Consider the following 144,179-nt stretch of genomic DNA (forward strand, 5'->3'; position numbering starts at 1 on the left):
CACGTTTTTGTTATAAAGGTTATGCAAACAATTTAAACTTTATGTGATTGCTCATTAAAAGTAATGATACCAATTGACTCTGTGTTAAAAAAAAAAAATCACGAAACTTACCGAGTTACTACCCTTTGAGAAGGAAATGCTTGTTTGTTATTGCAACTCCTCTGAAACCATAAGAGATAGAGACTTGGAACTTTTACCAGTCTTTAGTACAATTAAAACATTCTTCCACCTATCATACCAAAAGGATCTGATGCCCCCTTCTAGTAGTTATTGCCCCTTAAAGTATTTAAATTTCTATAAAATCACTTCCAACTTTTTCATTATTTATCATAGAGACTTCGGACCACTTGGGATAGAAACATCTACCCTGGCCAAACAAAATGACATAAAGGTCAAAGGTCAAGGTCATTTGAAAATCTGTTAATTAACGAACTTTTAGATTCCTTTTGTTTAGGGTGCTAGAGAAAAACTTTTTCATGGACGTAGTAGGACACCTTCAGACATTAAAAAAACATATAGCCCCTTGACTCACACTTTTGAATAATCACAGAGTTATTACCCTTATTTAGTAAATACTTGTTATTGCTACTCCTCTGAAACCATAAGAGATATAAACTTAGAACTTTAATTAATTTATTCAGTACACTTAGAAGGTTCTTCAATCTATTCATACCGAAAGGAACTGATACCCCCGTCTAGCAGTTATTGCCCCTGAAAGTATTAAAACTTCGATAAAATCACTTTTAACTTTTTCATTATTTATCATAGAGACTTCGGACTACTTGAAATAAAAGCGTCTACTTTGGCCAAACAAACTGACATAAAGGTCAAAGGTCTATGTCATTTGGTATCTATTAATTAATGAATTCTCATATCTTTTGATATACAGAATTATAGTAAGGGTTTCAATAGCTTGCTGGATTGCGCAATAAGTATTCAATTTGGTCAGCCAGGTATCACATCAAGTCCTGTGGTTAATAAAGTGGAACTTGTTTTTACAGTGAACCCATTCATTTTGTACAAAGACAGCTAACCTCTAGAACACTCTCTTCTATTGTTAGGTTTACTGCGTAACTATATGACTGCGTAAAGGATATTCTCTTGTATAAGTTTTGTTAAGAGTAAGAAGAAAAGAATTCAGAAAAGTAATTTAATAAATGTTTATGATATTTACAACATGGAATTCTTAAAGAAATGGCTTGCAATTAAAAAAAAAACCTCTTTAAAATCATTTACCATTTTATGGCTTTGTGGTTTTCCCATTTTATAGTACAACATAGAACATAGGTTTGATAATTATGTGTAAACCTAATTGAGCAGACTAGCAATTCATTAAAAAAATACCAAGGTGGAAAGACCTCTAATTGTTTCAGAACAATTAGTCTACTAGTCTGTGTTTTATATTTCTATCTTGACTTCTTTTAATTTCAGATTATTGCAATTTTGAGAGTAATTCAGAATCGGCTTGTTTTCTCTCCGAGAGTCTATCGGACGAATTTAATTGGACCATTCATACGGTGGGTAATGAACAAAATTATGAATTATATCAAAGCGTTGCTATCTTAAAATCCTGCTTATAACGGAGTAGATTTGAGGTGAATTGGGAAATTTGGAAACAAATAACAACGACTGTTACCTTTATGGGGGCTACATCTGAATGTAACAATTAAGGCTTTTGTTTGATGTGTCCATTATTATAATATTATTATAAAACAATAACTATCAAATATCTATGATTAATACAAAGGGCCAATTTTTTTAGCCTTTCTAATAATAATGATTTATATAACACAGGGTTCGACAAGATCCATAGGCACGGGTCCTACCTCAGCATACCATGGATTGCATTACAAATACATTGAAACATCTACAGTTGTGCCGGGACAAAGAGCAATACTGGAGAACTCAATGACATTTCAAGGTACATCGCACTGCCATTGCTTTCCAGTAATTTTTTATAAATCATTTATACACATAAAAGGTATATTAGTCAGCGTATTATTCAATTTGTAAATATATTGAGGAGTCTGATTTTTGTCAATAAAGGTTAATTTACTAAGATGAAATTAAAAATAGTGTTGTTTGTTTTATTCTTTCAAAGCATCATCTGATTTTTATATATATGTATATCAATCAATCAACTTTGTATAAAAGAGAAACTATTTAAATCTTGTTTGGCGATTGTTCGTATCCTATTTGAAATTGCAATTAATAAGCAGTGACTTTCAACTTTCATTTAACAAGCTAAAACCTATTGTCTGACGATGTACTACCACATGTATGGGGACACCATAAACACCCTCACCATCAGAACTAAAAAAGGAAACAGCGCCGCTATAGACCGCTGGACTTTGTCTGGTGACCAAGGCAACGTCTGGCACCATCTTTCTGGGGTCAACCTTCCTTTGGACTCTCAAACAAAAGTAAGAAATTAAAGGCAAAGAGTTTTTACAACAACAAACTTTTACAACCGCGAAAAAAATATCTAAATATACCACAGATGCGACTCTCCTAAACACTATACCTGATGAAATAAGGGTAATACGATGTCCGGCAATCTGGTATATATTTGAACCAACTGACTTGTTCATACCCAAAACTGATCAAAACGTTTGTAAAAAGATACAAAAGCAATAAATAGAATATTTATTAGATTTCTTTTAATCTTTTTTCCAAAAGTTTTGGTCATGCAATATTGGGCATAAACAAGTTGGTTAAAAAAATTAACATTTTTGCTCCATAAAAAAGTACAGATGACCGGACAATCCCCTTTAGCAAGTGCTGAGGTAGCATTTTTTTTATCCGACAAAGGTAAATGTTTCGAAAAATGCAACTATGTTATATAATAAACCACTGCTTACAATGTTTATAACCAGTTTTTGTTTTTATATGTAACTCACATGTTAGATTATATTTTTATCTTTAAATTAAAAGAATTTCAAAGGAAAAGGTAACTTTTCTCATAAGAAAATAAGAACTAAAGAAATTCCAATAGAAATTTAACTTCCGATACATTGTGAACAAAGCATATACAGTTTTTTTAAATGTTGATAGGAAGTGGATTTCTTGTTCTAAGACTGGGTGTCTGAATTAATTCCAGGAGGAATGTTTTTTAATCTTTAGGAAAATAAAATACCAATAGGATTTTTAGAAATCCTTTTTTTTTCAAAAGTTTTATATCAATTTTCAAATGTAATTGCCTTACCTGTCATGCGAGACACACGGAATACAAAAGTGGCAATAGACTGGTCTATCATTTGATACATGTTTTTACATTTTATACGAAACTGTATCTTAAGTGGATGCGACAAATTCCACATTTCCACCAATTATCATCCTGCACAGTGTTACTAGATAGTATCACTGAACTTACAATAAATGTGTTTTCCTCCGTATTTTAGATTATCATCGAGGCTACCAAAGGATCCAGTTTCACTGGCGATACTGCGATCGATTATGTTGAACTTTGGCCATTTGCATGCCCGTAGAATAAAGAGTGTACTGTTAATCAAGTTAACAACTTGACGATAAACCGCAGAAGACGTAAACATGACACTTTTTATATTGTTTAAAAGGAGTTTGGATCCTAAGGGGGAAAACATCCTGGAGAAAGTTGTACTATTGATGAACATGCCGGTGTTTTAAAGCTATTTTATGTACTCTTCATTATTTCGATTTACATATTTTTTTGGTTATTTCTTTACGTATGTTGCTCTTTAAATATTTATTTATTATCAAATGATACGTCATGCTCATTTCAATGTGTATAACTTTTTAATTCATTCCCGCTGACGTTCAAATAAAAAGATGGATTGTAATTCCTAGGCTTTATTACATTTTATACGATAAGATAAATTGAAAATGTTAGTCATTTTAAGAAAAAAAAAAGAAGTTTTCAGAAAAAAAAAACTTGTACTCTACCATTTAAATGATGAAAAAAAAACCCCGAACGACAATGAGAAACGGGTATCATCAATGTGAGGACATTAAGGAATAGTATTTTTAAAGAAGCTCAAAATTTAAACTTCAACATAATTAAGTAATCAAGAATGTTCATCGTTTGACAATTGAAGAGAAAAGAAATTCAGTTTGAAGAAGATGAATAAAAAATTGTTAAAAAATATACCTTCTTTAGATTGATAGGTACACATTTAAAAATTATAGTTTAAAGATGCTTTAAAGGAAAAAAATGTTTTTGAGATTCATATTACAATGTGCGATAATTATGAGAATCAGATGTATTGTATAAGATAAAAATATAGTAGTTAATATAATGTACTCGTACTAATATATTCTAAGACGTTGTTGCTCACGTTAGCCACGTGGCCAAGGGCCTTTGCTTTCAAATCATACTTATTAGACATAAACATTTTCAAATAGAAGCTTCAAATTCATACTTTCATTTACCTTTCATGTTAATTACATACAATTAAGATTATGACAGATAATCGACTTTTACGTATTATACAATAAAGTAAATGCAATTGTATAATACAATTTTTGCTACGACATTTGAGCAAAGTAAAGAATGATAACTCTGTGATGATTTATTTCCTTACAAGAAATGTTGTTGAATAAACAGGAGAGCCAAAGTTATACTGAGTTACAGACTGGTACAGGTAGTAAAAGCAAAATCAGAGATATTATAAAATATATTTATAAAAAGGTCATGCACTGTTTTTTGGAAATCATTAAGCACAATGTACTAATGTTGTATAAAAGGCATGCTTCGTTCACATGATTGGTCACGAAATATTTGTGCGCAATATTTGTACCGTCAGCAAAAATGTTAAGTGAAACAAGTGGAACCTTTTATATTTATTTTCCAATAATATGCGCGTTAAAAGCAGGAATAGCATTGCCGTGGTTTATGTAGAGTTGTACTTATTGATTGACAATTCCTCATACTACGCACTAAAATCAATTTTTTCAGATATTTATTAAATTTTAACGAGAAAATTGGGTGATTTAACATGTCATTAACCCCATACAAAGAGTAGTTTGATGACGATATAGTGATCAATTAGAACTTCTACTAAAGGCAATTGATTTTTACAGTGATTTTACTTTAGTCTCAGTTATGGTTATAATCTCTTATTAATATTATTATACTCACATACCAATATGAAATTTAAGAATATGGTCAAGAAAAGAGATGATTTTAGAAACCAATGCATTTTCTTTTTTAGACGGGGTCACGTGACTATTGGTTTACTGTCAGCCGAAGCCTCAAACCGGAAGGCACGCGTAGAACACATGAATTGAGTCTACGCGTAAGAAAATAGTGCAGGAAGTTTTCATCCATTTCAGTAAATATGTATTATAAAAACATGCATAATTAAATCTTTTTTAAGTCCTCTGTGTATAAACAAAATTCTATTTAGAAAATAAACAAATAGTTTTATTGATCAAAACATTCTTGCTCGGGTTCAAATGTGGAATGAGTTACGTAACTGAATGCACAGCGCCGTTGACGATTCAGTTGATGTACGAGCTCATTAATCAATAGAAGAGGTCGATTGTGGAATCGAAATCAAAGTTCCCAAACGCAATGTGCCATTTTTGAAAAGTTGTGAATTTTATTTTGACAATCTTTCACGCAAGCCGAAGTTAAAATCGGGACTGGTTATACAGAGATGTTTTACGATTAAATAGGTGTTTCATTGGCTTCCAGTCTACTTGCGGTATGACTGTTGTTCGTCACTAAAGGAATTTTGTACAAAGAAAATAAAAACAAGTCTGAATTTGCCTTCTCATTCGTTGACTCTTTAGCTGATTAAACTGAATTTTTATACAAAAAAGTAGTAAGTGGCGAACGGATTTATTTTTACCAATTAATTTTGCATGAATCGCAAATGAAGAAAATCGTGTCAGATAAGTCGGTCTTAAAAATCAAAATGGCGACCGTGACAAATCTTTTTATTTACAAAGTTCTTGGAATCTTATTGTCAAAAAATATTTCTAACGTTAACGTCAGGTGCCTGTGTTTGTTATCGGTATACAAATGTTCACTTTGTTTGTTAATTCAGTAGTTTTAGAGTTTTCGGTTTTTTAATAAAACTTTTATTACGGATACCGCCCGACTTGTTGATTTTCCCTTGGATCACAACCTTGAATAAATCTAATGATTAAAATTATCTACTTTGATATAGTTGTTTGATTTTCCCGGTTTGTAGTTATTTTAAAAATTTTCCTTGGGGTCTTATTTTACATAATATACCGTTGTGTCAATTTTCTACAATTATGAAGGCCGGGATTGAGTAAAATTAAGATAAAATATCAGACAATTGCAAAAAGCCGAATTAATATAGATTGTAACAACTAATTCAAACTCATAAATTTTGGAAGCATATTCGAGGAAATCCAGGAAAATTACAAATTCAATCTTTCAAGACCCCATCTTTCAGTACTCTCAGTACTTTGATTAAAATATCGTAGTTAAAGGACAAACGAGACGTTCCTTAATTTTAAATAATTTTTCTTCATTTTTATTCCATATACATTAACATTTAAACCTGTTAATTCTCAAAGTTTTAGGGTACATTACCAGGCTCTTTTCGGAGCTAGAATATTTCGAATTTTCCTAGAAATAGCATGCAAAATGCATTTGAATGTTTATAAATACCTGTCGTACTATACATTTTCAATTGTACAACTTAATTGAATTTAAAAAAGAATCATATAACATAAAAATATAATTATGAAATTACAAAGTGGAAATCTCCACATTGTGAAGATAGGAAAAAATAGAGAAAATGGAAGATACGTCGCGTCTGACCTTAATCTTGAAGAAATCAGTTCGTAACGAATGAAGTGTATTATATATTGTTTGTATTTTTCTCTTGGCTGCTGTCACAGTGTTGTGAAAGGCTTTCAACCCGTAACTTTTTTAGGTCAATGCAATAGAGAATTAAACAAAAATAATAGAGTCGTGATTATATTTCCTGCGTTCAGTAATCGAGCTCTTTTGTGACATTTATTTCAAGATTGGAATTTGACCATGGCGTCATCCGAACATGGTGGTACGTGTATTAAATATTCAGATCTATCGTGTAGCAAGACGATAACTTGAATCATATTTCGAATTGATTTCAGAGTCGTCATCATCGACTTGTAAATTATTTATCAAAGTATACGTGCCTTAAATTCTCGATACCAAAAACTATCTCAAAACGTTCAGTTACCTGCATGTTCACCATGGCACGGGAAGTTATTATTTTGTTGTTATTCTCTATATTTTACAGAACAGAACAATGTGAGAATTTCAGGTATACGAAAGATGTTGCTGTGCCAAACGCCATTCAAATCATATCCAATGTATCTACGGAGTTTCTAAACTATCTCAGCGTTGCGTGCATCACCAACTGTATGTCTAACATTGACTGTAACGCCATAGACGTCTGTGGGACGTATTGTCGTCTGATTCGAGGCTGGGACTCCTTGTACACCGAACAGGACGTGTCAACGATTTCAGATCGTAAGGATATTTTATTTATTAACCGGGATTGGGGGGGGGGGCTTATATCGTTTATACTATAAGATGTATAGGTGTATGGCATATTCTATTTAGAGAAGAGAAGAGGTCGGTCGTTCATAGAGAATAGATAGATTTTGTATTTGTACTACTACTAGTTTTTTTTTTTTAGAGAATTACATGTATTACTGGGTTTTTTTCTTTTGCTCTTTTTTATTGCAACCGTAATATCTGGTCTGATTTCTGACTTATCAACATTTCAAAAGTTTATTCGATTTAAGATCCATAATATCAAGTTGTAAGGAAACTAAATGAGCGTAACCCCCCCCCCCTTTTTTTTTTTTTTTTTTTTTACAATATTTGTTATTGTTATAACTTGTATAAAAACAGGAGTCAAAAGTAACAATCTAAAAAGGACTTTATTTTTTGCGGAACAAAGGCCTAGAAAAAAAAGTTCTTATAATTAGGGATAACTGTAGATTTTTTAACGTGATTTTCATTTTAAAAAAAACAACAACAATGCATTGTATTTAGCTAAAGATAACATATATAGAGACTTAGTTTTCAAATCGTATTTAGAATACGATTTTCCAAACAATTACAAATTTTATTAGTTTTTAAATTGTTCAATCAATTAAAAAATAAGTGGGAAGAATGACAAACCCGGTTTTTTCAAACGTATTCAATTATCAATACATTAGCTTTTCTGTTTATTAAGCCTTCATAATACACATGTCCAGATTAGAAATTATATTGGAAACAGGAAAATGATCAAAATACCTTAGCAATTTAATAAAAAATTTAAGAAAATTTGCTCGAACCTGGAAAATAAATGTTTATTCTGCTTTAGGAATGTGCAACGGGGCAGTTTTACGACCGTGCATTGGAGAGATGCGTTGCTCACGGTATGTAGCATATTTACTTTTATCACATGTTTAGCTCAATATACGATGGATTTTTGATGTAACACTGTGATGATGGTGTGATGATGATACATGTGTATTTCTGTTACAATCACGTTAGGAGTTTTGCATGTTTGTAACCAACAATCTGATTGGCTAATACATCTCATAATTAAATAGTGGTTTATAAAACAACTGTTCCAACCCATTTTATGTACAATCAAGTATAACTTTGGTAGCCTTTGACTTCATATTTTATAATTAAATTTTTTGCTATCAGTTGTGGTCATTAGACCTTTAAAATAAGTTAAGATTTTAAATGTTAGTCAAAATAGTTTTGAATACTTTCTGTTGGTTTTATCGCACTTTTTCATTAAGAATTTTATTTTTATTTATTTTTTATAGTGGCACGCACTATAAAAATATTTAAAAAAATGCTCAAACACGATAGAAAGCACCATATCTCAAAATGTTGATCATTGACATCATATAAATTTAATGCCAGCAGAGTAAGTTGAATATGGTTAGTTAAATACTATAAACGATTTAGTATTATCATCATTCAGTATTTTTTTTTAAATCAAAAATGGGTAGAGATTTGAAAACTGATAGAGGAAATTTGGACAAGAATATTTATAAAAATTGTGAATAAAAACTTGATGCTTTGTATCTATTTCGTGTCACTATCATTCATAAACTGAATTTTTTTTATTAAAAAAATGTAGCAATTTGTATTAATTTCACAATTAAGACAATCTAAATCATAGTGTAAAATGTTTAGGGATTTTACTGAAGTTTTCAACAACAAAAAATGGCCATTTAAATCCAAAAGTAGGTCATTGACCTACTTTTTTGAAAGTGAAAAATAGCACTACCATGATAGGTCTATAACACACAATATATTTTTTTTTCAAAGTAAATTATTTTCCGATAAAATAGTAACTAACACATTAAACATGATTAGAATATGATTAGAACATGTGATTAAAATAATCTCTCGTGGTTTGTGATTTCTGTTTGCAACGTACGTGATAGTTATCGTAAAAATGCCCCAAAAAAAACAAAAACAAGACCATAATTGCTAAATTTACCAGACATGCAGCATATGTCGTATTCAAAAGTCGACAATATTTACCCCCGTCTAAATCTTATTACTTATCATGTTTACAACACACTCAAATCTAATGTTACACAATTTCTGTAATGAAGATTACTGTGACTTTGAGGCTGACCCCGAGGTGTCTTGTTTTCTGACGGAGGATCTAGCAGATGATGATGGTGACTGGATACGAAACACGGTAAACATTATAAAAACATGTTTTAGAGTTGCAACTCTTTTTGTACATGGTTAGTGTAGCCTTTCAACTGAGAATTTTTAGTCAACAAATTGTTTTGTTGGGAGGAAATACATTTTAATTCATAAATATGGCTTTTACAAGGCCCGACAAACACTGGCACTACCGGACCAAATGCAGCCAGATTTGGTAGTTTCTACAAATACATGGACTCTGCTGCAATGAAGCGTAACAAAGTGGTAACACTGATTAGTTCCAAAGTCTTCACAGGTTTGTTCTCTGCATGCAGGGAAAAGAGGGGGGAGGGGAGGGTCAAATATGTGTTTCTTGTATGACTTTATTACGTGAACAATTTTCTTTTAATATTGATCCTCCTCTAGGTTTTCAAGGATTGTAATGTACATAATTGCTTTCTGTGTTCCACGTTCTATTGACTTGTTCGATCACAATTATGAAATAGAATCATATATATGCGTCATGTTTTATTTATAAGTACATGTATAAGTTTCAAACAAACTTTGTACATAAAAATTCTTATATTGCATTGCAACGAACAACACCATTTATTTTCATTTGTTTTATAATCCAAGGTTTATACTAGATAATAGTATTTTGATATATTACTAATTCAGTTTGTACTATTATACATATACATGTAATTCATTCCTTCAAACCCAAATTTAAACATATTTTATCGACAATAAATCAATGTAGTATTAAGAAGTTTGCTGAAGGTTTTGATCCATTGATAAACTAGTGTCGTACAAATGGATCTTGTATATTTGAGTTTCAATAGAGCTGTGAAGCACGATTGGTTTTCTTAAGAAATAGAGAAAATATTCTATAGATGTACATTTGAAAATATCTTGCAGCACGATCATATTGCCTGACATTCTATTATCACATGTCCGGGAGTCAAATGGGGGATCTGACGGTTTTCACACAGAACGGAACCCAGTCAGTGGTAACTAAGTGGACCGAGAACACAGACCAGGGCGACGTCTGGATACAAGTTCCTGGAATTGATCTCAAACTTGATTCTCAAACTAAGGTACAGAGAGAGAGAGAGAGAGAGAGAGAGAGAGAGAGAGAGAGAGAGAGAGAGAGAGAGAGAGAGAGAGAGAGAGAGAGAGAGAGAGAGAGAGAGAGAGAGAGAGAAGCCTTTCGTGTTTCTGAATTTCCTCCGATATGGAACTAATGAGTTTTTTAAGTTGCTACGTATTTTTGGATTTCAGATTTTGATCACGGCTAAGAGAGATGGAAATGCGGCTGACATTGCGGTAGATCTGTTTGAGCTGTGGCCATATCCCTGTTAACAGAGGCGCATTGACTGAATATCGTTAAATTGGTACATGATAATGATCCCTAAGATCTTCAAAGTTGTTATTTGTTGTGGCTGTTGTTGTTGATGTGTTTGTTATTTTAACAGAATTAAATCCCCATTTTTATAAAGGGAGGGGAACAGAGCATCCGGGGGGGGGGGGAGAAAAAGACAAATGACCACGATTTTAAGCAATTCGATCATATTTTCTCTCCATCTCCCATTTAAGTGTAAAGGTTATGCATACGCCTTTAATATTACAATCTATAAATGTACCTCTTTACCATTTTTTGATTGTATATTATATGTATATTGTCTGTTGGAGTTGATGCATGTACATGTAGGTTCTGGTTAGCAAAGGTAACCAAATTAAACATCATGGTAAATGTATCAATTATCTTTTAGTCGTTTGTTCAGTATTTTGACGAAAATATTAGCGAGCGAAGCGAGCTCTACCGGCAAGGCGTGTACGTATGAATAGAAAATTCGGAGTACATGTAGTTGCACATTGATTCAACGGATTTTTTGGCGTCAGTTGCTCAGACCAGTAATACCCTGTTTTTATCGGACCAGCAGTTCCCTGTTACAGTAAATATAGTTTCCCATTTCACACTCTCACGAGAACATGATTTTCTTGCAGATAAAAATAATTAAAGACTATGTACATGCATTGTAAATATATACTAGTACTGCTGGCACAACGTAATTCCATTACATAGACTAACGGAGTTATTGTACTTTCGAGTGACATCACAATTGATTTCTTACACATTGATCCGAAAGATTTTTTCAGCGTCAGTAAATTTCGACCCACAATGCAGTTCCAAAAATACCCTTTTTAGCCTGTTTCCTTGGCCTACCCATAATGCTACTGTTGCGGAACATTATGGGTAGGCCAGGGAAACAGGCTAAAACACACGACACTTGACCGACTTGAACTTTGACATTACAATAAGGGGAAATTACTCTAACTAGTTATTGTAAATCTGCTGAAATTAAATATCAAAATCTTCTCAAAATTTTACAGAGCTAAAGAATGGAAATTTAATTTCATCTGTTCAAAACTAGCGTCATTCATGCGCCGTGAATTGCAAGTTTTTCGTAAGCATGCACTGTACATAATATGTTGCCATGTACATACGTAATTCAAGCCCACGTTTTATTTCCTAGAGCTATGTACAGCTATATATGCACCGAATGTATGTATTGTCACAAATATACGACAAATGCCCAAACTCCGACGGTCAGCGAACCAGCGGTAAGCTGCATCCACCAATAAGAAAGTTTGTGGTTAAGGTGTGGGTATTGTTTATGCATGACGTTGCTAATAGACTTGAAAGCGACGCGATCGGAAAAACCTCACCAAATTCGATGTTATAATAAACGGAACGTGCAGGTTTTACTCCTGTCAGTTTGTACAGAGCTATGAATATACAATTAATGTTCGTAATACTAAAGGGAATCATACGTACTAAGTCTTGATGGATTTAAATACCTGCAACGTTATTTTTTACAAGATAAACGAAGGATAGGATTCACGCACGATAAGATAGGATTAACGCACGATAGAACAGTATAATACACGCACAATAGGGTAGGATTAACGCACGATATAACAGTATACACAGACGATAGGATAGGATTGTTAAACGATAGGAAAGAATAAACGATGTTCATGATAAACGTATCATCGCTTTAAACGATCTCCCCGAATAAACTGATAATGGCAGAATTTGAGAAAGAACACGTACAAATAAAGATTTACGTGGAATTTCTTTTCAGTAACAATTGCCGAGTTCTTAACTATTGTTGCATCATTTATAGAATGTATAAAAATGACCAGTTAATTTTTTTAACTAAAATTATGAGCTTAAATAATCAATAAATTTTCTGTATTGTTAACATTGTTTGTAATTACCGAACACCCTAGCCGATCACTGTGAATATTTTAGCCTGAGATCAAATCACACAAAAAATAGCGGGTTCAATTCTTGTTTAAAGAAAATATAAAATATATCATGAAAGTTTAATACCTTCTTTCTGTATAATATAATGATGCATTAAAAATGAATTATATTACATAGAAATTAAATAAAATTGATATTTACGCAGATACATATTCCACGTACGATTTTTTAACAATATTTTCATTACCACACACCCTGGCCGATTGCCGAGAACATTTCAGCCCGAAACAAATATCACACGGAAAATAACAGGTTCAACTAAATTTCAACTCAGTTTGAATTATATATAAATTATATCATAAATACGTTTGTTATCGTAAAAATATGATACATAAAAAAACAAATCATACTGCATGAAAGTTAATGTTTACGCAGGTATAAAAATGAACGATAAACCTGATAGGATTAACGCACGATAGGATAGGATTAACGCACGATAGAACAGTATACACGCACGATACGATAGGATAGGATAGGATTGTAAAAAATAAGGTTGCGGAGACTGTAATGTAAGGAAGTTATATATGAAATGGGAAAAAACTGATTTTTCTTTATTTTTCATTTTTTTTTTTTTTGGTATTTTACGATGAAACCAAAATAAGTTTACCTATTTTATTTGCCTATTTTGATTAGATTTTAAAAGTCTTTATAATACATGTACATTACTTGCATGATAGTAAGGGAGGTAAGGAGATTCGCATATAAATTGTTTGTTATGCCGAAGGAGAAGTAGTAATATAGAAAACATCGCCAGGTCTTATTGTTTATCAACTCTTGTAAGGCTACATAAATTATCCTGAATGTTTACCGGTTTCTTTCTATGTTAGTTTTTTTTTCAATTTGCAGTAACACGTAATACATGTTATACGTTTTAACGATTAAAGGTTTGATATAATTCGATTTAGAAATAATCTTTTGGTGACCTAATAAGCTCGTACTCGGAATTTTTCATACGATTGGGAATTCACGTGGTTTCCGAAGCGATGAGATGCACGTTTGAGGTGAAATGAAAAATATGACGATGACAGGGAAATTAGAAGTTGGATTGCCCTGACACGTGATTGTCTAGAACAAATCAAATATTTACTCTGAAGCTTCATATGAAAACAAACTGCTATTAAGTGTAATTTTTGTAAACTACATTGATTAATAAATTATTACCAAATGATTACGATTTTTTTTTTGTGTTAAGTTTCTACATAGTTGGCCTAAATTGTTAATTCTTTTACAAAAAAAATGAAAAACTTATTGTTGTGTCTTACCATTATAAACTTTTTTTTCTTTTTTACATTATGACATGTTTGTAAGATACATTGATTTTGGATTTGTATTTTAAGAGCATTTTGATAAAAGATGAAGAAAATTATACAAAGAAGTACATGTATACAATGTCATGTATATACACTTACCTGAATATGAATACCTGGCTCATTCGATCTTTAAGTTACCAACATATCTAAATAATATTTTTCAATATACATGTGTATTAATATACGTATATGTAACTATCTCTGCACTTCAGTCATGTTCGATAGCCCGAGGTTATTTTATATTTTTCGGATTTTTCTTTATTTGTACCATAAATCTGCCTTTTCTATAAAAAGTGTTTGATTAGTCTTCTATAAGTCTGTCCCAATATATTTATGCAGCACATTTGGCTGAATTTTTAATTAATAGAAATACATATACCTAGGCAAAATGTTTAATTGAAATTCATGGAAAGGAAAAATTATCATTTTTCATTCTAAAATATTTACAGGAACGAAAACAGATTTATTACGGAGATTTAATGGGGAATGTTTACATCTTTTCTCCATTTGGAGGTCACTCGGAATATCTCATTTTTCAATGTTATCATCCGGGTCTGCTGCAATACAAAATCCCCATAGACATTAAATTTGTTAGCCGTAGAGAGGACACCAATGAACCTTCTTCATATTTTTTTTTCAGATTTTTAAATCTTCAAAATATAACTGTAGCTGCGCAGTTCGACAGCTGTTCTGATTGATTAAAAAGGCATTGTCTTGTTCTTGTATGCATATTTTTCAAACAAAATGACATGTAAAACCGAATATTTATCGCTTTTATATCTTTTGGCAACATTTATTCCAGTTTCGGGCAGAAACAAGTCAATTCAAGAAATGTTTATCCGATGTCTGCAAATCCCCCTTAAATAGAGTATATTTTGAGAACAAAGAGGAAATCGCGATTTCGTTCATGTTGGAGAATTTGCAAGTGTGCCCAGATATGGTGGCAGGGGATATTTTTTTTTTTGGTATAGGAAATGTGAGGCAGATAGTGCTCATATATGTGATTTTATTTTTCAGTGGATTTTTAAATTTGCTAAAATTGGTTTGCAAACAGGGGACACATGGTCCCGACTCTTAAGAATTTTCAAACATTTCGTAATAAAACAAGTACAACTTACATATAGCACTTTATAGAATAGCCAGGGACGGTCTCAACATTTTCTGGAAAATTGCCCTTTTTTCACATTTTCACGGGTCTAGCACCACTCTCCAGCCCCGAGCAACTGCCATAAACTACCATAGGATTGGTAGCCGAATGTATCACCATGCAAATAATCACCAATTAATTGGGGGTCAATTACCTACTTTTCGAGTGACATTTCGTATTCTGAACCCACCCAACTTTTCAAGCACAAAACAGAAAGTGAAAATGTTGGCCACAGTTTCACATTTTCATTCCATATCTGATGAAAAGTGCTACCAGTATTTAAGTGTCATATATCAATAAAATTGACATGAGCTCCTCTATCGATAAAATGAATGCAAGAAATTGGTTTAGCAATTTATACCACTCAAATAAGCAGCCAAACCTCAGATTATCCCTTTATTTCAAAATTATGACCGGGCCTTTCCTTCGAAACTATCCCCTGCAGCCTATAGAATGAATCATCAATCTATTGGCATCTCTCCGCAGCGGTGGTGCTGTAGAACATACACTCCACTACATTATAATTCATGTGACCACGGGCATCATTTGAGAATTGAGTTAAAATGATTGTACATTTGTACATTAAACTCCCATATAGTTCTTGTGATCAACAAGGACCTTGCCAGTACACGCAGAGACCCGTCATCTCGTTGCGGTCTTCAGTTGATACTGATTTCACGCGGTTATACATTTAAACAGTTGGATGTGTAAAAAATAAAATGATGATTTGCACGTGTGGTACAAATTTATTAGACTTGTGTTGCCAAGTCAATTAATGAGATATTTGAAAACAGACTCACTCGAGAACCCATGTTTTTTAAACATGTACATGTACCTACATACATATAATACAATAACATTTCTGATTGACTTCTGAAGCAAATTGAAAGTTGGGGAGAATATCTGATCGGCGTTAACCCCTGTAAACTTTTAGTACACAAGCTCCTACAGTAATGATCGAAGAGAACTGATGTGAATCGCACGTGAGTTATCAACAATAGGAGGGCGGAAGTACTAACTTGTCCGAAATCTTCAATAGCAAAAATAAAAGTTAAACTAGATACAATCTCGTTTCGAGTAACGAGTAGGTCTTCCGTTCAATTTTTTAAACGATACCATTAAAATATCAATGAAATTTCAGAATTTCACCTCAACCCCTCCCTTTCAAATAATATATACCATTGTCAAAATTCTTTACAATGCTTAACAAAATGTTTAGCTTTTTCAAATACAGAACATAAAAGATTTTAGTCTCCTAAAATTTCTAATTACGTCATCGATGGGAGTGGCAATGAGTTTTACAAACTGATATTGTTACGATCAGCAACTTTTCTTCTATAATGCATTACAAAATCTAGACCGTTTTTAATGTATGTGTAAAAGAATTTACGAGTGGCTTGGCCCCTAAAAAAGGGAGGCCAGTCCCTTATTCTTGGGTACATTTTAAAGGTCTCACAAAGACTAACATTTTTTTTGTTACACCTATTTAAAATTGTTGTTCATTTTTGAGATACATGTTTGAATATTTTAAGAGCCAGCCCTCTTGATCCTTAATGGGTACAGACATTGGTGTTTTGATTATTGGTGTCGATTTGAATCATCAATGCAAACATTGTTCTTTTACATTACTTAACAAAATATATCTCGATCTCTAGATATATTGTGTCAAAGTTAAAATAATTTGGCCCCTAAAAATCCATAATTACGTAATATATGGGCGTGGCAATGATTTTTTCTGATGGAAAGTGTTACGATCAACAACTTTGTTTTTATAATTCATTACAAAATCAATATCATTTTTAACTTATTCGTTATAGAGTTTACGAGTGTCTTGGTCCCTAAAAAAAGAAACCAGCCCCTTTTTCTTGAGTTTATTGGAAAGAACATTTGATTTTCTACCACTTTTGTTATATATGTTTTAACAAAATATCAACTGATAAAAAGATACAGATCAAAACAGTCCAAAACTGGCGTAAAACAACATAATAGTGCACAACTTCAAACTATAGACTACCTATCCTGAAAATTTCGTATTCATATCTCCAACAGTTTCTGAGATCAGCCCTGCATAAAATAGGACGTAAAGAAATAGAAAATCAACTGTAGCTCAGTAGAGGAAGCGACGATTTCAAAATTTAAAAAACGTCTAGAATTATGACCTATGGCAATCATCTGTGAACAAATGGTCAAAATCGGCCAAATACTTTTTGGGAAATCGTGTGCACAAAATTTGGGGAAAAAATAAGAAGAAACAGTACGAAAACAATAAGGTCTTCCGTAGGAAACGGAAGACCTTAATAATAATAAGAAACAGTACGAAAACAGTTAGGTCTTTCGTTGGAAACGGAAGACCTTAATAATGATAAGAAATCGTACAATAACTATAAGGACCTTAATAAAATAGAATAAATAACTTTAAAAAGGAAACCCATTCCCGCCAATCCTCAAACTTCTAATCCGTTGGGGGGGGGGGGGGGAGGTGTGAGGGTAGCCACGGTGCTTTTATATAAGGCTTATTATCCTGTTAATGAATTTTTATTTAAATCTTGAATTTTAAATCAGGGGTGTGGATCCCGGATTGGAAGTTAAAGAGGGCATAATTTGTAAACAGGGGGCTAAGGCGGCCCTTAGTTGCTTCATGGTAAAGCCCATGGAAGCTCCTGTATTTTGGAGATTAAGTACATATTATGGTAAAAACTGAATGAAGTATTTAAAGTTAGACTGATGTGATATTTCTTCTCGTAATCTATTTTCTCAACCATCTTAAAGTAGTCCGAGTATCGCACTTCGTCATAATACGGATTTTACAATATTGGTTCGACTTTTACAAAGCGTTTTTGATACCCGGTATTGATTTTGCTCTACATCGCTGTTGTAAACAATGGCAATAATAAGCAATTAGAACGGTAATATATGTATTCTATGAGAGATAGAAATAATTAATGTTGAGAAACTCGATTCTGTTAAAGTAAAATGAAAAACGAAGTTTCTGATTAACCAAGATCTCAGGTATGCTTATATCTTCTTTGTTTTGACCCCCCCCCCCCACAATTTTTTCTTTTCCTTTTACTAAAACCGGTTTAAATTTAGAGACAGGAGCTATTTCGAATTTAATCAATCGTCAATTAATTAATGTTTAAATGATATCTAACATTGTTGACAGATCGAGGCAGAAAACTGTAGCAAAATGTGATTTTTACGGATTTTTTTTCGTCAGGGTCTACTTGGTTTAGAGCTTATAGCGTGAAAAGTTATCCGTCAACATATAATTTATCTTACCAAATCTGTTTTCTACGTTGTCAATCTATAGAATAAACACCATGAATTTAAGTTTGAGTCTATAAAATAGTAAAAAAAATTACCAAACGCGATACTAGCATTGCATTTTTTGTATTCTATTTTGATACATCAGGTCCATAAAAGCGTACTTACTTACAAAAATTTGCGCAAAATTATTGATGAGATATGGCTTAAATAAATGTTTATACTCTATTTTGTATGTTCAGTTCTAATTTTCCAAAAATTGGTAATCATTTTTAGGAAAAACGGACATCTGGTAAATTTCATAATTGTCAATAATTTTCGCAAGGGGGCACACCAGTCTGAGAGGTGATAACAAACAAACTAGCATGTAAACATACATATTTTCTTTTGTATATCTATTGCTAGGATGTATATTTATCATTTAAAGCTAAGCTTTTAATGATTGAGCCCATTTAGTGCCGAGTATAGGACTACCTTAAGAAAGGATTACAAACGATAGCATTGTCTAGCCGCCTAACTGAAAGTCATTTTCTAAATATAGTCTAATTAAAGTTATGTTTTATAATAATGTAAACATTTATGTATATTTTCATTAAATATAGATGATTTGGTCAAACATTAAAGAGAGATAACTTTGTAATTTTGGTTAACTTAGTTCATTTCATAATAGAAAATAACGGAAAACGGAAATATTTTTCAACACCTTTTCCCCCGTGAAAAAAAAATCTTTTTTGGGAGTTTTATTTAAACAATAAAATGCTTTCTTTGGTGATTAATTCGGGAAATGAAGGTAGTGACATTGCAGAAAAACACATAACCCGCGTTAGCGGGTTAATATGTAAACATTTTCTGCAATGATCACTACCTTCATAACCCGAATGAATCATCAAAGAAAGCATTTTATTGTTTATATTAACATCTTTCTTTAAGCTAATCGATAAATTGGTTAGGAAAAGTAAGTAAAATTCACTAAATGATTATTTCGTGCAGTCCGTGAATTTTTCTAGGTCGCTATAGGTTTGGACCAATCGATAAACAGGGCGTGTCGATATCTGTCCTGTCATTTTCTTGTCAGTTTCAGCCGCTGTAGATTTCGACCAATCGCTAAATGGGGCTTGTTGATTTTATTCTGGCTGTTTCTATAAAGCTATGAATTAACTATAGGTTTCCGTAAGAAATAGAGGGAATAAAACTTGGGAGATGTAAATATGTATTGTTATTTAGCATATTCAGATCAACGGGTTTGTTGTTTCACCGGGGAGGAGGGTGGGGGGGGGGGCGACATGTGTCTAGAGACCGAAATACAACAAATAAAAGCAATTAAAAAAGAAATTTAAAAAAATTAAATATAATTTTAATAATATTGTCCTCATTCATAGAGACCGATTTCATTGATTTTTTTAGACACCCCCCCCCCCCCCCCGTAACCAAAACTTTTGTTTGAAAATTAATAATTTGATTACAAATTTTATTTTGATATAAATCAATTAGAATTTGATTATACGTTTTAGTAGATAAATTTGTTTTTAAATATCTGACAGAAATTCCGAAATATTTGGATGTAAAGTGTAAACGGAAAACAGGCGTCAGCGTTCACAGTTCTTAGATTAGGACAGGTAAAAAGGAAGAATCTGTTATTTTTTTTAGTGATCACTGTATATGAATAATAATGGATTAATATTTGTTTTTTTAAGAAGTCAGTGTTTAAAATATTATTTGAAAAATATCCTCAATAATTCAATTTTGGATCGATATAATATAATTTAAAATCATATATAATGAAAGTCGTTTTGATAGCATTTCATTGTCAAGATTAAGTCAGGCATTTTTCAATAGATATAAAAAAAAATTGGCAATACATATATATTTATTTGTTAACTCATCAGCAATGAAGATAATCCATTACAGTAATTAATATTACATGTACGAATAAACATGCACATGGTTACATAAATGATGCATATGTAATTCATTGAACATTGTAGATACCGGTAATTGTACATGATCTCAGTGTTGTTGTTACAATGTCTCACAGCATATAGTACATAATTATTGTATGGACATACATGATAATTTTTACTGTAGATACTTGTACACTGTCTCTGTGTTGATGTCGTATTGTCCCACCCAGAGATTGTTCTCATCATCCACACACACACTACGGGGACCATATACCCCTTGTTGTTCTGTGAGTAGTAGAGACAAGAACTGACCGTCCTGGTCCAGAAGATGAACCGTTTCACTGATTCTATCACACACCATGATGTGACCGAGAACATCAGTACCTATTCCACAGGGAATAAACTCAGACCCCTGACCTGTGTAGGAGAACCTGTGTTGTCCTGATTTATCCACCACCACCACAGCATGTATCAAATAGTCGGATACACAGACATCACTATTGATGTTTTCTGTTATGTAGTGTGGATAACTATACAGTTTCTGTCCTATGTTGTCTCTCTGTATGTTCTGTATTTCTGTCCCTGTCTTGTTGTAGCTGGTGAGTTTAGCCTTTCCTTCTATCATCACCCCCACCAGTATGTCCCCGTTGATGTGGGAGGAGTGTATACTGAGTGGTTTCCAGTCTCTTGTTATAATGAATTCAGTGATTGTATTATCCGATGTTATTTTACTGATGACTTTGTTGGGTCAGATCCCCGTTCTGTGTGACTGTGTGGTAGCCATATCCACCACTGGTTTGTATCTTCTGTAGCTGTTTCCCTTGTAGATCTGTTTGGACAAGATTACCACCATAATCACTGACCCAGAGTCTGCCTGATTTACCTAGTGATATATGAAATACATCATTAACACCTGGTGTTGTGTACTCCCTGACCTTAATGACAGAGGAAGACAGAGACAGTGTTTGTTTCACATCAGATTTCTCTCTGTCTTGTTTTCTCTGTTTCCCTGTAGGTTTCAACTGTGGAGAGGCAGTCTCCATTGGTTTTATTTTTCTGATCTCTGGTTTTGTGTTAGGAACAGTTGTTCTACCCAGCAGTTTGGCGACATCTTCCTTGCTATGTTTACCAGCAGTAAATACGGGTGGGACTGGTTTGGATGTCTCTGGCACGGGTCGAATTTTAAGGCTTTTTGATTTAAGAGATAATGTTAAATTTTCTATTTTTGAGGGAGATAGGCAACCATAATATGTTTGGATTAAATCAATAAGATAGTTGATGTAGTTATCTATTTCTTGGTTTTGGCTGTTTAATGTTTCTAATGATGACTGTTCTATTTTGTTGACTTGTTCTATTTTATCTGATGTGACTGCATCTACCATTCTTTTCACAGACTCAGCTTCAGCCTTCATTGCTGTTCTTATACCTTCCATGATCTTCTTTATTTCTGTGACATCTCCAGCGATTTCTTTTTTCACGTCTTGAGAAACTGGCTCAAAATAATTTCGAATTTTGTCAATTTCATCTTGATATTGCGATACCTTTTCGGCAAAGACAATTTCTAGATCAGTAAATACGTGGCCGCGGTGTTCTTTTGTGGCTGTGCATTTGGAACAAAGTGGAATCTGGCATTCCTCACAGAGAAGATCTATGTCTTTTGTTGGGTGGATCTTGCATTTCTCTACAGGAATTTGACGTTTGCGTTGTTTATAATCGACTACTTCATGGTTCTTGATTTCTGGGCTCTTCTGATGTTCATCTCTGCATTGTTCACACATTGGTTTGTGACAGTCATTGCAGTAAAACTGGCAGTTCTTCTCACAGTCTTCAGTGCCACACACCAAATAATGCTGGGCGTCGGGTGGTATTTGGGATTCAGATAATGCCATCTGAAATGGTAAACGTGTGTATAAGTTAGTAAAGGCAACAAGTATTTCATTTATTTGTTATCAAAAATCAATAAAAACTCTGAATTTAAGACCCATCCATCCCCCCCCCCCTACGCGCATACAGGGACTCAAATCGATATGCATGTATTGAGTAAATAATCATCAGCAGATACATGTAGGAATTATGACATAACGGTATACACTGTAATGTCAAACTTTGAGGTAGAGGCAATTTCTTTTTCTTTTCCGTATCATCAACTTTTCTTTCTTAGTTATGTACATGTACCAGTACCACAGGGGCATTGTATCCGCTCTACACTCTATGACATATATAAGGAATAAGGAATCATTCTTTGAGTATTATGAGGTAATAATCTTGGTCGGGGCGTGATCAAATCCAATTAAGCTCAAAGGGCTTTATGATAGATTTGATTACGCCCCGACCGAAATTATCCCCTCATAGTATTCAAAGAACGATTCCTTATTCCTTATATTCATATAAGGAATAAGGAATCATTTTTTGAGTATTAGGAGGTGATAATATCGGTCGGGCCGTTATCAAATCCAATAAAGCCCGAAGGGCTTTATGATAGATTTGATCACGCCCCGACCGAAATTATCACCTCATAATATTCAAAGAATGATTCTTATTACTTATATTTATATAATCTTAAGCCATCGTACGATTTAATATTTAGATATAAATAAGCAAACCCCGCTGGTGCCTCGATTTGGCGTCATTTGTTTTATGGGTTATATAGTACAAAATCGAAACGTAGTGTTATCACAGGCAAAGACACTGGGCAATGTAAATATATTATTTTAAACCATCGTATGGTTAAATTTTCAAATATAAATAAGCAAACCCCGCTGGTTCCTCAAATTGGGTTCATTTGAAGTTGTGGGTTTTATAGTACAAAATCGATACGTAGTGTTATCACAGGCAAAGACACTGGAAAATGCAAATATATATAAATATATGTCATAGAGTGTAGAGCGGATACGATGCCCTGTGCATTTACATGCCCGAATCCGGAATTTGCTGAATACATGTCTAATATTTATATAAGTGACCAGAAAATATAATGCTGGTATTTTATAGGGTAAATAGCTTCCCTTTTCAAATCAATAATTTTTTTCTATTAACAGATGCAAAACAAATGGAAGAAGATAATAAAATTGGATATCTAACCATGGCACTATTTAACTATGAAAATGGCCACTACTTTCGGTTTAGTACAATGAAAATATTTCAAACATAAATATATACTACAGGACAAAATATTAATGTTGAACTACATGTAAATCCAATATTACTCTAGGAAACATGCCAACTTCTGGACCGTCATTGGAATTAGATGTTATGAATTTTCTATTGTATCAAACTAATCATATTCTAACTTACCTTAAGTTCTAAGGTAACGTGGTAACGCCCTAAGATCAGAGTGAGAAAATGTGAGACTTGTGTAATTTACTTCCTGGTTGAGATAAACCTTCTGGCCTACTTTATCTACGTGATATGGGTATATGGACGAGCAGTCTGATCAAACAAACCCTTCTCTTTACTCGTGCATACGAGTGTAAGTATAGGGGGTTGTTTTAGCCATTCTGGGTACGAGGTACTTTTTTAATTCATTAGAACGAATCTGAGTCTGACTTTTGGTTCTCCCTTTTTGTGAATCAGTAATCCGTATAGTAATTAAAGTTGATAAGTTTGTAACAGTGGCTGATATCTGTAAGTAGTTTTTCAGACGAGAGGCTACAGTCCTGTGAATGTACTAGACTGATAAGTCTTTAAAGCGTATTTATATTATTACTTTTATAGCAAAAGATTTTGCTCTTTATATGATTCAACTTTTATGGTTCAAATGATGAATTTACACTACTGAATATACACTGGTTATTTAGACTCAGCATAAAGTAAAGCAAATGTCATTATAGTTACTTATTCATTGAGAATGAAATGAACCCAAAGGGTTAACATTTCGTTTGAAAATAAAGTCAAAAGGCTTCATGTAAAATATTGTTAAAGTAACTCTCTTAGCTATGATGTCACCTTTTTGATGCAAGAGAGATAACACATTATTCATTTTAAATAAGAAATCAATATATATCATTATAAGATACAATGTAACAGGGTTTTTTTCCTTCGCGATTTTTAACATTTTACTTTACCTTATTTTTAGCTGTGTTCTTTTTTAGCAGTGTGTTATTAAACTTCTAGTCATGCATTACCAGTTATTAGAGACATGTGTTCTATACGAAGATTGAATAATTTGATCATGACATAAATTTATAAAGTTTGTCAATATTTTAATAAAATATTTAGTCCAGTAGATAAGTTTCTTTTAATTGCAACATTAAAAAACAATATCCAATAGTTAATCATTTGCCTGCACAATTTTGTTACAGAAAAAAAAACTTGGAAAGTATAGGAACCTTTGCAACATGTAACCTAAAAACGTATTATCATTTTGAAATAATATCTTTTAACAAAAATCTAGATATTAATATAAATAATAATATAATAAACAAAGCCTTTAACCAAAGCTATTTTTAAATAGCAACTTTTAAAAAGCAGCTTTTTATCTTTTTAAAAATGTAGACGTTTGCAATGAAACTAAGAATAAACACACCAGTTTTGTTCTTGATAGGGTTCGACATCATCTTCGAGCAAGGGCCCTACCTTAGCGTACCGTGGATTGTATTACAAATACATTGAAACATCCTCAGGAGCCGTTGGAGACAAAGCAATACTGGAGAGTTCAAGGGGATTTCAAGGTACATCGATATATCGCTGTGTATTTAAAATATTCGAATTGTTTTTCATTATATTACTAAAGTGTATTCACATTGAGTTCTTTAAAGTCATGTTGGACATATTCTATTTAATGTTAGTGTATAGCGTAGAATGAAACTGATTTTAGCTACATGATCACAATTTGTCTGTCTATGTGCCTGTTTGTTGAAAGCCTTGTGCGAGTGCAACTTCAACAAAATGTTGCCCATAGCAACCTTGGCAATCAATCTTTCAGGTTTCGTAAATACAAATAATTAAAGGTAATATTTTCCTTTTCTCTGGATCGCACTTTTTACATAAGGAAAGAAGAAGAATAATGTAAGCTGTTTTTAGATCTTTTTAGGATTTAGAAGGTTTCCTTTAAAGCATTTAATAGATAGTTTGTTATCTTATTATTGATTTTTCAAATCAATTCCTCTGGAGTTAGAGAGGGTTCTTGCATAAATTTTAGATTTCATTACATGTGTATAATTATGAATACAAAGAAGAAAAATCATTTGTTGCAACAAAAGTAACGAACTGTAATCACAAGACGAAATCGATCAATTTCACATTTTTATTATGGATCATAAAAAATAAGCAGCAATATTTGTTTCTTAATTCTTTTATATACATTTATATAACATCATGCTTAAAAACATTTTTCTTTAGGGAGTTAAACGACAAATTAATCAATCCATTAGCGGCTTATAAAGGTGAAACTATATATATCTCGTTTGATGGTTCATCAATTAGCGTATCCCTTTTAAAGTTCCAGATCACGTATACGATGTGCAGTTTCATCGGTCATTTATATTCCCGTTTTTTCTATTTGCTGAAACTCACTGCCTAACGATGTACTACCACATATATGGGGCCACTATAAACACTCTCACCATCAGAACTCAGAAAGAAAACAACCCCGCTATAGACCGCTGGAAATTGTCGGGTAACCAAGGCGACGCCTGGCACCATCTGTCTGGAGTCAACCTTCCTTTGGACTCCCAAACAAAAGTAAGAAATTAATGGCAGCGACCAAAAAAAATTACGTTAATTATCACATACACGTGTACATATTGTTTTAATTTTATTCAACTTGATATTGTTTTCCCTGTCTTATTTAGGATTATCATAGAAGCTACCAGAGGATCTAGCTACACCGGGGACATTGCTATTGATTACGTTGAACTCTGGCCATTAGCATGTCTGTAGAAATAGTTGAGTCGAAACAAATAATCACAAGATTCTAATACATAGTCAAATACTGTAACATAATGTATAATATGTTATTTGAAATTGGCGTGCATGAACTCGTAGCGTTCTGTATATTAAGCCAATAATTTATTTTTCATAAAATATGAATCAACACCATAGTTCATCAAAAAAGACATTGGAAAAGTATATTTCATACTGCTTTGTCTGTGTTTTGAAAACGCCTGAGGATGACACAAATTGGAACTGTTGTATCATTAAATAAACTTATAAAGACAAATCTTATATATTTGTGTTTTTTTTGTTTCTAAGTCATTTATTATTTTTGTTCCTTAACGTTTTAAAATATTTCTTTTTTCATCAAAATACAAAAATTATATGAACATTTGAAGTTTTGTCAAACAGAACACACGAGGTTTCAACCCCCCCCCCCCCCCAAAAAAAAAAAAAAAAAATTCCTTATTTTGAATTTCGACAAGATACATCATATATTGTATAATCACATACAAACACTTTCTTTACAAAAAAAGAAACGTCTTCAATGAATTAATTTTTGATGAATAATGATAGAAATGTTATTTTTAATAAAAAATATAATTTTAAAACAATAAACATTTTACCGATTTCTTTGAAACAACTTCACATTATCTGTATTTTTATCTGTATGGCATACAACTTTGGTTTCAATAGTTTTACAACATAATCCTAAATCAAGCAGATAAACTAAATATAATCTTCTGTAAATTTGTCGTTACGGTACAAGTGATACAATGAAAACACTTAACAGATGATTTGTCTATACAGTAAATTATATTTCATATATTCGTTATAATCTCTTCTACAATCATTGATCGATATTAAAGTCTAAGGGGTTGTTATTTATTCCTTATTTAGGAATTTATGTAGTAAATATAAGGGACAGCGCAAAACTAAAATAAAAAGACAATTTAAAGTAGGCAAAGTTTGTAAGCATCGTGTACTCTCACCTTGATTCTTGACAATGCAGATTTAGGAATGAATTCAATGCAACAGAATTTATATGAGAAATTAAACATGTATTTATGATTGTATGCTGTCGATAGGATGGTTATGTTAAAACAAGCATAATTTTACAAACTGATTAATATACAGAATTCAAGCTTTAAAGCTTCCAAATTATAAGCGAAGGTAATTGAACAATTTAAGAGCGGTCGATTTAAAATTCAAGGGTTTTGCATCATTTAATACTTACTTCATCCTTTTTTATTATTACAACTTCAAATCAGGGATATATACTGGTAATCTTTTTCAAAACAATTTGTACTGAAAGACTTGCTATAGAGGTAAATCAATAGAGAATGAAGCTAAAAATCAAGATCTAGTAATTTACATTTTGAAAACCCGTCATTCTGAAATTGCTTTTCTGGTCAATTAGATAAAGAACAAAGCTTAAAAATCATGATGCCGTGCTTAATGATAGTTGTTTTGGTAAGCCAAATCTTGTGTATCAATGATACCAAGATTGGAATGCAACCATTACAAAGTCCGAACATGGATGCACGTGTATCAAATATTCATATCATTCTACCGTCTAGCGAGAGGATAATTAGTGTCCCATTTCAAGATTCGATTTCCTATGTCGTCATCATAGAATTATAAAATATTCATCACAAACATGCCTAAAATTTTCAAAACCATAAAAATTAAATCATTGAACGTTTAGTTATTCTGTAGATCATGGCACGGACATTTCTACTGGTATTGTTCTCTATATTTTACGGAACGGAACAATGTGAGAACTTCAGGTATACGAAAGACGTTTCTGCTCCGAATGCCATTCAAATAATCTCGAATGTATCTACGGAGTCCGTGGACCATCTCCGAGGTTCGTGCATCAGTGAATGTATGTCTAACATTGACTGTAACGCCATAGACGTCTGTGGGACGTATTGTCGTCTAATTCGAGGCTGGGACTCCTTGTACACCGAACAGAACGCGGCCACGACCTGCCAACGATTCCAAATTGTAAGGATATTATCATGCTAAGTGTGTCCAGGAGGGGGCATTTTTTATATAGAACCCCTGTCGTTTAACTACAATGTAGGCTATACATAAAGTGTATTCTGTTTAGGGAAGTTGATAATCCACTTTCAAAAGAGAATAATGTGGCCTAGTTTTTTGCAGTCCATATTTCACTTACGTAGATTTTAAGAAATGTTCAAGTTTTATAAATTTGTGAGCCCTTATTCTATACATAGTATGCATTATTAAGAAAAATGATTTTGTTAAAGAATATTTTGTGGAATAACCTAACAACGAGCAGGAAAATTCTTATCTCATGAATATTGATGAATCCAGAGTAGTAGATTAAGTGTAGATAGCTTTGTTTGCTGTTCTTTTGGATGATCAACTAAAATGGATCTTTTCTAAGATTTATCATTGCAAGTCTGACGTCACAACAGCATATTCTCTTGACCTTTATCCCTTGACGTTGAGACTAAAGATAATATATCCTTGCATAATTATTCTAGACTTTGCTCCAAAATAGAAACTTTACCTAAAACTTACGTAAATTTATTTTCTTCCTTTTTTAGGAATGTGCAGCGGGTCAATTTTACGACCGTGTGACTGAAACTTGCATTGCTCACGGTATGTACATGAAGCATAATTTTATCATTGAATTTTACTTTATTTCCGTTTCTATTATCATGATAATATGCAAAATTCAAATTTAATGCAGTATGTTTGAAAGATACATGTGGCGTATTTGGAGTAAAAAAAATTGAAATAAGTTTTAGTAAATATATAAATGTATCATGCTTCTTAAAATTAGACGTTTCACAAACTCTCGGCCCATAAAACATATTCTGTCTTCAGCTATTTGTCTGATGAATATTAATGTGATCCGCCATTTACAACACCACTTCGCATGAGTGCGGGAAAACCCAGCATTGAAAAAAGCTACGGAAGAACAGTTTAGAATATCGTTTTATATGTCTTGAATTAGATAAATCTTATTTTAGATGATCCCCGAAACATTAAAATCCCGATATCCATTAATGAAAAACGATATAAATTTTTCATTCTGCGTTATAAAGATGAAACACGATTTTTGCATCGACACGGTGAACGAAATAAAAACTCCTCTCCCTGAGGGAGGAATGTACTGAGAGTGCATGACTTATAAGGTATAGACACGGAACGCCTGGAACCACGAATCTGACTAGCAAAAACCCGACAACTTCAGGATGGAAACTTAAGATTAATTCGGCTTCAATTCCTATTCCATAAAATCTACACGGTCTCCGATGACAATATTCCCTTTGTTCCTATCCTTCTCTGTCTGTCTGTTTTTTCTTTGCTTACCAAATCTGTCAAACTTTACAGTCCATCCTTTTATCTCATCATCGCCATTGTTGTTGATAGACCCAGATGTATGTCATGTGACCCATTTCAGGTGGAGTTATTCACATCTTTTGCATTTTTACCGGCACGTAAAAATATAAAAATTAACATATTTTTATTTTATTTCTTGTATTTTTGTTATGCGATTGATTTATCAGCGTTATTTATTTGAAAGTCCTATCTTTAAATAAAGCAATGAAGCAAATAATCAGATATTGTTATTGTTATTAAAAAAACGCCACATACACCTTAAAACTTTTGTATCTGTGCCACTTTTCATTTTCAGTGATTCAGAGAATTTCCGATAGCAAACAATCACGGATATTAAATTCTTGATTGTTTGCTATCGGAAATCCTCTACGTAATTGTCACAATAAAATAATAAATCAAACAGATATCAATTAGATCATAACAATTACCAGATTTAGGGTATATACATGTATGTATGTAGTAAATTTTATAACCGCTCCATACCCGCTCCCTTTCCAAGTAAATTCTTGTCACCCATGTGCGCATTTCTGTGTTCTTGAAGATTACTGTGACTTCGAGGCTGACCCCGAAGTGTCTTGTTTTCTGACGGAGGATCAAACGGATGATGATGGTGACTGGATACGGAATACGGTACATTTTTTAACATGTTTTAGAGTCTGAAGTATTGCCGTATTTCATTTTAGATCTTGCTCCTATACTACATGTATTACTTATAACGTTAATTTTGTTACAACATGTAACTTTTTACTATCACTTGATTGATTGGTTACAGATTGTCAATAGAAATACTGTATGTCAGGTTGTTAAAGTTCATAGATGGCGAGGAGAAGCAATATTTCCGTAGACAGTCAGTAACAAACATACTAAAATTAATAAAAAAAAATGTCATCGACGACCAAAAACTTTTGTATACATTTTGGAATAAATTCAAGATTCCAATCAATCGAAAAGGTCGATGTAACGGTCGCCATATTATCGACTCTATATTCGCTATCCTCCGACTACAGAAAATATATCAAAGTCCTGTACAAAACAAAAATAAAATCAAAAGTGTCCATCAATGTCGAGCCTTCTAAAAACTTTAGCAACTGACAAACATGTACATGTATGTTCAGTCATGTATTTAGGTAAGGTTAGTACATGTAACAGACCTAATGATGTCTATAATAATAGTATATTTAAGTGTTTCTTACCCGTTTTTATTATAAAATGTTCATTAAGATGTAAGATTTAATTCTAATGCATATGTACATGCATGTAATCTTGTCAATGTGTGAAAGGTAATTTTTAGTACGCCGAAGAGAAAACCTCTGATTTTTTTCGTATATACTGTGATTTCATTAATATTTGTTGTATACCAATTTTCGTGGATTTCGTTGTTAAGGTTTTCCTTGGATTTAAATGTTCATTTAAGTGCAATTTCTACTATCAATGTGTATTGAGAGCGTTATTGGCCATGAATTTACGTATCCTTGGATTTGCGATTTTCACTTTCTGTAACTACGAAAATTGATATCCTTGAATATTAATGAAACCTCAGTATACCCTTTGGGATTTTTTTAATATAGTTGTAAGTGCATATTGATATTTTCACAATTAATCGTCCTTAATATTGAAGAATGCAATTTTCAAATTTAAAAAAATGCTCAAAGACGACAAAAGAGAAGTCATCGTAGATTTATTTTAGGGCCCGACAAGTACGCCCTCTACCGGACCAAATGCAGCCAAATTTGGAAGTTACTACAAATACATGAACGCCGCTGCTTTATCGAAGGCTGGTGACATGATAACACTTGTCAGTTCCAAGGCCTTCTCAGGTCAGTACACTGCAAGTCGGGGAGAGGAGGGGGGGGGGGGGGTCCAATTGTGTTAATTGTATGAAGTATGTTTTTCCTTTCGTTATATAGAATATAGACCCTTCCCCGGGATAACAAGGTATGTCGGAGACTCCATTTGTACTGTGCTCTGCACTACTGACATAGCAGTAGAATAAATTACCAATCTAATTAAAATTAGACCTTTCATCTCGCTCTCTGTTATATATGGATACCGCTCTTGAGCGATATCCATATATAACAGAGAGCGAGAGGAATAAATTACATGAGTATTCTTTTTTATTCGTAAGTAGACGAGTTTGTATCATTGAATCCTTAGGATTAATACACTGCAGAGCACAGTATCATTTTTTCATTAGACTTATAGCACAAAGATACATCAAAATAGAAAATGGAGTCTAAACCACGTAAAGTTTAGTTATGATAGATAGCATTATGTATAAATAGTATATAAGTCAAATTGGTGAAAAGATAGGAACATTTGGATAATGATTATGATTTTCAAAAATATAATTTGACAAAATTAATATGAACAATGGCACCAGGCAGTTTCAAACTCGTAAATCTGTGGTTGGTATTGAGATCGATACTTTAACGACTGAGCTTTACACAACTTTTTTTTTAATTGCTATCTTGGTACGTAGTGTCTTTATTAAAAGTTTCAGTCTTGATGGAGTGAGGTACATCATCTTCATCTTGGTCAAGACGGACTTGTAAAGCTACATGTATGCAGCTATTGTTGTGACAGGGTGAATAGTGAATAAAACACCGAGTTTCTCGGGGGAAAATATATAATAATAATACCACACCCTCCGAAATCCTTGATTTTTTTTTGGGGGGGGGGGGGTGGGGTTCAGGGTAATATGTATATTTTTTCTCATATGTGTAACAACAAATATGTATATTTTTTCTCATATATGTAACAACAGGATATTGTGCATATCAATTTAAGTATGGATATCACAAGCGCCAGTTTGTAACAGTGGTAACATTTTTATTACCAAATAAAATAATCTTTTCGCCAGTTTAATATCGATCAGAATCAATCAAAATAAAATCATACGAAAATCTCTTGCAGCACGATCATACTGCCTGACATTCTACTATCACATGTTCGGCAGCAAAATGGGAGGACTGACGGTTTCCACACAGAACGGAACTCAGTCAGCAGTAACCAAGTGGACGATGAGCGGAAACCAAGGCGACGTCTGGATACAAGTTCCCGGAATCGACCTCAAACTTGATCCTCAAACTAAGGTTCACCCATAATAGGATACATTGTGGAGTTCTCTGCATAATAAGACTAGTGAATTTAATTCTTTATGAGGTGCTTGATCTTTTAATTTGGATTTCAGATTTTGATCACGGCAATGCGTGATAAAGATGATGAAGGGGACATAGCGGTAGATCTGATTGAGCTGTGGCCATACCCCTGTTAGAATTGACTGAAAGTTGTTAAAAATGGTTGGTGGCGCCTTTTACACCAGGACCTTCAAAGCTGAGAGAGAGAGAGAGAGAGAGAGAGAGAGAGAGAGAGAGAGAGAGAGAGAGAGAGAGAAGGAGAGAGAGAGAGAGAGTTTTGACGAATTAAAAATATAATAAAAAAGAAGAAAACATGTGAATTAAATGTTCGCTTTCAAATCTGCTGTATAATTATTATTAGATGATATACTCTTATGCCACGCAATAAAAAAAAATCAAAAAAAAAAAAAAACCCGTAAAAGAATTTATCGTTACCATATATGTGTTCCAATAGCATTTGTAAATTACTATTGCGTTGTATAAATAATGATTTCTTAAAAGAAAATGTTTGGAATTAAATTTCTATTAGTGCAGTGTTAAATACATAACATGTAATAATTACTGGTTTCAAGCACCTGATGGCACCAAGCAAATGTAACAATTGTACGTATGCTAGTAAGTATAATAGGTCTGAATCAATTTAGTAAGCAGTGCCTACGCTCAAGGCTTTCATTATCCTAAATGTCTCTGAAATAAAAGAGTGGTACTTGCAGCACAGACTGAAACGAGGGGTGTCAATTTCGACAGTTACCCTCCAAAACAGACACTGTTTATTTTATTATTATTAATAATACTGAATGTCTTAATTTAATGAAAAATGTTACTGCTTTTATATAGAAATAAGGTGAATTCTACGGCGAACCGAATTTACGCGCATGTAACAATTCGTTGCAAGACCCGTTGCCAAGTGTGTTGCTAACGCTGAGGGTAATATTTATATAAAAGTGCCTGTTTGAGAGGGTAACTGTCGAAATTGACACCCCGAGAAAACCATTGTCAACCGACGCGAAGTGTGTTGCTAACGCTGAGGGTAATAGAACAGATTATCAACTGCGTCTAAACCAATCAGATTTCAGTATTTAACATGAAAGTATGATAAAATGGATTACCAACTGCGTCTAAACCAATCAGATTTCAGTATTTGACATGAAAGTATAATAAAAAATAATTGCATAGCTGTAATTAGAAAAAGAAAACAACAACATGATATATGCTCGACCGTGAAAAACATTGCCCTAGTGTGATCATAATTGTATTTACATGAAAAATCGCCACATGTTAGGGTATGCACATGTTTACATTTTTGTATACGAAAATGGTTACATGAAATTAGAATTTATTATTGCGTTTATAGCAAATATTTCGCACTGTTGAAAAAATGTTTCAATACATTAATCGATTGCTGTATATGATAAGTGTTCGAACATAACTTGTAATATAAAAATCTAACTTCATAGCAAATTAAATGAATTTTTTTTATGTGAACGTCTCCGGTATATCTTATATCAGAATTGCATGTATCAATGTATTGTTAAAGCAATTTTCCAAAAGAATGTTAAGTTTGGAAATAATATTTCTACGTGCAAACCATATTAATTGATATGACAATGGCATATATAGCACAGAGAGAGAGAGAGAGAGAGAGAGAGAGAGAGAGAGAGAGAGAGAGAGAGAGAGAGAGAGAGAGAGAGACTGGTGAGGAGAGAAGGTGACATTGAGAAAGGATTTAAAGCATATTGTTTTCCAAAGATAGCAAGCATAATGATTTCATTTTTAGCTCACCTGAACCAAGGTTCAAGTGAGCTATTCTGATCACTCGTTGTCAGTCCGTACGTCCGTCTGTCCGTCCGTCTGTCTGTCCGTCTGTCTGTCTGTCCGTCTGTAAACTTACACATTTTTTACTTCTCCAAAATCACTGGGCCAATTTTTACCAAACTTGGTACAAAGAATCTTTATGTAACGGGAATTCTAAATTGCTAAAGAAAAGTACTACACCTTTTTTAAAAAACTAAACCCATTTTAAAAGGGAGATAATTGCAAAACATTGAGTATAGGGTGTGTGTCTGTAAATTCTTCTAAAGAACCTCTGCACCAGAAATGCCAATATTTTCACAAAAGTTTGTATATATAGTGAAAATATAAATTGTAAAAATTATGACCCCCGGACCAAAACTGAGGCTCCTGGCGGGGTTCAAAGTTTAATATAGAAATGCAAAGGACGTTTTTTAAAAAATCTTCTTCTCAAGAACGATTGCAATAAAAATGACAATATTTACACAAAAGCTTGTATATATAGTAAAGATTCTAAATTGTAAACATAGTGAGCCCCGGACAAAAACTGGGGTCCCAGGCGGGGTTCAAAGTTTAAGATATATAGAAAAATGTTTAGATATCTTCTTCTCAAGAACTTACTGCAACCGTTCGAGATATAACTATGAATACATCCTTGGCCATTATCGATTCTAAATTGTTAAAATTGTTACCACCTGTTTAAGTGTTTTATACTGGGGCACCAAGAGGTGTTCAAAGTTTAACATAGAAATATATAGGAAACGTGTTTAAAAATCTTCTTCTCGCTAACATCCTCAAATAGTGTTGATTTAAAATTGTTAAAGCCAACCCCAAGACCAATACTGGGGCCCCAGATAGGTGTTCAAAGTTTAAAATGAAAATAGCATACCGTTATGCTATGAATTAGAATTTACAAGGAACTGTTGTTCAGGTGAGCAATGTAGCCCATGGGCCTCTTGTTTAAAAATAAAATTCTAAAACTATCGATTATCATCTGAAATCTAGAGGTAAAGTTGAATAATTTGTGAATAAAATATAAAGAAATTCTACTCTGAAACGTTTAAAAAAGCTATAGACTGCATGAAGTCTCCAGTATCATATTAGGTGATCCAGGAATTTTGTGACAAGGTGTGTTACGTACGGTACTGGTTGACATACAACTGTCATGTATGACACAACACTCATCAATTCATTTGCATTAACGAAACGGTATCTCAAGTCTGGCGTGAACTGAGCTATCTGGTTTTGGTTGATCTGATTACCACACTTAATTGTACATGTCAAACATTTATCAGACGAGTGCATGTATGGTTTGATTTGTACTGATGTCGCAGGCACGTAGCATCGGGGGGGGGGGGGGGACTGTCATCCCCCACTTTTTGGTGCAGGAAAGCTATTTCTTATAACATTAATAAAACTGAATTAACATGAAGGTATATTCACCCCCCCCCCTGTTTTTTATGGAGTTTTTTTTAGACTGTCATCCCCCACTTTTTGGTGCAGGAAAGCTATTTCTTATAACATTAATAAAACTGAATTAACATGAAGGTATATTCACCCCCCCCCCCTGTTTTTTATGGAGCCATGTAAAAAATTGAATTAAAGATAAGGAAATAAACAGTGAAATTGAAGTTGAAAGTATACCCCCTTCCGATAAGGATTTTTAGGATTTCGAAAGTAGCCTTTTTCCTTAGTTTCCTTATTTCCTTTTTTTAATCTGATCAATATTTTTGGGCCTATTTTTCTGACAACATTTTTTGGTCTGCCCCACCTTTTCCTCCTTTCTTTCCAAAACAAAGCGCGTGCATGTGTCGGTTATTATTATCGTGTTGTTCAGAGTCTCAGCTTAAATTAATCGATGTAAATCGGTATGAAAAGGATTAACATAATTTATCTGTTAGACGTTATCAACTTGTAATACAAGTTTTAAATTTCAATCAGGAAAAACTTACTACTGATATTTGACTTTCTTATCAGTGAAGCGTTATATGCACTGATGTATATGTGCATGTATTCTGATTGTAAATTTCCTTTATACATGTAGTACGGCAGATAAGAAACCGAAGAGAAAAAAAAGTACATATTTTTATCTAAAAAAAATCCCTTCCCAGGGATGTAAATTAGGCTTAATATCGGTTTTTATAATTAGTTCATTTTTTTTGGAACAAAATGATTTAAATTACGGTATTATAACCCCAGCGCATATGAATTTGCATCGATCACTTCTCCTTTTCTGGCGCGCCCTCAAAAGAAAAGAATCAATGTCAATAAACACAATTCAAACTGCACTTACATATAGTTAGAAATTTTGCTTTTTGATGATTTAATAATGCTATATTTTAAAGTAGTACATGTAAATTAAAACGAGGAAATTTTAATATAAATTGAAATTGTATTTTACGAATAAACCAAAGGGAATTTGGTCCGTGTTTTACGCCCTCTTTATTTAAAAAAAGTATTACCAAGATAACCATTATGAAAAGAGTAAGATATGCATTTTACTGATTGATTTGGAAGAAGAATCATTTGTAATTCTTAAAGGTCAAGGATTGGTCTCAACATTGCCTAAGTAAATATTAAGAGGGCTCGATGGTCGTGGCCAGTTTAAGACTATAATAGTCTCATATACAAGAAGAGCTCTATTTAAAAATATATTAGAAAAATATCAAAATTTAAAACATAAAATATATGGATTTTTTAAAATTAAATAATAGTTAATTTCTTCACAAATCATACCTTAAAATTTAAGTTAGATCTGATGGTTAGTTTTGTTGACCATCCAGCCTCATTAAGAGCATACATGTACTCACGGTAAAAATAAAAAAGAGCAGGTTTCCAGTCGTACACAAAGTCAAGTAGAACACCCATGTCAACATTTCATAAGTGACATTATCTTAATCATTCTTATCAAATACGATAAAGCGTTTTATTTCAAACTTTTGTGACATTGGTACATGTACCCAAAACGATGAATGATTGTTATAATGAAAGTTCGGCATGTGCAATTTTACATGTTAACTATATTCCCACGATTCAATACACAGCATTGGAGTTGAGAAAGTAAGAACTTGCGAGAAAAAAAAGGAATCTACAGTACATGTATATCCTCTCAATATATAAGTCCTCTATCGGGGGCGGCTTTATTATACATGTACATTATTTGCATGAAAGTGAAGGTGGTATGGAGATTTATCCCCCCTCCATTGAAAAATCATATTTGCCGCTGAAAATAAGGTTTTTCTCGGCAATATTCAGGATAAACAAAGAAAGGCCGCAATGAGACCGGCTGATAGAGAGAAAGAATTAATAGATGCACTGCGCCGTCGGTCACTGAAGCGACCTTGACCACTTACTGGAGCTGTTTGATATGCTGCAATAGTCTCATATTTATGTTAACTATTTTTCAATGTTAGAATAATTATGAGTAAGTATCTAAATTGTTTATATTGTATTTTGTTTTGTATTTTGCAAGTGCGCTCAGATATAGAATAAACCCACAATTTATTGGTATCTCTCCGCGAGCGCAGCTGAACGAGCTCTAAGAACCAGTGCGCGCGGGAAAAAGAACGAGCTAAACCTACAGATTCATTAAGAAAATTATTGGCAACATCCCATAATGCTCTCTAGTGCTCTCTCTCTCTCTCTCTGTCTCTCTCTCTGAAAAATTCTTCGATGTTAGTTTATCATCGTCAAAATACCACTTAGTTGACAATGATGCAAAATACCTTGCTGCGCTCGCCCCAACGGCAGCACCGTAAAACATTTTACTGTAGAACTTACGCTCTACACTTCATTATGATTCTAGCTTTATGTACATGTAACTTTGGGTATCATTTGAGGATTGAGTTAAAATGATTGTACATTAAACTCACATAGTTATTATGATCAACAAGGACCTTGACATTATACTTAGAGGGGGAAAAACCGTCATCACTTTGCAGTTCTTCGTTGATACTGAGGCGTTTCACACGGTTATAATAATATACATTAAATTATTAAATGTGTAGATAAAAAAAGATGTTTTGCACGTGTGTCAAACAAATTTATTCGACTTGTGCTTCCAAGTCAATATATGATATATCTAGAATATATGATATATTTATATTATTTTTAGCAAAACCCAATGACTAGACTAGAGAACTCATGGGATTTTTACATGCACATTTACCTATACATGTATGTAATACAATAATATTTTTGAGTGACGTTTGAAGCAAATTAAAAAAAAAGGGGGGGGGGTCTTATCGGCGTAAATCCCGGTATCGTTTTAGTACACAGTCTCTCTCAATAATGGAGAGAATCGATGTGAATCGCACGTGAGTAACCAACGATATGAAGGCAGAAGCACTAACTTGTCCGAAATCTTCAATAGCAAAAAAAGAAGGAAAGTAAAAAAATAATAAATAAAAAAAAAATATAAAAAAAAAATCAAAAAGAAAGCCCATTCTCGGGTTGAGGATTACCACGGTGCTTTGATATAATACTACTTAACCGGTTAATGATTTTTTTTTAAATCTCAAATTTTAAATCAGGGGTGTGGATCCCGGATTTGAAGTTAAAGAGGCCACCATTTGTAAACAGGGGGCTAAGGCGGCCTCTTGTTCAATGCCATAGTCTGATACACAGACATCACCATTGATGTTTTCTGTGATGTAGTGTGGTAGACCATGCAGTGCCTGTCCTCTGTTGTCTCTCTGTATGTTCTGTATTTCTGTCCCTGTCTTGTTGTACCTGGTGACTTTAGAAGGCTCTCCATCTTTTATCATCCCCACCAATATGTCCCCGTTGATGTGGGAGGAGTGTATACTGATTGGTTCCCAGTCTCCTGTTTTAATGAATTCAGTGATTGCATTATCCGGTGTTATCCTATTAATGACTTTGTTGCGTTTGTTTGTATAGATCAGATCCCCGTCCTGTGTGACTGTGTGGTAGCCAGATCCACAACTGGTTTTTGTCTTCTGTAGCTGATTCCCCTGTAGAACTGTTTGGACAAGGTAACCACGATGATCACTGACCCAGAGTCTGCCTGATTTACCCAGTGATATATGATATAACCAGTCAACACCTGGTACTGTGTACTCCCTGACCTTGGTGACAGAGGGATACAGAGACAGTGTTTGTTTCATGTCAGATTTCTCTCTGTCTTGTTTCCTCTGTTTTCCTGTAGGTTTCTTTGTAGAGGAAGTCTCCATGGGTTTAATTTTTCGGTTTTCTGCTTTTGTGTTGGGAACAGTTATTCTACCCAGCAGTTTGGCGACATCTTCCTTGCTATGCTATGTAAATACGGGTGGGACTGGTTTGGATGTCTCTGGTATGGGTCGAATTTTAAGGCTTTTTGATTTGAGAGATAATGTTAAATGTTCTATTTTTGAGGGAGATAGGTAACCATAATATGTTTGGATTAAATCATTAAGATAGTTGATGAAGTCATCTATTTCTTGGTTTTGACCGTTTAATGTTTCTAATAATGACTGTTCTATTTTGTTGACTTGTTCTATATTATCTGATGTGACTGCATCTACCATTCTTTTCACAGACTCAGCTTCAGCCTTCATTGCTGTTCTTATACCTTCCATGATCTTCTTTATTTCTGTGACATCTCCAGCAATTTCTATTTTCACGTCTTGAGAAACTGGCTCAAAATAATTTCGAATTTTGTCAATTTCCTCTTGATATTGCGATACCTTTTCAGCAAAGACAATTTCTAGATCAGTAAATACGTGGACGCGGTGTTCTTTTGTGGCTGTGCATTTAGAACAAATGGGAATCTGGCATTCCTCACAGAGAAGTTCTATGTCTTTTGTGGGGTGGATCTTGCATTTCTCTACAGGAATTCGACGTTTGCGTTGTTTATAATGGACAACTTCATGATTCTTAGTTTTCTTATTCTTCTGATGTTCATCTCTGCATTGTTCACACATTGGTTGGTGACAGTCATTGCAGTAAAACTGACAGTTCTTCTCACAGTATTCAGTGCCACACACCAAATAATGCTGGGCGTCGGGTGGTGCTAGGGATTCAGATAATGCCATCTGGAATGGTAAAAGTGCATATAAGTTATTAATTGTATTTGTTATCAAAAATCATTTACAACACTGAATATAAGACCAATCCACTCCCTTTCCCCCTACACACATACAGGTACTCAAATTGATATGTTTGTATTGAGAAATATTTACATTTTCAACTGTCTTTAATTGTCTGTGAAAACATTACGAATCAATGATGAACCCTAAAACCCAATAACTTCATAAAACATGAGTGGCACTAAATGGGCGTGTCTTATAGTACAACCGAAAAACGGTATTGGCTGCGCCGCGTAGTATTACAAAGCATATGCTACATAAAAAATAGTGGTTTTAAAATAAAGTTGTTTTAAAGTGTACAAATTGGAAATAATATAAATATTAGTAATAAGAAATCATTCTTTGAATATTATGAAGGGATAATTTTGGTCGGAGCGTGGTCAAATCTATTATAAACCCCTTCGGGCTTTATTTGATTTAAATACGCTCCGACCGAAATTATCACCTCATAATACTCAAAGAACGATTCCGTATTCCTAAATAATCTTCTGAATCAGCAGATACATATAGGAATTATGGCATTCCGGTATACGCTGTAATGTCACACTTTGAGGTAGAGGGAATTTATTGGTCCATTCCGTATTATCAACTTATCTATATATCTTTGTTATGTACATGGCGGAATCCGGAATTTTTAGTGTACATGTCCTAATATTTATATAATAATGAGCAGAAAATATAATGCCGGTATATTATAAGGTAAATTGCTACCCTTTACAAATCAATTATTTGTTTACATCAAAAACTGTCAATTATCAGGTCTAGGCAACCTCCGTTTTTGGAGGATAGATTTTATCCTCCAAAATTGGAGGATAGTTGTTTGCGCCCCCTGGTGGATCTTTTCAGATGAAGGGCAATTAACTCTGTTTTTACAAAGGGAGTTAACTATGAATAAAATATAATTATTATACAATAAAAATATCACCTTATTTAGCTATCAATAATTATATTTATTGATAATATTTAATAGATATTTAAGTTTAAATAATTGCAGGGCTGATTTTAAAGAAAAATATCTTATGTGAAGACTCTCACATTTTTTTCAATATTCAGGATAATTGATATCTATAAATGGTATCATTTTGATTAATAAAATTTAACAATGTCTTTTTGTGTGAAGGGATTAAATTTAAATGATACTTTATAACCTGTGAATTAATTAGAATAAGTCTTGCTACAAAGTCCCTAAGGTATATGCAAACATTTACTTTGTACATGTACAATATAGCAGATCAAGATATCTATTATGTGTGCCTAAACGTGAATGAACTCATTAATGTTTTAATGAGGAAGAAACATCACTATTTTGTGATTTTTATTAAATGAAACAGATGTAAATAGTATATGTCATTTGTAAAACTGAACACAGGAAGTACACACTTTCAAAGCATATTGTGAAAATACTATACATAGAATTTCAAATCGCCGCATACAATAATTAGTTTATTTCCTTAACTTTAATTCCCATACGGTCTGGTGCTTGCATGTTCTCATTAATGATATGCAAGAAGCCTTTGAAATATACCCATGCTATCCTCCAAAAATGGGGGATAATTTCACCCACAATGCAAAGTGACTTTCTATATATGGTAAAAATCAAAGCCATCTTGAAATTGAGCTATCCTCAAAAAACGGAGGTTGTCTAGATCTGATTATACTTGCTTTATTAACAAGTGCAAAACAAATCGAAAAATAAAATTGGATATCTGACCATGGCACTATATAACTATCAAAATGGCCACTATTTTAGGTTTAGTCTAGTACAATGTTAAATGATAATATTACATACATATATAAAAATAATAATGTTGAACTACGCTAGAAAATATGTCAACTTCTGTACCGTCATGAGAAATATATCCTATGATTTTTCTATTGTATCAAACAAAATTATTTTAACTTACTGTAAAGTCTGTAGCAAGGAAACCCGGTGACGCCTTCAGCTAGCTAGAGATCAGAGTGAGAAAATACGATACTTCCTTGTTGAGCTAAAATTAGATTTAAACCTTTCTCATCTACATTTTTTTATAGAGGGTTTTAATTGTTTGTGACGAGCCAACCCGTACGGACGAGTATAAAGAGAGATTTCTCTTTTAATCAGCAGGCACGTTGCATCGGGGGGGGGGGGGAGGAGGAGGAAAGATTTTTTTTAAATTTACATACAAAAAATTGAATGAACATGGAGTCCCCATTTCCAAATGTTTATGGGGCTATGTAAAAATTCAATTGAAAATAAGGATTCCGAAGTGAACAGTGAAATTGAAGTTATACATGTAGGTAACCCCCCCCCCCCAACGGATTAGGATTTTTAGGATTTTGCTTGTGAAGATTTTTTTTGGATGAGTCTGCCCCCCCCCCCCCTCTCTACTTTCAAAAGAATCATCAGTAATTTATTTAATAATTAAAGCAATATGAGCTGTTTTTTAGAATTTTATTTTGCTGCGAAAACCTGCTAGTAAATATGATGAGTCTGCATGTAAATTAAACTCATATGATAAATAAGATTTGAAAAAATCATTAATCTTCGGAATATATAGGAGATCAACTTTTGCACATGTTGACACATCTTCGCTAGCCAAGGGTTTACAATCCACTCTGCTAGAGGAGCAGAGTGGATCGTTAACCCTTGGCTAGGGAAGATGAGGATGACAATAATTCAATTTTGCTTCATTGAAGGCTTCTTTACGGCTTTTCCAATAAAAATATGGCAAACAGAACCATAAAACCATGATATTTTTGTAATTTTAGTAGAAAATAACAAAAATCAGCATGAAAATTGCAGCTCATATTGCTTTAAATATCCGTAAACCAAGTATAATTACTATTTATAAGAATACATAAAAATTAGATGTAATGCTATGAGAATTAATAAAATTATTGTTTTGTATATTGAAGTAAAATACCTTCTGTAAATATAACTAAAGGTACATGTACAATGTATTAGTATACTGGCGTCTCTGCAAACTGATAACATGTAATACCATATACATGTACACGTATACTAACTGCACGTTCACACATAATTAAGTGCGAAAACGTCTGAAAATACATTACTTACATGTATATATTTATGATTATAACTAAATGTCATTAAGAAAAGTGGCCCGTGAGAAAAGATCATTTATTAATTTAAATAGAACGCAAGTTATGTAAAATTATATTGTGAATGATTAGATATGAACTATTACTCCAATTTTCGTAGCAGTGAGTGCTAACCAATCGTTCAAACAAACAGGGCAAAAAGATCTTGCTTTCGACAAATGCAACCTATAGCGCGCTTGTAGATCACCACATGGTCATATAAATGGACGTAAAATACAGTTAATCAAATGAACATCTCCACTACATACCGGTATTCAATTTCTTTTTTTTCCAATTGAGGGCCCTCAAGGGGCAACATTGGAGATTGTACATTCAACATCGAATGTACATAAAACATTCAATACACATATATAAGAGGGAAAGAGTTTGATGATTGAAAGAGCTAGGACAGACATGAACATTTAATTAGTATATATAATTATGTCTGTTTCTATACACTCAATACAATGTCTTCTTTATATTTATGTTAAACACCATACATAATTATGTCAAAATACAAATATACATACAAATCTGAAATAGTTTATCATATGATTGAAAGGTTAAAAACCAATAGTTGACTAAGAATAACAAATTAAGGCAATGCATTTTGTAACAATATACCAAGAGAGTTTAATATATCTAATTCTTCACAGTTTAAAATCCAAAATAATTTTTGTTTATCTTGCAAACGAGTAAAATGTTTTGCTTTAGATGAAATTATATCAAATAGTTCCTCTTTTTTTCGTAAATTTGCTACATACTAGTAATTCCATAAACTAAGTTCATTTTATACAATACTTTTCTATTTGCCTAGTGGATATACAGTGTCTATGGAGTTTCATACACACCCCATCATACGGCTTTCCCGAACGTGTATTATAAGTGTATATGAAGTATTAATATTAAGTCAAATTGATATGCAACTTTGGAAAGAAAATATGATTTTCAAAAAGTGTTTTGGACAAAATTAACATAAACAATGGCATCTGGAAGTTTCAAACTCTTGATCTTCGGTTCATAAGATTAATACTTTTATCACTAATTAACAAAGCTTCTTTTTAAAAAAAATGCTATCTTGGGACGAGGTGTCTCTTTTTAGACAACAAGTCTTGATGGAATGAGATATATTGATCACATTGGTCAAGCTAGTCACGTGACAGAATAGCAGCAAGTAGCTCTACGGAGAAGTTAGGTTTGACATATTGTAGACATCTAAGGAATGTCAAACCAACTTTTTCCGGACTTGTTAAGCTACAGATTCACGGCTAAATCTACCATTATGACAAAGTGAATAAAATACAGAGTTTCTTGGGAAACATATACATTAAAGTGCACCACACCGTTCAAAAGCCTCAGGGAGTTTTTTTTGTGGCGGGCGGTTAATATCTATATTGTTCTCACATATGTCAACATTGTCCATTCTTTTTCTGTACAGACATCACAAGCGCTATTATGTGACGATAGTAACATTCTTATTATCAAAAAAAGCTGGTTTAGTAACGATCAAATTAAATCAGAATGAAATCATTTGAAAATATATTGCAGCACGATCATATTGCTTGACATTCTACTATCACATGTTGGGGTCCAATATGGGGGATCTGAAAATTTTCACACAGAACGGAACTCAGTCAGCAGTAGAAAAATGGTCGACGTGCGGAAACCAGGGCAACGTCTAGATAAAAGTTCCTGGAATCGACCTCAAACTAGATCCCCAAACTAAGGAATAAATTTGGAGTTCTCTGCGTACTAAAACTTGTGAATTAAATTCTTTATGAGGTGCTTGATCTTTTTTTTTATTGGATTTCAGATTTTGATCACGGCAAGGCGAGATAACGGAGGTGCAGGCGAAATAGCGTTAGATCTGCTTGAGAGAGAGAGAGAGAGAGAGAGAGAGAGAGAGAGAGAGAGAGAGAGAGAGAGAGAGAGAGAGAGAGAGAGAGAGAGAGAGAGAGAGAGAGAGAGACTGAATGTTGGTGAGGAGAGAAAGTGAAATTAAGAAAGGATTTGTCTTCCAAATACAGCAAAGAATAATGATTTTATTTTTTAAAAATAAAATTATAAAACTATTGATTATCATCTGAAACCTGAGGTACAGTTGAATAGTTTATGAATAAGATATGAAGAAATTCCACTCTGAAACGTATTAAACAGCTACAGACTACATGAAGTCTCCAGTATCATAGGTGATCCAGGAATGTTGTGACAGGGTGCGTTACGTACTGCTTGACGTTCAACACTCATTGATTTATTTGCATTGACGAAACCGTATCTCAAGTGTGGCGTGAACTGAGCTATCTGGTTTTGGTTGACCTGATTGCCACATTAATTGTTCACGTCAAACATTTATCTGACGAGTGCACGTATGTTGTGATTTGTACTAATGTCGCACGTAGCATCAAGAGGGACCGGGGGGAGGGGGCTGTCGCCCCCCCCCCCCCCCACACTTTTTTGGCGCAGGAAAGATATAAATTTACATTAAAAAAAAGAATTAACGTGGAGGTGCCTCCCCTTCCCCTTTTTATGGGGCCATGTAAAAAATATTGAATTAAAGATAAGGAAATAAACAGAGAAATATAGTATAGTATAGTATAAAGTATAACCCACCCACACACCAACCAACCCCCCCCCCCCTCTCCGGACTAGGATTTTTTAGGATTTTGAAAGTAGCCTATATTCTTTTTTCCTTTTTATCTTATCAATATGTTTTGGTCTGCTGTCATGTTGTAAATTTTTACCGGGTGGCAGTAAATACAACATTTACAACCACATGGGCCAATCCCGTTTTAACATTAATTTCAATGTAACCATACATGTAAATAAAGAAAGGGGTCGAACTCTGACCCAGATAAATAACTACCAGCTCGCTTCAAAAGCCTAATAAATCAATTAATTTTTAAAAACCCTCGCAATATGTATGTATTTTACAAAAAAGTAATGTTTGAGATACACTCATGCCGAATTTCAAGTTGATGGGTCTTAAGATAGCGGAGATTTACGTCATTATTCTCTCGAAGTCGCCAGTTTATTTTTACTCGGACATTTACCGGTCCAGGGCTCACGATGGGATTATGCCTATGACGACAGCAGTATTGCAACAAGTCGAGAAATATTCGCACTAATCTTTTAAAATCTTACATCATACGCAAGGTACTTACATACAAAAACTCCGATAAAATTCCTTAAATACTCTCCATACTGAACTTTTATTCTGAACCACATTGACTTCGGACAGGGCCAGCCATTTTGACGCCTTCGAGAAAGACTGATTCTGATTGGCCCACCAGGAATATTAACCAATGGAATTGAGTTTAACATTAGCTATCACAATGGCCGGTCTGGTCAGAAGTTGATGTATCTTCAGAGTAAAAGTTCGGTTTGGAGAGTATTTAAGGAATTTTATCGGAATTTAAGGATGTAAGTACTTGCGGGAAAAAAAAAGGAATCTATAGTATATCCTCTCAATATATAAGTCTTCTATCGGGGGCGGCTTTTTCTCGGCAATGTTCAGGATAAACAAACAGAGGCCGCACTGAGACCGGTTGATAGGGAGACAGAATTAATGGAGAGACTGCATCGTCGGTCACTGAAGCGACAGACCAACAAAAAAATTGACCACTTACTGGAGCTGTTTGATATGCTGCAATAGTCTCAGGTTTATGTGGTAACAATTTTTCAATGTTAGAAAAAATATGAGTAAGTTTCTAAATTGTTTACATTGAATTGTGTTTGTTATATTGGTTTTTGTAGGTGTGTGTGTGTGTGTGTGTGTGTGTGTGTGTGTGTGTGTGTGTGTGTGTGTGTGTGTGTGGTATTTTTTATCACAACATTCCATTATTGTTAGATTAAATCGATTTTGGATTTTTAAGAGCACTCTGACAAAAAGTCTTCGTAAATCATTTATATTATTTAATGACGTGTAACAGTGTACATCGTTTACGATGAAGTACGTATCTATGCATTTACCTGAATATGAATACCTGGCCATGGTTCATTCGACCTATAAGTTACCAACAGTTCTAAATGAATGTTTTAATACATTAATTTAACGATCCCCGATCCTCAGCCAAGTTCGATAACTCGATGTTATCCGGATTTTTCTTTATTTGTACCATAAATCTACCTTTTGTATAAATGATTCTTATTAAGTCTTCTAGGGTTAATATTACGATCAGTTTGTCAACACAATTCTGAGGTTGGCTTAGTGTACCCACTGAGCTCTATATATACATGGACACTGCATGTATACAAATTCGAACCTCCGATGCACGGTACAACATTTTAATTTATTTGATCTCAACTTGTGTATATATTGATTTTACTTTGTCCATCGTGGGCAAAGCAATCCCTTTATAAATAAATACAATAAGATTTACAAAAAAAGTACAATTTATGCATGGATATTATTATGACAATTTTTAGTGTTACTGGGGTAAAATTGTCATAATGTACGGGATCTTGAAATCGCTGTTTAACCGAAGGAATCTGGACTGCGCACCGCTATGGGGAGTGGCTTCCTACCCGCTCTGGGGTGTAAATTCTTTACCCAAGCTCTGAATACAGAACAACGCAGACAAGACTTCGGTTTACCACTAATCCAAAAGTCCTATCTCCGCCGTCCATATGCCCTAACCTATGTCACCCCTACCTCCGTACCCTTATATGTTCATCTCACAACGCGTTCACTTACTCCGACGCGCCGTGGTCAGTTTATATCGTATTTTATATTTAACACTTAACCACTAACTCGGTTCCGTGTTTCTTATCATATATCAGCAATACAATTCCCCTAATGATGTAAACATAACCCCTAGTTCATCTCTTAAGAATTCTCTATTTATTGACCAGCGGAAAATAATCTTATGAATGAATCTGTACACGTGTTTCTAATCATTGCCGCGGTATATTTAGCCTATATTTACCCACATGTACTTTAAGCAAATTTAATGTAAAATATTATTATGATAAACTCCCCCTTCTATCAAAAAAATCTTGTCCCCAAGATTTAACAAGAAAATTTTGAAACAATATTACGTTGAAGTTTCATTGAAAAAACATCTGGTTTCCAAGTATAAAGAGGAGGAAAATTTGGAAAAAGTGTACATATCTCAAAACTATTTCTAATTCGTGGAGGTTGAAATGAAGCAGGATCGGAAGGTACGCCTTCAAAATGATGATCGAATAATATGCGCTCTGTAAATTCAAAATTCCGGTGAGATATTTATATAACGGCTCAGCCTCACATACAGCACAGGGAGTGTCTTCGTCAATGTCCCTCCTACATCTCTCATGAACTCGAGCAGAACAGCAGCGAGTCCAGAGAATGAGAGGTGGAGCGGGACACTGAAAAGTACATACAGCACATTGAATTTTCTTTGAAGGAGACCTAGGTTGATCATACCAATTCGTGTTTACCGGTTTTATGACTTTTGTTTGCAGTTTATTCGCCAAAAAACGCCTGGGAAACCCTAGCGTATATTCCGCGAGCAAACGACGAACATAGTCACCCGGTAATCTGTATAAATTACACACATTTTTGAAATAATTTTCAGGTCGTGGTGAATTAACGAAAGGTCCAAAAGTTTCAAAATAAATTTCCAACAGTCCAAACGATGCTCCTTTACAAATTTCTAACGAATAGTATTCTAATAAATCGAGCAATAAATCCCAAGAAAAATGTTTAGCAAATAACACCAACTGCCAACAAATTTGTTCCAAACTTAAACCTGACTCTTGATTTAAATTATAAATAAATTTGACCAATTTACGCAACGTAAGATTTTTAAATATGTAATACCAATAATTTTGTTCCAATATTTTGCGTTATAGTTGGTGGCAATTGAGTTTCAAAAAATTTTTTGTTTGTTTTCAAATAATATTCGGAGAGAACGTTGGACTGACGGACCATATATTTTGTAAGTCGAAAGCGGTAAACATTCATTGTTCAGATGATTCCGTACAAATATAGAATAATAAAAAAAAAATAATTTAAAAAAAATAATACAACACACTGACACAAAAAAACACACAAAAACCTAGCCTGTCGTATGGTGTAGGGCTTAAAACAATGTAAGAACCCAGTACCAAGGTAGAGACGGCCAACCTCCTTAATAATGTTTCCAAAAGTTGAATTATAAGTCTTTTAAAAAGAATATGATATCAATATATCAATCGCAGGAAAAAAAATGCAAATGAGGATGTTACGCCAAATACTTTTCCTGCTGACTTGAACTTGGCTCCGCCTGTCTCCGATAGTTGTCTAGGCGTAACTCCAGGTTCAAACCAAATTGGAGGAGATTCTGTTGAAATATTCCAATAGTCCGGTTTATAAGTATTTGAATTGAACAATATTTCGTTGTCCGTATCGTCAGGCTGTATATATTTTATACTTTTATACTTTATGTGGAATAAAGAATCATTCTTTGGGTATTATGAGGTGATAAATTTGGTCGGGGCGTGATCAAATCCAATAAAGCCCCAAGGGCTTTATGATAGATTTGATCACGCCCCGACCGAAATTATCTTCTCGTAATATTCAAAGAATGATTCCTTATTACTTATATTTATATAATTTTAGGCCATCGTACGATTAAATCTTTAAATAAGGAATAAGGAATCATTCTTTAAGTATTATGAGGTGATAATGTCGGTCGGGGCGTGATCAAATCCAATAAAGCCCGAAGGGGTTTATGACAGATTTGATCACACCCCGACCGAAATTATCATCTCATAATATTCAAAGAATGATTCCTTATTACTTATATCTATATAAATTTAAGCCATCGTACGATTATATATTTGAATATCAATAAGCAAACCCCGCTGGCCTTAGAGGAATTCATCCTCGATTTCGTTCATGTTGGAGATTTTGCAAGTGCGCTCAGATATAGAATTAACCCAGAATTTATTGGTATCTCTCCGCAGCGGTAGTTGCTCTCCGGGAAAAAAATATTGACAGACCGGAGAGCTACAGGGCCACCCATTGAAAAAATTGTATATTTATTGCGCAGAAAAACGTGCGCTAGTTTTCGACTGATTTACCTTATTCAGGCACTTAGCATCGTTTTTGAAAGTGGGGGGGGGGGGGGGGCAGACTCATCCAAAAAATCTTGACAAGCAAAAAAAAAAAGGAGGAATTTAACGTTTCACAGAATCTTCAAAAACTGAATTCGTGGGGAGGGGGGGGGGGGGGGGGTCTCTGAAACACGCTACCGACCTCGGAAAATCAAGTATGTTGAATTTACATCGAGATCGAGAGTCGCCATTTTTACATGTAAACAAAGTGCCTACATGAATTAACGGGACTGGTGATGGTGTTTAAAAGACTATCCGAGGCAAGTGAAGAGGCGATATCAGTAGTAAATTGCATGAAAACTTAATGGTACTATTTGTTTTCACAGAATTTGCGTATAAATAAGGTAAATTAGTCGAAAACTAGCGTACGTTTTTCTGCGCAATAAATATACATTTTTTTCAATGGGTGGCCCTGTAGCTCTCCGGTCTGTCAATATTTTTTCCCCGGAGAGCTACAGTTCTGCAGCTACAGTGGTAGTAGCGAGCGCAGCTAAACGAACTCTAAGAACCAGTGCGCGCGCGAAAAAGAACGAGCTAAACCTACAGATTCATTAAGATTTTTTTTTTGCCAACATCCCATAATGCTCTCTGGCGCGCTCTCTCTCTCTCTCTCTCTCTCTCTCTCTCTCTCTCTTTCTCTCTCTCTCTCTCTCTCTCTCTCTTTCTGAAAAATTCTTTGATGTTAGTTTATTATCGTCAAAATACCACTTACACATAGTTGACAATGATGCAAAATACCATGCTGCGCTCGCCCCAACGGCAGCACCGTAAAACATATTACTGTAGAATTTACACTCTACACTTCATTATAATTCTAGCTTCATGTACATGTAACTTTGGGTATCATTTGAGAATTGAGTTAAAATGATTGTACATTAAACTCACATAGTTATTATGATCAACAAGGACCTTGCTATTATACTTAGAGGGGGAAAAACCGTCATCACTTTGCAGTTCTACGTTGATACTGAGGCGTTTCACACGGGTATAATAATATACATTTATTTAAAAAATTAAATGTGTAGATAAAAAAAGATGTTTTGCACGTGTATCACACAAATTTATTCGACTTGTGCTGCCAAGTCAATATATGATATATCTGGAATATATGATATATTTATATTATTTTTAGCAAAACCCAATGACTAGACTAGAGAACTCATGGGATTTTTACATGCACATTTACCTATACATGTATGTAATACAATAATATTTTTGAGTGACGTTTGAAGCAAATTAAAAATAAAAGGGGGGGGGGTCTTATCGGCGTAAATCCCGGTATCGTTTTAGTACACAGTCTCTCTCAATAATGGAGAGAATCGATGTGAATCGCACGTGAGTAACCAACGATATGAAGGCAGAAGCACTAACTTGTCCGAAATCTTCAATAGCAAAAAAAGAAGGAAAGTAAAAAAATAATAAATAAAAAAAAAATATAAAAAAAAAAAAATCAAAAAGAAAGCCTATTCTCGGGTTTAGGATTACCACGGTGCTTTGATATAATGCTACTTAACCGGTTAATGATTTGTTTTTAAATCCCAAATTTTAAATCAGGGGTGTGGATCCCGGATTTGAAGTTAAAGAGGCCACCATTTGTAAACAGGGGGCTAAGGCGGCCTTTAGTTGGTCCATGGCAAAGCCCATGGAAGCCCTTGTATTTTGGAGATTACGTGAAAACTGAATGAAGTATTTAAAGCTAGACTCTTGTGATATTTCCTCTCGTAATCTATTTTCTCAACCATCTTAAGAAAGGACTGCGAACGATAGCATTGTCTAGCCGCCTAACTAAAAGTCATTTTTTATTCAATTGTCTAATTAAAGTTATATTTTAATAATAATGTAAACATTTATGTATTTTTTCATTAAATATAGATGATTTGGTCAATTAAAGAGGAATAACTCAGTTTGTAATTTTGGTTAAAATAGCTCATAACGAAAAAGGAAATGTTTTTTAACCCCCCCCCCCCCCCCACGTGAAACAAAAATTACTTTTGAGGGGTTTTACATGTATATAGTGTTATTTAGCATATTCATACCAAAGGGTTTGTTGTTTCACCCGAGGGGGGGGGGGGGGGGGTGGCATGTGTCTACAGACCGAAAAATATTCCAAAAAAAGAATTTTGCTTTGTAAATTTCCCAAAAATAATGAACAGATATGAATTAAAGCCAAATTTTACTTTAATATCTAATGTAAACATGTGATTATTAAGTTTTTATACACATATTGGCCACTAAATAATATTGTCCTCACGCATAGAGACCGATTTCGATGTTTTTTGTAGACCCCCCCCCCCCCCGTAAACAAAACTTTTGTATAAAAATTAATAATTTGACTACAAATTCTATTTTGATATAAATCAATTACAGTGTTGGATTTGATAATACTTTTTAGTAGATAAATTTGTTTTTGAATATCTAACAGAAATTCCAAAATATTTGGATTTAAAGTGTAAGCGGAAAACGGGCGTTAGCGTTCACAGTTCTTCGATTAGGACAAGTAAAAAGAAAGAATCTGTTATTATTTGTTTTTTTAAGATGTCTGTGTTTAAAATATTATTTGAAAATTATTTTATATATTTCAATTATTGTTCGATATAAGTTTAAAATCATATGTAATGCAAGTCTTTTTGAAAGCTTTTCATTGTAAAGATATAGTCAGGCAGTTTTCAATAGATATAAAAAAAAATTGGCAATACATGTATATTTATTTGTTAATTCATCAGCAATGAAAACAACAGTAATTTTAAAATATAACATGTACGAATAAACATGCACATGGTTACATAAATGATGCATATGTAATTCATTGAACACTGTAGATACCAGTCATTGTACACTATCTCAGTGTTGTTGTTACATTGTCTCACAACATACACACACAGTAAATAATTATTGTTATGAAATACATGTATAATGTTCAATGTAGATACTTGTAGACTCTCACTGTGTTGGTACTACATTGTCCCACCCAGAGATTGTTCTCATCATCCACACACACACTACAGGGAATATCTACCCCTTGTTGTGATGTGAGTACTAGAGACAAGAACCGACCGTCCTGATCCAGAAGATGAACTGTGCCACTGATACTTCCACACACCAGGATGTGACCGAGTACATCAGTACATATTCCAAACGGATTAAACCGTGACCCCTGACCTGTGTAGGAGAACCTGTGTTGTCCTGATTTATCCACCACTACTACAGCTTGTTCAATGCCATAGTCTGATACACAGACATCACCATTGATGTTTTCTGTGATGTAGTGTGGTAGACCATACAGTGCCTGTCCTTTGTTGTCTCTCTGTATGTTCTGTATTTCTATCCCTGTCTTGTTGTACCTGGTGACTTTAGAGGGCTCTCCTTCCTTTACCATCCCCACCAGTAAGTCCCCGTTGATGTGGGAGGAGTGTATACTGATTGGTTCCCAGTCTCCTGTTTTAATGAATTCAGTGATTGCATTATCCGGTGTTATCCTATTGATGACTTTGTTGCGTTTGTCTGTATAGATCAGATCCCCGTCCTGTGTGTCTGTGTGGTAGCCTTGAGTTCCACCACTGGTTTTTGTCTTCTGTAGCTGATTCCCCTGTAGATCTGTGTGGACAAGGTTACTACGATGATCACTGACCCAGAGTCTGCCTAATTTACCCAGTGATATATGATATACCCAGTCAACACCTGCTACTGTGTACTCCCTGACCTTGGTGACAGAGGGATACAGAGACAGTGTTTGTTTCATGTCAGATTTCTCTCTGTATTGTTTCCTCTGTTTCCCTGTAGGTTTCTTTGAAGAGGCAGTCTCCATGGGTTTAATTTTTCGGTTTTCTGCTTTTGTGTTTGGAACAGTTACTCTACCCAGCAGTTTGGCGACATCTTCCTTGCTATGTTGACCAGCAGTAAATACGGGTGGGACTGGTTTGGATGTCTCTGGTATGGGTCGAATTATAAGGTTTTTTGATTTGAGAGATAATGTTAAATGTTCTATTTTTGAGGGAGATAGGTAACCATAATATGTTTGGATTAAATCATTAAGATAGTTGATGAAGTCATCTATTTCTTGGTTTTGACCGTTTAATGTTTCTAATAATGACTGTTCTATTTTGTTGACTTGTTCTATATTATCTGATGTGACTGCATCTACCATTCTTTTCACAGACTCAGCTTCAGCCCTCATTGCTGTTCTTATACCTTCCATGATCTTCTTTATTTCTGTGACATCTCCAGCAATTTCTATTTTCACGTCTTGAGAAACTGGCTCAAAATAATTTCGAATTTTGTCAATTTCCTCTTGATATTGCGATACCTTTTCAGCAAAGACAATTTCTAGATCAGTAAATACGTGGCCGCGGTGTTTTTTAATGGCTGTGCATTTAGAACAAATGGGAATCTGGCATTCCTCACAGAGAAGTTCTATGTCTTTTGTTGGGTGGATCTTGCATTTCTCTACAGGAATTCGACGTTTGCGTTGTTTATAATGGACAACTTCATGATTCTTAGTTTTCTTGTTCTTCTGATGTTCATCTCTGCATTGTTCACACATTGGTTGGTGACAGTCATTGCAGTAAAACTGACAGTTCTTCTTACAGTCTTCAGTGCCACACACCAAATAATGCTGAGCGTCGGGTGGTGCTAGGGATTCAGATAATGCCATCTGGAATGGTAAAAGTACATATAAGTTATTAATTGTATTTGTTATCAAAAATCATTCACAACTCTGAATATAAGACCAATCCACTCCCCTTCCCCCTACACACATACAGGTACTCAAATTGATATGTTTGTATTGAGAAATATTTACATTTTCAACTGTCTTTGTCTGTGAAAACATTACGAATCAATGATGAACCCTAAAACCCATTAACTTCATAAAACATGAGTGGCACTAAATGGGCGTGTCTTATACATGTAGTACAACCGAAAAACGGTATTGGCTGCGCCGCGTAGTATTACAAAGCATATGCTACATAAAAAATAGTGGTTTTAAAATAAAGTTGTTTTAAAGTGAACAAATTGGAAATAATGTAAATATAAGTAATGAGGAATCATTCTTTGAATATTATGAAGGGATAATTTTGGTCGGAGCGTGGTCAAATCTATTATAAACCCCTTTGGGCTTTATTTGATTTGAATACGCTCCGACCGAAATTATCACCTCATAATACTCAAAGAACGATTCCTTATTCCTTAATAATCTTCTGAATCAGCAGATACATATAGGAATTATGGCATTCCGGTATACACTGTAATGTCACACTTTGAGGTAGAGGGAATTTATTGGTCCATTCCGTATTATCAACTTATCTATATATCTTTGTTATGTACAAGAGGGAATCCGGAATTTTTAGTGTACATGTCCTAATATTTATATAATAATGGGCAGAAAATATAATGCCGGTATATTATAAGGTAAATTGCTACCCTTTACAAATCAATTATTTGTTTACATCAGAAACTGTCAATTATCAGGTCTAGGCAACCTCCGTTTTTGGAGGATAGATTTTATCCTCCAAAATTTGAGGATAGATGTTTGCGCCCCCTGGTGGATCTTTTCAGATGAAGGGCAATTAACTCTGTTTTTACAAAGGGAGTTAACTATGAATAAAATAATAATATAATTAGTATACAATAAAACTTTCACCTTATTTAGCTATCAATAATCATATTAATAGATAATATTTAATAGATATTTAAGTTTAAATAATTGCAGGGCTGATTTTAAAGAAAAATATCTTATGTGAAGACTCTTACATTTTTTTCAATATTCGGGATAATTGATATCTATAAATGGTATCATTTTGATTAATAAAATTTAACAATGTCTTTTTGTGTGAAGGGATTAAATTTAAATGATACTTTATAACCTGTGAATTAATTAGAATAAGTCTTGCTACAAAGTTCCTAAGGTATATGCAAACATTTACTTTGTACATGTACAATATAGCAGATTAAGATATCTATTATGTGTGCCTAAACGTGAATAAACTCATTAATGTTTTAATGAGGAATAAACATCACTATTTTGTGATTTTTATTAAATGAAACAGATGTAAATAGTCTATGTCATTTGTAAAACTGAATACAGGAAGTACACACTTTCAAAGCATATTGTGAAAATACTTTACATAGAATTTCAAATCGCCGCATACAATCATTAGTTTATTTCCTTATTAATAACTTTAATTCCCAAATGGTCTGGTGCTTGCATTTTCTCATTAATGATATGCACGAAGCCTTTAAAATATACCCATGCTATCCTCCAAAAATGGAGGATAATTTCACCCACAATGCAAAGTGACTTTCCATATATGGTAAAAATCAGCAGCAATCTTGAAATTGAGCTAACTTCCAAAAACGGAGGTTGCCTAGACCCGATTATAGTTGCGTTATTAACAAGTGCAAAACATATATAAAAATATTAATGTTGAACTACGCTAGAAAATATGTCAACTTCTGTACCGTCATGGGAAATATAACCTATGTTTTTTTCTATTGTATCAAACAAAATTATTTTAACTTACTGTAAAGTCTGTAGCAAGGAAACCCGGTGACGCCTTCAGCTAGCTAGAGATCAGAGTGAGAAAATACGACACTTCCTTGTTGAGCTAAAATTAGATTTAAACCTTTTTCGTCTACATTGTTTTATAGAGGGTTTTAATTCTTTGTGACGAGCCAAACCGTACAGACGAGTGTAAAGACAGGTTTCTTTTTTAATCAGCAGGCACGTAGCATCGGGTGGGGGGGGGGGGCTGCCCTCCCCCTCTCTACTTTCAAAAGAATCATCAGTAATCTATTTAATAATTAAAGCAATATGAGCTGTATTTTTAGAATTTTTTTTTGCTGCAAAAATCTGCTAGTATATAGGATGAGTCTGCATGTAAATTAAACTCATATGATAAATTAGATTTGAAATAAATCATTAATCTTCGTCAGAAGAAAGATTTCTCTTCTAAGGAATATATAGGAGATCAACTTTTGCACAGGTTGACACATCTTCGCTAGCCAAGGGTTTACGATCCACTCTGCTAGAGGAGCACAGTGGATCGTAAACCCTTGGCTAGCGAAGATGAGGATGACAATAATTCAATTTTGCTTCATTTAACAGGTCTGAGAAAATGCAAGCACCAGACCATTTGGGAATTAACGTTAAGGAAATAAACTAATGATTGTATGCGGTGATTTGAAATTCTATGTATAGTATTTTCACAATATGCTTTGAAAGTGTGTACTTCCTGTGTTCAGTTTTACAAATGACATAAACTATTTACATCTGTTTCATTTAATAAAAATCACAAAAAAGTGATGTTTATTCCTCATTAAAACATTAATGTGAGAGTCTTCACATAAGATATTTTTCTTTAAAATCAGCCCTGCATTTATTAAAACTTAAATATTTATTAAATATTATCAATAAATATAATTATTAATAGCTGAATAAGGTGATATTTTTATTGTATAATAATTATATTTTATTCATAGTAAACTCCCTTTGTAAAAACAGAGTTAATTGCCCTTCATCTGAAAAGATCCACCAGGGGGTGCAAACATCTATCCTCCAATTTTGGAGGATAAAATCTATCCTCCATAAACGGAGGTTGCCTAGACCTGTTTAAGGCTTCTTTACGGCTTTTCCAATAAAAATATGGCAAACAGAACCATATAACCATAATATTTTTGTCATTTTAGTAGAAAATAACATTTTTCGTTAAAAAAAATCAGCATGAAAATTGCAGCTCAAATTGCTTTAAATATCCGTAAACCAAGTATAATTACTATTTTTAAGAATACATAAAAATTAGATGTAATGCTATGAGAATTAATAAAATTATTGGTTTGTATATTGAAGTCAAATACCTTCTGTAAGTATAACTAAAGGTACATGTACAATGTATTAGTATATACTGGTGTCTCTGCAAATTGATAACATGTAATACCATATACATGTACATGTATATTAGCTTCATGTACTAACATAATTAAGTGCGAAAACGTCTGAAAATACATTACTTACATGTATATATTTATGAGAAAAAGTGGTGAGGGGGGCTATTTCTTTTATATAATTCTAAATCAAAAACATCTTCCAAAGGCGAGAGTTTCTGGTCCGCTCCGCTCTACAGAAACGTGGGAAGGTATTATTGTAAGCTTTTAAATTGAGATTTTTGTTGTTGTTGGTGTTTAATCATCAAAATCCCTTCAAAACTACATGTATATGATTAAATAGAAAGTTAACATAAAGACTAGAACATAAGAGAGATTGTAGATTTAATTTTGATTTTGACAGATTTGTGGTTATTTAAATTGCGTTGAAATTGCGATAAATGCTCACACTTGTTGCTGAAATTATTTGTTTACAAAGAAAAAAAACTATCGACAAACCCCGGGGGAATGTGACTAAAATGGATTTCAACTTTGGATCCACGGGTTTTCTTTATATACATGTGCTCAATTAAAACATTTTTACCAGTCTAATGTAGAGTTATCCCACGAATTCCCCCCCCCCCCAAAAAAAAAAAAAATGAAGATCTACTCACAATTTGCTCATTTTATTTACCATGCATGCAGTGATCGACAACCTAAAAGGCACGTACATGTACCAAAGACATGTTATTTATGTCTCTGCATGTACGTAGCATCGTTTGTGAAAAAAAGGCAACTTCTCAAAATCACGAAAATCCTAATAGCAGAGCATAGCGTACCTATAATTAACTTCAGCCCTGCCCCCTTCCCCCCAATGCTTCGTGCCTGATTTAGGGGGTGTGCCCCTTTAAAAACATGTACATTGTACATCAGTAAATGATTGATTCATTCATTATGTCTACACGGCAAGCCCCGACGCCCCTCCCCCAGGTTCCGACGCCCATGGTTTTTTTTAAAGTGTGTAATGCAGTCAGGGTCGACTCGTATATATACTAACGTCCCTGATGCAGTGCAGTCCGCTGAATTTTCTATGAAGCAATATTTTCGCGCCATTTAATTTGAATTTTGCTCTTTAGTAGAGGGAGATAAAAAGTTTAAGTCTGTAGGATGCAGCGAGGAAAGAAGGGGAAACAGGTTGCAAAGTGTTTAAAGTGATTTAATTACTTAATTTTTGGTTTGACATTTGAAATTAAGTCAACACACTGGTCAAAATTGAATAACATCTTGCAAATAACACTCTGTTTAGCTTCTTTTAAATTTTAACGTACACTAGGCTAATTCTAATTCGAGTTATTTTGTTGAACCATCTGAACGGTTGTTTCTACGCAAATTTTGCACAATTTAACCTTAGATCGATTTTATAGTGTACGCTCATGTATTAGGGCCTATAAGGTAAAACGGCACTTAATTAGGCTGAATCTTGATTTAAAGAAAGCTGGTTCATTTTAAATGCAAAACATTTTTGATGCATTTTAGAATATCGTTAAGAAAACAGGGGTGGTAACTCAATGTTCTTGTATTGATGAACCATGTGACTTCCCATACAATATCGTTGCAAATTTTATCAAGAAAATATATTATAAAATGAAAATATATTTGAAAATCATGGAAGTTATGTATTATATATCTGTATAATCATTTCAGGGTGAATTATTATGTTTTCATTTATAATGCCACTATTGCGTTTGCCTTGAGAGCAGAGACATAATAAATTATAACAGAGATTGGCAGCTGATCGAAATCCTGCGGTCCTTATTGTAAAGTGTTTTTAGTTTAAATCAGTATATCTTTCTAATAAACAATTATATAGAAATATAAACAGCTAAAACCTATTACCAAAAACATTCAAAAAATGATATTTTCATTTGTTTATGTCAATTATAAACAATATTAATTAACGTCCGAGATTTCGCCGATGATTTATACATGTAGCTGGCCAATATATTTTCTATATATTAATCTTATTTTTCAATTTTTTGTTTCCAAAATGTCTAAAACCTATGCACACTTTTCATTAAAACAATATACTTTTGGTTTAAGATCATTATCTCAGTTCACTAAAATGTAGTTCTCAAAGTAAGGTCCGTCCTGTACCATTTTTCAACAACAAAACACGCTAATGGCGGAGTTCCCAATCTCTGTTATTTATATCTCTGCTTGAGAGTAAAAAAACATTTATACAGTTACAAACATTATATTCAAATCACATTTCTCTTTACATGTGTAAGAATAATAATTGTAAGTACAATTGCAATTCATGTACTAAAAGTAATGTTTATTCATGCCCTGCTGTTTCGGAAATCAACAATGCAATGCGATATATTATATTTATCATGTTTATTGCATGTACTGTAATGCTTTCGCATTACATTAACAGAGCTGACAAATGATATAACATGCTGATCATTCCTTTAAAAAAAATACTTGTTTCTTCCATGGCCTCATATGTCCTCCTGGGCACGGAGAGGATAAGACGAAGATATTCTTTGTGTAATGCATGTGTCATTGTTAGGAAAAAGCGTAATGAGTTACTTTTCAAGTCTGTTAAAATTACTGTTTAAGTCTTTCCAATAACCAAGGGATACTGGAACAGCGTCGTGCAAAGACTGTAGATCTAATGATCGACGTATCTTACATGTATAGTGAAATGAATTATTTATTGTGCAGTTTAGTGATTTTGATTAGAGTAAATAAAAAATCATATCTATCAATGTCAAAATTTCTCCTTTTTTATGTAGGTAACTTAATGACCATGTCAAATCAGGAGTTTTCAGTAACTGGATTATGAATAAGTAGGGCCTCACAGGGGGTACCTAAACACCAGCAGATCCAAGAAAACCAGAAAAATCCAGTGCGGTTCCAGATTCCTCCGGCATCCGCATGGACGAAAAATGACCTCACTCGCAGAGTTCAGCAGGAAGTCACAGCAACTCCATTGGCAAAGCAAATCGAACAAATGGTCCAGTTCTGGTCTCCGCAGGAGTCCTACTCTTCTCAATCAGCTGTCAATCAAAATGAAGAGGGTGGATACAATCGACAGGTGCTGCATGAAGATGAGAACTCAAATGTGGAGGGAGAGGCTCACTCAATGGATGTGTTGTCGAGTCTGTCTGGGTCAGTGTTATACTCGGGGTGGCACAACTACTACGCCAAGGCTTACTCCATGTAGGTAGTTTGGTATTTTATAGACTAACAATTCCAATTTCCTCGCTCAAGTTACTAACAGATTATTATTCAAAATGTATTCCTATCTCATCTTGGTTAATGTCGAATGACGAGAGTTTAGTATTTTATTGACAGTCTGGGTATACAATTTTAATTTATTAATATAAGTTACAGAATATTACTCAAAATGTATTCCTATCTCATCTTGGTTATCTTTGTACGATTACAGGTGCCTCGCTTCTCTTTCTTCCTTTTGCTCACTAGGCCAAAACTAGCACTTAACATTTAAATATGCATAACTTTACTAAAATTAAAAAAAATCTTTGCTGACATATTTAATACGTTAACAACAAACTTGTTGACAAACTGAACATGCTGCAAGACAAAAACCAGTACCAGCAGTCTCTTTGTGATTTACTCAACAACCCACACGCTGACGCCGCCTGACTGATGGCTTTAAGAACTAGTGCAGTGGAGAGAACTACACGGTAGTCCTCATCACGCGATGAACTGTCCTCACTCTCAAATTTATGATTCAATTCCACAAAAAAAACCCCAAAAAAACCAACAAAATTTCTTCATACTTGGGGTTTTAATCAAATTTAGTATACGGCAAAAGATAGGTTTAAAGTGAACTGAAGCTAAAAGAAAGTTTAATGTTTAATAATATTGTCTTCAAATTTTGACAAATTACCATTAATTAGGTTGACTACACAGTCCACCAGTATCCTTGTAGTGAGCGAGGTCCCCTCTCTGAGAGGTAACACCACAATAGGCTCCTCAGCTGAGGTTACTGGGTAGGACCTCACTGGCTCCTCCAGAGAAACAGACTCCTTGAGGTCCTGGTTGTGAAACATGAAGCATTGTGATTTGATGTGGGTGAAGGTTTGTTCCTAATCGCACTTCAGAAAACCTGAAAAAATACGATATCTATCATATTCTGTTAAAATTGATTTATGACTAAGCTAGACACATTTATTTTTTTTTTCTTCTCTTCATTAACTTCTATACATGGTTCAATAATACATATATGATAATTGGTGTACTGTTGTTTATACTTTACAGAAAACTAAAAATGGTTGACAATGATACATGTAATTCAAAACAAGAGCATTTACAGTAACTGTTACAGTAGTACATTGTAATACTAGAATATTATGATTTTACCCCATAGATTCTGATCATGAGACCAATATGTTCAGCTTTGGTTTTGTCTACACTCCTAAACTTTTAATAAAAAAATCATCTTATTTTTTTTAATCACTTTTTAAAACATTAACTACAGGTGATTTATTGCTTTGTGTTTGTCATAAGTTGTAGATCTTTTTTTGACAGAGAGAGTGAACAAGCTTTCTGAAAACAAAGACAATGGGTAGAATCAAAAACCTTAGAATTTACATGCTATAAAACTTTCCCTAAAGCTGGCATATGGGTATAGTCCACTAATGCATTTTCCATAGGCGGTAATGTTAACGTTATGGTTCAAAGCTCCGGCCCTAATTTTCGTTCAGCAATGAGGGACCTCTTGAATGAAAGCTCATCAAATTGTCTCTTTCCTGTTAAAATTTCTTGGTTTGAAGTCAGATTCGTTTTCCGGCAAAATGCGTCTGTATTGAAAAACTCTGAAAATGAAAGTAAAAGTAGGGAATTTCTCAGTTTTGGAAAGGGTGTACATCAAACAATTTCATTTCTTTTCTTCAAATGATAATTCAATTTTGACACTGCATATCCTCTTTTCTGACATGTGTCGAGCATTCTGATTTAAAATGTCCCAATAAATGTATATACACTCGGCAAGTACAGGGACTATTTTGCTTAAAGGCACTACTTTGTTGTCCTACCGATTCTAAAAATAGTTAGAGGGATATACCCATGTTATATAAAACAGTCATTGTGGTTATTTACAATTCTGAGTTTATATATTCACCCAAGACACTATACAGAACCATGATTCCAAATTTGGAAAAATTCAATACATAATGCATGAAATTTGAAGAAACAGTCCAGTCATAATTTACCTAAACAACATATAGCTCATTGGCACTCGATGCACTTTAAATTGCATAAATTGAGGAAACTTAATCTCAAGGATTAAAATACATGTAAAACATAAACATTCAATACTTTACCAAATTTATTTTGTTCATATTGTTATGAAAAAGCTCAATTATGTCTGATTTTATAAAAATTTTGTTTTTCTTTAGTTACAAAAAAGAATTGTTTTCAAACACAACGAAAAAGGTAAAATAAAAAAGTATAGGAATTTCCCTATCCATCGAGGTATTATATATAATAAAGTTATATGACTCTATAAAGTGAGGCCCTCAATTCAGATTTTGCTCCATTTTGATGCTAGTTTGAGATTACCTCGCCTTTGACGTCATAATGACGTCACAGTGATGAGTTGTTTTTACTCATATAAGTGTAATATTTGCTGAACTTTTATTTCAGCCTAATTTCAGAACAAATTGTGATCCTTCTGTTGTTATTCTTTAGACTTTTGAAATCATAAGTCAGTTGGAGTTTTATGATATTTATTAAGCACTGTAATCGTATAGTGGTATAAAAGCAATATATAATCAATCTGCTATCAATCCAAAATCCATCTCCTCATTATTAATCAAATCATAAGTATATAAATCAGTGAAATAAAATAATCAATTGTTAGAACATCCTTTCGGGTCACAGTTCATAAGTGACTTATAACAAAGTCCATTGTTAAAGGTTAATTACAATTAAGAGTCTTGCATCCGTTGACCGCTTTCCAAAGTCCAATCATCATCGAGAGTTTTATTCTTCCTGGTCATTCCGCTCACACCACGAGTTCTAACTACGCAGTTGTCCCTTTCGGTCAATGACCTTTAACATTGTTCACTATACACTTATTTCGTATCGAGTGCACAACAAGCTAATGACTAATTAACGTAAAGCAGAATACAATCATAATATTATATTTCATATATATATACGGCTATCTGGTTACATACGTCCCCCTAACAAAAGAAATATCCCCGAGGGAGATTTTTTTCGCCAGGTGCCCGGTGTGAGAAATTATCCTTCAAACTCTTCTAGGTCAGATGAACTTCCTGGTGACACACCGGTCAGAACATCTATGTTAAGAGGTTGAATGAAGTGACCAATTTCCTATACCGGCTTGAGACACAATAATAGTATGTCAACAAATATGTATACTTCACTCCTGACAATATATAATTGTTTAGCAATTCATGCAAAAGTCAGTAATAATCATATATACTTTTGACAACAATAGTAATCAATACAAAATATTCAAAATCAAATATAATTGCAATTAAATGCAATCAGAATTGTCCAATGTTCAAAGTTCCACACAGGTAACATATAAAGTCCATTATAAAATGTTAATTCAAGCATAAGCGCCGCTAGAATTATGATAAAATACATAAGCATATATAAATGTTACACAGTCCAGCGTACATAAAAGTTACACTAAAGTTATCGGTTTCACACAATTGCATCCATTTCGAATAATCGGAACGATAATCAAGAAAACGTTGTGTAATTCGGATTCGAAGAATTCCATCCGCATTTCTCAGCTCACCACATTTGATTTCAAATATAACATTTCATAATTATTTCAATAACATTTTTCATTTTTCACAAATTGCAACATATTGAATACACAATTTATATAAGCACACCAACGGCACTTCCTGCGCGGATGGCGAGTTTGCTCCTCGCGGAACATCGACTGCGTTCCTCTATTTCTTAGACATCAACGCCCTTTCTGCAAGGTATTCGCGTGCCAAGTCCGGGTCTGGTCCATAGCGTTCAGGCCTCGGATAATCGGAGTTCCTATTCTCTCCGGTCAACTGGTATGCTAATTCTTCAGTGATTGGTCCAATAGCGTGAGCGTCTGCAATTGATCGTCGTGGTTTTCCATAACGGCGAGGTCTCTTTGGGGTTGTAGTGTCCTTTACTATGGGGTTCATTTCAATAGTCTCTTGGGAATTTCGTTGATCAGGATTAACACCAGACAAATTGTCTCTGCCAGAACTTTCCTCATCCCCGTCACCACCCCTTTTTCGACAACCCGACCAGCAACCACGGCACTTATATCCTAACTTTTTGATAGTTTTACGTTTCATTATACATATTCCAAATACAATCATTATTGCCAAAATCAAAAATACATAAAACCAAAGACTTCCCACCCAAGGTAATGATTCCATAGATTGTAGCTCATTGTTTACTGGCAATTCCGCCATTATTGTGTCCATAGGGAAAACCTTAATATCCTTTAATTTATCGGGGATCTTAATGTGTCCCATCCCCGGAAATTTGATGTTAAGGGGATCCCAAAGTGTGTATGTGTTTATGCCATCAATAACATTTTGAAAGGAGTCCGACATATTAAATTGACTTTCTCGATTATAGTAAGGAGGAAGTAATAATGAACCATGAAAACCAGAACAACCTTATCCAAACTCAAGATGTTTATCTTTACATTTATTATTTTACCAGTAATTTTAAATTTCTTACAACGACAAAGTTTTACGGTTTCTTTACATAATCGCGGGTTCCGATATTTCGAATATGTGTAATCTCTGTTACGTCTGCGGTATTTCATTATCAGTCAAAATGTCAAAGGGACCACACTACTGTACCTATTCAAAAGCGAGCAATACATACAAAGCAAGTTTACTCATTATTATTTATATTTACAACACATTATACAATTGCTTTAATCATGTCGGCCATTATAGCAAAACAATTTTCTATGTGCTGTTGTTTACTAACAGCTATATTCTTACGAGGTTTGGGGACTGGTTTACGCGGTTTGGGAATTGGTTTACGGGTGAAGCCTAGACCTACTTTAGAATTTATTTCACCAATTTCCATATCCTCGTCTAAGGGTATAGCTGGGGTATTTATAGGTATCTCATAATTTTGCTCATGATATTCGCTTTGTTCTGACTCAGGGTTCTCATCCGATTCTGACTCAACAGTCTGTTCATGCTCGTCCTTACTCTGTCGACCATCCATGATCTGTTTAGCTCTTATGCGTCTCTGAAGTTCAGCTAAGGGTATATCTTCTTCGTCTGAAGAATTTTCTCTCTCTTGTTGTTTAAACCGAATAGCTCTTTCTAATGGCTCTGGCTGCACCTCGCCATCATCTTCCGAAGATGATTCCTCCTCAGGTGGTACCACATAATTGGTTTTTCTCAGAGTTCTTCCACCTTCTTCAATATCTTGTGAGAGGGGCCAGTGCGAAATATCTGCCAATCTCAATTGTCGTGCATGGCACTTGGTGATAGATCCAGTTAATTGATCCTTCACCACAAAACTGACTGGTCCTTTCTGTTCAATAATTCGGTAATAGGGGAGCCACTTTTTATCTAGTTTGTTTTGTCTCCTGTTGTTCTTGAGATAGACTGGGTCTCCTACCTGGAAATCTTCATCTTTGCTCTTCTTATCAGCCTGGGCTTTCTGTTTCTTCTTGGCTTCTTTCATATTTCGATGTACTAGCATAAACGCCTTGTGCTGTTCTTGAAGGGCGATTTTATGTTGATCTTCTCCTGCATATCTTCGACGAGGTTTCAGTAAAGTATCAAGAGGTAATACAACGTCTCTATTGTACATCAGGTAGTATGGGGAAAACTTTGAAGATTCATTCGGGTGAAATCGAATAGCTGCCAATGTTTGGTTAAGATGAATATCCCATGTTTGAGCGTTGTCTGTTATCTTCTTAGCCATTACGTCATGAAGAGTGCGGTGGAATCTCTCTACTTTGCCGTTGCCTTGAGGACTGTAGTAAGATGTTGTGATGTGGTTAATGTTGAGTTCTTTCAAGGTTTCTTGTACCTTTTGATTCACATTCTCTGTTCCATTGTCTGTGAGAATTTGAAGAGGACAGCCATATCTGGGGTATATTTCTTCTAATATAAGGTGCACTATATTGTCAGCTGACTTGTCAGGAACGGGGAAGGCTTCCGGCCATCCAGAGTAAATGTCAATGAAAGAAACTATATACTTGTTTCCTGTCAGTGGAGTTGGATATGGCCCTGACAAATCGAGTCCTACCTTAGCCATTGGAAAAGGTGGTATGTCTGTCTCTTGAAGTGGAGGTTGAGTTCTCTTATTGCTCCTCGTTTGGCATATTACGCATCCTTCTATATAAGAATATAACCTCTTGTATAAGTTTGGCATATCATATTTTTGTCTGATTACATCATACGTTTTGTCCACTCCCATGTGTCCAAGTCCATCATGGTATTGTTGTACTACCAAAAGTTCTAACTCACGTGGTATATACTGGCGCAGTCTCGGACCTTCAGAATCTCCATCTGAAAGATAGTACATTAGGCCATCTATTTCAAGAAACTTCTTTTCTTCGGTCGCCGTTGCTTTTCCTTTACTCAACCTATTTCTCAGCTTTTTGATCTGCTCATCATTTTGTTGGCTTTCCTTTATGTTTATTTCTTCCGGTAAGTCGATGAAAGGCTTGAGCAATTCGTCCTGCTGTTTAACTTCGCACCTGGCTAATCTTTTAGGTGAGAAAGCATTTGAGTTTAATACGTTAACTTCAAAGAAATTGTCTTTAACATCCGGTTCATCACACTCAGATTTTTCTTCCTCTTCATCATCAGAAATAGCGGACGGTAACCTGGATAAAAGATCCGCACAGCAATTGAACCTTCCTTCTATGTACTCTACCTTGCAGTTATACCCAGCGATACTCAAAGCCCATAGTTGAATCTTTTTATTTTGCATAGGGGATTCTAAAATATATTTGAGCGGTTTGTGATCTGTCCGTATAGTAAACTCAGCACTGTGCAGGTAATGGTCCAGCTTCTGGAGGGCGTAGTGGATTGCAAATGCCTCCTTTTCTATGGTTGACCATTTCACCTGGGTTTTACTCAGCTTGTGGGATAGATAGTATATCGGCTTATCTTCTCCTTCGTCAGTCTTTTGGGTGAGACAAGCTCCTATACAATTGTCGCTGGCATCGGTATACAAGATGTATGGCTTATTAGTATCTGGATAAGCTAATAAAGGCACTACTGTTAAACTCTCTTTAAGGAAGTCAAACGCTTCTTGACAGCATGATGTCCACTTGAATCTGGCATACTTCCTGGTTAAGTCGATCAATGGTTCCGCAATCTTTGAGAAATTTGGTATAAATCTTCTATAATAACTGCACATACCTATAAAACCACGGACTTCTCGAACTGAAATGGGGGCTGGAAGTTTTTTAATGGCTTCCACTTTCTTCGGATCCGGTTTGACGCCATGTTCATTGATAATAAAACCAAGATATTCAGTCTGCTCTTTGAAGAAGCTACACTTCTTTAACTTCAGCTTTAGTCCATGCGTCCTTAGACGATCAAACACTTCCTGGATATGACGGAGGTGATCTTCCGGTGTTTCTGAGAATATGAGTATATCGTCCAGGTATGCGATAGCAAACTCCTCTTGTCCTTGTAGAACGATGTTCATGAGTTCTTGGAAGACTGCTGGGGCATTACTTAATCCAAATGGCATCCTATTAAATTGAAACAATCCCTTGTGGCATGCAAAAGCTGTCTTTTCTTTACTTGACTCTTCTAATTTTACCTGCCAATATCCACTCTTTAAATCTAGTGCAGTAAAGTACCTGGCCTTACCGAGCAAACAAAGAATGTCATCAATCAATGGTAATGGGAATGATACTGGTCTTACTATCTTGTTTAAACTTCGAAAGTCTACGCACATCCGGTCTGATCCGTCCTTCTTCTTTACTACTACCAGAGGAAATGACCAAGGTGACTGTGATCTTTCAATAATCCTTGCGCTCATCATCTCCTTAATGGCCTTGTCGATTATCTGTCTTTTATTGAGGGGAACTCGATATGGTCTGTTCTTTATTGGGTGATGATCTCCAGTTTCTATCTTCATTTTGACGGTGTCGGTCACTCCAAGGTCGCTGTCCTTTTTAGCAAATAAGTCATTGTTTTTCCTCACAAGTCTTTGGATGGAGTGTTCGAATCTTTCAGGCACATCAATCTTTTCTTCATTGTCCTGTTGGGTTTGGATTTCTGAAATTTCTTTTGGTCCTAATGCGGTGACACGTCCTACTATGTAGCCTTTAGGGATTTTGTAACTTTTGTTGGTTTGATTAACGAAGATCATGGGGATTTTTCTGTCTCTTCGGACAACACAAACTGAGTCTTTTAAATATAGTCCTGGGTCCTCCATAATACAATTATTGTCTATACTGTTCACTTCCACTAAGTCTTTTTCTTCAAGGGGGAAATTATTGTTTACTTTTCCATAAAATACAGTCACAGTATTTGGTTTCACCATAAGTTTCTTGGGTGTTCTTACGATCGTTGAAATGTGTAGATCCTCCTTTAATTCAGCATAAGCCCTGCCATCAATGCGCATGAGTCCAAGATCGAAGTATAAACGAACATTGTTTTTCTTGAGCCAATCACGACCGAGAATCAGGTTTCGGTTGAGTCCCTTTGTCACAAAAAGTTTATGGTCTAAAGTTAACCCTGCAATCTTAAATGAAATATTTACATACCCTAACGCAATTAAAGAATTACCATTTGCTGCTTGAAGACAAGGAATATCATTTTTACACAATTTGGGGCGGGGGAACAAATTATCATACATTTTTTTACTAATCAAAGATACGGCCGCGCCAGTATCTACTAACGCTCTGAATTTATTTTTTCCAATTTTTAATAAACAGCTACTGGGGTTGTTTGTAAAATTAATTTCAAATGTAGGTTTTTTATGAAAATTCTTCCTTCGGGCTTCAACGAAGGAAGAACATCTTAGTTTTCCTGATTTTGTTTATCAAAAGTGGCGCGACGGGTCCAGATTTTGGGTGATCTCCTATCATTTTGGTCTTTAAAATCACGTGATCGATCTTGCCGATCAGCTGACCTACCTCTGTTTTGCTGCGTTCTGGAAAACCTGTGTTTGCTCCAGCAATCTGCACGCAAATGTCCTATTCTACCACAATTCCAACACTCAATCGGTGGGCGGGGGCTTTGCTCAACATAATGCACAGACTGAGTATTATGAAGTCGTTTATTTAATTGAGGGCGGGGCCTAACCTGGGGTTTATTTAGTGGACAGAATCTGACCCTATGACCAATTTTCATACACTTAAAACACCCTTTGTTCCTCGTGTGGTCAACTTCCATGGGTTCTTCCTGTCTATTGTCTGTCGAGGACAAGTTAACCAATCTTTCACTTAATAAAGGCGTTGTACTGTCAAACCGTGAAACAGTCTGTCTATTGTCATTCGGCGTAGTACTTGTTATACTTGACCCCCTTATAGCTAGCCTTTGTCTTAAATTTTGTTCGCGCATTGCTACCTGAATTGCCGACTCCAAGTCTTTGGGGTTTTCTCTGAGGATTTTCATCCTGAGATAGTCAAAGGTCAGACCGTCACAGAATATGTCTACAAGTTGTTGTTGGACTAAGGGATCTTTTAATTTGTCTTTACTATACGCGTCTTCCGCGATTTGCAACAACCGTTCCGCGAATAACTGTACACTTTCGTTTGAATTTTGCCGCGTCCTGCGCATTACTGCTAACGCGTGTTGTGAGTCGGTTATCTCCGCGAATCTGTTTTTTAAGGATTCTTTTAAATCGTTCCACGACGGCATTTCTTCCGACGCGTCTGTTTCGTCCAAATATCTTTTGATAAAGTCCCCTACCGAACCTTTACTCGTAATATACGCGAGCATGGGGATTTCATGACCCTGTTTCCCAGACAATAAACCATATTTTTCAATTTCCTTTATCCACTGCTTGTATTTACTAGCATCTCCTTCGAAAGGAGTTATCACAGAAGATAGGGGCACTGTAAGCGCGGATGTTATAGCTTTAACCTGACCAATGAAAAAATCTTTATCATCATCCTGATTTGGGACTCGGTGTCGAGGTTCATTAGTTTCATACAACCTTGCATCATAATATGTGTCAGTTTGTTTTTCAAAAGTGATTGTTTTACCTGTTCTTGTTCTGAGAATTTTTGACCTGTTTCATGCCCTTCCTTTTCTTCACTTTGACCCAACCCCGCAAATTGTTTTTCCAATTGTTCCATTTGATTTTTAAATTCTTTTCTATCATAACCATTTCCAGTTGCCATATAGGTTGCTGATCTGAGTTATTTACTTTGAGATAGTGAACAGAGATATTGAGAAAAAGTTCTTACCTTAACAGTTCAGTTTTTCTTTAGCACTTCGTTTTATCCTGGTCACTGGCACCATAAAAGTATATGTGATCCTTCTGTTGTTATTCTTTAGACTTTTGAAATCATAAGTCAGTTGGAGTTTTATGATATTTATTAAGCACTGTAATCGTATAGTGGTATAAAAGCAATATATAATCAATCTGCTATCAATCCAAAATCCATCTCCTCATTATTAATCAAATCATAAGTATATAAATCAGTGAAATAAAATAATCAATTGTTAGAACATCCTTTCGGGTCACAGTTCATAAGTGACTTATAACGAAGTCCATTGTTAAAGGTTAATTACAATAGACGATTTCCGAGATATCGTTTCGTTTAACGAAATCTTAAAAATTGTTTAACATGTCACGTGACTACGGACAATTTGACGTTTCAGCGGTAAGTTTGAAATACACTATTTCAGAACGATTTCACTGAATACGATAGGTGACTGAGCTCGAAAATGGTCGTTAAACATTGTGCGTGGGGTGATTGTCGCAGTGACAATAGATATTCTTTTAAAGAAAATATGCAAGGCGTTGATTTTGTCAAATTTCCAAGTAAACATACGAATGTAGACCGCTGTAAAAAGTGGGTCAAAGCCTGTGGTCGTGCTAATTTCACTTTGGACAAAGTGACAAGAGACACATACATTTGTACGAAGCATTTTTACAGCGGAAATGGGACTTTTAAGTATCCAGACCCTGTGCCGTACGGTATCACAGGCCCAGAGATGGAACACTTCGTCTTCAAAAACAAGAAAAGACGAGGCCCCTTGCCAAGAACTACAGCTGGGCGTTTCATACAAACGGAAACAGAAGAACTTGTAAGTGAACCAAAACAGAAGCAAAACCCAACAGCTTTACATGATCATAACATGTACACATCCCATGTAAAAGACTGTGGAAGCGGAGATGGCCTGAAGGTGGGTGTGGCTAGTGACACTTATAGTAACGTACAAACATCGATGGAGTTGTTGACATTAGAAACGGATACTCTGGAGATTGAAATCACTACAGATGAAAACAATAAAATGCATGATGTACATAATGGTAAGTATGAAATAAATATATTTTGTCATTTTTTTATACATATGCACATGGATATGTAGGTCAGACATTGTATTACAATAGCTTATAATATAATTTAATGGTACACTAGGTACCTGTGTCAGGTGTATATAATTATATTAAGCTATATGTGTAATGGTGTTAAACAGGTTATAGCTTGAATCAGCTGATCTTTTGACAGAGATTGGCAAATATTTGAAGTTAGATAAAATGTCACACTCAGATAGATTAATTGTATATAAATATAATTCATAGAGGTTATTAATTGAGACTTGTATGGCACAATTAAGTGTGGTTGTATACTGTAAAACGAGAAAATTTGGCGCATACGTATTTTAGCGCAAACACAAGTGCTAGTACATTGGCGCAATTATATTTTAGCGCATGTCACCTTTCTTTAAAAAAGAATACAAAAAATGTTCTTGTTTGATAAACGATCACGCCCAAATTTAGTTCTGTGTTCACTCAAGCACGTGAACACAACGACTTTGATTTCTATCTCGCATGCACGGTAAACTGTCGTTGAGAACAATACACTTACTTTTGTGTAAATCGTCAGTAGATAGATATGAAAACTTCATTTATTAGCGATGATATGTAATTTTTGTTGGTAAACAAATTTGAGTTATCGGACTTTGAATTTAACGTGTCGACTTGGATAACACTAGAAGAGTCCCGAAACTAAAAGTGAAATCGAATGCTACATTTACCCATGAGTTTTGATCACCATGAGCGAATCTTTTTTACAGTAATTTTACATTAAAATAACACAAAAAGAGGTATCGTCTTGTAATCTTAATATCCACTAATCAGAGATTAAAGAAATTATGATCAATCATGTATTGTGAGCGTTAACGATCGCCACGCTTAATCACATTTTCACCTCGAGCCGCTAAATGGAAGTGGCATGGGGAGAAGCGCAATTTTCAAGGCGCTAATGAGAGATAAAAAAGCAATTAAAATTGAATTAATTAATTCATGTTTAGGCACTTATACCCGACACCCAATACCGTTTACCTGTGTAATTGTTTAAAAAAACAGAATCGACGGCATCTGATACTACGTATACGAACACTTCTATTTAGCATTGAAAATGGACTGACGTTATTGTTTTGCAACTTGAAGAAATTTACTGCATATGGAAAATCGTTGGCGCACCATTAATTTTAGCGCTCAGAGGCAGTTGCGCCAATGGCGCTAAAATTTGTAGTGCGCCATATTTTCTCGTTTTACAGTATTAAAAAGACAGTAAACATAAATATACATATTACTATGAGATGTTTCATGCAGTACAATTAACAAGTAAAAAATTTTATGGCTTATAATGGTCTAGCTTGTAGGATCCATTAATTTTTTTTAAAAGGAAGTCATTTTAATTGAACGCCTCAGTGTAATTTAAGGCCTACAAGATGCTGTATCAGTTATTTCATGTACTAAGTGAATTGGAAATTCACCAAGGAAATAAATTTTAATGTTTTATACAGCTGTCACCACTGAACACACTTAAGCTGCATGACCCTTGAGATCAACATTTAAATTTATCTATTCTCACATTTTAAAAAACCCTCATTATGATTATTGTATAATCTAATAATACAGTTAATCAGTTTCAGTATTATATAGCTATTAAGTTATTAATTTGTAATTTTGTAGGTAGAGTCATGACAGACATGGCAGTGCAGACAGATTTGACATTTAATGATCTTAAGGACTGCACTGACCAAGATCTTCAAGGAGGAAGTCTGAGCCGTACCATCTTTGTGAAGAATGTTACCAAGGATGACACATCCTGTAAATTCTATACAGGTACATATTTTATGTCAATTAATTTATATTTCACATCTCAGATTTAATACTTCAAGTCTGTTTGTACCCTAATATATACACTGAAGGACAGCTAGCTAGAATACCAGAAAATAGTGCAGTAAGTATGAGCTAATGAGTCACTTAACTTTGCATAGCTACTTTCCCTTTGGTAATTAGAAAATGTATCTGCAAGCCTCTAGCTCCCAAAAACTTATGAATGTACATGTCACAGTAGTCAAACATTTATATCCTTTTGATTTAACCCCTATATAACCATTCTTATATGTATGGTCCTTGGTGATATTGAACATTTCAAAAATATTAAGGTAGTCCTATACTCGGCACTAAATGGGCTCAATCATTAAAAGCTTAGCTTTAAATGATAAATATACATTCTAGCAATACATATACACAAGAAAATATGTATGTTTACATGCTAGTTTGTTTGTTATCACCTCTCAGACGGGTGTACCCCCTTGCGAAAATTATTGACAATTATGAAATTTGCCAGACGTCCGTTTTTCCTAAAAATAATTACCCATTTTGGGTAAATTAGAACTGAACATACAAAATAGAGTATAAACATTTATTTAATCCATATCTCATCAATAATTTTGTGAAAATTTTTGTAAGTAAGTACGCTTTATGGACCTGATGTATCAAAATAGAATACACAAAATGCAATGCTAGTATCGCGTTTGGTAATTTTTTTACTATTTTATGGACTCAAACTTAAATTCATGGTGTTTATTCTATAGATTGACATCTTAGAAAAAAGATTTGGTAAAATAAATTATATGTTGACGGACTACTTTTCACGCTATAAGCTCTAAACCAAGTAGACCCTGACGAAAAAATCCGTAAAAATCACATTTTGCTACAGTTTTCTACCTAGATCTGTCAACAATGTTAGATATTATTTAAACATTAATTAATTGACGATTGATTAAATTCGAAATAGCTTCTGTCTCTAAATTCAAACCGGTTTTAGTAAAAGAAAAAGAAAAATTCGGGGGGGGGGGTCAAAACAAAGAAGATATAGGCATACCTGAGATCCTGGTTAATCAGAAACTTCGTTTTTCATTTTACTTTAACAGAATCGAGTTTCTCAACATTAATCATTTCTATCTCTCATAGAATACATATATTACCGTTCTAGTTGCTTATAATTGCCATTGTTTACAACAGCGATGTAGTGCAAAATCAATACCGGGTATCAAAAACGCTTTGTAAAAGTCGAACCAATATTGTAAAATCCGTATTATGACGTAGTGCGATACTCGGACTACTTTAAATCTATACAAAAGCTAGCTAGTATACATGTAATTTAGTCCATGCAGTAATTATAACATTTTAAACATATGCATTGCATGGTTACCAAATGTGTATCTTTTTTTAAGGTCACTCTATTGTCATAGACCCTTGTCAACTTTAAAAAGCATGCTGTCCTTTACCAATTAATCTACATATTAAGTTTTTAATTTGTGAGCCAAACTTGCCTAAATTTGGTTTTTAATCAAATAATAGAAGAGGAGAATGTAATTGTGAAATTCATGATCCCTCCCCCCCCCCCCCCCCCCCAGGAGATAATTTAATTGATTTGTTCCTGTGTGCTTCTCAGCTTTTTATTCAAGAGTCAATATTTTGGTAATTAAAATATAAAAAAAACTGCATATGTATATGTTTAAATTTGCACTTTAAAATTTGGTCAATAAATTACAGGTGTGACATTGGCCACTCTGATGTTGATCTTTGATGTAATCCGAAGCAAGGCAGAGAGAATGAGATACTGGCAGGGAAGTGCAAGAGACCTACCTGATGCCCCAAATGGAAATGTAAAGAATTTGCTTGAATTTAATACTGAACGATTATGGTAATTTGCAAGAACAAATTTAAAAGTAGCTAAATATAAAAAATGTTCATTGCATGCATGGTGCTTATATGGCCCAAGAATGTGGTCCACTGTAAACTAAGGTCAAGGTAATAAATAATAGACTTAAAATATGTTAAGCATGTATTAATGTCAATCAATTAGCTGTGTCTTTAGCAAAATATAAAAGGACATCCATATCAAAAGCATGTTTGCTTATATGGTGTAGTTGAAATTTAATTATACAAAAATGAAACAAATTTTTGATTACTGATTAACACAAACAACTGAAACTAATTTACATGCTCTATCATGTGTCTTAGAGTCTTGGTTATTGCCAGTCTTTTTTTATTACATTTTCAGCTATATATATATATATATATATATATATATATATATATATATATATATATATCTATCTATCTATCTATCTATCTATCTATCTATCTATCTATCTCTCTCTCTCTCTCTCTCTCTCTCTCTCTCTCTCTAGCAATTTATAATTTTCTTTTTCATTCAATTAGAAAAGAGGACCTGCACGTGTACTATCCTCCTTTGAAGAATTTCTGCTAACCCTTGTAAGAATCAGAAGAGGCCTTGATGTTGAGGTATTGGCCGACATCTTCGCCATATCTTGCTCGAGTATAAGCCGCATATTTATAACCTGGATTAATTTGTTACAACTAGAACTCAAGTTTTTAATCCAATGGCCGACCAGAGATCAAATTCGTCTGAAATTACCTAAAGTGTTCAAGTCCTTTCCGAGAACTAGAGCTGTGATTGACTGCACTGAGTTTTTTATTCAACGACCAAGCCTACCATCTAGCCAGCGTGTGACATGGAGTTCATACAAACACCATAACACTGTTAAACTATTGGTTTCTATTTCCCCATCAGGCTCATTTACATTTATTTCAAAACTTTGGTCTGGTTCTGCATCAGATAAAAAGATAGTTGAAGAATCTGGGTTTCTAAATAACTTAGAGTATGGTGATGATATAATGGCTGATAGGGGTTTTATGGTAAGTGGTGCTCTCGCTCTTAAAGGTTGCACTTTAAATATACCACCCTTTACATGTGGAAAACAGCTGAGCAGCAGAGCAACAACTAAGACTAGGAGAATAGCAAGAGCCAGAATACATGTGGAAAGAGCTATAGGGGACTTGAAAAGTTTTAAGATTCTTCAAGGTATTATCCCATTAAAAATTAAACCATATTTAGATCATATTTTATGCATATGTACTGCTCTTTGCAATCTAAACAACAGAAGAGTAAAGTAGGATTCACATTGTATTGTAAATTTAAGTTACAATATTACAGTATATGGATTTGTACCACATGTACCATGTACAGTAGTTTTAAGACTCTTGAGCAATTGCTTTTTTTACATCACCTGTTATCAACTCTTGTAATACATTTGAAACATAGAACTTTTTTAACTTTGAAACCATCATCTGAAAGAAATTTTCATCATAATACACAGGTATTACTACATATCCTTTAGTTGTATAGATAATCAAGTCACATTGCTGCAAGCCATAGATACCAAGCTGGCCTTGAATCTGGTGGTAATAAGGTCCATCTGATGTTACATGCCATGTTCCATTCTCCAGAATGCATCCTTTCATTTGCGCTGCTTCCTTCGGGTGCTTGTTCCGCAATGAAAACGGACACTTAATTTCAATAAGTTTGTTAGAATGACATAAGCAAGACACTAGTCCATCAATGCTACAAGCAATAAATGGGTGTTGCTCAGAAATTTTAAGTCCATGCTCAAAGATTTTGAGTTTTTTATGTTTTCTACATTCACTGATTTTATACAGTTTGCGCACTTTAGGTTCCATTTTCAGTCCCCAGTCACAACACATTGTACTGAATTTGTTTGAAGGTTTTTGGACATAACCCATCAGTTCAGCTAGCAAGCTATCATTATAAGACTTACTGGTACATATTTTTTCAAAATTTGATGCTGTCAGGAGACCTTTCCTCATTTCAAACCAACATTTGTTTTCACTTTGGCCCAAAGTCATTTCCTGTATGTTGGATATTTCCTCACACGAAAACTTCAAATTTTCAAACAATTTAGAAGGAAGCTCATCAGTATTAGAGATGTCGGGATTTTCTTTTAGGAAGTTATTCGCTTTTGTTATAATGTTAAGTGGCACTGCTGATTTGTTAACTTTTTCGTGTACATCTTGTATTTCTGGAAGAGGGAGGAATTCAAGAGCACAAGCATCTGGGTTAATCTGAAATTATAAAACAATATTGTATGACCATAATTAATACCGTACATTAATTGTATTTTGTAATTGGTAAATGTTTCATTTATACTCTTTTCTTATCAGTCATACATGTAATTCATATGTATTTAATATAATGATGATGATCAAACTATGATTTTTTATACCCCTGCTTTCGAAGGAGAGAGGGGTTTACTGTTTTGCCCTTGTGTTTGTCTGTCCGTCCGTCTGTCTGTAAACAAAATTTCTGTCACATTTTTCTTAGAAACTATAAATCGCAGGTGCTTGAATTTTTAACATACCTACTCTTTGGTTAGGCATGCCATAAAATGGGATCCATTTTTGTACCCGTTTCACTGTGTTAAATGACGACTTTGTTTATATTTAAAGCCTTAATTTTCAAACAAATTTTTGTCAAAGATTTTTCAGCAGCTATTAATTGCAGATACTTGAAATTTTAACACACTCTTTGTTCAGGGATTCATTTTTTAACCAATTGGACATCAACTTTGATTTTTTTAGCCTAAATTTTCAAATTTTGTCAAAGATTTTTCAGCAACTAATAAAATACCAATCGCAGGTTCTGGAAATTTTATGTTTTACCTGATGGAGTTTACGGGCAAAGTCAGTTTTGTCTTCCTCGCTAATGGGGGCTCTGTCATTTAAATGTCGAGGATCAAAGAAGGCATTTTTTACTTCCTCAATTGGCGCATTCCTGTCACTGAAATACAATTGACATAACATATCATTCAACTCTTAATGATTAGATTGCTTCAACACATATTTATTTTTATAAAATGGTTATATATGTTGTCAATATGTTAAATACTTTCAATTAATTGATTTCATTGTCAATCAATAGAACATTACAAATCAAAATTGAGGTTAAATACTGTATTGTTTATACCTGTAGCTTGCCTTGTGGATCTTTAGTTTGCTTATTTCTACTGGCTGATCATGTGCTCGTGGCCTTTTTTTCCATTGGCATGGACCATCCGTGACGGATTTCTGCTCATAACTTTCCAGTTCATACAAACTTGCACCGATATGTCCCCCCCCCTCCCCCCTCCCTTTCAAAAACGATGCTACATGCCTCTAATAAACCACATGTATGCAGTTTGGAATTAAAAATATTAATGGTTTATCACTACAAAGCTTTATAAACACCCATAGACAGTGTATATGTTTATGTAGATGGTTAAAATCATTTTGAAATTTGCATGATCAATAGCATATTGAAGTTTGCTTTTTTTGTGGTTATAAAAATGATATTTTTTTTTACATGCGCTATATATATTAAACCAGCTAACATAAATACTCATAAATAGCTTGTACTGCAGAATAATTGCTTTTAAAAATGTGGAATTTGATATCAAGGCAAAGTAGAAAAACATGAAATGCAAGTAGCTCATAGGCTATTCAACTTACCCTCCGGGACATTCACAGTATGCAGCCAAAACTTCCCCAGTGGCATTTGAAATGATAAACCAAGATTCATAGTATTTCTTTTGATCGAATGTCTTGTCCCTCTGAGTAGGTTTTACTCTTGTCTTGAAAACAAACGTTTGTCCATTACGCACACATTCTAAGTGTTCCACATGCCCGTCATAGTACAGTCTATAATCTTCTGCGCTTTTGAAAGCTTTGAGCTTCTTCTTGTCATAATCAGCCCGGTGTAAAAGCAGATAATTGAATATATCATAAAGAGTAAAGTTTGGAATATTGGAAAGGTCTGAAGTGAAGCCAGTAAGTTTGAAAGGGTTTACATCGCAGCCTGCTGTTTTATATCTCTCTTTGATGACCTTCTCTGTGTTATCGCCAGTAAAATCAGGATCTGTAGGGCATTTAAAGTTGAAAATAAATTCTGCTATTTTAACCAACTCATTCTCTTTATACCCAGCAACTGAAATTCCCTTTGTTTTGAGAAACTCGTGCAATTCTGGAACTGTTTTTTCGCTGAAAGCAGCCGACATTTACGAGATTGTTTACGTGCGCTAAGCAACTTCTTGTCCGTAGTCACGTGATTCCGCGTATAAAAATGAGATTCATTGATTTGACGAAACGAAACTCGGAAATGGTCTATTAAGAGTCTTGCATCCGTTGACCGCTTTCCAAAGTCCAATCATCATCGAGAGTTTTATTCTTCCTGGTCATTCCGCTCACACCACGAGTTCTAACTACGCAGTTGTCCCTTTCGGTCAATGACCTTTAACATTGTTCACTATACACTTATTTCGTATCGAGTGCACAACAAGCTAATGACTAATTAACGTAAAGCAGAATACAATCATAATATTATATTTCATATATATACGGCTATCTGGTTACAAAATGCATGGTGCATCTGTAGGGCATTTAAAGTTGAAAATAAATTCTGCTATTTTAACCAACTCATTCTCTTTATACCCAGCAACTGAAATTCCCTTTGTTTTGAGAAACTCGTGCAATTCTTAACTCAATAAATATATGTCATAGGGAAAAGAAACTTGCTAATAAGGATTTTTTTTTTTACTCTTGTATATTGTTACCATGGTAACAAATTTAACAAAAATTATCAAAAGGCATATCCTGTGGAAGAGAGTCTACATTTAACTAAAGTTCAAAATCCAGAAGAACAAGAAACACCCGCTAAGTCTGTGAAATATGTATAATCAATGTAAAGTTTCCCAGTATCTAATATTCTAAATTATCTGCATGTAAAATACTGGCCAGGGTATATAGTTTTTACAGGTTCCTTCTTTTAAACTTGGACGAGTGTAGTTACAAAAATAAATTTTACTTACATCAAGTGTGGCTCATTGTTGTGTTTTATTCTTTGAAGAAGTTCCATTTCAATTTACATGTCATCTAAAATGAAATGTTTTGAATTAAATTCTACATTATCAAACGCTATCCCCAACATTTGCTATTCCATGTCAAAAACAGACATATGTTGAGAGAGAGAGAGAGAGAGAGAGAGAGAGAGAGAGAGAAACAGAGAGATTAAGAGAAACAGAGAGAATTAGAGAGAGGGGGAAAGATACAGAAAGAGAGAACAGATAGGCAACAATAACAACATCTTCATGCACAACATATCTATACAGCCTAAAGACCAACAACCCCCCCCCCCCCCCGATAACATTCAATGTCAACCCCCACCACAACATATTGATCTATTTTTTCAATAGTATGAATAAATAAATACTATATAGTAAATATCTGCTTAAAATGATTACTGATAATTTCATTCAATTTTGATTATGATAAACAAAGATAGGTTTTGTGGATTAAGTACTAACCAACATCGTAGGCTTCTACATGTTAAAGAGTGCATACCTATACATCTTCTGTACATAGTCATGTCACATGCATGACAAATTAAATTACTCAAATTTAATGCAAATCTATCATCATAAAATTAAATATAGAATTAGAACCTACCGGACACTAATACAATTTCCTTACAATGCAAACTAATCTTAGATAGCTGGACACTGCTAGAATGAAGTATTTTTCCTCACCGGAAACTTTCTGCTTTTCTACTTTCACTTTTCCTCGCTTGAAATGATCGCACTAAAAACCCGAAGTGATATTTGGTCTCAAAATTTATAAAAATGTCTTCTAAACTCATACATAATTAGAAACACACATACATTTTAATTTTTTATGTAAAAAATCTAAATAAATTACATTCAAGTTAAAATCACAATTTCTTTAATTTAAATTGTTTTTTTTTTAAATCCTGGGGGGGGGGGGGGGGGTGATAGATATTTTCTTAGAAAATGTGCTATTAAAATGATTAAACTTGTTGAACTTGTTGGAAATCTAGTTTATTCACATAAATGAGAAAATGTACAAAAGAAAAATGCACATTTATCATAATAATTGCAAATAAACAAGAAATATGCCTTACCAGCATGGAGCTCAATATGGGTATAGTCCACTAAATTAAATGCATTTTCCATAGACAGTAATGTTAACCTTATGGTTCATAGCTCCGGCCCTAATTTTCGTTCAGCAACGAGGGACCTCTTGAATGAAAGCTCATCAAATTGTCTCTTTAATTTAATCCTGTTAAAATTTCGTGGTTTGAAGTCAGATTCGTTTTCCGGCAAAATGCGTCTGTATTAAAAAACTCTGAAAATGAAAGTAAAAGTAGGGAATTTCTCAGTTTTGGAAAGGGTGTACATCAAACAATTTCATTTCTTTTCTTCAAATGATAATTCAATTTTGACACTTGTTTTTAAAATTGCATATCCTCTTTTCTGACATGTGTCAAGCATTCTGATTTAAAATGTCCCAATTAATGTATATACACTCGGCAAGTACAGGGACTATTTTGCTTAAAGGCAGTACTTTGTTGTCCTACCGATTCTAAAAATAGTTAGAGGGATATACCCATATACCTGTGTGTTTTGTCCATATTGATATGATATGAATCCACGACAGAGAAGGGGTAGAGTCTGTGCTTCTGTAAGAGATCATCAGCGGCTACGAATTTTTTTTTAAATGTCCACATCCGATGGGCCTGGCATTGCATCTGACGGACAAAGAACTCAGTCAATGTATCTTTGAGGTATCTGTGTGTGGATGAAATAAAACCCTGTTTGTGGAAAAAGTTAAACACTGTTTGTGAATGAAATTAAATGCTGTGGATGAAATTACACACTGTTTGAGGCTGATCAACACCTGCACTTGGTTCATTGTCCTAAATTATATTTACTGTATGCAGGGAAATATTCACCTCTGTTTTATTTTCACTCCTTTTGCCCTTGTTATCATTGGACAATGTATTGGGGGATGCTGTTGAGTTTTACACTTGATACCTAACTAATGCTTTGATTTATAACATGCATTTTGATTGTATAAAGAAAGTTACTCTTTATAACTTTGAATCAGATATCAAACATGTTAAGACCTCTTATACAGATCTTCAGAAAATAATATGAACAATTAGTGATTTTATTTGATCCTCATGTTAACTCTTACAAGGGAAGAATACATGTACATATTAAAGAGTCCTTGCTCTCACATAAATTCTACATAATTATTTAAAAATTCCTACTTTGACAGCCTGCAGGTTTTGGGCAACTCTTTGGACCAGATGATATCTCCAGTGGCAGATGTCTGTTCACCAGATATCACTCCCGGATCTTTCTGAGATATCATTTGAAACCTGGAAATTTACAGAAAAGGGGGGGGGGGGGTATTTTGCGGTAGTCACTCTAAGATGTGGTGTGTATGGTAAGGGACTGGAAGTGGGGTATATTTTCTTGTTGTAGTTACGAAGATGTGGGTGGGGGTAAAAGTATTTTTCTAGGGGTGATCTCACTATTGGGTGTGGGGGTGTTGATGTGGGGGTATTCTTTATGGTAATCACTGTATAGAAGGGGTTCAGGGTATTACAGCTTACATGGTTTGTCCCCGCGCACGTGAAACGGCTGAAATGGAACCTTCCCAGTGGCGGTCTGATAGAGTGTGGCTCCCAGACTCCACAAGTCCACAGAGATGTCAAACTCCCGCGGTCTGTGGCGTTCAATGAAGGCCGCCTTGAAGATGTCCGGATGCTGAAATTTTTAATTATTTATCCGTCAATACTGCAACTATAGTACTTATAAAGAAAACGACCAGAAGGCATGCATTGATGTACAGGTACTTGTTTATTATAGACACTTTTAAGTGATGGTTCCAATCATTGCTTGTTATTGTTTATAGAGTACAAGAAAATGGATTTCAAGTGAAAATTGCAGTTTAATTTAGAGGACCATATCATCGATACAAATTTTTTTTACCAAGTATTCTTTTGTTCCAACTAAAGACTGGAAGAAATCTCCATTCTTAAGAGGTTTAGCTGTCCCGAAGTCAGAAAGTTTGTAGACATAACTGTTTTAAAAAAAATAATATGAAAATCTCCATACTCTTATTCTAGCATCACCATAAAATAAATCGGAGAGCCATATTTTTGGAATATTTTGTATCCTACCTGCCGTCATCTGCTATGCACACTAAGATGTTTCCGGGTTTTATATCACGATGGGAGAATCCATTTTGACGAAGGTGCTTCATGCCAGACACTGCAAAAATTTCAACAGTTACTGATTTTTTGAAAATTATAGTGTTTTAAGATTTGGAACCATGCAGCAGTGAATGAAAACCTAATCATTAACTTTTTTGGCCTAATGAACATATAGTATTACATAAGACATAATATCATATTCATATCAATTTAAAATAAAATATATCTGCAATTTTCAGTGCCATTTCTTTGATACAATTATCTAAAAAGTTAAAATCAAACACAGATTAATCCTACACAATACAGTAAAACACGTCTTTAGCGAACACGCTTACAATGAATTGATGCTTACAGCGAAGTGCTTTTCATTCCCCGAGACAATATTACTTGTTGTTAACTTGACAGATATAACGAATTACGCTTATAACGAAGTAAAACCGCCCGTCCCCAGCACTTCGTTATAAGCATGTTTTACTGTCTTGAAATATTTTCTAACTTCAGGGTACCTTTTTTTTTTTTTTTTTGATAACCTTTTTTTCACACCTCTCTCCCTTGTTTAATTTTTCAAGAAAAAACATTTTTGATCATAGACCACACAGGGTTGCTTTTTCACTACTGTAATTCTGTTGATGTAATACTTTAAATGACAAAATAATTAATACTACTTAAAATTGTCTTTAACAAGAAAGTGTACAGTAAAACTGCTTCTTTTGTCATTCTGTACGTGCACTCTACAATCTAAAAACAGATAATTTGGTACCATGCATACACACCTAAATGACTAAAGAATCTGAGGTACTCTTCCTCTGGGAGACCAAAGGCATTGCTGGGCTCCCTTAGGACCTCCAGCAGGTTCCCCTTCTCACACAGTTCCATCACTAGGATTGGTTTGGCACTCTCCTTCTGTTTTGGAAAAAAACAATGAATTTGATAAGGATGGGTCTTTGTTTTCAAACAACTATAAATGATATTACTGTGTAGAGGATCATAGTTACATAGCGTGACAGTTGCTTTTCTAAAGAAGAAACGGTAGCGAATAGATTTGACTTTTAGAAGCAATTTGTACAATATTTTGATACAAACATTTACTTTCATCTATTAGGTTGACATCTATAATCTGCATTAATGAAATGAGAATAATATAGGATTTATTTTGTCACATTTTTATTCTATTAAATTCTATAATCACATCAAGTGAAAAGCCACGTTAATAAAGTTAACTTGATTTTTGACATTTTTACTTGTTTGAGCATGAAATATAATGCAATGCTTTAAACACATTAATTGCAATAAAAGTGACTGTGCAATAGAAATTCACATTAAGTCTATCATAACAGTTTACTTGATCCAATATATGCCCAAGAAATATTCTAAGAATAACTTTAAGTATATTATTGTATACACACATCAAAATCCAGTTGGTAGAACTTGGTGATGTTGGGGTGCTGGAGTTGGCGCATGGCCTCTATACCTCCCTCTGGAGCTGCTGGGTGAAGCGCGAGTCACAGAGCTTGAGGGCACAATGCTCCCCCGTAACCTGGAAGTAACAAAACATACTTGTTAAATTAATAAAAAAAAAAAAAAAGGCTAATAATCATCCAAACTAGATTCAGCTATGCATATTTAAATGCCTACATGTATATACGAGTTTAAGAGCATAATACAAAGGTACATACCTATAATTAGCTTATTTTTTAAAAATTTCTGGCATGAGAAACTATCAAAGGCTTAATATTGTTTGATGTATCTATACACTATACCATGTATACAGTGAGTGATTGCTTACATTGTCAATTAAATTCTATTTATTGTATTGTACAGTGTAGTACATACAATTCTAAAAAAAAAAGTATTCGTTGAAATAGTTGTACTATGAATAAAATTTAAACAATGAAGATACATGTATTTATTCTTTTAAAGACAACTGAACAAGGCTAGTATGTAATATGTCTTAAAAACAGAGTTTAACTTAAGTTTCAAGTGAAACTGAAAGTAGAAATGTTTAATGTCTGCGTTTACCTTGTGTACACCTTTGTTTACATCGCCAGTGGCACCACGCCCGATACATTCGTCTGTTTTATACACATAATTCTCAGTGGCACGATATATGCTCATTTTTAACAAAATATCGCCTACTTTGGAAAGCGTAACTTGTCCTCCATTTTTTCCCTCAAAGATCTTCAAGGGAAACAACTCTCACATCGGTAATGTCTATAAATATAACAAATGAAAAATCCCCCGAATTTGCATGCGCGGATCTAGAGAGGGGATGGGGGAGGGGGTACCCCTTTACTCACTAGAAAAATCAGGCGTATTGAATTCGCATTGTAAATAACTTATTGAATGTATTTCTTGGACACCCCCTTTATATTAAAACATGGTATATATTATAGCATTGAATGATTTATTTTTGACGTCGTCGTGTCAATAACTGCCGTCAGGTGAGCAGACAAATTGAATAACGCGCGTTAGCGCGTTATGATAATTTGTCTGCTCATCTGACGGCAGTTATTGACACGACGGCGTCAAAAATAAATCATTTAATGCTTATATTTACATTCCCCTACTGAAGAAACCAATTGTTTACTTAAATAAATCGATATAAAGTGCAGATCACGGAAGGAGTAAATTAGTAACAGCAAGAACAGCTGATTTGTAAAACCGGTTTAAACTGGTTATAACAGAGACATTTGAGATGAGATCGACGAGCCTGAAAATATAATCCATGAAAAGTAACTATTGAAAGTTTGGTTTTAACAATAAAGTCAACTGTTTTGTTGAATAATTATAAAACATGATGTTTTGACAACATTTATGAAATACATTTTTTAACCGATAACATAGAAATCACTGTTTGAGAACTACTTATGTAAATTACTTGTAAATTCATACGCAGTGAATAGGTGTTGCATTTAGAGGCATTTAAACATCACGGAATTTAATGGGAAAACACAGTAGAATGTAAATATAGTGATATATACGCATTGTACACAATGTTATACGTCAATCATTACTGTATTGTATTCATATATGTAAAGTCAAGGTTTTCTGCTATAGCGCCTTCATCAGCTAGATATCAACAGAATAGAGAAACACCGTGGATCTTTATCCATGGTTGGCGATAACTAAAAAAAGCTACACTTTTACCAATATAATATACATTCTAAACAGATGATTTTTTTAAAATTAAAATTACAATGTATAAAAAAAATATTTTTACCACCCCGTTTGGAAAATTCAAAGTTTAACATACACATGTAGTGAATTAACGAATATTTAAATATCTCCCCCCCCCCCCCCCAAAAAAAATGAAATAAAATAAATAAATAATGACCCCCTCTTGAAAAAATTATGTGATCTGTACATACACTACTGTTTTATTTACCATGTGTACAGTGCGCAATCGCAACTTCTCGGGCCTTTCCGGCAGGCTCGGAAAAACACCTCGAATGTATTAACATTACCGGGTGTTAGAATTTTATACAAAATGGAGTCGCTTCCCATTAAAATAACTATCGGCTAGACAGCCTTATATATAAGTCGCTTCTGTGTTATATTTGAGGGTATATCATTTACTTTAATGAAGTCTAGCTTACATCTCAACAGATTGTAAAATGTGTTGTATTTAAATCAAGTTTTATAAAAAGGGGGGGGGGGTTGTCATGGACGCCTAGGTAATACATTCGAGGTGTTTTTCCGAGCCTGCCGGAAAGGCCCGAGAAGTTGCGATTGGTACAGTGCGTTGAAGTCCTATGAATAATGGTGAAAACCTCTCTAAAAGGTACCTGCAATTTTTACAGGTTAAAAATTCGTTTGATTTTATTCGAATCCAATTATATAACTCCTTCTAAATAAGTTAAAAAAGGATACGGGAAAAATCAATATTTATAGGAAGGGGAATAATCGATAATAGGTTCATGTAAGAGTTACCGTCCTTTTCATTGTGAGACACGTGACGCATCACTAAGCAATGACGTCATAATAGGCACCTAGCTTATTGGTGATTCTTGTTTCATTTGCGGTAGGTATTATATGGGTCATTATCAAAATATGCAGCCTTTTGTGTGAGTGTCAATTTAAAGGGGGAAAATAATGTTCTGGGGAATATATACAAAACCATTGGATTTTAGAAACTTAAACCTATATTGTTGAACAAATAAATCGACAATTTTACTGCTTAAAGTATAAAAAAAAATTTATTTGTTATGAGATTTCAGTGAATTTATGTTGTCATTAAATTTTTCCAACGTCTTTAACCTACAATATCTTCAATAATATTGAAGTTTTATTCCCAAATTCACCGTTAATTATCAAAACAACATTCATATTTTAATTTCTGCTATGCTCCTTAACAAGTTCTCTTTTAAAAACAATGAATTTGATGAGATATATGCTTGTACAAAAAATTTTTGTCATTAGTGTTACAAGGCAAATTATATAAAAACATCTTAAAATACATCAAGTAAATAATATTGTACTACAGTTGGAATCCCCCAGATCATAGTGACATCATTCCCTGCTACTATAAAAAGATAAATGTATCAGTGATGACATCATTGTGATAGAAAATATGGCAGAAAATGTTAGTATGCTCCGAAAAATACAATGTAAACTGTGTCAGTGGGATAACGTGCTATTTAAGGTTTGCTATTATGAAAGAACAAAAAAGTTTTTCACATAAATGATGAATGTTTATCACATTATAACATAGGCTATGTAGCTTTGTGTAGTATCTGTTCTCTTGGGTCATACTGCTACATTTACTATGGATACATCAGTGGTATAACGGTCAGTGGTGTAACCAAAAATTGTTGTTACACCACTGAAAAAACTGTTACACCACATGACATTATTTAATTATTTTACTTTTTCCTCCATTTCATTTATATTTTGCGCATTTTGAACAATTGTTATTAATCAATTTTACAAGTTAGACACTGTCACAATAAAGAAAGCTTGACTATTTAATTGCAATTGTGGTTTCTTAATCTGGAAAATGAGACCTGTTACACCATTGACATTATTTGAAACACCATTGACATGCTCTAATTATGTTTTACTCATTTAAATAAAAGATAAAAGTAAAAACAAATTTATTCTAATAAAAAAATGGAATTATCCACATTTCATTTTTATTAAAAAATCAAACTTTTTAATGACTTATAGTGTGTTATAAGATATGTTATTCCACTGACATTTCACATTCCCTATTATGTTATACTAAAATCTTTCAAATGCTTTAAGGTAACAAATTCTAGCTGGGCTTCAACAAACATATATAGACAAAGAGGAAGTGTATATGCGTTGTATGCATTGATTTTGGAGAAAATTGGAGAAAATTCAATTTTATTGTCCAAAATGTATGATTGATATGAGCTGGTATAGTATTGACAATGTTGTTTGTGAGATTGATGTGGCAAAGAAAGTTCGAACTCGGTACAAGGTGAATAAAAGTGTGTGGATGCCAATAGTAAAAAAATATTACATCAAAGAATGAGTGATTTAATGTAAAAAAAAAAATCTACATGCATTTTTTCTGTCAGTGGTGTAACACTGATTATAAGTGGTGTAACAGTGTGTCTATCTTCAGATTATGAAAGAATGAGGCACGAAAACTTTTATTTAAGATCAAATTTATCACTTTTTAAATGCAATCAAAAATAGAAATTATTTTATTTTACAAAATTTAACACGCTTATCTCTTATTTATGATCGCTAGGTCAGTGGTGTAACTTTAATGTCAGTGGTAAAACATAATAATCAGTGGTGTAACATGTACATTTTTCTCCAAATAAAATTAACTGACAATAATACAAGTATATTTGAAAACACCAGTGCATTTATAGTAATGTCTTTTTTATGCTCCATTGAAAGAAAAATCGAGTTGTGTTCTTTTTAATGCTCAAATTAAAAATTTGCTGAGTAACATCAAGACTTTGTCCTAAATGTTATGTTGGTCACTATGTAAATGTGTCAAATATTTTCTGTTATCTAATTCTAATAACTTTTAATGAAGTTTGTTGATATAAACTTTATGTCCATCATTTTAAAAGAATTATTTTATCTTATTTAAGAATTTTTTCCTATACTATATACCTGTTACACCACTAACAAAATGTTCACAGTTCATTAAATTTCAGTCTAATTATCATCCAAATGGTAGATTCCAATGTTTGCAAATTTTTAGATGTTATACTTCATTGTTTGTTAAATGTGTTTTTTGCAATCAAAGTAATTTTTTCAGAAAAAATTTTCTCATGTTTTTCATTTTTCAAAAGTCTGCATATTTTGATAATGACCCATATATTCCCTTCTTTCGCACACAAAAAATGTTTATTAATCTTTGAAGAAATAGAGAGTTAACTCAGTCTGATATATAATTTAATTCTTAACCAATTTAATATACTTGATTTATAATTGTAAGTGTATTCCATGGTGAAGTATCATCCTTTCAGTTTTATTTAATTGTTTTTCTTTTTTCAATATTTAATAGAATAGAGATCAACAATTTCATCAGCAAAGTTGTGAAAGCTTCGGAATATTTTCTGAGCAGGTATGTATATACAGTTTATATTATATCGAATATCTTCCAAAGATCCATAACTTCTAAAAACCATAATCATATGTCATATATCTCTATGATATATTACACGGAATAAAGTATTATTAATGAATTGGTACAAGTACGTTCGCATGAATACTTTCATTCTTACGATAGTTATTAATTCTAATTAAATATGTGGTACAAAATATACATGCATTACATACAATGTAATAAATTAATGTTTATATGATATGAACAACTGTAACTAAACAGTGCCGTGCATATGATTATTGCCGAATTCCGTGTCATTTCTATCCATGTCAATTTCAAATGCATGCAATTTGTTTTATCAAAAACTCTTTTCATGAAATTTTGTTGACAGTAACAATGGAGATGAACAAAACCGTCGATGACCCACAGGGGTCCACAGAGGCCCTCAGCGAAACCTTGCCTCAGGAGACCCTGTCTACAGGGACCCAGGTCGAGCCCAAAGAGACACAACATGTGTCCACAGAGGCACATTCCATGTCCATGGAGGCTCAGCACGCACACACAGAAGAGGGACGGCTCGTGTCCACAGAGGCCCAGCACATGCCCACAGGGGTACCTCACCCGTTCCAAGAGCTCAAAACCGAGTCCCTAGGGACACAGAACATGCCCCCGAAAATTGATACAGAGGCACCCAGATTAATGCAAACTGAAGTAGCCTGTGAACATATAGAGAACGATTCCAAACACAAGGTAGTCATAAAGATGTCGTTTTGTTGAATTGCCTATTGTTGATACGTGGAATTATTGCATTTTTTATATTATTGTTTTTTTTTTTACTCTATTTACTTAAATTCTAATTTTATACATTTCAACAGACCGGTGATTTGGAGATACCGGGTCCCTCGTTTACATCGACCATACGGAGAGAATCATTGGTATGATTTATTGTTATCAGATCCAAAAATAATTGTGTACGACGGTTCCTACATTGAACACACTATTTTGCAAAAATACAGTCTGTTTATTTAAATAAATAGGCCATTAGCTGGACTTTTATGCAGAGAGAGAGAGAGAGAGAGAGAGAGAGAGAGACTCAAACTATTTTGGAAAAGTGCTCCTTGTTTTTATGTAGATTAACAAATGTTCGATGATATCGATGATGTTGGACCATGACAGCGATAACAGTGATGGCGACGATGAAGAAAATAACAAAGAAATGGACCAGGCGGTATGGTCATGATTAACTGTAATCAGATTTAATTATATTTTCATCATGTCATTAATTCAATATTTAGATTTTGTAAACATTCTCAGCAATCTATACTTGTTATAAATATCACAACAAATTTGAACACTTAATGATTATCACAACAAATTGAAACACTTAATAATTCATAGTCACGTGGTTTACAGGCCCTGTCCAGACTTTGTGCAGTGTCGGGGGAGATAATTCTTAGATAAGAGGTACTGCAATAAAGACGTGTCCACCTTTTGTTGAAATATACTATCAAAATTACAGATTAATCGAGTTGTTTTAATTTATATATCTATATATTTCTATTTATATACACGTTCACTCTTTAGGCACGTGCATTGTCAGAGCTGACCATCAAAACAGTTCTGGCTGAGGAGCGAATAACATTAGAGGTGATCATACCTAAATGCATATATCAACCGATAAATTTCCGAGATAGTTCACTGTTGTCTTGTTGTAAACTTCGGATTTGTCAATTGGGAATAAATACACAATTAACAATATATTATTTTTGCATTTCTTACCACCTGGCTAATTCAAAATATACAACATGACCTAAATAATGAATCGATAAATTAATACCGATGCGTTCAGTAGTTATTCATATGAACCATTTTGTTGATGGATAATTGTTCATATGGACATTTATATCGGTTTTAAGGCCAGAAGGATGTCCAAGATGGCCATACAGTCTGCCTACTCAGCGGCCGTGGTTACTCCACTAAGGTCCTCTAAGAAAGTGAGAAGGAAACTAAGCTCAACACAGGAATAAGTATTATAATGTTAAAATGTAAACCAAACGTACTACATGTAAATCTCCATAGCTAGCCTAATGCTATGGAAAAAAAGGTTCGGATAGTAACAATTTTAGGTCGTCCATCCGATTTTTTTTTCAGACCGGGAGCTAAAGACCAGCTATTTGTAACTACACACGTAATTGTGAAAAAATTTGCCCGGCAAAGGTCATCGATATACAAGTATATATTAGATGGCCGCATATATCAATGAAGCTGAAACGAGAAAGAATAGCTTCAAAGTTTTAATTATATAACCATACACGTGCATTGTAATGAGTCGCTTCATTAAGAATCGATGTCAATAATAAAATGCATGCGTGTTACATTTCAGCTTCTCATATCTTTTTTAAAAGATTTGCTGAAAATTAAAAATTCTTAATAGCTACATCTCGTGAAATAATATCCCCATTATGTATTCGTTTTCTATTTCAGCCAAACATCTTCAGGCGACTTCTAGCTTGCTGTTTTGGGTGCTGCAGGAGGAGACATTAAACTTTTTAAATATTTTTATTTAAATAAAAAAAATTAACAACATTCATTGTTTTATTTCTCTTTCCAAGAAAACATTTAATAGCATAAAAGACAAAGTTCATAATACTTTCCAGTTGTCATTTGTACGTATTCATCTACAAATTAATTAACATGGTCCCATTACAAAGCAATTTTTATTGGCGGATTCAAGGGGGCGCCCTCGGCGCGTGCGCCCCCTAATATTGTCAAAACAAGAGGCCAATTGGCCTTAACGGTCACCTGAGTAGCATATATCAAATACACAAACTTGTCATGGAGTCTCATATATGCATCCAATTAATTAGGTTTCATACTGAAATAGAAAAATTTTAAATTTGTAATGACAACCACATTTAATTCAAAAAGAACAGCGAAACCTATAATTTTGGTGAAAAACTAAAAGATCTGGTCTACAAAATAATGAATTCAGTTTTCCTTTCAGGTGTGTGGGAGTAAAGAAGATAATTTTTTAACGTTATATGCATTAACATCTATACATCCATTTTCGCCTTGCCCTAGAGTCAAAACCCATACTCCAGGGGACATGAAAATTAAAATTTCAGTAGAGGAATTCCTGGTAAACATAATTATTAGTCGTTTTTTTTTTTTTTTACAGATGTGTGAGAATAGAGAAGAAGATCTTTAAACATTATATGCATTAACACTTAATTGCCATATTGCCCCCCCCCCCTCATGTCCCGAACCCTGACCCAGGGGCCATGAATTTCACAATTTAGGTAAAGGAGATTGTGGATATCATAACCATGTATTCAGTTTTTTGCCCACATGTGTGGGAGTAGAGAAGAAGATTTTTTAAGATTTAATAAATTTTTACTATATGGCCATATTGGCCCCACCCTAGAGCATGAACACCTAACAAAGGGATCATGAATTTCACAATTTTAGTAGAGAGCCTCATGGACATCATAATCATGCATTTAGTTTTTAACAAATATATATGGGAGTTGAGAAGAAGATTTTCTAAGATTTGATACATTTTTACTATTTGGCCATATCGGCCCCACCCTAGAGCCTGAACCCCTGACCGAGGGGTCATGAATTTCACAATTAAGGTAGAGGGCTTCATGGACATCATAACCATGCATTTAGCTTTTAACAAATATATATGGGAGTAGATAAGAAGATTTTCTAAGATTGAATAAATGTTTACTATATGGCCATATTGGCCCCACCCTAGAGCCTGAACCCCTGACCCAGGGGCCATACATTTCACAATTTAGGTTGAGGTCTTCATGGACATCATTATCATGCATTTAGTTTTTAACAAATATATATGATAGTAGAGAAGACGATTTTCTAAGATTTAATACATTTTTACTATATGGCCATATTGGCCCCATCCTAGAACCTGAACCCCTGACCCAGGGGTCATGAATTTCACAATTTAGGAAGAGGGCTTCATGGACATCATAATCATGCATTTAGTTTTTAACAAATATATATGGTAGTAGAGAAGAAGATTTTCTAAGATTTAATACATTTTAACTATTTGGCCATATTGGCCCCACCCTAAAGCCAGAACCCCTGACCCAGGGGCCATACATTTCACAATTTTGGTAGAGGGCCTCATGGACATCATAACCAAGCATTCAGTTTTTTTCTCACATGTGTGGAAGTAGAGAAGAAGATTTTTGAAAATTTGGCTTTTTTTGCATATTTGGCCCCGCCCATGGCACCCCAGGGGTGGTAGAGCCATAAATTTCACAATTTAGATTCTTCTTACCATAGAGATGCTTCACACCAAAAATGGTAACGATTGGCCTGGTAGTTTTCAAGAAGAAGTTAAAAATGTAAAATTGTTACCGCACGACGCACGACGCACAACGCACGACGACGGACGAAGACCAATTGCAATAGGTCACCTGAGTGACTCAGGTGACCTAATAAAGTTAAATAATACTCGTTCTGGCAAAAATAAAATATACAATTGCGAGTTGTAATCATCAAATCTTTAGAAACTTAAGGGATTTCTCTACAATAGACTAATTTCAACTGTGTAGTATGAACAACATCTGTGTGTTTAATGGTGTAACGTACAAACTAAAAAGCCCAGCTTTATTACGGCCTTTCAAATGTGACCAGTCAATTATCTTTAAGTATATGTAATTGGTTATACAACAGGCACGTACCATCAGGGGGACCACAAATATTTTTCTTAAATTTACATACAAAAAAAATTAATAAACATGGAGTTGCCCCCCCCCCCCACACTTTTGTAGGACCAAAGTAAAATTGAAATGAAAATAAGGAAATAAACAGTGAAATTGAAGTTAAATGTATACTCCCACCCCCCTCCCCTTTCCGGATTAGGATTTTAAGAATTTTGGAAAGTATCCTTTTTTTTTTCTTTTTGCCCCCCCCCCCACTTTCAAAAACGATGCTACGAGCCTGTACTAGGTAGTGTTTTTTAATGACTCTTACATGTTTATTTTACAATACAAGCTGGTATAATGATCTTTTCTTAAACTTCATTTACATCGTCTCATTTATCTTCATTTTTTTTTTAAATTTACTGATTAATATACAGCCATTAGTAAGAAACATTCTCATATTTCTGCAAGGCAGAGGGTTTTGATGGGATTACTGCAGGTCTCAAATCTACCAAAAAAAAAAAATAAAAAAAAAAATGAATAGTTTTATTACTTTTACATGCAAGTATAATCACAAACGGACAAAAGTCTTTATTGTAAGATTCATTTTAACCTTTAAAAAGTCTATAGAATCCATGAGCTTCGAGGTGCTTTGCCCCCTGTGCCCCATAAGAATAACAGAAATTAACGTTTCTCATATTTCTGCTATGCATAGGGTTTTGATGGGATTAATCCAGGTCGTAAATCTACAAACCCTTAAAGATTATAAATATTTTTTTTTACTTTTAAGTATAATCACGAGAAGAAATATTACAAAGTCGAAATTTGAAGACTTAATTTGTACCCTACAAAATCTCTTGAATCCAGGAGCTTCAGAGGGCTTTGTACTCTGGGCCCTCACCAGGGCTTTGCCCAGACCTCCTGCCTAGAACTGGCGCCCCTTCAAATCCTGGATCCGCCCCTGAATTTTCACTCTAAACCAACAGTATTTCTATTACTTTCGACACATTTTTGCGATGTCTGCGGATACTGTGAAATTGTTAACATTCGCGGCCCGGGAACTAAATTTTCTTGGATTTACAAATATATCATATAAAAAAAGAATACCCGACGAATTATGAAACACGCTCTTTCTTCATTAGACACCAAAACGGATATACGCAATTATATTCTAATGTACCTTTAAAAAAACCTGCACTCCACAAACTTTTGGACCTACTGATTTTAAATAAATGATACCTTCAGGTTTGGTATATAACGACTGTCTATCGCGAATATTGATAATAGTTTTCGTATGAAGCATCGTAGGTTAAGTATAGTTGTTTATTTTGAAATATTCACGGAGCACATTTCAAGCCACCAATTTGAACACTATATATGACATTGGTCTAATTCTTTTCAGCTCTTTTCAATATGAACATCTACCGGCTCATTGGAGCAAGTAAACGTTGTATGGGACACCTCCATATTGTGACGTACTTCCTATCGAAAAAAACCCCAATAAAATCAAGTATAGTTTCATAAATATTTTAGTCATGTTTTCGAATATCGCTGGGGCTTTGATAGTTTTTACCTTTCCAATAACCTTTAAAACGTATTTTTTGGTCAAATACTGTAACAATTGAAAATTCTAAACCGGTGAAAGTATTTCGATTATAATATACTTTTATCCACATTACTATCAACCAGTGCCCCATGCCAACCTCATTAAAAGAAATATAGATAAAACGCAAAAAAATAAAAAAAAATACAAGGATTTTCCTTTATTCACACAGCACACAGCATGGTATAAGCTACGTACAAAAGTTATAATTTGATAAGCAGGATGTCACTAGGGAGAAGTATACCTTTAACTTCAATTTCATTGATCACTTCAATTTTTGTATGGTCCCATCAAAGTGGGGGAGGGGCAACTCCATGTTAATTTAATTTTTTGTATGTAAATTTAAGAAAAATCTTTGCGGCTCAAAAAGTGGGGGAGGGGCCACAATACTACTACCTGCTGCGCAAAAAAGTGTGGGGGGGGGGGGCTAATACTACGTGCCTGTGTCTAGATTGCCGCGTGGTCGCCGCTATGGCCGCTCACTGCGAGGAGATTGATTCTGCAAGGATGGACTTCAAACCCCGACCTGGGCGAGGAAAAGCTCATTCATCAATTTAATTTACATAAATGCATTCTGACAGTGTTTAAACTTCGCAGGCGTTATAAATGATCTTTTCGCACTGGCCTTTTTCTGCTTTTCTACTTTCATTTTACCTTGAGTACTTGAGCAATGGTTTTACTAAAAACCCATACTGTAACATTATAATCGTCGTAAATCATAGACTGATTCTTAGTTCATAGGCAATATAAATGTTAACAGATTGTTCTTATTATCAGTTACACATTATACGTCTTTGTATACGTGCTTTGAACATCTAGTAGAACACCAGGAGATTTAAATCTAATTTTGGCTCTATAACCAGGAAGTAAATTACACAAGTCTCGTTTTCTCTTGCTCTGATCTCAGGGCGTTACCTTGATTCAGGACTCAAGTGGTAAGTTACATATGTAATAAGAATAGTTTTGTCTAAAATTTTAAATATCTTTTATATGTCATGACGGTACAGCATTTGACATATAATTCATATTCATAATCAAGATGGATAAGTCAACAATGGATAATAATATATATTAAACAGTTAAATGCTTGTCCTTATTATTGAACCGAAAGTAGTGACTATATTTCGAGACACTGTGAAGTTTTCCAATTAATTTATTCCGATCCTTTGGCATCTGTAAAGAAATGTGTCATTCTATAACTGTACCGTTACTGGTGTAAACAAAGCCTAATCGGCCAAAATGTTTGTTTACAAATATTCGTATAGCGTCGAAAGCAAATTGAATGTGTTTGTGTGTGTGGGGGGGGGGGGATAGACTGATCTTTGAATATGGTTATGTATAAATTTGCAAATAAAGGGGGGACCCCCCCCCCCCCCCCCCCGGTTACGATGCCTATACCTTATACCTATGTTGAGTATCTACACTGTTTCATTGTATTTATAAGTAAAAGATGATTTGTAAATGAAAGCTAATTATAACCTTACTAAATTTGATATACCTCTATTCAAATTTTCTTATTTCAGATGGAAATATCTAAATCCCTAGATCCAGCCGACGCCCAGCATTATTTGGTGTGTGGCACTGAAGACTGTGAGAAGAACTGCCAGTTTTACTGCAATGACTGTCACCAACCATTGTGTGAACAATGCAGAGATGAACATCAGAAGAATAAGAAAACCAAGAACCATGAAGTGGTCCCTTATAAACAACGCAAACGTAAACTTCCTGTAGAGAAATGCAAGATCCACCCAACAAAAGACATAGATCTTCTCTGCGAGGAATGCCAGATACCCCTTTGTTCTAAATGCACAGCCACAGAAGAACACCGCGGCCATGTGTTTACCGACCTAGAAATTGTCTTTGCTGAAAAATGCTCGCTTTGTCATGTAGAAATTACCAAAATTCGAAGCTATTTTGAGCCTACTTCTCAAGATTTGAAAAAGGAAATTGCTGGAGATGTTACAGAAATTAAAAAGATCATGAAAGATATAAGAACATCTATGAAGGCTGAAGCTGAGTCTGTGAAAAAGCTGGTAGACACAGTCACATCAGATAAAATAAAACATGTTGACAAAATAGAGCAGTCATTATTAGAAACATTAAACGGTCAAAACCAAAAAATAGATGATTACATCAATTATGTAGATGATTTGATCAAAACATTATATAGCTACCTATCTCCCTCAGATATTGAAACTTTAACATTTGCTCTCAAATCAGAAAACTTGATGATACAACCCATACCAGAAACATTCAAACCAGTCCTACCTGTATTTACTGCTGGTCAATACAGCAAGGAAGATGTTGCCAAACTACTGGGTAGATTAAAAATTCCTAACACTAAATTAGAGAACAGAAAAGTAAAACCCATGGACACTGCCTTGAAACAGTTGAAACTTACAGGGAAACAGATGAAACAAGACAGAGAGAAAGCTGACGTGAAACAAACACTGTCTCTGTCTTCCTCTGTCACCAAGGTCAGGGAGTACACAGTACCAGGTGTTAACAATGTATGTCATATATCACTGGGTAAATCAGGCAGAATCTGGGTCAGTAATAGATATGGTGACCTTGTCCAAACAGATCTACAGGGGAATCAGCTACAGAAGATACAAACCAATGGTAGAATAGAAGGCTACCACACAGTCACACAGGACGGGGATCTGATCTTTACAGACAAAGTCAACAAAGTCATCAATAGTATAACACCGGATAATACAATCACTGGATTCATTAAAACAGGAGACTGGAGACCACTCAGTTTACACTCCTCCTACATTAACGGGGACATACTGGTAGGGATGTATACAGATGAAGAGGGTAAAGTCACCAGATACAACAAGACAGGGACAGAAATACAGAACATACAGAGAGACAACAAAGGTCAGGGACTGTATAGTTGTCCACACTACATCACAGAAAACATCAATGGTGATGTCTGTGTATCAGACTATAACAATGGTGTAGTGGTGGTGGATAAATCAGGACAACACAGGTTCTCCTACACATGTCAGGGGTCAGGGCTTAATCCCTATGGAATATGTACCGATGTACTCGGTCACATCCTGGTGTGTGAAACTTACAGTAACACAGTTCATCTCCTGGATCAGGACGGTCAGTTCTTGTCTCTACTACTAACACCACAACAAGGGATAAAGCGTCCCCGTAGTGTGTGTGTGGATGATGAGAACAATCTCTGGGTGGGACAACGTACCACCAACACAGTGACAGTGTACAAGTATCTACAGTGAGCATTATACAGTGTATATCCATACAGTAATTATGTACTGTGTGTATGTTGTGAGACAATGTAACAATAATACTGAGATAGTGTACAATTACTGGTATCTACATGTACAGTGTACACTGAAGTACATGTTAGCATTCGTATCACCCTGTGCATGTTTATAAATTTATTTATAATGAATTATATTAATTGCTAAAGAATTGAAAAATAAAATGCATATATTATATTTTTTATTTTAGCCATTGGATACTTAATTTCAATTTTTGATTGAATCTTGAAAATAGTTATCAAAAGGACTTGCAGTACATATATAAAATTTTATCTAACAATAATTGAAGTAATGCGAATGTTTTTCAAAATACAATAAGTAAATATCAAAACCGTACAATGTACTTAAAATACTACAGAACAATAGTTAAATTTCCGTTTTCCATCAATTGATGAATTTGAATAAGATGTACATATTTTACACCTTACTACATGTACATGTAAAATGCATTGACAAAAAAGATTCGTTTGATTCACAATGTAGATTTTAAAATTAAGGAAGCTATTTCTGCCTGGTATTTTCATCTTAAGAAATTTTTTTTTATTAAAAAGAAGAAAAAAACCTAAAACGTTTTTTCATTAACACGCAAACAGTACACAGAAATTAAAAAAGGTAAAAGAACAGCGTTTAATAGAACAAAGGGAGGAAACTGCCGAAAGTACAGTATTTTCATTAAATCAGGGACGACGGACCTGATATGTTGCACAACTACTACGAACATCGAAATCAAAATATTACGTCACAATCAATATGAAAAAAATCGCATATGACGCAATTTATGACTGCATGTTCAGAGCCATCTATCCACACTTTATATAGTACATGTATGTACATGTACATGTGGTCGCTGACTGTTGTTATTTTTAACATGCTCAAATACGCTTTTCAACATTACACAACTTAACATACCCGGCTTTCTTAAAAGGATGTTACAGTACTGTAGCGAGCTCAAGTTATTCTTGACGCACCAAACAAAAATTAATCTTCCTTAAACTGGTTGACAGTTTCAGTTTGATTCTTATATAATTATACAGCAAATATAGACTACTTATAAGTATTGCTATATTAATAACGTTACATATTTTAAATACAGTAAATTTATTCGAATTTACTTTCTTATTTTGATTCAAAGTTTTTCAGACTATGAATAATGCATGAGAAATGGAATGGTATAAATGATTAAAAATTAAAATAAAAAAAAATATACATTTAATCTCTGCATTTTTCTTAAAGATGGTGTAAATAATAAAAGTAAACAAAACACGATAAAAGTGCATGTTATTTCATATTTATATATTAGTGTTGTGTAGTGCATGTACTATGCCTACAAAGTAGTCAGATTTTGGTATACATTGAATAAGCCAGAGGCTAAATGTTCCCTACAAAACGTTCGCCGTGCTGTATTTTGACAAAGTTTGTTTACGCTACAGACATACTACGAATGTGCAAAAGTAGATGAGTATATTCATCTACTTTTTAATATCATATACTGTATATGATTTTTTTAAAGGATAGTTTAATGAAAAAGTCCCGCGGGTCTCGATACTTTGGTTGGGGGGATGGATCGCGGTGGGGGGAGGGGGGGGGGGGGTCCTGTCCTCAAGCACCTGTGAAATGCACATGGTATAGCATGTTTTTGTATTTTTAAAATTGGTTTTAAAATTTTGGATAAGAATTCTAAAAAAATTGCGTAGTCTAATGATCTGTTCGTGCAATATTATTTAGCTCCTATATCTGTTCTGGAGAACTAACGGAAGTACCTATTATGCCTTAGTACTTTAGATAATCAATTTTTACGCGCTGCATAACTTGCTTTTTTGTATAAGAACACATATATTACCCCCCCCCCCTCCCCCCCACCGCTTCCAAAAAACAAAGTAAGGTTTTTTTCTATTTTTTTTTTATTTTCATTGATTAAATCTAATTTCTGTTTTTAGTGTTTTCAAATTCAGAACAAAATATGACTGTACCTGGGAAGATGGTAACTCTGTGTATGAATTGTTTCGAAAAATTGATTTAAATTTTTATGTGTTGACACATGCTATTTCTACAACATATTGCAGAATAAAACGCAGAAATGAGCTAAGATTTTCAATCAGAGAACGACTGCATACACAGCCCCATTTCATTCTTTCTAGAATTTCTAAACTCATGAGCTTGACAGACAATGAATATTTCCAGCAAAGAAATCAACCAACATTTGGCTGTAAAAATATATAATTTCATTTGCTAACAAATTGTTAACACTGTATAACCTTGCGATGAAAACAATTTTACTTTCGCAAAAAATAAAAATAAAAATTAATTTCTAGTTTAAAATTAAAAACTGTTTTCTTTCTATACAGCATGTTTAGAATTGTGATGTACATTGAGACATGCTTATGTTGTATAATATTATTCATTTAATAGCTCTCTCTCTCTCTTCTCTCTCTCTCTCTCTCTCTCTCTCTCTCTCTCTCTCTCTCTCTCTCGTGATGTTTCGCTGTTGGTTTTTTTAAATGCTGGATAGCATCGTCGAAATGACGTGGAAAGATCAACTGCGGTTTTCAAATTGATTATAGAAAATAAAAATGAACAGTAAAACATTACAGTCACCGAAGACTTTTTATTACATGCATAACCGTGCCTTCAGGTTATCTCCTACGACTGTGAAAGTACACACATTATCCAATTTTAAAATCAGTTAGTTATATTTTCGTTCATGAGTTCCAGTTGGATTAAACTGGAGATTGAAAATGGAGGGTGTTTAAAGGTATATTAATACAAGGTGTTTTCCTCAGTGAAAGGAATCTTCAATCGTTTGAATGAATATCGATGAATATCGATGAAACATTAGTTTAAGCAACAAAACCAAAACAATTGGAATAAAAATAAATTAGAACAGCTTAATTTACATGTGGATTAACAATCAAAAATTAATCAAAGTACTGAGAGTACTGAAAGACGGGGTCTTGAACGTTTGAATTTGTAATTGTCCTGGATTTCCTCGAATATGTTTCCAAAATTTATGGGTTTAAATTAGTTTTTACAATATATGTTAATTCAGCTTTTTGCAATTGTCTGATACTTTGTCTAAATTTTACTCCATCCCGGCCTTCATAATTGCAGGAAATTGACACAAAGGTATATTATGAAAAAGAAGACCCCAAGGAAAATTTTTAAAAATTACTACTAACCGGGAAAATCCAACAACTATATCAATGTACATAATCTTAATTATTAGATTTATTCAATTTTGTGATCCAAGGGAAAATCCACAAGTCGGATGGTATTTGTAATAAAAGTTTTATGAAAACTCTAAAACTGCTGAATTAACAAAGTAAACATTTGTTTAAGAAAAGATATTAAATTTCTACCTATGTTATACGATATAACATAACTTGGGTCAATTTACGCTTTATAAACAGCGAACCTTACTTTGAGAACTACAAGTGCAACAGCAATCCTGTATAAGTCATTAAATTTGAACCTGATAGTGAACATGAACATGAACCTGTAAATATTTTAAGCATTTTTTGTTTATGAAATATTTACAAAAACTCTTTATTTAGTTTTTAAATTACTTTTTTAAAACTTATTAACTTTTCACAAAGTAATGGTAATGCATTACTTTACTCATGTAATGGTAATGTAATGCATTACTTCAAGAAAATTAGGTAATGGTAATGGTAATTTAATGCCCTAATTCATGAAGTAATGGTAATGTAATGCATTATTTTACAATGTAATTCACCCAAAGCCTAATTCCAGACTTGTATTTATTTTCTTTGTACAAAATTCCTTTAGAGACGAACAGCAGTCATACCGCAAGTAGAACGGAACCCAGTGAAACACCTATTTAATTTGTATAACCCGTCCCGAATTACACTTCGGCTTGCGCATGAAGTTTGGTAGTATTAAGGTAAAATATTGTCAAAAAAAATTCAAAACTTTACAAAAATGGCACATTGCGTTTGGGAGCTTTAATTTCGATTCCACCATCAACCTCTTCTATTGATTAATGAGCTTGTACACTAACTGAATCGTCAACGACGATGTGCATTTAGTTGCTTATAACTCATTCCACATTTGAACCCAAGCAAGATTATTTTGACCATATAAAACTATTTGTTTATTTTCTAAATACACAGAGGACTTAAAAAGATTTAATGTGTGTTTTTATAATACATATTTACTGAAATGCATGAAAACATTCTGCACTATTTTCTTACGCGTAGACTCAATTCGTGTGTTCTACGCGTGCCTTCCGGTTTGAGACTTCGACTGACAGTAAACCAATAGACGGGGTCACGTGATCCCGTCTAAAAACAATAGGAGTAGAAATAATTGAGTAGAGTTTCTATGCGTGTGCATCTGCCAAGAGGAAGGACAGTACAATATGTTTTCAAGGGGAAATACGTTTTATTTTCATTATGGAGGAAAATCAATGATACTAAATAAGAGAAAGTATTTTTTTTATAAAGAATCTGATCATAAAATGAACAATTTAACATTATCACAGTTTGAAAAAAGGAGTCAAATATTTCATACCATGAATACATGTTTTCTTTCTAAAAATCGAAATTTGTGATTTTTCCCCCGAAATATGGACCTTTTAGTGCAATAAACGACATGTTGTGACAATGAACACTGTTTAAAATCAAAATCACAAGAAAAGATCGTAAACAGGGGCCTGTTTCACAAATCATACTTAGGACTAAGTTAAATCTTAGGAAAGAACTTTTTCCTAAGTTATCCGTTTCACTTATCCGTTTCACTATTCTTGTCTTATCTTATGAAATTCCTGTTATGTCTTAATTTTAACATTTTTTTTAGATTATCTAGTCGCACGCACAGATGGGTAGCTGGTATTGTTATAGCTAGTGCACTGATGATAATAAAATTAGTCATTCCCGAGAACCACTGATATCTTTAGCAGTTTGATAGAAACAGGAATAAATACTACGTGAAAATCAATTACAGAATAACTGGATGATTTGTCCTATTTCTCCACCAAATAACCTTTTTCTTTTACGAAAGAAATTTGAGGTGTTTTCTTTTCGGTGGGGTGAGTGGTTCTTTATTTCACTTTTTGTTGGGAGGGGTAGAAGTGACCGGCAAGTGGTTTAGGTATGTCGATGTTAAATCATCCATCGAATTGCTGTTTCATTAAGAAATTGTTGCCTTTTATCCTCGCTTCCTCTATCAGCCAAGATGTATTAATCTGCGATTCAATATTGATTCGTAATGTTATTACAGACAAATACAGTAGAAAATTTAAATATTGTGTCTTATTATGCTCGCCGAAAAAACTCAAGAAACCTGAACCTTAAAATTACTAATGATCTTGGATTTGTTTTTCATTACATTAAACTTAGTTTAAAAGTTCCACATCTTTCCATTCTAAATCTTACTTGTCACTGAATGTGAGTATTGTATTATATTTTGAAATATACCGTATACTGCGATCTCTCAAATTAAAAAAAAACACCGTTTTCAAAGAATTTACGGGTATATTACATTTGTACATTATTTTTATCTACTAGTGTATGCATTAGAAGGTTAAATATTATACATAATTTCAGTACATGCACATAAGCACTACTCTATTTACATTCTATTAACACGTTTTAATTTTTTTTCTTCTAATTTGTTTCTAGGTGAATAAAGGAATGGGTTTTTACGTTTACTACATCCGTGCCATATGGAAAAGAATTTACATGATCGATATAAGTTAGGAATTAACGAAATGATTAAAAAAGTGGCTTATAATGTATCTTAGGAACTTCCAAAGTTATAACTCAGGCATATATCATAAGTTCTTTCTTAGGAAACATCTTAATAAATCTTTGTGAAACTGGCCCCTAGAGCAGAGAAAACAAGGATCTTTAAAAAAAATAGAGGTAGGATCAGGTGGTATGGAAAGTGAGCATCCTCTGCTTACCAGTCACACCCGTCGTGTGCTCTTTGTCGTAATCGGGAAAACGAAAAGATCCGTAGACGCAATTATATAGGTGATTAAAAAGCATACTGAGTATTTATTGAATACTTTAGAAAAGATGACTCAGAGATAAATTGTATACCTTATGACTACTTTCTGTACACCTTAACATTACCACACAACTATATGTATTTAATTTAAAAAAAGCCACGAACTAAAAAATGTTTGTCTATTTCATCTGACAATATATTTGTTTGTTGGTTTAACGTAAAGCTGCAAAAAAAAAATATTTTAAATTAAAAATTTTGAATTACATCGTGTAAAATGAGACTTGAAAGCGCCCGATAGTTAGACCGGATCGTTAGTTCAGAATAACGTCTGCTTAGAAAATAAACATGATTTGAATTGTGAAAATTTATCAATAAACATTCTTTTTATGCAAAAATGGAATTATTTTGGCCACAGTCGGTAGTACATCAGCCGTTGTCATAGCCGATATCGGCCTCATTTTTTTTCGGCCTACCAATTGTGTGTCCATCGTGCAAAGTTATAAATTTTTGTGCGTCGGTGACCGATCGATTTCTTTGGTTAAAACAGCCTTTAAATAGTTCGTCGAGCAACCATCGATCATCGTCCGACCATCGGCAGACAGTTTGTTAAAAACTCAAAACTCAAAACTCAAAACCTTGGCCGACATCTCACTTGCTTTTTAATTATCAATAAGAATCAATGTTTAGGAGTAAGTGTATGAAAACCTGATAGAGTAGTGCTTAGTTTTATGCAATGTGAAACAGAAAAAAAAAACACGTTTTATCTTTTAAATATATAACTGAATATTTTGAAATATACTGATAAAATAGTTGAACATATCGGACTCCTTGACAGTAATAAAAAATCGAATGAAACAGAAGATTTTCAAGTATGTTCAAAGAAAATTTGAGAAATGTTGGAATTCTTAAAAAAATTAGATATAAAATTAAATTGACATTTGGCATTAAAAAAATATTTACCGTTGCTTTGGAATTTCACTATAAAGAAATAAATATTTTATGCATAAATTTTCACGATATTATTATTTTTATTTTGACGATGCTCTATTTTGATGCATTTTAATATAAGCAGTTTGTATCGATATGAATTGTATATACTAATCTAAGATGTGTGTTTACAAAGGGTTTATACCTTGGCGAACTTTTAATTTTACAAATTAGAAAAGATAAATTAATGTATCTTGCATTCGTGGAAATCAAACATTTCTCTTGTGAACTCGTTAATGGTAAAAATCACGTAAATATGAATATAGAACATTTTCCACAGATACCATACTAACATTTTGCAATTTTGCAAGCCCTGTCATGGGAGTAAATCCGTTTAAAATTACATTGAATATGAATAATGATATTGTTCATCATAAATTCTAGAACTACATCAGAATGAGTTTCAATTTCATTTAATGTATTGTTTATATTATGAAATTTCTCCCTACTGTTTTAATGAAAATTAAATACCTGGGGCTAGACATGACTTCATTTTAATTTCAAATTATCTATATAAATAAAATTTTGGTGATTCTAGATGTTTTATATGTATTTCTCTTTTTTTAAGAAGTTAAGATATATTTAGAAGAAATACCTTTACACCATTTCTTAAGCAATCCGTCATGTTGACAGACACGCAAATTGTCAGTTACATGAACATCTTTTATGACAACTTATTCATTTAAGAAACACGAAGGATGTTAAAAAGTTAAACCGGATATGAACTTGGTTGTCACGTGATCGAATCTTGTGAAGGCCATTTCTCAGAAGATATAATCACGTACCAACCAATGTTATATCCCGGTGGACTTTTAAAACATTAACGCTGATGGTAACTATTAAATGAATAGCGAGTGCAGTTATCACCGTGACATCAATTTCAAATTCAAAATGGCACCGATTACAATTTCAAAATCTCGTCAGGTGCTAGATTTCGCCCAGAATTCTTTGAAAAAGCATAAGTTGCAAATCCTGTGAGTTTATACGTCCCTGGTTTAATGAATCTTTTTATTTTCAATAAATTCAAAACAGGAACATTTTTAAAAACAGTTGAATGTGTTTGCATATCGGGTAAATAGGAGAATAGTCTATATGAACGCACCAGTATAAACGAGAAGTCAATTATTCTAGTTACATGTATGTAAATGTGCTAAAGTTGCGATGGGTATACAACTGGAAATTTTAAAAACAATATTTAAAACTTTTATTTGAAAGCTACCAATTATGAAACTCTTTTAAAAAAAATATACGGTGGCGTTCTGTGCGAAATTGTTTTAATGCTCTGGTGCTGGTGCGACGGCGAGTTATTTGAGAGGACTCGTTTCTAAAGCGCAAGCGGACTTTTGTAGTGACCTTATTCAGAGACAATACATTTGAGGCATTTTTGTGTTCCTTCATTAATATTCGGAGAAATTCATTTTCATGGATTCACAGTGATGGATATTTTAAACAGATAAAACTTCGTAACTAATGATCATATCAAAATAATATATTATTGGATAAAAAAATTGTATTTCCATGTTCAATTGTTTGATTATTTGATATCGTGGATAAAATCAACAAATAAATGAATTCCACAGAAATCATTATTTAAAAAATTACATGTATTAATAAAACTACAGTACATGTTCCCGAAAGAATTGATAAAATGAAAGTGACAGCTAATTTCTTCAAACAGTAATGCTAAAAAACAATTGACTTGGTTCTAAATGTGTAATACGACATTGCAATAAATCAATTATTATTATAATAAATACTATCTACTTTTCATATGTTTATATCATTTTTAAGTGAAAGTATTCTATGAAAATTATTCATTTCTACTGAAGCACCTTGCCCATAAATTATTGATAAGAAAAACTAAACTTCTTTGTTAGAGCATTTCGACAAGAGAATAAATTAATTGCCGATAATATTTAACCGCAGTGCAATCAGCATTCTCTCCTACTGTACACAAACTGTGGAGCGGCATGCGCTTCAGAAGAAGTTTACCGTTGATGGTCAGTTTCATTGAGTTAATCAATGGCTGCATTCAGTTTAAATTCTCAGGTGAGGTGTCTTTGTTAGACAATTCTCAAATGATAGGCACATGTCCAGGATCTTCCGAACAAGGGCTTTTCGGTGTGTGTTCTCCAAGATGTAACAATGACATAAAGTGTAACGCTATTGACATCTGCTTTGAAAATTTGAAGTGCAAATTAATCAGTGGTAGAACACCACTGACGCCAGGCAACGTCTCTAAAGGAGTGTGTGAACGATTCCAAATGGTAGGGATGTAACCTCTTTTTGCCTCTCTCTCTCTCTCTCTCTCTCTCTCTCTCTCTCTCTCTCTCTTTCTCCCTCTGAATACCACCCGTCTCATTTTAAAAGGAACATATGGTTAATTTGTGCGGTCTCTCTCTCTCTTTTTTTTAAGCAAGGTTGTCCAGATGGATATTTTTTTGACAGAAAAGAAAATATTTGCATCGCTCAAAGTAAGTCTTATATTAGTGACAACTGCATTTTTTTTTACAATCGAATTTATATTTAATACGACCACAAGCTAAAATCTGTCATTTATTCAACCGAATGTTGACTGAAAGGAAGGTGACTGAATGACAATTTCCCTTTCTTCCTAACATCTTACAGTTGTCATGATGACACCCTGTCAGTTTCATCTTGTGCCATGTTTCGCTCATTATGTTTCGTTGATATTAATCTTATTCGTTTTCCTAACTTACTTAATTTTCTTTTTTCAGACTATTGCAACTTTGAGAGTGACCCAGAGTTGACATGTTTTCTTTCCGAAAGTCTTTCTGACGAATTTAACTGGACCATTCATGCGGTTGGTAGTTAACTATATAATATATCTTTTTCAAGAGGTGATATGTCAGGAGAGAACATTATCTTTATAACTTTACATTAATAGTTTCATTACCATTAAAACAACATCTTAAAATGCTAAATTCCCACAAGCCCGACAATTCGACAATTTGATTTGTTAAGTATGGTCTTTTTTTTTTTTATAACACACTGGTCTGTAACTGCTGATTATGATCATTTTTTGAGGTGGAATTCATTCACTATATCTTATAAATAATGTATACTGCAAGTTGCTTTTAACGATTACTTGTCTATATTAATTGCACATATCATTTTCATCTTTTCTCAAAATAGGATTTTTTTCTGTTACATAGTCATCTTCTGTTCGACCTTTGAGTATATTTTGTGACTGAATAGAAAATGGTGCTTACGCAGATGAATAAATGTGCGGTCACTGAGACGATGCGACTTTGCATCCGGTTTTCCATCCAATTTTCGTTTTCTCACCCGATTCTCTTTCGACTTATATCCCACCGTGTGATCACCAAAGTCGAAAGTCCAAAGCAAAGTCTCAAAGTCGATTTAAAATCTGAAGTCACAGTGACTTTCTCCCGTAAAATATTATTAATGAATAGGTGTAATTAATCAAAAATCGATTGTATTTCGTATCGTGTGACCGCCTCAACAATCGACTCCAATTATTTTACCTCCGCAAGTCAATTGAAAATCAATTTGGATGAAAATCGATTTGTGGGCCTGCACAACAAGTATTTGTAATGTAAACAAGGCTCGTGGCCTGTTTTTGTTTACATAGGTTCAATATACAAGTAAAACAATCTTTTATTAGCTGATTTGTCTATTTTCTTATTCATTTAAGCATAAATAAACAGTTCCTAACGTTTAACACATTCGTTTAAAGTCTCTAACTGGAATTTTTACTTCAACATTCAAAATCTAAACAAAGTTTTGTTTATATAGTAAAGAATTGTGAGTTCTGTAATTCGCTTATAACTCAATAAATGACACTCAAATTTTGGTTGCTCATTAAAAATGCCTTTCTAAAGCATTGTAAACATGCCTCTTTAATTGTATTGCAAAGTGTTCCATATGTCATCGTATGAAAAACGAACAGTCAATATGACGTCATGATATGAAGTCACCATCTTTTAAAAACAGCTCTGGCTCAAGAGTTAAATCAAGTTAAAAGAAATATGTTTATAAAAACAATAAAATGATTCATGCTAGTTGCAGAACTACAATGCTAGAATCTGTGACATTATTCTGCAAACCTACTACAATCGTGTAAATTCCTTCTTAAAACTGTTTCCCTTGGGCTCCACTATGAGTTAAATACAGACGTTTGTAGGAAATGTTTTAAAACTCTTCTTAAAACATCATTATATCAAGGTCACAGTGATCTATTGTCTCTTTAAAAAAATATTTATATTCCTTTTAACAATATTTTAAGGCCTAGTATAATATTGGTGCATAAAAAGAAGCCTTTTTTTTTTTAGACATCATATCCTAGGATATAGGATGCATCATTTCTTATGCGTTATTCGATGCATATTAGATCCTAGGAAATGATGTCCAAAAAAGAAGGCTTCTTTTAATGCATTTAAATGTATTGTCAAATTTCGAAATATATGAGAATTTTTGTTAGTATCGAAACCTTTGGGAAGAATTTCATAATCATTTATTTTTTTATTTTAGAACTCTACACCATCCTTCAACACAGGTCCTTCCTCTGCTGTAAATGGATCATACTACAAATACATTGAAACATCAAGAGGAGAAGGTTATCCTACTTTCATATCTGGTCAAAGGGCGATTCTGGAAAGTTTCATCAAATTTTCAGGTGCATCGTCATTATTTTACGTTTTTGCAGTTAATAAAACAATTTTTATCAAATATGACTTTTTTGAATAATGAGTAAAGAAGGTAGATTAGTGCTATGACTCATTAAACTGCAATTTTCGCCCATTTGACATTCGACATTCGCCTGTATATTCCACCAAAATTTCAAAGTGATAATTTCAAATAACAATTATATTACTGAATATGGAAACAAATATATATTAATTTCTAAAACATAGTCTAACTGGTGACTTACAAAACAGTCTGCTGAAACATAATAAAAGAAAAGTGCTTGTGAATCATGTTAAAGAAAAATTTTTGCAACAGGTAACATGTTTAATTGTTTAATCAAGATACGATAGATAAAATTTAACAGCATGATATTGTATAACCCCGTTATGGCGTTATGAAACCTGAGTTTTAGATTTTTTAAGGTAAGATTTCAAAATATTTGACAGAAAATAAAAATGATAAAAACGTCTTCATATTTGACCTTTGACGTATTGATATGCTCTAATTCATTGAGCAGAAAGTCTAAACATTAGTGATGACTTTGTACAAATTTCTAAACACAAATTACATGCTTACAGAAAATAAACAGTGCACGTTTCTAAATGAACAGTTACAATGTCTAGTAGAATATGTCCTATTTACAGACATGAACAACTTTTAGCAGAGATAAAACAAAATAAAATGCGCAAAATCAACACTTTTTTATTCCATGCATGAAATTCATCTCTAAACGTCTACATGTACTTGTGTTTGTTAAAAATTAAATAATTCCTACTTGGTCGTATTCCAGATATAACCTACTGCCTCACGATGTACTACCACATGTACAGAGACTACATAAACACTCTCACCATCAGAACCCAGAAAGGGAACAACACCGCCATAGACCGCTGGAAATTGTCTGGTAACCAAGGTGATGTCTGGCATCATTTGTCTGGGGTCAACCTTCCTTTGGACTCCCAAACAAAAGTAAAGAGATAGTTTCAAACTTGTTTACTTTTCGATAAATATTCCTTATATTGAGTGAATCGCTGTTTAACATCTTTGTTTTTCATCATTTTTTTAGATCATCATCGAAGCAACAAAGGGGACTAACTATGAGGGGGACATTGCAATTGATTCCATCGAGTTGTTGCCGTTTGCATGTCCTTAGAAAGTAATAAAGTGACCAAACTTATTTTATATGCGCTTTTGATTTATTTTACTCATTTTTATTATTTGATTTGTAAAATAAACAGTTTAAATTTCGAATAACCAATTGTTCTTTTGTGCATTTTGAGTGAGTTTGCTTAGTAAAGATATGTCCGATATTTCATTGGTTTTTTGACTTGATTAGTATTTCGTAAACTTTTTATCAAATAGTAAACGTTCAGGTGGATCATATGTTTCATTGCAATTTAATAATCAATTCATTTACAAAGTCATTATTTTGATTTCAAGTTTTGTGTTTTTCTTTGTGTTTTCGTAGTCAAATATCACATGTACCTTCATATCTTAAAACCGTTGGATCTAATTTGCATATTTAAAGTACCATATAACAGAAACGTTATTTGTATATAAAATAACGCAACGATGTTATGTTATCGTCACCAGTTGTATATGTTGTAACTTGAAATCAGTTATTTCGATTTGTAACTTTACACTCCTCATATGAACATGCATTCTGAGAGTATTGCATAAGCAATACAAGTGTTCTACAAGCTTCACAAATTCAAAATATTTGTATTTTCATGTGCTGAATGGGTCTGGAAAAAAACTCGGTTTAAGATTTTTGAAAACGACGAAACAAATAATCAATTAAAAAAAAAAGTCGTTATAATTATTTGGGTTTTTTGGGGTTCATTTGGGTAGATATACAATATAATGATATATTCAAAAAAATAATAGATTACTTGTCTATATTAACTGCACATATCAATTTCATTTTTTCTCAAAAAAGGATTTTTTTCTACTACACATCTTTTTTTTGACCTTTGAGTTAATTTTGTGACTAAATAGAAAATGGTGCATACACAGATGAGTAAATGTGCGGTCACCGCCACGATGCGAACTTGCATCCGGTTTTCCATCCAATTTTCATTTTCTCATCCGATTCGCTGTTGACATTAATCCCACCGTGTGACCACCAGATTCGAAAGTCCAAAGCAAAGTCTCAAAGTCGATTTAATATCTGAAGTCACAGTGACTTTCTCCCGTAAAGTATTAATTATAAATAGGTTTAACTAATTAAAACTCGATTGTATTCCGTATCTTGTTACCGCCTCAACAATCGACTCCAATTATTTTACCTGAGCAAGTCAATTGAAGATCAAATCGGATGAAAACTGCATTGTGTGCCCGCACTACAATTCTTTGTAATGTAAACAAAAAACAGGGCAAGAGCCTTGTTTACATTACAAAGAACTGTAGGTTCAATAAACAAGTAAAAAAAAAATTACAGCTGATTTGTCTATATTCTTAATCATTTTAAGCATGAATAAACAGTTCCTAACGTTTAACACATATATAAGTCTATAACTGGAATTTTCACTTCAACATTCAAAATGTAAACAAAGCTATATAGTAAAGAATTGTGAGCTCTGTAATTCGCTTATAACTCAACGAATGACACTCAAATTTTGGTTGCTCATTAAAAACGCCTTTCTTAAGCATTGTAAACATGCCTCTTTAATTGCAGTGCTAAGTTTTCCATATACCATCGTATGAAAAGCGAACAGTCAATATGACGTCATGATATGACGTCACCGTCATTTATAAACAGCTTTGGCTCAAGAGTCTCTCTCTCTTTCTCTCTCTCTCTCTCTCTCTCTCTCTCTCTCTCTCTCTCATGTGTTTTAAGTAACTGAGAAAAATAGTTACGAACGAGTCGATCTACCTAAGTATTTCTTAAGATACTATGTATAGCCTTTGAACTTACACCTAATTATTAACCCAAAAGTATTATTAAAACCTTGCAGTCCACTTTAATTATTCCAATTGATAGAGCAAGGTCGCAATATCATGGTTTCTGACTCTTATATTTGTATTTTTCATGTATCTATATGAAATTGAAGGATAATACCATTTTATCCTAATATATGTATATATCATGTAGAAGCACTTAATAAAAAAAACTATTTCTGATTAATAAGCCATCAGTTTTTAATTGGTCAGACTTACGTCTCTTCATAACATGTGTATAGTCCATTCATAACCGTATTTGTGTTACTATATATCTTCGAGAAGCTTATAAAATATACAGAAAAACAAAACTTATTTTGTAGGGGAAAATATCATTCATTATTATTTACGAGACAGTCCAGGCTTATAACCAAGAATATTGACATGATTTGAATCACTTTACAACGTTCATCATTAAACCAGGGTTCTTTTTTTTTCTCCATGAAAAACTGAGCCCATAAATCGAAAAATTTTAACCCGGTCACATTTTCATCAGCTTGGAAAAATTAAACGAACGTAATACTAATAACCTCAAAATAAAGCATATACTGAACATGTAGCTGCAATAATTATACCGGTATATTGATTGTGTTGATTATTGAATCAACCTACAGAGTTCTGCATTGATTTGGTAATTGCATGCTCTATAAGTCTGCTTTTTTCTTCTACGAACAGAATAAGTCATCACTGGAAGGTTAAGCGTGTATTGGGTTTCAAAAGTCTATAGTGGGGTATAATTGAGTCAATGTTAGATTTTCTTGTTAGAAAAAGCCGGTTTTTTTTTTAAATATTCAAACTGACAACCCCCCCCCCCCACCCCTCTTTCCCTTGAATAAAATAATTATCCGCTACACTGATATCATGCAATGTAAAATTTTGCGACAGGCTTATGAATGTCCTATTTGATTTTAAAAACGCAGCGAAACATAATCAGAATCTAGAGATTTAGATATAGTTTGGTGAACTAGGCAGTGAAAGTCTTGAGATGAAAAAGTTGTTCAAGATGTAAACAGTTACAAATATGTACAAAACTAATTGTGCACGAAAATGAAAATGCACTTTGCTTAAAAAGTCTAACCTTTCCCCATATACATTTACTAGAATTAATAATTTAGGAGCATAAATATTTATAAAATCTGGAATGCTTAAACAATTTAAGTACGCTAGCCTGTTTGTTTAAGAAATACATTATATAGCCTTCATAAACGGATAAAGGTTATGCCAGTCCACTTCTCTAAAGAAATTAAATTGTCGAATTGCATCTTTTGAATTGATTAAGTTGGTGTAAATATTAATTTTCATTACATGTCTTGAATTTTGTATTTACATGTTCACCCAACACAATATTTACAGTTTGACTCCATACGTATTTCTGAACTTAGTATAACAGTGCATTAATTATATATATTCACATCAGTATACTTTGAAGTTCCTTCTTATTTCAGACACCACTTTTAGATCGTATGAATATATAACACAAAATATTTTGATTATACGTAAAATACATGCATATTTTAAGGGTTTTTCGAAAAACTAGAGACCATCTTTAATCTTAAAATTCGAGCAGAGACATACAAAAGTCATGTACATGTATATAACAGTACATATGTCCCTGATTCGAGTGAATGCTGGATAAAACGTACCAAGTTTATAGGGTACGTTTTCTCCAGGAGAAAACGTACCTCTTGGAGAAAACGTACCATATTAAAATTATAAATAATGGTTTTCATAGATATTCTTAAATGAAACAAAATAAAATATACAATGAACATTTGTATAATATGTTGCTGTTGTTTTTAAATACATAGTCACGTACTTAAATTATTAAGACAACGCACCCGGGTACGTTTTCTCCTGGACGTAACCTAGAGATTGGGTACTTTTTCTCCTGGGTACGTTTTCTCCTGATACCATTCGGGTTTGTAAAATATCTTTAATTAATTGCAACAAAAGAATAAGGGTATGAAAACACTAATACAGTATAACGATAACTATGTAAAAAGCTGAAGTTTTTCAAGAAATAAAAATAAAAGACATGGATAAATGATTAAATCAGCAGGCGTACAACTCGGTGTCTCGGCAGGCGTAAGCAGGGTAAGAACTCTTTGTCTTCTTTACAGACTGTGAAAATTTTAAATAATATTTTTCATTAAACAGCCAATACAAAATAACCTTTTATTTCTTTGATCATGTATTTAGTTAGGAAACATTAAATATCCAAGAAAAAAAATTATCTATCAGATAAACCACAGGCGTATAGATTTTCTCGGCAGGCGTATGCATTCTGCGTAAGAGTTATCTACTTTCCCGATTTTCACTAATTTTGTGTTGATTAACGAATTTAAAGTAAAGTTTTTATTTCTATTATCGTTTATTAAGCTAAGTAAACTAAAATATCAAAGAAATAATTAAAATAATCCATCAAATAAACGGCAGGCGTATACATTTTCTTGGCAGGCGTATGATTTCTTCGTAAGAGCTATCAGCTTACCCGATTTTTACTTATTTTGTGTTAATTAATTAATAAAAAATCAACTTTTGATTTCTATTATCGTCTATTTAGTTACAAGAAAAAAAATATCAAAGAAGAAAGTAAAATTATCCATCAAATAAACGGCAGGCGTCTAGATTTCCTCGGCAGGCGTATGAATTCTATGTAAGAGTTATCTATCTTTACCAACATTGAACATTTTTGCTAATTTTGTGCTAAATAATCAATATAAAGTCAACTTTTTGTTATTATGATACTTAATTTAGTTAAGTTAAATAAAATATCAAAGAAAATATTAAAATAATCCATCAGGTAAACGGCAGGCGTGTGGTTTTCTCTCGGCAGGCGTGTTTTCCCCGGCAGGCATCGGCAGGCGTGTTTTAGTATGACCGAAATTAACCAATATTATATGTAAATCATATCTGTTAACATTGAAAATGAAAAACGAAGTTCTTAGGAACAAGGTACCATATTTACCTGTTTATCGAATATATTAAATCGTACGCAGAGTGTATAACTGCATAAACATTAACTTTTATGGAATAAATAAATTATAATTTTGATGCATCTTATTGTACAGAAAAAAACTATTTATGATATAATCTTTATTTAATTAAATTCCGAGTTGTATTTTGAACCCGTTATTTTCCGTTTGATATTTGATTTCAGGCTGAAATGTTCTCGGCAATCAGCTAGGGTGTGTCGTGATGAAAACAATGTATAACACATCGTACGCAGAATGTGTATCTGCGTAAATATTTATTTAACTTGACTGTAATAATTCGTTTTTAATATACATTTTCTTATAAAAAAAAAAGAAATGTACTTATGATAGATTTTATATTTACTTTATACAAGAGTTGGATTTATATAATTAAACCCGCTATTTTCCGAGTGATTTAATCTCGGGCTGAAATATTCGCGGCGATCGGCTAGGGTGTTCGGTAATGAAAACAATTTTAACAATACAGAAAATTTATTGATCATTAAAGCTCATAATTTTAGTTGAAAAAAATTAACTGGTAATTTTTATACATTCTATAAATGATGCAGCGATGATTAAAACTCGGCAATTGTTACTAAAAAGAAATTCCACATAAATCTTTATTTGTACGTGTTCTCTCTCAAATTCTGCCATTATCAGTTGTTTCGTAAATATCGTTTAAAGCAATCATGCGTTTATCATGAACATCGTTTATCCTTTCCTATCGTGTATCAATCCTATGATATCGTGCGTGTATACTGTTCTATCGTGCGTTAATCCTACCATTTCGTGCGAGAATTTGACATTATTATGCAAGCAAAACAATCTTGTAAACTCCTCCTTAACACTGTGTCCCCTGCACCAATACTGGGACTCCAATATGAGTTAAATATAGACGTTTGTAGGAAAAAATCTTCTCAAAAATCATTACATCAAGGCCACAGTGATTTTCTGTCTCTTTAAAAAATCATTTATATTCCTTTTAACAATTTTTATAAGACTTAACATATTAAGGGTGCATAAAAGAAGCCTTTTATTTAGACATCATATCCTAGGATATAGGATGCATCATTATGCATTATTTGATGCATCTTAGATCCTAGGATATATTGTTAAAAAAAGAAGGCTTCTTTTAATGCATTTAAATGTATTGTCACATCTCGGAATATATGAGAATTTGAATATATGAGTTTCGAAAACTTTCAGACGAATTTCATATTCAAAATTTCTATTTTAGAATTCTACACCATCCTTCAACACAGGTCCTTCCTCTGCTGTTAATGGATCATACTACAAATACATTGAAACATCAAGAAGGTTATCCTACTTTCATATCTGGTCAAAGGCGATTCTGGAAAGTTTCATCAAATTTTCGGGTGCATCGTCATTATTTTACGCTTTTGGATTAAATTCAATAAGATTATTATTATTATTTTTTTTTTTTTTTTTATCAAAAATGACTTTTTAAATAATGAGTGAAGAAGGAAGATTAGTGCTAAGACTCATTAAACTGCAATTTTCGCCCATTTGACATTTGACTTTTTTTGGCTGTATATTCCACCAAATTTCATCAAATGTTGTTTTTAATTATTCAAAGTGATAATTTCAAATATCAATTATATTACTGAATATGGAAACAAAAATTATCATTTGCATGTATAAAATGCACAAATTTGTTTAAAAAAAACAACAAAAAACCACCCCCCCCCCCCCCAAAAAAAAAAAAAAAAAAAAAACAACAAAAACAAACAACCTACACTTACTCAAACAAAAAATGGCTTCAATAAAAGGAGTACACAAGATATCAGCTGAAAAAATTTCTATGATTCAATTTCTTTGACATTTTAGATTTGTCATATAAAGAAACATGATATACAATTCAGGTACCCCACACCTCAATTTGTATCAAGAATTTCCCGATAAGAATGTCATTGAAATCAGTAGACAAAACATACTTCAAAAATACCAAAACAATGATAATAATTATAATGTTCATTGTACAGTGTATATGGCTCTCAGGTATGGCGCAGTTGATTTCACCTATTTTGCACGTAAAATGCAATTTCATCCCGATTGACATTGTTGTCAGTATTTTTAATGTAGCAAAATGGCTATATCAATGACTACAATATGATGAAGAATTAAAAAAAAAACTTTTTGGAAATCAAGAACTTTATAAAATTAAAATAGTTTGTCTAGATTTGCATTCGGTAATATTTTGATATGATAATACATGGAGGTCAATAATGTCGATTTTTATATAAATGCTTTCAAAAGTACTTTTTTTCAAAAATGGACTTTAATAAATCCAGATTTGTTCCTAATGTTTGAATTAGTTTATACTGAACATCACTATCAAACTTTCTAGATTTAACTTTTAAATATTAAACAGGACCTACGAATTGTGTTTCAAACCTAATAAATGTTAAAACAAGTAAATCAAATGAAAATTATATTGAAATTTTTTAAAATCACTTGATTGTGCCATTTTTCTCTTAAATACTTCCACACAAAAAACCCTTTTTTATTGATTTTGATTGAATTTTCTTTCGGAATGTTGTGTAATAATGAAAAAGCCAATCTTTCTGTACTGATTAGATTACAATAATCAAACTTATTTTAGATATTATGAACGTGTGCGCAATGAACTAAAAACGCGACGGGTGAGAATCCTTAACCACACATGTTTTCGATTCCATGCATGAAATTCATCTCTAAACGTCTTCTTGTGTTTGTTAAAAATTAAATAATTCCTCCTTGGACGTATTCCAGATATTACCTACTGCCTTAGGATGTACTACCACATGTACGGAAGTTACATAAACACTCTCACTATCAGAACTCAGAGAGGGAACAACACCGCCATAGACCGCTGGAAATTGTCTGGTAACCAAGGAGATGCCTGGCATCATTTGTCTGGTGTCAACCTTTCTTTGGACTCCCAAACAAAAGTAAAGATAGTGTTTCAAACTTGTTCACTTGTAGAGAAATATTCCTTATATTGAGTGAATTGCTGTTTAAGATCTTTGTTTTTCATAATTTTTTAGATCATCATTGAAGCAACAAAGGGGACTAACTATGAGGGGGACATTGCAATTGATTCCATCATGTTGTTGCCGTTTGCATGTCCTTAGAAAGTAACAGAGTGACCAAACTTATCTTATACGAGCTTTTGATTTATTTTTACTCATTTTTATTATTTGATTTGTAAAGTAAACATTATAAATTTCAAATAACCATTTGTTCTTTTGCGCATTTAGACTGAGTTGGCTTAGTAAAGATTTTTCTGATATTTCATTGGTTTTTTGACTTGGTTAGTATTTCTTTAATTTTTTTTATCAAATAGTAAACGTTCAGTTGGATCATATGTTTCATTGCAATTTAATAATCAATTCATTTACATGTAAGTCATTATTTTGATTTCAAGTTTTGTTTACTTCTTTGTATTTTTGCAGTCAAATATTACATGTACCTTCATATATTAAAACCGTTGGATATAATTTGAATATTTAAAGTACCATATAACAGAAACGTTATTTGTAGATTAAATAACGCAACGATGTTATGTTATCGTCACCAGTTGTTTAATTATGTTGTAACTTGAATTCAGTAATTTCGATTTGTAACTTTTTTCTATCATTTTGAACCTCGTAATAAATATAATATAAATGACCATCTGTCTATCTGCTCTTCTACACTTTACACTCCTCATATGAACAAGCATTCTCAGAGTATTGCATAAGGAATACAAGTCTTCTACCAGCATCACAAATTTAAAACATTTGTATTTTCATGTGCTAAATGGGTCTGAAAAAAGGACTCGGTTTAAGATTTCTAAAAAGACGAAACCAATTATCAATTTAAAAAAAGTCGTTAAAATTATTTTGGTTCTTTTGTGTTCATTTGGGTAAACAGACGATATATTGATATATTTTGTAATTGCTGATGACTATACTCATTTTTATGGGTAGAATTTAATCACTATAGTTTTAAAATAATGTATACTGCAAGTTGATTTTAAAGATTACTTGTCGATATTAACGTCCCATATCAATTTCATCTTTTCTCAAAAAGGATTTTTTTCTAATACATATCTTCTCTTTGACCTATTTTGTGCCTCAATAGAAAATAGTGCATACACAGATGAGTAAATGTGCGGTCACCGTCACGATGCGAACTTGCATCCGGTTTTCCATCCAATTTTTATTTTCTCATCCGATTTGCTGTTGACATTAATCTCACCGTGTGACCACCAAAGTCGAAAGTCCAAAGCAAAGTCTCAAAGTCGATTTAAAGTCTGAAGTCACAATGCCTTTCTCCCGTAAAGTATTAATTATGAATAGGTTTAATCAATTAAAAATCGATTGTATTTCGTATCGTGTTACCACCTTAACAATCGACTCCAATTATCTTACCTGAGCAAGTTAATTGAAAATCAAATCGGAAAATCGCATTGTGTGCCCCACTACAATTCTTTGTAATGTAAACAAGGCTCGTGCCGTGTTTTTGTTTACATAGGTTCAACATACAAGTAAAATAAATCACAGCTGATTTGTCTATATTCTTATTCATTTTAAGCATGAATAAACAGTTCCTAACGTTTAACACATATATAAGTCTATAACTGGAATTTTCACTTCAAAATTCAAAATGTAAACAAAGCAATATAGTAAAGAATTGTGAGCTCTTTAATTCGCATATAACTCAACGAATGACACTTAAATTTTGGTTGTTCATTAAAAACGCCTTTCTAAAGCATTGTAAACATGCCTCTTTAATCGCAGTGTTAAGTTTTCCATTATGCCATCGTATGAAAAGCGAACAGTCAATATGACGTCATGATATGACGTCACCGTCATTTATAAACGGCTTTGGCTCAAGAGTTAAATCAAGTTAAAAGAAAAATGTTTATATAAACAATAAAATGATTTATGCTAGTTATAAAGGTAGCGATCATCGCAGAACTACAGTGCAAGAATTTGATATTAATATGCAAGCAAAACAATCCTGTAAATTTCTTCTTAAAACTGTGTCCCCTGCACCAATACTGGGGATCCAATATGAGTTAAATATAGACGTTTGTAGGGAAAATTTATAAAAAATCTTCTCAAAATCATTACATCAAGGCCACAGTGATTTTCTGTCTCTTTAAAAAATGATTTATATTCCTTTTAACAATTTTTTTAAGACCTAACATATTAAGGGTGCATAAAAGAAGCCTTTTTTAGACATCATATCCTAGGATATAGGATGCATCATTATGCATTATTCGATGCATCTTAGATCCTAGGATATGATGTTCAAAAAAGAAGGCTTCTTTTAATGCATTTAAATGTATTGTCACACCTCGGAATATATGAGAATTTGAATATATGAGTTTCGAAAACTTTCAGACGAATTTCATAGTCAAAATTTTAATTTTAGAATTCTACACCATCCTTCAACACAGGTCCTTCCTCTGCTGTGACTGAATCATACTACAAATAAATTGAAACATCAAGAGAAGAAGGTTATCCTACTTTCATATCTGGTCAAAGGGCGATTCTGGAAAGTTTCATCAAAATTTCGGGTGCATCGTCATTATTTTACGTTTTTGGATTTAATTCAATAAGATTATTATTTATTTATTTTTATTTTTTTTTTATCAAAAATGAGTTTTTAAATAATGAGTGAAGAAGGAATATTAGTGCTAAGACTCATTAAACTACAATTTTCGCCCATTTGACATTTGACTTTTTTTGCCTGTTTATTCCACCAAATTTCATCAAATGTTGTTTTTAAATATTCAAACTGATAATTTCAAATATCAATTATATTACTGAATATGGAAACAAAGATTAGGATAAAACTTCATTTTTTGTTATGGGCCCTTCAAGACTAATTGACTCATTTTCACTTAATTTTGGCAAGTTACAAGCATTCAGTTTGTCATTAATTTCACTTAAATCTACATATTGCTCTCTTTTTGGTATAAATTCTGATAAAAGCATTTTGTTTCATTTAATATATCAAATTGATCATATAGAATAGATCCATCATTTTTAACAAGTTTTGGTATTTGCTTATTGATATAATTCCTAGATTCTAGTGTAAGGAAATATTTAGTAGGTTTTTCTCCTTCATCAATCCACTTTACTTTTGATCGTACACATTGGCCTTGAAACTTTTTTTTTCTTATATTTTCTAGCTCTTTCTTTTTAATACTATACTCATTTATATTCTGATCTGTTAAATTAAGCTCTAAGTTAAGTATGTCCTTTTCCAATCGTTTTTCTTTTTTATTTATTTGTTTTTTCTTAAATGCTGCAAAAGATATTGATTTACCTCTAATTTCTGTGAGCAGGATATCAAGGAAGGTTTGATCATTAATTGTAAATTGGATAAGCTCATCGTCTATATTTGTAACGCTTTCTCTCTCATATATGGGGCATGCATACTGAAGCTTCACTTTGTTAATTTCTTCCTTAATTAAAGAAACATATTCCTTATCTGTTAATAAAGAATTATTGAATTTCCAAAAACCTTTGCCTTTTTTAAAATCACTAGTTTTACAAGATAATATGACAGGTGAATGGTCAGACCGGTAACTGTTTTCCGACTTGACTGATAATATCTTGGGTAGCAATGATTCTGATATTAAAACAAAATCAAGCCTAGCTTGTTTAATGGGGTTTCTTCTTCTCCAAGTAAACATTCTAGAATCTGGGTAATTCTACCTAAAGACATCTTTTAAGTTTAATGTATTCATTAGATTATTAACTTCTTGTATAGATTTAGGGTTATTATGATGTAGGTAATTCACTGAATCTAATTCTTTGTTTAAAATCAAATTAAAATCACCACCTAATATAATGTATTGAGAAGAGTAAATATCTTGGAGGGTATTCAGTAGTTGAGAATAAAATTCTGGTTTGTCAGAGTTTGGACCATATATATTTATAAGCAGAAAGTGTAAATTCACTACAATAACATCTAAAATCAAGTAGTTTCCGTTATCATCTCTGTATTGTTCATGAATTGTTATCTCACAATTGTTGTTAAAAAGAATAGCAACCCCTCTTGAATTAGATTTGTACGAGCTAAAAAAAGCTTTGTATCCCCATTGTGTTTGTATTAGGTTTTCATCTTCTTGAATAAAGTGAGTATCTTGAATAAAGTAAACATTATAATTTTTAGTTTTTAATATCTTAAAAACATCTCTTCTTTTATTTGGGTCCCCAAGGCCTTGACAATTGACAGTAAGTACTCTTAATTGAAAGGAACTATCCATTATCAAATTCATACACGGTGGACATTGTGCTCCAACATAATTGTGCAGACATTGTTTTGATAGAGAAGGAAGGAGCATAAACGTATATACAAAAAGTCGGATAAACAAAAGTATTTAAAACGCATGATGTCATATCATTATGTTATGAAATCATACTAGTAGGGTAGGGGGAGGGTGGGGGGGGGGGGCACAAGAAAAATGTTTTCAAAAATACTAAATATCATTGTATTCTTTAATGAAAAATATATGGATGCGGTTCTGAGAAATTCAAGAGGTAAAGCCCTATCTCTTATGTTTCATACATATAATTATAGTCTCTATAAAAAATACGTTAACGTTAGAATATATTGTAATACAGTCATAATCTTGATTCTGCATAAATGGAGCTTTGTTTCATAATAAAAACTTTACCTTCAAAATTTCCCTGTGTAAATGGTAACATGAAATAATCCATTGACACATATAACATACATTTTTGTTTACAGCTGAGCCATGAGTTACAACACCGGAAATAAGAAACGAAACATAATTACGACACATTAATGTAGAACTAGATATTCCGGAATTATATTAAAACAAAGTGGAACTAAATATTCCGGAATTATATGACAAAAAAAGTTCCGTAAGACATAAAAATAAATAAATTAATAAACAGTGCACAACAGAAGAGAAGAAAAGGTAATATTGGCTCAGATTATTTTTGTGACTTAATTGAATGGTTGTGTCTATCCGAAATAACAAACTAAACTAATTACTTTTATATTAAAAAATCCAGAAATAAGGGGGAAATTATTGCTGGTGTTTTTTGTTTATGTTTCAAATATTAATTAGACATCAAAATGCCATGTTTGAGTTTTGTGTAACATGCAGTATGTTTGTTAAATACAGTATATTTTACAGTGGATATGGTCACTTAAGGATAAACCTGAACACACTACGGGGTCTCACTTTTTGATCAACCTGAGCCGGGGAGTTTCTTTAATGCACTAATCCCAGCTTCCTTAATGTGTCTAAATCTCCTCGGTCCTATCTTTGAACCGTACCAACGAGAAACAACCACAAGGGCGTTCTGTATTCCGTGTTCATCAAAAGTACTGAGTAGCGCGCGACCCGCCCCATATTCACCGTCATCGTCCGAGCCTTCATGTATAGTTCCGTCTTTACTTGTAAAACGGTATGCAAGTACGTTGTGACTGGCACTGACCACATTCGGCAATCTCAGAATTTCAATAACAGACTCTCTGACCTTTCGATAGGAATCCACCGTTATGGCGTGGGACGAGAACCGGTTTCCATTGTCCTCAACCTGATTACCTGAACACACTGGAATGTTAACGGAATCTCCTGAAATGACTTCTTCCGCTGTAGGGGTTCCTATCTTTTCCTTATAGACACTGCCGCTCCCAGTGAAGACGAGTTTGTCCCCTTTCAACTTTGTATCTATATTCTTTGCTTGGTATTTCTTTTGAATTTCGAAGAGTTTCTTCCGCGTTTCTCGAATTTGTTCCGGCTGATGACTGGCAACTCTGATCGGCGATTTTTTATCTTTTAATGTTTTGATTTTGCTCATGACGGTGTCTTTATTTATTTTATTAGCGATACTTCCTGTTTTTGTCTTTCTCCCCCATTCTGTACAACGCATTGATTTGTAAGGCGTCTACACTATCTTCTTCTATCCCCATTTCATGGATGAAAAAGTTTCTAATGACCTTTGCTAAATTTTCTGGAGTTCTACTTTCTGTGAATTTTTCCTCAAGAGCGCTAATAATAATGTTATTTTCCAAAGCTCTAGTTTGCAGTTCTGAAATTTGCTTTTCTTGAGAGTTTATTCGAAATTCAAGTTTGACTATATAGTCCCTAAGCAGTCTAACCTCTCTTGACATCTTTTCTTGTGCGTGTTTGGATTCTGTGATTGTGTAAAGTGTGTCGTTACCCTGTTCTTAAACATGTTCCTAACGTTCATGTACCCCATGCTTACCCCTTAATTCCGTTGTTATTTCGTCCATGTGACGTCCCTGGGTGTCTAATCGGAGCATGAAACCTGCGAGGGTGCTTTGTATACTATTTATACCTTGCATTATTTCACGCATTTGAAATCCCTCCAGAACATTTGAATCATTAGATTCATTAGCGTTTTCCATTTCTGATTCTGTTTCTGATACTTTAAGGGGCCTTTTCTTAGAGTTTGTACTAGCCATTGATTTTTTAAATATTTACAGTTAGTGTGACAACAGTAAGGTACGGACACAGTAGCGCCGTTTAAGTAGTGTTCACTCACCGGTATTGGTTTGTTTGCTTTTTTTCCACTCAGTCCTTTAAATTTTCACAGAACTCTACCATAAAGTCCATTTACACACTCATTATATCTTTCTTTTTCAGTTCACTTAGAATTACATATCTGTTAAATCAGATTTTTGGCAGAAAATTTCCCTCACCGAATTTTGTCCACCCTTACATATCGAGCATGCGCATATAAAAACCATAAGGATAAAACTTCCTTGATATCCTGCTCACAGAAATTAGAGGTAAATCAATATCTTTTGCAGCATTTAAGAAAAAACAAATAAATAAAAAAGGAAAACGATTGGAAAAGGACATACTTAACTTAGAGCTTAATTTAACAGATCAGAATATAAATGAGTATAGTATTAAATAGAAAGAGCTAGAAAATATAAGAAAAAAAAGTTTCAAGGCCAATGTGTACGATCAAAAGTAAAGTGGATTGATGAAGGAGAAAAACCTACTAAATATTTCCTTACACTAGAATCTAGGAATTATATCAATAAGCAAATACCAAAACTTGTTAAAAATGATGGATCTATTCTATATGATCAATTTGATATATTAAATGAAACAAAATGCTTTTATCAGAATTTATACCAAAAAAGGGAGCAATATGTAGATTTAAGTGAAATTAATGACAAACTATATGCTTGTAACTTGCCAAAATTAAGTGAAAATGAGTCAATTAGTCTTGAAGGGCCCATAACAAAAAATGAAGTTTTATCCTTTCTCAAAAATATGAAAAATTAAAAAAGCCCAGGTCCTGATGGTTTTACTTGTGAATTCTTCAAATTCTTCTGGCATGACCTGGGGTCATTTATTACACGAGCTATTAACTTTTCTAAACAAGTTAAGCATTTTTCAGAGCCTAACAAATTGGGTATAATAACCTGCATTCCAAAAAGTGGTAAATCTAAACAGTATCTAAAAAATTGGAGACCAATATGCCTTTTAAATGTTATTTATAAAATTGCATCAGGCTGTATTGCAAATAGGTTAAAGTTATATATGGACAAATTAATTAGCAGAGATCAAACTGGATTCCTGAAAGGTAGATTCATAGGTGAAAATATCAGATTAGTATATGATCTAATGAACTATACTGAAAGAAACAATATTCCAGGTTTACTTATGTTAATTGACTTTGAAAAAGCCTTCAGTTCTATATCATGGGAATTTGTTTTTCATACACTTGACCTATTTAATTTTGGAAATTCAATAAAAGATTGGATACAAACCTTTTATCATGGCATAAAAACATGTAATTTTCAAAACGGAATAATATCAGAATATTTTTACCCTCAAAGAGGGTGCAGACAGGGTGACCCAATATCACCCTACTTATTCTTGCTCTGTGCAGAAATATTAGGAGCAATAATTAGAAATAATAAAGACATTAAAGGTATAAAAATAGGTGATACTGAATACAAAATTTCACAATATGCAGATGACACCTCTTTATTTACAAATGGATCACCAGAAACATTAGACGGTATTCTTAGAGAACTAGATTTTTTGCGGATATATCAGGACTAAATATAAACTTTTCTAAGACAAAGATGGTGTGGATAGGAAGTTAAAAATTCTCAAAAGAAACTTTTCATCACTCGAGATGGAAACTTGATTGGAACAATACAAACTTTGACTTGCTAGGGATAAAATTTTCGATAAACTTAGATGATATGATAAACTTAAATTACAATGTAAAACTAGACAATATAAACAAACTAATAAAGCAGTGGAACCTACGTAAATTAACAATATTAGGAAGATTAACTGTCATAAAATCCCTTATAATTCCAAAAATGAATCATTTGATACTTACATTACCAAATCCAAGTAAAGACTTCTTAGAAAACTTTGAGAGAGAATTATACCTTTATCTTTGGGGAAGAAAAATACACAAAGTAAATAAACAAACTATTATACAAGACTATAGATCTGGCGGTCTTTAAATGGTAGATTATAATGACTTTACTCTGGCCTTGAAGTCAAGCTGGATAAGGAGACTAACTCACTCAAAATCTATATGGGTTAATTTGTTAGAGACAAGTCTAACTACAACAGTGAACAATTTATGGCTAAGAGGAACAGACTTTCTGTCCAGACTTGGTAATATAATGCATAACTGTTTTTGGAAAGAAGTATTTTATAGCTGGCAGAAAATAATAGACATTTCAGCCCTTAAAAATGAAAACATTCACAGTGAACACATATGGTATAACCCACATATTAGAATTGGTAGTAATTCAGCTTTCCTAAAAAGCTATTTTAATGCAGGCTTCATATTTATAATCGATCTTTTTGATCCAGAAGGCATTTTCATAAGTCTTGAATCCCTTAATAATTTACATGTAAATACAAACTTTTTAGAATATGCTGGACTTAAAAAGGCTGTGTTGGATAGAATTGGTACTTACAATATCAAAGAGGCAAGAATTAAAATACAAGCACATATACCAAATACAATTGCAATTTTCAAGAAAGCAAACAAAGGTTGTAAAGATATGTATAATATTTTAATAAGTAAAAAGAAAGAAACAATCAAAGCAGTTTATAAATGGCATGAAGAAGGTTATAGATTTAGTGACTCGGATTGGGGTAAAATTTTCGAGCTTCCTTTTAAAACTACAAAGGAATCTAAATATCACTGGTTACAATTTCAAATATTACACAGAATAATTGCAACAAACTACTTTTTAACGAAATTAAAACTAAAGGACAATGAGCTTTGTACATTTTGTAAGGTAGAAGTCGAAACCATTGAGCACCTTTTTTATTATTGTCCTAATGTTAAAGAGATATGGTGTGCAGTTGAAGAAATGTTTTTATCAAAGTTTAATTTTCCAATAGTTTTTGATAAGATAGGTGTATTATTCGGTAAATTTAACAACAATAATATTTACAAAGTTCATAACTTATTGACACTTGTTGTGAAACAGTTTATTTTTGCCTGTAAATACAAAATGGTACCCAAACTGGATATGAGTGTATTGTTTACCATAATAACCAATTGATTACTTATTGAAAAATATTTACTTTTAAAAAATTGTAATTTCACTCAGTATGAAAAACACTTTAAACAGATTTGTGATCTCCTCTGACTGATGAAATTTTCAATGAAAAATCGACTTTGATAAATTTATGTATGTCAATAGATTGACAATTTTACTTATCTAAGTGCTCCAATACAATGTTTCTGTACATAATACTATCAGTCTCTCGTTCTGAACTTTCTCCCCTATAACTTTCACTAATTGTATATTTCTATGCATATATATTGCTATATATATATATAAGACACTAGCTAATGAGAATTTTTTTTTTTTGAAACTGTAATTTCACTTGCTATTATACCAATGACATGTTTATATGCAATTGTGAATTGAAAATGTCAAAATAAAAAAAAATTAAAAAAAAAAGAAACAAAGATTATCATTTGCATGTATAAAATGCACAAAATTGTTTTAAAAAAACAATAAAAAACCACCCCCCCCCCCCCCAAAAAAAAAAAACCAAAAAAAAAAAACCCAAACAAACAAACAACCAATACTTACTCAAACAAAAAATGGCTTCAATAAAAGGAGTACAAAAGATATCAGCTGAAAAATTTCTATGATTCAATTTCTTTGACATTATAGATTTGTCAAATGTAGAAACATGATATACAATTCAGGTACCCCCACCACAATTTGTATCAAGAATTTCCCGAGAAGAATATCATTGAAATCAGTAGACAAAACATACTTCAAAAATACCAAAACAATGATAATAATTATAATGTTCATTGTACAGTGTATATGGCTCTCAGGTATGGCGCAGTTGATTTCACCTATTTTGCACGTAAAATGCAATTTCATCCCGATTGACATTGTTGTCAGTATTTTTAATGTAGCAAGATGGCTATATCAATGACTACAATATGAATAATTGAAAAAAAAAAAAAAACTTTTTGGAAATCAAGAACTTTCTAAAATTAAAGTAGTTTGTCTAGATTTGCATTCGGTAATATTTTGATATGATAATACATGGAGGTCAATAATGTCGATTTTTATATAAATGCTTTCAAAAGTACTTTTTTCAAAAATGGACTTTAATAAATCCAGATTTGTTCCTAATGTTTGAATTAGTTTATACTGAACATCACTATCAAACTTTCTAGATTTAACTTTTAAATATTAAACAGGACCTACGAATTGTGTTTCAAACCTAATAAATGTTAAAACAAGTAAATCAAATGAAAATTATATTGAAATTTTTTAAAATCACTTGATTGTGCCATTTTTCTCTTAAATACTTCCACACAAAAAACCCTTTTTTATTGATTTTGATTGAATTTTCTTTCGGAATGTTGTGTAATAATGAAAAAGCCAATCTTTCTGTACTGATTAGATTACAATCATCAAACTTATTTTAGATATTATGAACGTGTGCGCAATGAACTAAAAACGCGACGGGTGAGATACCTTAACCACACGTTTTCGATTCCATGCATGAAATTCATCTCTAAACGTCTTCTTGTGTTTGTTAAAAATTAAATAATTTCTCCTTGGACTTATTCCAGATATTACCTACTGCCTTAGGATGTATTACCACGTGTACGGAAGTTACATTAACACTCTCACCATCAGAACTCAGAGAGGGAACAACACCGCCATAGACCGCTGGAAATTGTCGGGTAACCAAGGAGATGCCTGGCATCATTTGTCTGGTGTCAACCTTTCTTTGGACTCCCAAACAAAAGTAAAGATAGTGTTTCAAACTTGTTCACTTGTAGAGAAATATTCTTTATATTGAGTGAATCGCTGTTTCAGATCTTTGTTTTTCATCATTTTTTAGATCATTATTGAAGTAACAAAGGGGGCTAACTATGAAGGGGACATTGCAATTGATTCCATCAAGTTGTTGCCGTGTGCATGTCCTTAGAAAGTAACAGAGTAACCAAACTTATCTTATACGAGCTTTTGATTTATTTTTACTCATTTTTATTATTTGGTTTGTAAAGTAAACATTATAAATTTCAAATAACCATTTGTTCTTATGCGCATTTGGAGTGAGTTGGCTTAGTAAAGATTTATCTGATATTTCATTGGTTTTTTGACTTGGTTAGTATTTCTTTAATTTTTTATCAAATAATAAACGTTCAGTTGGATCATATGTTTCTTTGCAATTTAATAATCAATTCATTTACATGTAAGTCATTATTTTGATTTCAAGTTTTGTTTACTTCTTTGTGTTTTTGCAGTCAAATATTACATATACTTTCATATATTAAAACCGTTGGATCTAATTTGCATATTTAAAGTACCATATAACAGAAACGTTTTTTGTATATAAAACAACGCAACGATGTTATGTTATAGTTACCAGTTGTATATGTTGTAACTTGAATTCAGTAATTTTGATTTGTAACTTTTTTCTATCATTTTGAACCTCGAAATAAATATAATATAAACGATCATCTGTCTATCTGTTCTGCTACACTTTACACTCCATATACGAACAGGCATTCTGAGAGTATTGCGTTTTCAATACATGTCTCCTACCCTCCCCATCCCAAATTTAAAACACTTGTATTTTTATCTGCTAAATGGGCCTGGAAACGACTCGGTTTAAGATTATTTAAAACGAATAAACGAATTATCAATCACAAAAAAGGAGTCGTTAAAACTATTTGGGTTCATTTGGGTCCATTTGGGTAAATAGACGATATATGTTCTAAGATTAATAACTTTAATTAAAACCGGTAGATAAAAAGTAACGCAAGTCGCACTCGCTGGTTTCAATTGCTGCGTTGGATGGAATAGTGCAGTATGATCTGCACGATGAAATTTAGTACTCGTCTTCTCCTTCCTAATTTTCATTTATTGGAACACTGAACTATCCCAAATCGTAAATTTATAGGAGACTCAAAAATTATTTCATCATTCGTTATTACATGTCCCAAGTAAAGGAAGCGCGTCATTTTCCAGTTAATACGAACCAAAGTTAAAATTTCTCATGCGTATTTGTACAGAATTTCTGAAGTACATCTATGAATTTTGGGTATATAAGACTTAAGTAGCTGCAGGCCTGTAGCTCTCCGTCTGAGACAGAGACAAAAAAAATCGAATTCGGCCCAAAGTTTAAAACACAGTAAAATCTAAAGACTCAGAAATAAACAGCCGCTTTTAGGAGGCTGTTAGACGTCTATCAAGCTTGACAGCATCAGCTATTTTCACGACTGTTGTCGATAAACATGCATTCCTTTAGAACTTTGTAAGAATGTGGTCGCATTTCACGCACTTACATTGTATGCGTAAACTTATATCTACACGGCATATCGAAGAAATCAGCCCATAGAGTTTACAGAAATAACTTCCATCTTTTCGATTTTCAGGAGAGGGAGAAAATAATAAAATCATGAACAGAGAAGAAGGTTTAATTAACAAATTAAAAGACAGAAAAAAAGAAAAGAAGAAGACAAAACAGGGTATTTTTTTCAGTTAGGGAAGGTAGTGAGGATTTTTTTCTATTAGTTTCAATTTAAGTTGTCAGGTTGTCATATTTAAAAGGGCTTCAAATTTAAGAAGAAAAAATATGACTGCCAGCTATATTTGATTACTATTTTGACCTCATTAACGCAAACTCCGTGAACGCTAGCACATTTCTACAAGCTCAGAATTCTTTACATTTATGGTTTAAAATTTTGCTAGACCGAATTACAATTGTTTCCCAACTCTTTTCCGCATCATAAAACGTTCAAGGTAGAAATTTGAAATGCAGCTGTTTGCCATTTTGACAAAAATTACACCTTTTTTGTGAAGGTTAGCATATTTCCTCAGAATAAGCATACTTTTAAATGTTAAATCGTAGGTTAAACTTGAAGTTAAAACCACCCTGAAATGTACAAGGGTTGAATACCGTTACGGATGAAACGGTACGATACTGTTACATTACTTTTTACAGTACGGTACTTTTTAACGATATGGTACAATACCATGCTGAATGTTTTTCATTTTGTAAAAATATGCTTTTACCGGCCTTTGAGCGTGTACAACTAAAATTATTATACTTTCATGTTAAATACTGAAATTTGATTGGTTTAGACGCAGTTGATAATCCGTTCTATTACCCTCAGCGTTAGCAACACACTTTACAACGGGTAACACAACAAATTGTTTCATGCGCGAAAACTATGCGCGTACGGTTCGCCGTAGAATTCACTTCATTTCTACGTAAAAGCAGTAAAATTTTCTTTAAAAATGAGACATTCAGTATAATAAAATAAATAGTGCCTGTTTGGGAGGGTAACTGTTGAAATTGACACCCCTCGAAAAGCATTGTCAACCTCCGCTTCGCGTCGGTTGACAATGGTTTTCTCGGGGTGTAAATTTCAACAGTATATTGTCATATTTTCATCTATAGATAAAGACCGGAGAAATGTGGGGTTATGACTCATTTTCTAACCGCATCGGGAAATACATTATTTAATATAGATATTATTTGAACCTTCGACTTTTAAAAATACCGAAAAACGAAACAAAAAGGATTTATCATGCATGCAGTGTTTCCGCTAAATTATTTTTTTTATTATGCGTGTAGATATACTATTTGATGGTGTCACAAATCAGTATATACCGGTATTATATTTTTTATATATTAGTATCTTGTAGAGACCCTCTTAAACGTTCCTGTGTAACTAGTTTTTTTTATATAATCGTAGTGTACCTCTCTGGACTCTGTGTCAGGTAGAGTACGTATTGGTGACTTCTTTTCTATTGTTTGATTATCTCATTTAAAATGCCACATTGCAGACCTGGCAGACAGTGGCCACAATTTCTTCCTGATAGGTATGAGCAGCAAAGGTTTTAAGTAACCCTTTCTTCTACTTGGGGTAAGTTAAACTAATTTATGCTCTCGTAATTTAACTACGGCTTAATCTGTTTACATTACTGTGTAGTTTATATTAATTATTTTTTGTTACTTTTTGATATACTGGTTTTACGAGGTAGAACAGTTATTTTGGCCGTGTTGCTTGGGGTACTTGTATATTTTCCGTGTAGTACGGTGTATTTTGTTTATCGTTAAGACGTGTTTTATTTTTCTTTGTTCAGTAGTTTGATACTCTAAACGTTGTGCAATGTTCGTATTCGCTGTGATTTCGTTCTGCTGTATGATGTGCTGTTGTTGCCATAATGTTATATTTAAGTCCGCGTTACTTAGTCTATGTTTATGTAAGGTATATTAACCAATGGCATGTAACTCAAAATATGTTTATTTGTTTAATTTAGTAAGGTCATTATCCAGTTTCTTGCAGTTCATCGACATGGTAATACCTTCTGCCACTGTCTCACGCCATGCCATTTCTACTCATCTCGTCCGTTTCCTCACAGAATGGCTTCTTCTACTGTTCTACATGTCCGTGAAGAAGACATGATGTGTATATATTATGTATATTTGTTTGGTTGTTATTTTATATAGAAAAAATTGTAAATTGTTGTTGTGTTTGACTGACCAGTCACGACGGCTGTCGTGACAGATTGATACCAAATGCTTACAAAGTTCTAGAAGGATTTTTTTTTCGACAACAGTCTTGAAACAAATTGATGTTGTCAGGATTTAAAGACGTCTAACAATCTTTCAAAAGCGCCTGTTCATTTCTGAGTAATTCACACCATTTTCATAAAAGTCAATATACATATACATGTATTCAGACTTCACTGTGTTTTAAACTTTGTACCGAATTATATTTGTTTATGAAAGCAAGCTGTCATATTCAAAATATCTTTTTTTTTCTGAAATAAGCTCATCATTGTTCAGAGACTGTCAAAATCGGATTTTCCCCACGACCTTTTGTGTAAAATTGACGTTGTTTCAGCTAAAATATACAGCCCTGGTTAAAGTCGGTTAAATGCCTTGGAGTTAAATGTATTCATATTGATTTTGCCAATGACTGTAAAACCTAGGCTTCTGTCAAGCAGGCTATTATCTTGACGTTGTTGTTGTTTTTCCGGAAAATTAACATTCCTTGGAATCTGCTTCAGTTGCTAATTAAAATTCACAACATATTTTAATTTAATTTTTACAAACACACACAAATAAAGCGTGTACCATTGAAGTCTCTGAAGCAGCGAAAGAATGCATATGAGTGGCCTTGTCCATTTTTGTATTTGGTTTATCTTCATGTTACGTAAATATATTATTCAATTTATTATTTTTTCTCATAGTATATTAATAAAACAAAATATAGTTGCGTAGAGAAAACATAAAGCAGTAATTTCAGCAACGTAGAGATCTTTCGTGAAAAATCTGATTTTATAAAACCCAGGACTATGCATTCTTTGTCGTCTTAATGTTACCGTGTAGTTCTTGACATGGTATTCATCTTTTTAATATTTTATACTACCTGAAAAAGGACACCCAATATCACCACAAACAAAATAAAAAGGTCTATATCAGCTGACCAAAATAAGTATTATTAATACAAAGATAGCATGACTACTGTCCCATGGGTACTGGATCAGATGATCAGATGGAATTATGTCCCATATGTTGGACCCCCAAAAGACCCTTGATATACACGACACGCGAATTAAGTAGAACTTTAAGTAACTTTAGGTAAATATGTCATAGGCTTTGTTATCTAGTTTCCAATTAATGCTTGCTAATGTAGAGAAACGACTCCTTGGATAAGTATCGAAAATTTTCATTATCAATCTACAGCCTAAATATCCCGCCCAGTTATCACTATGTCTGACTGTTTGTTCTCAATAGGAACTATATATTAATTTTAGTTGTACAAAATTTAAGAGTTAATTGAATATACATTTCAGTTAAGGGTGGACGGAAAATAAGACAAAAAAAGTTGCTTTAATGTAAGTAAAATCCCCAGATCACAAAGTAAAACCTAGTCCGACTCGCGAGAAAAAACCGAGTTGAAATGTTCTGCAGGGTTTTGATTTTTCTTACCCTTTGGGTCGGTACAACATTTTGCGCTCGTAGCTGTGTCAAGTTTGAGTTTGCACAAGAAATGCCGCCTTCTGAGTCCATACAGGTGATATCTAACTACTCGGCCGTTTCCAGGACGGAGCTGTTCGGCGTATGTGTCCCAAGGTGTATGAAGGACATAAGATGCAATGCTTTCGACATTTGCAATGGCGAGTGCCGAACCATCAGAGGATGGCTCCCAATATATACAGACAGTGGATCTGGTGACCTGTGTGAACGCCATCAAATCGTAAGAACTAAATTTTGGGCAATGTCACTAGGCATCATAAATTTTATTTCAGTGTTAAAATTAAAATTATTTATTATATCATTTAATATCTTGGGAAAAGTCAAATTGTCTACAAACTTGTGAGAATAGGATTTATTAATCAAATTAGTCAACACATATCTATAAGTTAAATGTTTCAATTTAAAAGCACCAAACTAATGGCGATCACGAAATTGAAAATGAAATATGTTAAAAAAAAAATAAGAACGAATATTAATATCGAGATACTTGTTTTCTTGTATTTTGTCAATCATTATATCATTATAAATAAAGATTTAAAAACGATGTTGATAAACATAATTTCCATTTCATGTTTTTTTTATTTTGTATGTGCTATGTAAAATAAGCGGCGCAATAATTTTAAATGCATTTATTTGACGGGAAAGTAAACATTCCTTGAAGCAATTTGTATTTCATTTTCAGTTACGTGTACAGCGGCACTCTCGAAAGCATTAAACACTATTATCAAATCAAACCAAATCTTTGTGCGGTACATTTCTAAAAAAAAAAAAATAATGAATTTTTTCCCCAAAAATTGGTTATCTCATCTTTTTTATCGAAGTAATTATCTTAAAGAGATAGTAAAGAAACAGGGATTTAAAACTGTTTGATAATTTTTATAGTCCGGTTTGCTTATTTTGCCGTCAGAGAAGGGTTTTTTTTCAAATTGTTTTGGGGTGGGGTTACATTTAGTTATTTTTATACACATTTTTTATAAAAGTATACGTACACCTGTTCTAATAGTGTGGAGAAATATTTAAATGCTGTCACAATGGACACTAATTCCCTTTAGTGTTAATGAAAAAAAGCTCAGTCACAATTACACATAAAAATAACGTTTCAGTAGTCGTGTCAATGGCATCATTAATAGTGGGTTTTTTTTAATTGATATTATATGGTGTTATTTTGCAGAAGTGCCAGGATGGATATTTCTTTAACAGACAAAATGAGTCTTGTATTCAGCACGGTAAGTCATAAACATTAATTAGAGGTCATTCTTTAAAAACAAACATATATTTACTTCAAAATTAATTTATACTTAATGGATTTTCCTCAAGCTCGGTTACTAATCTAGTCCTCTTTATTTTCATTATTGGTTTTTTTTTTGTTTTTTTTTGTTTTTTTAGATATATGCAATTTCGAGAGCGTTCCAGAATCAACTTGTTTTCTCTCTGCGGGTCCTTCTTCCAACATTGTCTGGACCAGGAAATCTGTAAGTATTTTTATTAGACAAGAGGCTACAGTCCTGTGAATGTACTAGACTGATACAGTCTTTTAAGAGTAATTATATTATTACTTTTATAGCAAAAGTTTGAACTTTTTATATGATTCAAATGTTATGGTTCAAATGGTAAATATACACTATTGAATATACACTGTTATTTTTACACAGCATAAAGTAGAGCAAATGTCATTATAGAGTATCCAATATACAGTTACTAATGTATCGAGAAGGAAATGAACCAAAAGGATTAACATTTCGTTTGAAAATAAATACACGAAGCGTAATGTAAAATATTGTTAAAATCACTCTCTTAGCTATGATGTCACCTTTTTGACTCAAGAGCCATAACACATTATTCATTTTATATCAAAGATCAAGATATATTAGTATAAGATACAATGTAACAGAGTTTTTTTTTCCTACGCGATTTTTCAACATTTAACACAACCTTATTTTTAGCTGTGTTTTTTTAGCAGTGTGTTATTAAACTTCTAGTCATGTCATACATCACCAGTTATTAAAGACATGTGTTCGATACGAAAATCGAATAATATGATCATGACAGAAAAATATGCAGTGTGTCAATATTTATATAAAATATTTATTCCAGTAGATTAGGTTCTTTTATATTAATTGCAACATTAAAAAACAAAACATATCCAACAGTTAATGATTTGCTTGCACAATTGTATTACCAAAAAACTGTGGAAATTATAGGAACCTTTGCAAGATTTTACCACAAAACATATGAACATTTTGATATATTATCTTTTAACAAAAAAAATCTGGATATTGATAAAACAAGGCCTATAACCAAAACTATTTTAAAATTTTGAATAGCAGCTTTTTACCTTTTTTAAAAATGTAGACGTTTGCAATCAAACTTAGAATAAACAGACAACCTTTGTTTTTGATAGGGTTCGACAACATCCTCGAGCACGGGCCCTACCGCAGCGCACCGTGGATTGTACTACAAATACATTGAAACATCCTCTGGAGCCGTTGGAGACAGAGCAATACTGGAGAGTTCAAGTGCATTTCAAGGTACATCGAAATATTGCTATAATGTATTTAAAATATTCATACTATTTTTGATTATATTACTATCATTTATTCACATTAAGTTGTTCTTTAAACTTATGTTGGACATTTTTTATTTGCTATCAGTGTATAGCGTAGAATGAAACTGATTTTAGCTACACGATCACAATTTTTCTGTCTGTGTCGGTTTGCTGAAGGTCTTGTGCGAGTGCAATTTCAACAAAATGTTGCCCATAGCAACCTTGGCTTTCAATCTTTCAGGTCAAGTTTTTACAAATAAAAGTTAATGTTCCTTTCCTCTGGGTGCATTTTTGTTACATTAAGAAAGAATAGGAATAATGTAAGCTGTTTTTATATCTTTTTAAAAGTTAGAAGATTTCCTTTAAAAAATTAATGCACATGATAGATAGTTTGTTTATTTATAATAGACTGATGGAATCAATGCCCCTGGATTTAGAGAGAGTCTCATAAATTTCAGATTTCAATACATGTTTATAATTATGAATACAAAGAAGAAAAGTCATTTGTTGCAACAAAAGTAACGAAATGTAATCAAAAAACGAAAGCCATTAATTTCACATGTTATGGATAAAAATAAATTAAGCAGCAATAAATTTCTATTAATTCTTTTATATATAATAACATCATGTTTGAAAACAATTCTCTTTAGGAGTTTAAACAACAAAATCATCAATCCATTAGCGGACTACAAAGGAGAAACTACAAAGTCTCGTTTGATGATTCATCATTTAGCATATCCCATTTAAAGTCACAGATCACACATCAAATATGCAGTATCTTCAGTCATTGTCATTCACATTTCCGTTTTTATTAGTTAAGACCTACTGCCTTACGATGTACTACCACATGTATGGGGCCACCATAAACACTCTCACCATCAGAACTCAGAAAGGGAACAACGCGGCCATAGACCGCTGGAAATTGTCTGGTGACCAAGGCGACGTCTGGCATCATCTGTCTGGGGTCAACCTTCCTTTGGACTCCCAAACAAAAGTAAGAAATTAAATTTAGCGACAAAACATTTACGTTAACTATAGCATACATCTGGTTTTATTCAACTTGATATTGTTTTTCCTGTCTCATTTTAGATTATCATAGAAGCTACCAGAGGATCTAGCCACACCGGGGACATTGCGATTGATTACGTTGAACTTTGGCCATTTGCATGTCCGTAGCAAATAGTGAAATTAAAACAAATACTCACAAGATTCTAGTACATTGTCAATTATTGTTAACAAAATGTATTATACATGTATTTGTACTTCGAAACAGTCGTGATTGAACTCTTTGATTACTGTTAATTAAAGTCATTTATTTATTTATTTCATAGAAAATGAATTCACAGCACAGCTTATCAAAATAAAACTTTGGAAAAGGATTTTTTTTTCATATTGCTTTGTTTGGTAGACACCATGAGAGGACACAAATTGAACGTATAATAACAAAGCTGCTAAATTAGTGTTATTGGATTCTTGTTTACTTATTCATTTATTTATTCATTTATTCGATATTTTTCCCCTAAAAGTTTTTAAGTATTTATTTATAATCAAAATATAAAAATCAATTGAACATTTGAATCTTTGACAAACAGAACACATGAGATTTTTAATCAAAATTTAAAATTCTAACTTCCTTATTTAAGACTTTGACAAGATTGCGTAATATTTGTATATATATGTATTGTATAGTTACCGAAGCAATCTTAAAGAAAAGCCTTGAACATATTGATTTTTAGAAAAAAAAATCTCGCTTTAAAACCATGCTTATAAAATATCTAACATTTTTTCAAATCTTAAAAAAGAGATTCGCATTATTTTGATCATTTTGATTACTTTTCATCTGTATGTCTTACAATTTTGTTTTTAAAAGATTTGCACCTTAATCTTAAGGTACCCCACAAAACATAGACTTACACTAAGACACTACGTCACAAGATGGTGGGTCAAATGCTTTAATTAATTGTTTGTATCAATCTTCTTGATTGATTATTGTCATAGTTCAGTGGTTAAACCATCGGATTTGTGAACTGCAGATCATGAGTTTGAATCTTCCTGGGACTTTCTTCATATTGTCTGAACTAAATTTTTGAAAAGATTATTTCTTATCCAAAATTGAAATTGTTTCCCTATTTGACATATAAATCTGATCAATGATTTCTTCTTTTATAATCGAGTAATCGAGTTGATTTGAGGAACTATATTTCAAGTGTAGTAAGCCACCTTAAATTAGTCCGATCAAAGAAATATAAAGTCATGTGCATTTGTCGTGACGGCGCAACGCATATACGAAAACGCCTAATAACAGATGATTTTTGTGTTAACGGTAAAGTATACTTCATATAATTGTTATCTTTTCTATAGTCATTAAAAATACTGTATCTTAAGTAGGTAAAGAAGCTAATTTTCGGTTTTATCATTTGTTTTACATGTATATTTAAATACTAATGTAGTAAATATAAGGGTAGCCACGGCGTTATGAAAATAAAATTTAAAATATTAGGCTAAAGTCAATAAGTACCATGTACATTTGCTTTAGTTCTTTTTTAGCAATGATTACAATGCAACAAATTTTATACGAGAATTAACACATGTACTTATGATAGCATACCGACGATAGTACGGTTAGATGAAGGTAAAAATCGTATACAATTATTTTAATATACAGATATGAAGCTTTCAAATTATATGCGATCGAATATCAATTGAACTATCTAAAGAGTGGTCAATTTAAAATTTGAGCGTTTTTGGTAAATGTAATACTTATTTCATCGTTTTATATTATAACAACTTCAAATCATCGATATAAAAACAGTTTCAAAACAATGTGTAGTGAAATACATGCTAAAGAGGCCAATTATTGGAAAATGAAGCTTAACATCCTTATGTAGTATTTTATATTAATTTTTGCAAAACCGCAATTCCGAAATTATTCTTCAGGTCATATAGCTGAAAAATCATGATGCCGTGATTAAAGATATATGTAGTTAATTTGGTATGGGAACTCTTGGTGTGACATTGATACCAAGATTGGAATGCAACTACGACAAAGTACAACGAATTTGGAAGCACGTTTATCAAGTATTCAAATGTATCGTGTAGCGAGAAAATACCTAGCGTCATATTTTGCGATTGATTACAAAGT

At 33.2% G+C, this 144,179-nt stretch overlaps 13 protein-coding genes across 14 annotated transcripts; 7 read left to right on the forward strand and 6 right to left on the reverse strand.

The window, feature by feature from the left end:
- Positions 1-9,820: 9,820 nt before the first annotated feature.
- On the forward strand, positions 9,821-11,134 carry LOC136274297 (neuropilin-1-like). The gene is made up of 3 exons (XM_066080736.1): positions 9,821-9,941; positions 10,544-10,722; positions 10,907-11,134. Exons 1-3 carry the CDS (start codon positions 9,878-9,880, stop codon positions 10,985-10,987), a joined length of 324 nt encoding a protein of 107 aa, XP_065936808.1. The 5' UTR covers positions 9,821-9,877; the 3' UTR covers positions 10,988-11,134.
- Positions 11,135-21,309: 10,175 nt separating this feature from the next.
- Positions 21,310-23,950, reverse strand: LOC136275070 (tripartite motif-containing protein 5-like). Its single transcript, XM_066083358.1, has 2 exons — positions 23,876-23,950; positions 21,310-22,470 (listed from the first exon to the last, which is right to left on the reverse strand). Exon 2 carries the CDS (start codon positions 22,468-22,470, stop codon positions 21,310-21,312), a length of 1,161 nt encoding a protein of 386 aa, XP_065939430.1. The 5' UTR covers positions 23,876-23,950.
- A 4,104-nt stretch (positions 23,951-28,054) lies between these two features.
- LOC136274799 (MAM domain-containing glycosylphosphatidylinositol anchor protein 1-like) lies at positions 28,055-33,235 on the forward strand. Its single transcript, XM_066082452.1, has 6 exons — positions 28,055-28,465; positions 29,035-29,089; positions 30,378-30,466; positions 31,524-31,653; positions 32,750-32,928; positions 33,027-33,235. The coding sequence occupies exons 1-6, from the start codon at positions 28,178-28,180 to the stop codon at positions 33,108-33,110; spliced, it is 825 nt and encodes a 274-aa protein (XP_065938524.1). The 5' UTR covers positions 28,055-28,177; the 3' UTR covers positions 33,111-33,235.
- A 5,755-nt stretch (positions 33,236-38,990) lies between these two features.
- On the reverse strand, positions 38,991-42,839 carry LOC136274793 (uncharacterized). The gene is made up of 2 exons (XM_066082436.1): positions 42,755-42,839; positions 38,991-40,796 (listed from the first exon to the last, which is right to left on the reverse strand). Exon 2 carries the CDS (start codon positions 39,954-39,956, stop codon positions 39,288-39,290), a length of 669 nt encoding a protein of 222 aa, XP_065938508.1. The 5' UTR covers positions 39,957-40,796; positions 42,755-42,839; the 3' UTR covers positions 38,991-39,287.
- On the reverse strand, positions 40,038-40,796 carry LOC136275071 (E3 ubiquitin-protein ligase TRIM45-like). Its single transcript, XM_066083359.1, has one exon. The coding sequence runs from the start codon at positions 40,794-40,796 to the stop codon at positions 40,038-40,040; it is 759 nt and encodes a 252-aa protein (XP_065939431.1).
- An 11,086-nt stretch (positions 42,840-53,925) lies between the features above and the next one.
- On the reverse strand, positions 53,926-55,659 carry LOC136275072 (tripartite motif-containing protein 5-like). The gene has a single exon (XM_066083360.1). It carries the CDS (start codon positions 55,657-55,659, stop codon positions 53,926-53,928), a length of 1,734 nt encoding a protein of 577 aa, XP_065939432.1.
- A 6,753-nt stretch (positions 55,660-62,412) lies between these two features.
- Positions 62,413-87,453, reverse strand: LOC105343472 (inhibitor of nuclear factor kappa-B kinase subunit epsilon). Of its 2 annotated transcripts, XM_066082458.1 has the most exons (8): positions 87,310-87,453; positions 86,064-86,193; positions 85,258-85,348; positions 85,067-85,157; positions 84,340-84,841; positions 83,681-83,854; positions 63,258-63,712; positions 62,413-63,003 (listed from the first exon to the last, which is right to left on the reverse strand). In XM_066082458.1, the coding sequence occupies exons 1-5, from the start codon at positions 87,403-87,405 to the stop codon at positions 84,677-84,679; spliced, it is 573 nt and encodes a 190-aa protein (XP_065938530.1). In that variant the 5' UTR covers positions 87,406-87,453; the 3' UTR covers positions 62,413-63,003; positions 63,258-63,712; positions 83,681-83,854; positions 84,340-84,676. The 2 variants fall into 2 exon arrangements, with proteins under 2 accessions (XP_065938530.1, XP_065938531.1); XM_066082459.1 differs by lacking the exons at positions 63,258-63,712; positions 83,681-83,854 and having other exon boundaries at positions 62,413-62,932.
- Positions 74,745-79,797, forward strand: LOC136274795 (uncharacterized). Its single transcript, XM_066082442.1, has 3 exons — positions 74,745-75,185; positions 76,908-77,020; positions 77,580-79,797. The coding sequence occupies exons 1-3, from the start codon at positions 75,041-75,043 to the stop codon at positions 78,333-78,335; spliced, it is 1,014 nt and encodes a 337-aa protein (XP_065938514.1). The 5' UTR covers positions 74,745-75,040; the 3' UTR covers positions 78,336-79,797.
- Positions 87,454-89,221: 1,768 nt separating the features above from the next.
- Positions 89,222-94,402, forward strand: LOC105318895 (uncharacterized). The gene is made up of 9 exons (XM_066080737.1): positions 89,222-89,311; positions 91,784-91,843; positions 92,217-92,575; positions 92,701-92,760; positions 92,958-93,053; positions 93,239-93,289; positions 93,410-93,472; positions 93,742-93,819; positions 94,310-94,402. The coding sequence occupies exons 3-6, from the start codon at positions 92,222-92,224 to the stop codon at positions 93,284-93,286; spliced, it is 558 nt and encodes a 185-aa protein (XP_065936809.1). The 5' UTR covers positions 89,222-89,311; positions 91,784-91,843; positions 92,217-92,221; the 3' UTR covers positions 93,287-93,289; positions 93,410-93,472; positions 93,742-93,819; positions 94,310-94,402.
- Positions 94,403-98,816: 4,414 nt separating this feature from the next.
- On the forward strand, positions 98,817-101,907 carry LOC109621117 (tripartite motif-containing protein 3-like). Its single transcript, XM_034452436.2, has 2 exons — positions 98,817-99,036; positions 99,625-101,907. Exon 2 carries the CDS (start codon positions 99,625-99,627, stop codon positions 101,350-101,352), a length of 1,728 nt encoding a protein of 575 aa, XP_034308327.2. The 5' UTR covers positions 98,817-99,036; the 3' UTR covers positions 101,353-101,907.
- Positions 101,908-110,486: 8,579 nt separating this feature from the next.
- On the forward strand, positions 110,487-114,178 carry LOC109620438 (MAM domain-containing glycosylphosphatidylinositol anchor protein 1). The gene is made up of 6 exons (XM_020072927.3): positions 110,487-110,621; positions 110,771-110,828; positions 111,093-111,178; positions 112,870-113,014; positions 113,816-113,994; positions 114,092-114,178. Exons 1-6 carry the CDS (start codon positions 110,619-110,621, stop codon positions 114,176-114,178), a joined length of 558 nt encoding a protein of 185 aa, XP_019928486.3. The 5' UTR covers positions 110,487-110,618.
- A 12,987-nt stretch (positions 114,179-127,165) lies between these two features.
- Positions 127,166-127,780, reverse strand: LOC117685925 (uncharacterized). Its single transcript, XM_034460513.2, has one exon. The coding sequence runs from the start codon at positions 127,778-127,780 to the stop codon at positions 127,166-127,168; it is 615 nt and encodes a 204-aa protein (XP_034316404.2).
- A 10,356-nt stretch (positions 127,781-138,136) lies between these two features.
- On the forward strand, positions 138,137-142,374 carry LOC117683290 (MAM domain-containing glycosylphosphatidylinositol anchor protein 1-like). The gene is made up of 6 exons (XM_034452453.2): positions 138,137-138,712; positions 139,664-139,718; positions 139,879-139,964; positions 140,894-141,020; positions 141,853-142,031; positions 142,127-142,374. The coding sequence occupies exons 1-6, from the start codon at positions 138,416-138,418 to the stop codon at positions 142,211-142,213; spliced, it is 831 nt and encodes a 276-aa protein (XP_034308344.2). The 5' UTR covers positions 138,137-138,415; the 3' UTR covers positions 142,214-142,374.
- The last annotated feature ends 1,805 nt before the right edge of the window (positions 142,375-144,179 follow it).

This window comes from Magallana gigas, chromosome 4 (assembly GCF_963853765.1).
Source record: "Magallana gigas chromosome 4, xbMagGiga1.1, whole genome shotgun sequence".
Classification (NCBI taxonomy): domain Eukaryota; kingdom Metazoa; phylum Mollusca; class Bivalvia; order Ostreida; family Ostreidae; genus Magallana; species Magallana gigas.

Coding starts and splice junctions, on each gene's coding strand:
- LOC136274297 (XM_066080736.1), top strand. CDS start 9,878: ATGGACTCTGCTGCAATGAAGCGTAACAAAGTGGTAACACTGATTAGT. Junction 9,942..10,543: donor TAGTTCCAAAGTCTTCACAG/GTTTGTTCTCTG, acceptor AATATCTTGCAG/CACGATCATATTGCCTGACA. Junction 10,723..10,906: donor AACTTGATTCTCAAACTAAG/GTACAGAGAGAG, acceptor TTTGGATTTCAG/ATTTTGATCACGGCTAAGAG.
- LOC136275070 (XM_066083358.1), bottom strand. CDS start 22,470: ATGGCATTATCTGAATCCCAAATACCACCCGACGCCCAGCATTATTTG.
- LOC136274799 (XM_066082452.1), top strand. CDS start 28,178: ATGGCACGGACATTTCTACTGGTATTGTTCTCTATATTTTACGGAACG. Junction 28,466..29,034: donor CCTGCCAACGATTCCAAATT/GTAAGGATATTA, acceptor TTCCTTTTTTAG/GAATGTGCAGCGGGTCAATT. Junction 30,467..31,523: donor GTGACTGGATACGGAATACG/GTACATTTTTTA, acceptor GATTTATTTTAG/GGCCCGACAAGTACGCCCTC.
- LOC136274793 (XM_066082436.1), bottom strand. CDS start 39,956: ATGGAGACTTCCTCTACAAAGAAACCTACAGGAAAACAGAGGAAACAA.
- LOC136275071 (XM_066083359.1), bottom strand. CDS start 40,796: ATGGCATTATCTGAATCCCTAGCACCACCCGACGCCCAGCATTATTTG.
- LOC136275072 (XM_066083360.1), bottom strand. CDS start 55,659: ATGGCATTATCTGAATCCCTAGCACCACCCGACGCTCAGCATTATTTG.
- LOC136274795 (XM_066082442.1), top strand. CDS start 75,041: ATGACAGACATGGCAGTGCAGACAGATTTGACATTTAATGATCTTAAG. Junction 75,186..76,907: donor ATCCTGTAAATTCTATACAG/GTACATATTTTA, acceptor AATAAATTACAG/GTGTGACATTGGCCACTCTG. Junction 77,021..77,579: donor CTGATGCCCCAAATGGAAAT/GTAAAGAATTTG, acceptor TCATTCAATTAG/AAAAGAGGACCTGCACGTGT.
- LOC105343472 (XM_066082459.1), bottom strand. CDS start 87,405: ATGAGCATATATCGTGCCACTGAGAATTATGTGTATAAAACAGACGAA. Junction 86,194..87,309: donor TAAACAAAGGTGTACACAAG/GTAAACGCAGAC, acceptor TTTCCAAAACAG/AAGGAGAGTGCCAAACCAAT. Junction 85,158..85,257: donor TGCATAGCAGATGACGGCAG/GTAGGATACAAA, acceptor TTTTTAAAACAG/TTATGTCTACAAACTTTCTG.
- LOC105318895 (XM_066080737.1), top strand. CDS start 92,222: ATGGAGATGAACAAAACCGTCGATGACCCACAGGGGTCCACAGAGGCC. Junction 92,576..92,700: donor AGAACGATTCCAAACACAAG/GTAGTCATAAAG, acceptor ACATTTCAACAG/ACCGGTGATTTGGAGATACC. Junction 93,054..93,238: donor ACAAAGAAATGGACCAGGCG/GTATGGTCATGA, acceptor CGTGGTTTACAG/GCCCTGTCCAGACTTTGTGC.
- LOC109621117 (XM_034452436.2), top strand. CDS start 99,625: ATGGAAATATCTAAATCCCTAGATCCAGCCGACGCCCAGCATTATTTG.
- LOC109620438 (XM_020072927.3), top strand. Junction 111,179..112,869: donor TTAACTGGACCATTCATGCG/GTTGGTAGTTAA, acceptor TTTTTATTTTAG/AACTCTACACCATCCTTCAA. Junction 113,015..113,815: donor AAGTTTCATCAAATTTTCAG/GTGCATCGTCAT, acceptor GTCGTATTCCAG/ATATAACCTACTGCCTCACG.
- LOC117685925 (XM_034460513.2), bottom strand. CDS start 127,780: ATGAGCAAAATCAAAACATTAAAAGATAAAAAATCGCCGATCAGAGTT.
- LOC117683290 (XM_034452453.2), top strand. CDS start 138,416: ATGTTCTGCAGGGTTTTGATTTTTCTTACCCTTTGGGTCGGTACAACA. Junction 139,719..139,878: donor TGAGTCTTGTATTCAGCACG/GTAAGTCATAAA, acceptor TTGTTTTTTTAG/ATATATGCAATTTCGAGAGC. Junction 141,021..141,852: donor GAGTTCAAGTGCATTTCAAG/GTACATCGAAAT, acceptor CGTTTTTATTAG/TTAAGACCTACTGCCTTACG.